This window comes from Mauremys reevesii, linkage group 24 (assembly GCF_016161935.1).
Source record: "Mauremys reevesii isolate NIE-2019 linkage group 24, ASM1616193v1, whole genome shotgun sequence".
NCBI lineage: Eukaryota > Metazoa > Chordata > Testudines > Geoemydidae > Mauremys > Mauremys reevesii.
The window spans coordinates 15,883,024-15,993,220 of record NC_052646.1 but is presented as its reverse complement, the minus strand read 5'-3'; the positions used below and the strand labels follow the sequence as shown (position 1 = coordinate 15,993,220).

Genomic DNA, 110,197 nt, shown 5'->3' with positions numbered 1-110,197 from the left:
ACTCACGCCAGAGTCCAACAGATTCTTTTGCTGCTGCCTAGGCCAGTGTCCTTTGCTCCTGTGAGGCTGGGCTGGGTTTGTCCCGTCCATGCCCTGATGAGGTGTGAACTGCCCCTCTGCTCTTGGGGAGTTTTTGCTTGGGCTTATCTTAAGCCATGAAAACACATTTTCAGCATCATAACTATATACATGAAATTATAACCTATAACACGCCTATAACATTACTGTAACAACAACAACAATTACTATAACATCACTATAACAACAGGTTTCAGAGTAGCAGCCGTGTTAGTCTGTATCCGCAAAAAGAACAGGAGTACTTGTGGCACCTTAAAGACTAACAAATTTATTGTAGCATGAGCTTTCGTGAGCTACAGCTCAAGAAGTGAGCTGTAGCTCACGAAAGCTCATTCTACAATAAATTTCTTAGTCTTTAAGGTACTATAACAACAGTTAATCATGAGCCTTCCGAAGACACCTGATTGCATGATTGCAGGAGCGGCGCCAGGCTTTCTGGCGCCCTAGGCAGAATTCGAGGGGCTCCGTTCCACTCCCGTCATGCCGCCGAAGAAGGACCCTCCACCGAAATGCCGCAGGCGACAGCGGCAGTCATTGAGCTGCTCAATTGCCTGCTGCTGTTTTCCGTGGCACGTCGGCAGAAGGTCGTTCTTCGGCGGAACGACGGAAGCGGAACCGGAAGCTCCCGTGCGCCCCGTGGGGAGAGCACAAAATGCCACCCCCCGAATCCTGGCGCCCTAGGCAACCGCCTAGGATCGTCTAATGGAAGCGCCGGCCCTGCATGATTGCACAGAACGTGGGGGTGCAGGGTGTTCCCACGAACTACAGAACGTCACAGGTATTTCCACTGTTTTTTATAAAGATGATGCAGAAAAATAAATGACCCAATCCCTGCATTTCGGAGCTATTTATTCCCAGTTGAGTTCTCCAGTGCAGTGACGGCCACGGCACCCCAACTAGGGGTCTGGCCCCATTCATTCCAATGGAGCTATGGCTGCTTGACCCCAGCATAGATGCCGACTCCATGGGTGTGCTGGGGCTGGAGCACCCACTGGGGAAAATGGGTGTGGCCTTGAGGAAAGGGGTGGAGCCTGGGGCAGAGCCAGGGGTCAAGCACCCCCCGGCACAATGGAAAGTCGGCGCTTGTGGACCCCTGCTGGGATCTGGCCCCACTGAGCGATGGCTTTAAGGTCCCGGCCGTGCAGAGGGGTCCCCGGCTGGTTGGGATTTCAGCAGAGCTTAGCGGGAACCGGCTTGGGGTAAGACCAACTCGTTGTAAATATCCTGGGTCCGTCCTTGGAGTTCCTGTAGCCCAAACAGAGAGCCAGTGAGATCCCTGCTCGACGGGCCCAGGGCCAGCGGGGTGGGTGCTGCCAGGACCGGACACTCTGTGGCTGGGGGAATCTCCCCTGAGCCGGTAGCAGGATGGGGTGTGACACACACACTCAGGCAGCGCCGGTTCCACCCAGCAGGGGGCAGGGATTTGCACTGCGGGGGATGGGGAGGCTGCAGCCGCACCCCCCCCCCCCAACAGGGGGCAGCGGGGCCCGGAGGGAGGGAACAGACCCTGCACTCACCTCATAGGGTGACTCCGTCTCTGGCTTGTGGGAAAACTCAGCATCTCCTGGGAAAGGGAAAAGAGTTTCTGTTATTAGATCTGGGGCCCCCCAAACCACCAGCCCCCTGAATCCCCCAAGTGTCTCCCACCAGCCCCCTCAAACCACCAGCTGCCCACCCCCTATAGCCTTTGGTTTTATCTAAAGTGAATGCCAGTGAGGTGACATTACAGCAGTGAGGGGCGGCGCTGGCGGCTGCCATCTCCCTTCAGCAGAGTCACCTCGGCCTGGTTTAGATCCAGAGTCACCGGGACACAGGGAGGCCCAGACCAGTAACACAGACAGTGGCAGGAACAAGTCCTGTCTCTGCTCAATTGTACTAAAGTCACCAGCTGAGTGATGACTGTCACCGCATGTCCAACTCCTAGATGGATCCATGCACCAGCGAGAGCTACACACGGACTCGCAGCCTCCCACACAGTGGGCAACGGGTGCCCCATGTTTAGCTGAAATGCGACACTGTTTGCACTGTGGCAAACCCATCCGGCAGCTACAGAGTTAGAGCAGGAGGCTGGTAGCCAGGACTCCTGGGCTCTCTCCCAGCCCTGGGAGGGGAGTGGGGTCTAGTGATTAGAGCAGGGGGGGGCTGGGAGCCAGGACTTCTGGATTCTCCTTATTGTACAGATGGGGAAACTGAGGCACAGAGCCACACCATTGGCTGAGTAGGGAGTTTAGTGCTGGGAATCAAACCCCAATCTCCTGAGTCCCAGTTCGGCACCGGAAGTGCCCGGCCAGCCTGCCCCTCGCTGCCATCTCTGTCACTCTGCTGCTTCCAGGCTTCCTGTGTTACTCTGACCAATCTGCCAAGGTGCCCGTGTCCCAGATCGCTTGGACGGGGGCCTGTCTGTCCATCCCGTGCCACTATCAGTCCTGCCTCCTGAACCCCAGAAGGACAAATAACCCGACCATCAACTCCCTGGCCTGGTACCTGAACCCTGGGTATGACCCTGAGAAGAAAGATTTCAGTGGCACCGTCCTGTATAAACACAGCGCTGCCATCAGCCCGGCCTTCGCAGGGTGCGTGAGGATCCTGGACAGAGATTGCATGGGCTGAGACTGGTCGCCTCGAACCCCAGGCAGAAGCAGGAGGAGAGAAAGTGGATGACGAGGATCAGTGTGAACGTGATGGGTAAGAAGGAAAGTCCTGGGCTTCCTTGTAGGAACAGACTAAAGACTCATAGCCCACCCCTCCCCCCCACTCTAACCACTAGACCCCACTCCCCTCCCAGAGCCAGGGATAGAACCCAGGAGTCCTGGGCCCCATGTACACAGAGGAATGAGTCACTCACCTGTGGTACTTTTCCCATGTTCTTCGGCTGGCTGTAGATGTGGGATTGCCCGGTGCCACGGAAAGAGAGAACGTTAGGGGGCTGGGGATGGCGCGAGGCATTTGGTTGCTAGCGCTGGGTCGGCTGCAGCGCCGTGGCTGGGGATTGGACAGGCTGCGTCGGTCGACAGCGCAGAACCCCTGTGGGTCAGTGGCTGGGGGGGACCCCTGGGCTAAAGCTCCCCAGACCAGACATGAGTCATGGATTTGGGGAATGGGGCCTTTTCCCTCCAGGGGGCACTGGCTCCAATCCAGCCCCAGAGCAGGGGACTGGCTGGCTCGGGGTGGGGGGCAGGAAGGGGGCTCAGGGCCTTTCCCTTGTAGAGCAGTGGTCCCCAAACTGTGGGGCGCAGCACCCTGGGAGGGCCTGGGGGAACTCTCGGGGTGGCATGGCAGGGCTAGAGCCAGCCCCCATGGGGGGTGGGGAGGGAGAGCCACCCAGCCCCGCTCTGCCCCATCCCAGCTCTGGCCCCAGTCCCATCCTCGGCCCCAACCCCAGCTTCCAACAGCAACTCTGGCCTCGCTCCCAGCCTGGGGCTGGGGGACATGGACAGATCCCGTTATAGGTAAGCGAGGGCGCCAGAAACAGTTTGGGGACCTCTGCTGTAGGGGTATTGGCTGCAATCCAGGCCCTGCCCTGAACAGGGCTCCCCCCTCCAGCAGGGACACACACACGGAGCAGGTCTCATGGCCTGCAGCAGAGGGCACCAGGGACACACACACACACACACACACACACACACAGATCAAGCTCACTCTTGGGGACATTCTCCTAATGTGCGGGCTCCACCCCAAACCCACCCCCTGCAGAGTACACCAGAGCCAGGCCCTGCTGTTACCTGGGGGGCTGGTGCTGCAAGGCAGGGAGAAGTGAGGCCGCGAGTCCCTGCTCTGGGAGGGCTCGGTGATGTGTAATAACAAAGGAAAATGCGCATAATCCCCCCCACCCCAATAAACTACCCAGGGGATCGGAAAGACCTGTCCTGCTCAGAGGGGGTGTTATAATCCTATTTCCTGGAGAGAGAAACTGAGGGACATAGCTCATTTAAAGTCAGGCAGTGACTCAGCAGCAGAGCTGGGGATAGAACCCAGGTGTCCTGGCTCCCAGCCCCATAGACGCACTTACCGCATTGCTGCTCATTCCCTGGTGTTTGCGCCGCATCTTACTACAAAGAAAGGAGACCAACAGCTCAGAGGCAAAACATCATCTGCTTCGGTTCAGGGGGGAAGGAACAGGACAAAGGCTCCCACAAAACAGAACCTCCTGCCTGGGCTCGACCCCTGCTCTCCTGACGTCCAGCCCAGCCGTTTCACCAGGAGGCCACCCAGCCCTTCCCAGGCCCCCTGCAGGTGTCAGGTATCTGTGTGGGACCCGACCACCACCATTCAATCACCTCCTCCAGCTGGGTTTCGATGCATCTGCACTGGCTCAGCAATTCTCAGTCCTGGATTGCGCGGGGTTCTCCGGCAAAGGCCAGGGGGAGGGGATGGGGATTGCCAGAGATCAGAGATGTGGATATTACCGGTTTGCCAAAGCGCAAATACCTCCAAGCTGTGATGCCGACCAGCCCCACCAGCAGTAACAGGACAAGCACAACAGTAAGCCCTATGATGTATGTGGGTGTCCCGGGGACTGGAAAGGAGAAAGGAGGGTTATTGGATCAACCCTGCAGCAGATTTTTGAACCCCTTTTGCTGATGGATGTCAGCTGGGTAACAACCACACAGTGAGGCTGCCTGGGGATGGAGCATGACACATGGTGCTAAGATGCAGCCACCTCTGGGGTGGGGCAGCTGCGAAGCAGCCGCACGCTGCCACTGCAGAGGGATGGGTAACTTGGTGCTTAGATGCAGCCATATCTGGGGCAGAGCAGCTGGGTAACAGCCGCACAGCAACGCCGCACGGGCATGGGAATGTGTCTAGTTTTACTGGGACTGTCTGCATGGGGGATGGGAGAGCAGGGGGTGACTTTATTTGAGGGACGATACCTGAGCCTGTAACCTGAGCCGGGAGGGGGATGGGGCCAGGTGACACCTTTGCCCGGGACACTGGACAAAGGCTGCAGGAGGAGCTGCGGGGAGGGTGGCAGGAGACGGCTGCAGGGGAGTTTCAGTTTGAAGCTGGCTGGGGAAACGAAGGGAAACCCCAGGACTGGGGTCTAAGATCCCTGCCCCCCAGAGGGACCTGGCTGAGGGGTCCTGGTTGTACCTACAAGCCCTGCTTGGGACTGTGTCCTGTCGTCTAATAAACCTTCTGTTTTACTGGCTGGCTGAGAGTCACGGTGAATTGCAGGAAGTGGGGGGTGCAGGACTCTGACTTCCCCCCACTCCGTGACACCATGGCCAGGCATTTCTTTGTGATGGCCGCATAGTTTTGCTCCCAGGGTAGGAACTTTCTGCTTATGTAACCCTTCTGCCCCTCTGAGTTGGCAGCAACAAGGGCCGGGTTCAGTATCCAGGGGTTCCGTTTCAATAACACAATGCAAAACCAGCTCGAGCCCCCACCCAGTGACCTGGGACAATTACACCCCAGCCCCCGGGCGCCTCTAGGAGGCAACACTTCTTCTCTCGCAAGCACAGAGTCTGAGTGTAACAAAATCCTTTTAATAAAGGAGGGAAACAATGTGGCATTACATTGGGGAAACACCACAAACAGGATTCATAACACAAACCCTGAGCAAAAGACCCACCAAGTAAGTTTGGCAGTGTCCTTTTCCCCTCAGGGTCTTAAGTCCAATCATCCTTAAGTCCAACAACCCAAAAGTCTCTGTTCCTGGTCAGAGCAGTCCCAGAGTTCAAAAGTTTATCTGCAGAGTTTTACCCCCACCGCCTGGGTGGAAATGTGGGGGGCACACGGGGAGTTAAGGGGCACCTTACATGGGTCTGGGCCAACTGCTCTGCCTCTCCGTGGAGTTCTGCTGCAGCCTTCACCACGACCGGCTCCACTCCACCAGCTGCGCCACCAGCTGTGCCGCTCCTCCAGCCAACCCATGAGCCACTCAGCTCCACTTTGCGGGCTGCTCCAACTGTGCTGTAAACTGCCCCGCTCTGCTAGCTGCTTAGCAATAGATCTTCTGGCACCCGCACTAGTTAACACAGCACTCAGCTCTTTTAGTGATTTCAGCTTAGTATAGGGGAGCCCCAGTACTGGGGCACTATTAGCCCAGAGTAGATTCAGCTCAGCTCAGCTCAAGTTAGATTCCTAATGGAATCAAAATTAATGCTGCTCTTCAACAGTGGAGACAAGAAGAGATGCAATTGGTGTTCCTGGCCCTCAAAGAGGGACCCAGACTCATACATACACATACCAGTCCCCAACCTCTCTCAATTCACCAGGGTTTGGAACCCATGTCCCTCGTCTAATGAGTGCTACTTAGTTGATGGTGAGTCCCTCTGTCATAAAACTGGTTCATAGTCCCTCGTTCACATAATCAGGGTGACAACACTTTATTCCTTCTGCCCCAATAACAGAGAAATCGAGGATCCCACAGCTGTCAAAGCTCATCCTGTCTCTGCTTACACTTAGGTACAGGATGGGGTGTTTCTTCCCCTTTTTGTTATCCTGCATTAGCACCGCCCCCAGCCCTGTGTCTGAGGCATCGGTGAACACCATAAAGAGCTTGTTAAAGTCTGGGTTTGCCAGAGCTGGGCCACTGACCAGAGCTTTCTTCAGCGCCCGGAGAGCTCTCTGGACTTGCTTGGTCCAGACCACCTTGTCTGGCTTCCTCTTCTTGCATAGCTCAGTGATGGGGGTGGCTATGGAGTTAAAGTGGGGCACACACCTTCGACAGTACCTCGCCATCCTGATAAAGGCCTGGACCTGCTTTTTGGTTTGTGGAGTGGGTCAGTCTCTGATCACCTCCACCTTGGCTGGTTCCGACTTTAGGCAGCCGCGTCCCACCCGATGGCCCAGGTAAGATACTTCAGCCATCCCCACCTTGCACTTCTCAGCCTTTATGGTCAGCCCAGCCTCCTGGAGTCGGTCCAGCACTTGTTCAACCTGGGACACGTGGTCCTCCCAGGTCCGGCTAAAGACGCAGATGTTGTCAATACACGCCACAGCAAAACTCTCCACCCCTCTCAGTAGCTGATCCACCAGGCGCTGGAAGGTGGCTGGCGCTTCCTTGAGGCCCAAAGGCAGGGCCAGGAACTCATAGAGCCCCAGACGGGTGATGAAGGCCGAATTCAGCCTGGTATCTGCATCCAGCGGCACTTGCCAGTAGCCCTTGGTAAGATCCATGGTAGTGAGGTACCGAGCTTCTCCCAGCTTGTCTAGGAGCTTGTCAGGCCTGGGCATGGGGTAGGCATCGGATACAGTGATGGCATTAAACTTTCGATAGTCCACACAAAACTGGACCGACCCGTCCTTCTTGGGGACCTGCACTACCGGCGAGGCCCAAGGGCTGGATCACCCCCAAAGCCAGTATGTCCCTGACGTCTTTTTTTAGCTCCTGCACAGTTTTTCCTGTGACTCGGAAAGGGGAGCATCTTATAGGTGGGTGCGATCCGGTCTTCACCCGGTGGACAGTCAGATTAGTGCATGTAGGCTGGTTGGAAAACAGCTGTTGGTACAGATGCAGCACCCCTCTGATCTCAGCTTGCTGGGCAGGGGTTAGTCGATCAGAGAGGGGAATTGCTTCCAGGGGGGAAGCAGCTCTTGTCCCAGGGAATAGATCTACTAAAGGGTCATCTCCCTGCTCCTCCCAATGTCCACACACGGCCAACACCACATTCTCACTGTCATAAAATGGCTTCATCATATTGACATGGTACGCCCGGCGGTGGTGTGCCCGGTTCGACAGCTCCACCACATAATTTACCTCATTTAGTTGCTTGACAACCTTGAAAGGACCGTCCCAGGCAGCCTGGAGTTTGTTTTTCCTCACGGGGATGAGACCCATCACCTGATTCCTGACCTTTTGCTTCCTCTGGGCTCTGGCCAGATTTTTCCTGACCAGGCCCATGAGCTTAGCAAGTCTTTCCCGGAAAGTCAGGACATACTTCACCACTAACTTTTCATCGGGGGTGGTCTTCCCCTCCCATTTGTCTCTCATCAGGGCTAGGGGTCCCCTTACCCTTCTGCCGTATAACAGTTCAAAAGGCGAAAACCCGGTAGAATCCTGGGTACTTCCCTGTACGCGAACAGCAGGTGAGGTAAGTACGTGTCCCAATCCTGCACGTACGGGTTCATAAATGTTTTTAGCATCATCTTTAGCGTTCCATTGAACCTCTCCACCAGCCCATTGGACTGGGGGTGATACGCTGAGGCCCAGGTGTGCCGGATCCCACATTTCTCCCACAAGCACCGGAGCAGGGCTCACATGAAGTTGGACCCTTGGTCTGTCAAGACTTCCTTGGGACACCCCACTGGGCTGAAAATGATTAGCAGGGCATCTGCCACGGTGTCTGCTTTAATGGACGATAAGGGCACTGCCTGGGGTAGCGGGTGGCGAAATCCACCACCACCAGAATGTATTTCTTACCCGACCGGGTTGTTTTGCTGAGAGGTCCCACTATGTTCATAGCCACCTTCTGGAAAGGCTCCTTTCTGATGGGCAAGGGTTTCAAAGCCACTTTCCCCTTGTCCCGGGCCTTCCCCACCCTCTGACAGGGGTCACAGGATTTGCAATACTGTTGGACAGTAGTAAAGACCCCAGGCCAGTAAAAGTTCTGCAGCAGCCTCTGCCTGGTGCGCCAGATCCCCTGGTGCCCTGCGAGAGGGATGTCATGGGCCAGGTACACGAGCTTGCAGCAATATTTCTGGGGTCCAACAGCTGCCTCCTGATCCCCCATGACTCCATCTCCCCTGGGGGAGCCCACTCTCGGTATAGGAACCTCTCCTTGCAACCTCTTCCCATGGTTTGTACCGCACTGAGGTCAGCCAGGTCCCTTAGCTTCCGCCAGGAGGGATTTTTCTGCAACTCGGCATGGAACTCAGCGGCTGGGGAAGGGATGGGGACCGGCTCCCTCTCGCTGGCTGGGTCAGAAGCCGCAGCCCCTCTGAGCCTTGTTCCTGGTCACCTCCTCCCCACTAGGGTAGGGTTCTGTGCATCCGGTGTGCATCCCGAGGTCAGGGTGTCGTGCCTCTTGCCGGCTCTGGCTATGGGTCACGACCAGGGCACCCTGGGGGTTGCTTGGCCAGTTCTCTAGGTAGCCCCCCATTAACACCTCAGTGGGCAAATGGTGGTGCACCCCCAAGTCCTTGAGGCCCTTCTTGGCCCCCAATTTCAGATGTACCTTCACCACGGGCACCTTGAATGGGTGCCATGTCCCGCCCACCCCCGTCAGGGTCAGGTAGGTGTTGGACATCACCCGATCTGGAGCTAACTCCTCAGACCAGGCCAGCATCACCTCAGCGCCCGTGTCCCAGTATCCATTGACCTTCCTCCATTCCACCTTCAGGGGAACAAGGCACTTGCTCTGCAGGGACAGACCTGCGCCCACCTTGTAAAATGATAACCTTGTGTCTGGAGCATCCAGCCCCCCAGAGACGCTGGTCTGGGACACTCCTCCCTCCTGAGCAGGTGGGAAGCTGTCAGCCCCCCTTGCCTGGGAAGCCAGCCCCTCATCCAGCTGGGTCACAACCCAGTTAACCCTGTGTGGGTTCAGTCTGCTCAGTCTGTCCCTGAGCTTGGGGCACTGGGTCCGTATGTGGCCTCTCTGGCCACAGTAATAGCAGCTCATGTCCCGTTGGTCCCCTCGAGCCGGTCGGTTGGTCCTGACGCCGGATGTTCCCCTTGGGAGGGGGTTCTCCAGGGTTCCCCTTTGGGAGGTCCCAGGGTGACTTTCTCTTTGCATCATGGTGGATCTGATCCTTTGGGCCTTCTCCCTGCCACCCCCTGACTGGCTGGTCACAGACTCGTCAGCCAGCCGCCCTGCGCATCGCAGGTCCTCTGGCTTTTTGCCCACCAACCACAGCTTCAGGTTGGATGGACACTGTTCATACAATTGCTCCAGTACCATTAGGTTAAGCACATCCTCCCTAGCTGGGGCCCCATCTGCCCACGTGTGGGCGTATCCCTGCATCCGGAGGGCCAGTTCTAGATATGTGACCTCAGGGGTTTTACCCTCACTCCGGTACATCTCGGGAGTCAGCCCAAACTCGCGGAGCAGGGCCTTTTTCAACAGTTCATAGTTCCCTGCCTGCGCCCCTTTCATTCGGCTGTACATCGCCACGGCTTTGGGGTCCAGTAAGGGGGTGAGAAACTGGAGCCTCTGCTGGGTCAACCCTGTGCAGCTCGCAGGCCGTCTCACAGGCATTCAGGAAGTCATCTCTGTCCTCCCCTTCCTTATGCTGGGCCAGGACGCACTTATCAAATCTTCATGCAGTCCTGGGTCCCCCTCACTCACCGCAGCCGGGGGGTGGCTGCTCCACAGTTTGGCCAGCTCCAGCTCATGCTGTCTCTGTCGCTCTTTATGCTGCTCTGTTTTTTTCATGCTGTCTTTGTTTCTCCCGTTCTGCTCCCTCCTTCATCAGTTCCTGCTGTCTCAACTCCAGCTCTTTTAGCCTTATTTCCTTCTCCCATTTCAGCCGCCTCAGCTCCAGCGATGGGGAGCTCCACCGGGAGGATCCTCTGCTGGCCAGGGGAGTCACAGTGCCCGTGGTATTCACTGGGCTCCTCCCAGCCCTTCCCCTAGGATAGGTAGGAGGGGTCTCGGGAAGCCCGCAGCAGCTGGCTGACCACTCCCAGCTGGAACAGACACCGGTGCCTGTGCTGCATCTGCCGGGCTGCTTCCCTCAGAGACAGAGATCGGTTCATTCCAGCGACCTTCCTCCTCCAGCTGGGCAATCAGCTGTTCTTTGGTGAGCCTCCCACTGCGCAGCCCCCTCTGCCTGCACAGCGCCACCAGGTCGCTCTTAAGGCGCTTGCTGTACACCTGCTTGCTGGCCCCTCGCAGGCCTGGGTGCTTGCCGCTCCCCACGGTTTCCAGGGGGACCCCTTGTGTTCCAGCCCTTCTCAGGTCCCCAACTCTCAGGGGTTAAGCGTAGCTCCTCCACCACCTGCTCCTCGCTGAGTCTTCAGTACAGCACGCCTGGTCCCCGTCAATCCCCCTTCGTTTCACTGCTTCCCAGTCACTTACTGCAGGAAGCGCCATCCATGGGGTGCAGTAGATCCCACCGCTGACACCAGTTGTCATGGAGTGGGGGGAAGTCAGGGTCCTGCACCCCCCTCTTCCGGTGATTCACCGTGACTCTCAGCCAGCCAGTAAAACAGAAGGTTTATTAGACGACAGGAGCACAGTCCCAAGCAGAGCTTGTAGGTACAACCAGGGCCCCTCAGCCAGGTCCCTCTGGGGGGCAGGGAGCTTAGACCCCAACCCTGGGGTTTCCCTTCATTTCCCCAGCCAGCTTCAAACTGAAACTCCCCTGCAACCATCTCCTGCCACCCTCCCCTGGCTCCTCCTGCAGCCTTTGTCCAGTGTCTCGGGCAAAGGTGGCACCTGGCCCCATCCCCCTCCCGGCTCAGGTTACAGGCTCAGGTATCGTCCCTCAAATAAAGTGACCCCCTGCTCTCCCATTCCCCATGCAGACAGTCCCAGTAAAATTAGACACATTCCCAGGTCAGTCCACCCCGCTCCCTACTGCGTCACAAACCCCATTTCCTGCTGGGATCCCCACAGCTGCCGGCCGCCCTGGTACCAGGCGTAGGAGTCGGGGGCGGGGAGGCTGCTGGTGTAACTGCACGTTAGCGTCACCAATTCCCCTTCCTGCAGGCTGGTGCCTGGCGCTGCTGTAACACAGACACCTGTGGGGGCGTCTGGGGGGCGAGACAGAGACACGGGACGTGAACGGAGAGTGGGGGGACCTGGCCCAGAGGGGGGAAGGGATCCAGGGCAGGGGGTGAGGGGCAGGGCCTGACCCATGTGGCTCCTGGGGGTGAGAACAGGCAGGGTGGCAGGGGGATAAGGGGGAGGGGTCCCCCAGAAGGGTCTGGGGGCTCAAGTCAATTGGGGAGGGGAGCGTGTCTGGCCCAGAGCAAGCTGGGGGCCTGGGGCAGGTGAGGGGTGGGACGGGGACTAGCCCATATGGGTCTGGGGGTCTGTGGCAGTTGGGGCAGAGGTGGTCCCAGAGGGGTCTGGGGACACAAGGCAGATGGAGGGGCAGGGCCTGGCACAGAGGCGGCTGGACACCCAGGAAGGTGGGAGGGGACAGGGCCCAGCTCAGTGTGGAAAGGGGCCCCGGGTCAGGTTGGGGGATGGGCAGTGTCCCGGAGGCTGGGGGCCCAGGGCAGGTGTGGGGGGGGCACAAACTGAATGTGTCGCTGCTGGGCCCAGCCATGGGAGTGATGCAGAGGAGGGGGGGGCAGCCTAGAGGAGCAGCAGAGAGATTGACCAAACCCGGTTATTAGGAGGTGTGGGTGGAATGTGAGTCTGGGGCTCATGAGGTGGGTGGGGTGAAGCAGGGGGATGAGGTGGGGGCACGCGGGGCTGCTCCAGGCGGCCGTGTGGGGCGTATCGGGGGCTGTGAGGGAGGAGGCTCTCGCCAGCCTTCGACACTTACGCTGAACTTCGACCGATTCCCTCGCAGAGAGGCTCAGATACCCCCAGCCGGGGCCGGAGACCCAGACCCCGCACGCGTAGCTCCCTCCGTCAGAGACGGCTGCCTTGCGAACACGTAAATCCTGCCCGGCTTCTGGCAGCCACACATCCCCGCGGGACCAGACGTACCCGGCGACGGGCCGCAGGGCAGCAGCCTGGCAGCGCAGGGTAAAATTGTCGCCTTCCCTCAGCACTGCCTTCCCTGCCGGCCACGAAACCTCGACCATGGGCACGTTGGGGGCGACTGAGGGCGAGAGTCGGGTGAGAGTTTGTCAGAGAGGCCCCGGGACTGAGCGAAGGGGCAGGTCCCTCCCGTCCAGTCCCACGGGGCAGGAATATTTGCTAAAGCCAGATGACAGTTTTTGAGGCAATGGAACCCAGGAGTCCTGATTCTCAGCACCCACTGCTCTCACCGACAGATCCACTCCCCTGCCAGAGCTGGGGAAAGAACCCAGGAGTCCTGACACTGAGTTTCCCCAACCTTAACCCACTAGACCGCCCCCCTCCCCAAAATGGGGATACAAGCCAAGAATCCTGACTCCCTGCTCCCAAGCTCTAGCCACTAGTCCTCCCTCTTCTCCCCTCCCTGTGTCAGGGATAGAACCCAGGCGTCCTGGCTTCCAGCCCCCCTGCTCTACCCATGCCATGTCTAGCAGCAGAGCTCACCTGTCCCCAGGGGCTGGGCTTGGGCAGAGTCACACTCATCCCTGTATCCATCCACCTGGCATCTCAGCGCCGTGCCGGGGCCCAGCTGGGACGGGGATATTTGCAGCTCGGTCACCCCAGCCCTGCCCGGGGTTTGCTCTGGGCTCCGCCGTGCGCCATCTCGGTCATACCAGGAGGGGTGATGGGGGCAGGCGGCCCCCACGGAGCAGGTGAGGGAGGGTCCCGGTTCCAGTCGGCGCCCCAGGGAGGCCTGGCACCGATCGTCTGTGAGGAGAGGAAGGGTGAGGAGCCATTGAACCCTGCTGGGCCCTGGGGCTGGCACCTCCCAGGGGCCCCGGCCTGGCTGCAGAGCAGGGAGCAGCCCCCAGGGGGCGGGCGCGGCCCAGCCTGGGAGCTCGGCTGCCCGGGGCAATGAGGGCTCATGGCAATGGGGGAGAGCAGCAAAATTTGGCCTGAGACACAGGGAGCGCTGGGTCTGCCTGGAGGGGGGCAGCCGCCAGTTGCGGGCACCACACATCGGGCCTCAGACCAGAGCCCTAAGCGGGACTGTTTTGAATTCTGTCCCGTTCCTGTTATTCAAGTGCCCGGCTTTGGTTTTTGCATTTTCATCCCCTCCCAGCCACAAAAACCTTCGATCCCACAAATCCCGCAAGAGAGACAGATTCCCCCATGCTGCTAAAAACCAACCGACCGACAAACAGAAACTGGTGGGTGAAGATATGATCGATACCAACGGAATTCAGACCCAATTTTTACCACTAAAAGAATCAAACAAATCTTGCTTGAGCCAGGTACAAACACACTGTAACTCCTGTTATCACAGAACGCGTCTCTGACCTGCCTTGGGCCGGTGCATTTCCCCAGATTTGGAGCGAGGGAGAGAAACATGGAGAGGAAAGAGAAGCTCAAACAAAATATTTAGCAATTTCCCCAGTAGGCGACTCTTGGTACATTTGTGAGATTTAGTGTTTTCCTACCAATTCCCACAGCCTGGTTTTTTGCCCACCTGAAACCACCCCCCAACTAAGTACATTTTACCTGCTCCTGCTCTTCTGCCGGGGGGTCCTGCAGGGTCCCAGTCCCACTATTGGGCTCCCCCCGAGAGCCTCTCATGGCTGCTGCATTACGCTGGCTGCAGGGTCAGTCTCAGCAGCTCTTCAGCACAGGCCAAGGGTTAGACAGAGTGACGGGGACGCGGGTCTGACAACACAGACCAGGAATCTGACCCACAAGTCCCCCATGGTGTAAGCACCCCCCACCCCCTTCCCTAGAGCTGGGGAGAGAAACCAGGACTCCTGGTCGCTCCTCTAACCACTCCCCCATCTCTAAGCACTTGTATTTCAGAGCAAGGCAGAAATGGAGCATGTGTGTGTGTGTGTGTGTGAGAGAGAGAGACCTGGAGGGGTGGGGGTGGTGGGTCCTGGTTACCAGAGACATTGAGCCGCTGTCCTGTCCGACCCGTCCATGCGTCACTCCTGCCATCGCCCGCTGCTTCGAACCGGAAGTGGTAGGTGCCCTGATCGCTGGGGCGCAGCCCCACCACCCGCAGGGAGCAGTTGTGCTGCAGGTCCCCCAGGTAGCGGGCGCGCCCCTTGAAGTCAGCGTGGACACGAGCCTCATCTGAGTGATACACGGTTTGATCCCCTTCCCGTGTCCAGATCACGGCACTAACCGTCCACCCTGTGGGGTAGGTGAAGGAGCAGGGGATGGTCACGCAGGAGCCGGCCCATCTTTCAACGGACCCTGGTGCGAGTGTCACACTCCAGTATTGGGCGCAGGCACCTGCCGGGGACAGGAATCGGGGGTCAGACCCGGCGCCCAGCCCCAGTGAATTGGGTAATCCGCCCTGCAGGCTGGGCTGCCGCACAGATCCCGCCGGGAGAGGCCAGCATCAGCTCAGCCCCCAAACCAGGGGCTTTAGAACACAATGGGGGATGTTGTGTTGTGGGGCTGCCTGAGCCCCCCACCCTCTCCCGGAATGGGGGTGACAGTGAGCCCAGCCAGCGCCCCCCCGTGAATTGGGGAAGGGGAATTTCAGATGCCTCCCCCCACACATCAGCCCATCACCTGCCCAGCAATTAATCACCCCAGCCCCCGAATCACTCCGGTCCCCCCGAGCTCTCCCATTAGCCCAGGCTGACCTCCTCCCCCGCAGCTGCGCAGCCCCCCTTCTAATCTAATCTGTCCTCTGCATCCCATTAGTTCACCCCCCCAGTTCAGTCCCCCTAAATCCCTCCTCAGTTCACCTCCCAGTATCGCCCCTCAGTGCACCCCTCATCCCCTCTCAGTTCATCCGCCCCATAGCTGGGTGTTTGGCCCTTGGGCCAGATGCCCTGACGGCAGGAGGAACTGCACCGGCGAGGGGTCAGGTTAGAGTTGCCAACTTTGGTTGGACAAATTCCTGGAGATTTCATCATATGACAATCTTTAATTAAAGATTAATCTTTAAGTCCTGGATACTCAGGAAAATCCTAGAGGGTTGGCAGCCCTTGGTCAGGTGCTTCCCATGCACAAGGAGCTGGGTGCAGACGCGGGCAGGGCCCAGCCAGGCCGGAGCTGGGCGAACGGGCAGGGGAGGCAGCAGAGCTCTCCAGGCCGGCCCAGGAGACGCCCCGACTCGCCGGGGCAGCGAGAAGCCCGGAGGCAGGATGTGGCACAGGGCAAACGGCAGCCCGGGGGCCGAGAGCGGCTGAGGCCCTCGCTGCTCAGCCCAGGGTGGCCGGGGCTAGACCAGGCTGACTCTGCCCTGAGAACCAGGCGTGTTCTCCTCCGGGTGAAACCAGCAGCGAGGACCCGGCCGCTCGGGGTCAGGTTCAAGGCCAGATGCCCCCTGGGCTTGAACTGGAGCCGCTGGCGCGAGTGGCTGGGACTTCCCTGCGCTGGAACCCGGTTCCGAGCCCCCTCCTGGCAGTGTAGACGCACTCCCAGGGCTGGGAAACGGTCCCCACCGGCCCCCTGGGCGGCAGCGCGGCGCGTCTGTGTGAATTACTCACCGCTCAGAAGGCAAAAGGCAGCGACCAGCACCCAGGCCATCTCCGTCCAGCACAGAGCGCTCAGCCGGCCTGGGGGGGACAGGGGCCGGGAATGAGTCACCTGCAGCATTTCTGGGGGACAGCTCGTCTGCGCCGGGCGATGGCGTCCGGCCGTGGGATCGGCTGCGTGACCAGGGATTTTACACCTAGAGCCCTTTGTAAAAGCATTTCCTAACCAGAAGGGAATAAAGCCCAGAGATTGGCCCAACGGAGCAAAGATTGGTTGCATTTTTATCCCCGTGTGCTTTGTGGGCCATGTGTGCAGAGTTCATGGCATCAGGGGTGAAATGCAGCCGCCTCTGGGGAGGGGCGCGTGGCTGTTTGGCAGCTCACAGCAACGCGGAGGGCAGGTTCAGGGCAGGACCGAAGGACTGTTCCTATGTGGAGCTGACATGTGCAGGGAGAGTCAGGGAGGTGAAATTGAACAAATCAATTTGGGGTGTTGGAGGGATCCCAGGGGGGCATCCTGACCCCTTGGGATAGAGCCATGTGGGGGAAGGGTATCACAGACACAAGGGGCAGGGTCGGGGTTCAGTGTCTCAGCTGGGAACAGCAAAGCCCCAGAAGCAGAGATCAGCCCTAACTGCCAGGGGAGAGCCCCCTACAGAGCCCCCCGGCCCATCCTGCAGCTCCGCACCCCCAGCGCTTCCTCGGCTGCTTCCTCTCCAATAGCTGGATTGTTTATTGGGTCCCATCTGTGTGTGTGTATCTGTGAGCACAGCCTGGGCAGAGCCAGTGTCTGATGTTACCCGACTGCTCTGAGAACGTTCTAGTCCTAGATCTGTCATGGACCCACCATACAATAGCAGGTCAGTCACTGCTCCTCCCTGTGCCTCAGTTTTTTCTCCCACCTAGTGTCTATTTTAATTGTAATTTCTATGGGGCAGGGACTGTCTCTGGCTGTGTCTGGGCAGTGCCTGGCACGAAAGGGCCCAGATCTCAGCTGGGGCCCCTCCCACAAGAAACTCTCACTGTTTAATCTCCTTTCAGTGATGTAGAGATGTGAAGAATCATTCTCCCCAAATCTGACATTTTGCCCCAAAACAAGGAGAAGCGGCTCTTACCTGGGCCCTGGGCCTGGGTTAGCAGCTGGGACTCCAGTCTGATCCCACCGATAACACTAACGGGAGAGCAGGGAGGTTGGGGCAGGTATCGAGGAATCATATTTATCTACATGTGTGGCAGGAGCCCCAGGCGCTGTGAGTGGCTGGTGGCTCAGGGGAGGAAAGGGAACCGAGATCGTATGTTGCCTTTAAAGGCTACGAACACACTTCCTGGTTTGGTAGCAATAGGATCTAGTGGTTACAATGACTGAGAATCAAGACTTCTGGTTTTTATCCCCAGCTGGGGGAGGGGTATGGGGTCTAGTGGTTAGAGCAGGGGGCTGCGTGTCAGGACTTGGGGGTTCTGGCTCCACGCACCATTTTTCCCCTGGGAGCCTTTCACTTTGTTGTCTGTCTGCAGCAGAGAAACTTCCCCTCTCTCTGGAAATTGCGAAAGCTCAGCCCCAGCGCTGGTTACATGGGGTGCGTGTGTGGTGGTGCCTGTTCCTTTTAATCCCCCCGTCCAGCCCCAGAGACTCCCCAGCCACAGGCCAAGAAGCAATGGGCTTAAACTGCTGCAAGGGAGGTGTAGGTTGGACATTAGGAAAAAGTTCCTAACTGTCAGGGTGGTTAAACACTGGAATAAACTGCCTAGGGAGGTGGTGGAATCTCCATCTCTGGAGATATTTAAGAGCAGGTTAGAGAAATGTCTATCAGGGATGGTCTAGACAGTATTTGGTCCTGCCATGAGGGCAGGGGACTGGACTCGATGACCTCTCGAGGTCCCTTCCAGTCCTAGAGTCTATGAAATGGGGCTGCTGGGTCATATTTAGAAGGCCCATGACCCCTGTGCTCTGAGAGACCCTGGTGAAGGGATGAGGCTTGGCCCTGTTCTAGCACCGGCCAGCTGGGATCTCAAAACCTCTGAGGAGCCACTGAGCCTTTGGAGTGAGAGGAGGGTCCCCATCCCCCAGGGGCAAAACCAAGAATAGAACCCAGGAGTCCTGACTCCCAGCCACTAAACCCCACTCCCCTCTCCTACTTGGGGACAGAACCCAGCAGTTTTGACTCCCAGCCAGGGGCGGCTCTAGGATTTCCACCACCCCAAGCAGGGCAGGATGCCGCAGCTGGGTGCTCTGGCGGTTGCTGGTCCCGCGGCTCTGGTGGACCTCCCGCAGGCACGCCTGCGGATGCTCCACCAGAGCCGCGGGACCAGCGGACCCTCCGCAGGCACGTCTGCGGGAGGTCCACCGGAGCTGCCTGCTGCCCTCCTGCGTGCTTGGCGCGCTGGGGTCTGGAGCCGGCCCTGCTCCCAGCCACTGTGACAGGTTCCCTGGGGTGCAACCTGGATCTGGGGCATTGCTGAGCCCTGTGGCTAACCAACCTGTGTCACGGAGCGTGGGGGAGTCAGGGCCCTGCACCCCCACTTCCTGCGATTCACCGTGACTCTCAGCCAGCTGGTAAAACTGAAGGATTATTGGACAATAGGAGCACAGGCTACAACAGAGCTTGTAGGTACAACCAGGACCCCCCAGCTCCTCCTCGCTTTTGTCCAGTCTCTGGGCCAGAAGGTGTCACTTCTCCCAACCGCCCTCCTGGCTCAGGTTACAGCTCAGGGATCCTTCTTCAAGGGAAGTTCCCCATCCCCAATGTAACCCCCTGCAACATTCCCAGGTCAAATCCGCCCCGCTCCCTGCTCCCTCACACCCGGGCTCCCTCTCACACTGTGATGCTGAGTAAGGACTGAGCCTGGGGAGGCTCCAGGGAGATGGTGTCTCCAGGGAGGAAGCCCTGGGGATACGGCCCCATACCAGGGCTGGACACCTTGTCCAAGAGGACGTGAGATTGTATAAAAGACCCTTGGGTCCTGATTCCGTCATCTCAGATCTGCTTAGAGTTCATCAGGGGAAGTTCGAGTCGCAAGATTGAGGTCCCAGTTCTGCTGGTACATGCAGAATAGGGTGAGCAGATGTCCTGATTTTATAGGGACAGTCCTGATTTTGGGGGCTTTTTCTTATATAGGTACCTATTACCCCCCACCTCCTCTCCTGATTTTTCACACTTGCTGTCTGGTCATCCTAGCCCTGAATGTGATATCTGGGTTTTAGATCGGAACCACGTGCTTGTTAAAATTTAATTTTGATATTGGAGAGTTGAAGGGTTAAAAATCAGTTACAGTGAGTGACCCCTGATCAAGATCCTGACAGAAAAGCCTGGAAGGATTGTGCTTACAGAGAGGGAAGTGAAAAATCTATTAATTGCCAGGGATAAGGAAGCAGACCCAGCGAAAATGCCTGCAGTGAGAAACCAGCGGCTAGGACTTGAATAAAAGCAAAAAATAGCTGATATGGAAGGAGAAGCTGCTGAGAGAGAACGCCTGGGTTTGAACATGAACAGAGAATGGCAGATAGCTTCTAGTTCCTGCAATCGACTAAGGCAAAAGTGGACAAACTTAAGCTCCAACTCAAGAGAATAAAGGCACAACAGGAACTGTATCATCCTGAAAAACCAGCTCCTCTCAGCAACAAAGGTGGAGACCTGCATCCGAAGAAGTGGGGATTCACCCACAAAAGCTCATGCTGCAAAACGTCTGTTAGTCTATAAGGTGCCACATGATTCTTTGCTGCTTCTAAAGGTGGAGATAGAATCTATCCAGTTGGTAACAATGTTGGTCTGTTGTTTGACTCTAAGCAGTTGTCTGTGTGTAACCAACTTTACCGTAACACGGCCACCTTTTACGTAAATGCTTTTACTGTGAGCTCAGGTGAAGGTAACTGATGGGTTTGGTCAGAGACACCCTTGGGACTGTCACCTGAGGTGCTGAATTTACCTCTGAGCCTGCTTTCCCTGCCAGCCTGGGACTCCAGGACCCTGCCTTGTTGAGCCAGACACTCTAGCCTGCTGCAACACAAACCCACACTCCCAAAGCTGTTGTCTTAACTCAAAATAGAGGGGAATAAACACTTCCCTCAATCTGCTGGCAATGGTCCTACTAATGCAGCCCAATATCCCGTTAGCCTTCTTGGCAACAAGGGCACATTGCTGACTCATATCCAGCTTCTCGTCCACTGTAACCCCCAGGTCCTTTTCTGCAGAACTGTCGCTTAGCCAGTCAGTCCCCTGTAGCAGTGCCTGGGATTCTTCTGTCCTAAGTGCAGGACTCTGCACTTGTCCTTGTTGAACCTCATCAGATTTCTTTTGGCCCAATCCTCCAATTTGTCTAGGTCACTATCCCTACCCTCCAGCGTATCTACCTCTCCCCTAGTGTGAGCATCCATCCCATGGCCATTGATAAAGATGTTGAACAAAACCAGCCCCAAGACCGACCCTTGGGGCACTCCGCTTGATATCGGCTGCCAACTAGACATGGAGCCATTGATCACTATCTGCTGAGCCCGACAATCTAGCCAGCTTTCCATCCACATTTTCCCATATCCACAGAGCCTGTTATCCAATCAGGTATGACTTGTCCTTGATGAATCCATGTTGACTGTTCCTGATCAACTTCCTCTCTTCCAAATGCTTCAAAATGGTTTCCTTGAGGAATTGCTCCATGATTTTTCCAGGGACTGAGGTGAGGCTGTTCCCTGGGTTCTCCTTCTTCCCTTTTTTAAAGATAGGCATTAAATTTGCCTTTTTTCCAATCATCCGGGACCTCCCGTGATCACCATGAATTTTCAAAGATAATGGCCAATGACTCTGCAATCGCATCAGCAAATTGCCTCAGCATCCTTGGATGCATTAGATCTGGACCCATTGACTTGTGCATGTCCAGCGCTTCTAAATAGTCTTTAACTTGTTCCTTCACCACTGAGGGCTCCTCACCCTCTCCATACTGTGTTGCCCAGGACAGCAGGCTGGGAGCTGACCATGTCTGTGAAGACCGACAGTTGCCCCATTACCCAGAGAGACGTTCTCAGAGCAGTTGGGTAACATCAGACACTGGCTGTGCCCAGGCTGTGGTCACAGATACGCAGAGACGGGACCTGATAAACAATCTAGTTATCAGAGAGGAAGCAGCAGAGGAAGCGCAAGGGGGTGCGGAGCTGAAGGATGGGCCAGGGGGGACTAAGCAGGGGGCTCTCCCGTCGCAGTCAGGGCTGGCCCCGATGCCCCAGGGTGGCCCTAGTGGTGGCTGTGCTGAAAGGAGGGGGGCTCCGTAGGGGGCTCTCCCCTTGCCATCAGGGCTGATCTCTGCTTATGGGGCTTTGCTGGTCCCAGCTGAGACACTGAACCCCGACCCTGCCCCTTGTGCCTGTGATACCCTTCCCCCACATGGCTCTCCCCCAAGGGGTCAGGACATCCTGCTGGGGTCCCTGATGCACCCCAACAGTTTGTTCCCTTCCCCCTCCCTTACTCTCCCCACATGTGTCAGCTCCACACAGGAACCTTCCTCTGATCCTGCCCTGAAACCATCGTCTGCATTGCTGTGAGCTGTCAAACAGCCACGCACCCCTCCCCAGAGGTGGTTGCATTGCACCACCGAGGGATGAGCCTTGCATACGTGGCCCCCATCGGGCCAGTATCCAAGCTATACTCCCTTCTGGTTAGGAAATTATTTTATGACAAGCCCTAGGTGTAAAATACCTGGTTATGCAGCCGATCCCATAGCCGGACGCCATCGCCCGGCGCAGACGAGCTGTCACCGTTGTGGTTGCCATCCTGCTCCTCGTCCTTGTTAACGTGGGGGTTTGTTAACTGCTCGTGAGAGGCCAGAGGCAGGCAGGAGCCGAGGAGGCTGCGGAGGGTATGAGCTGGGCTGTGTGGTTGGGAACAGGGATGGGGCTGGTGCAGGGGGTGGGTGATGGGGGCGGGGAGACTCATGGGGAAATAGGGGATGACGGGAGACACTTGGGATAATTGGGGGGGTTGGGACCAGTGGTTTGGTGGGAGACCCTATGGGTTATTTGCGGGGGGCAGAGGCTGATAGTTTGGGGGGCTGGTGGGAGACACTTGGGAGCACTCAGGGCCGCGGGGCTGCTGAGACGTGTGGGGTGATTTGTGGGGGGCTGGTGGGAGATGGGGAAATGCAGGTGGTGACGGATGGTGGTTTGGGATGGTTGAGGGGAGACACTTGGGGGAATGCAGGGGGCAGCCAATGATTTTAGTTTATGCGCTGGCCTGGGCCCAGCCCGCAGCCCCGCAGTGCTGAGGAACCCGCAGCCCAGGCCAGGCCGCCCCTCGCTGTAATTCTGTCTGTGCCCACGGGGGGGACCTGGACCCGGGGCCAGGGAAGGCCCCTCTGCATGGAACGGGGCTGAGGCTCCAGGTAGGATTGTCTGTTCCACCCACCCCCGTGCCCAGGGCACCATCGGCCCCTAGTGTCTGTGCCCCAGGCTGAGCGCAGGTCTGGGCTGGGATCTCCTGAGCAATTAGTGACCTTCCTATTCCCCTGTGGCCCAGCGCCCCCTAGTGCCGGGCTGGGGCATTGGGGCCAGTCCTGCCTGCCAGGGGAGAGCCCCTCCCCCACCCTGCTCCCTGCCCATCTCCCCTCCCTGCCCGGATCGTGCCCGGCCCTGCTGAGCCAGAGAGAGGAAAGTGAAGGACTCAGACGCTGCTGAACAACCCCCTGCACCTGCAGTGAAAGGGGAAGTTTGGAGCCGCCCATCAAGGTGCTCTGGGGCCCAGCCCCCCCAGCTCACCACCCAGGGGGACCCACAGAAATCTCACCCCCTCCTCATCCCATGCGGTGCCACTTCCCCTTTCGCCCTCCAAAGCCACCGCACTGATTGCTCAGCTCCCTCCGGCCAGATCGGCTGCTGGAGCCGCGGCTGCAGGACGCGCTATAAGGTAATTGCACCTTCTCCTGCCGGTGGGAGTGGGGGCTAGTGGTTAGAGCGGGGGAGGTGGGCTGGGAGCCAGGACTCCTGGGTTCTTTTCCCAGCTCTGTGCAGCCCTGTTGTGCCAAGTGCCATCCAGACACACTGAGAGACGCTCCCCACCCTCCTGTGCTCCCAGGCTAACCCAGCCTCCTGGGGTGCACTGGGGCGGAGAACCGTGGGGCTCAGGAGAAACAATCAACTAGGGGGCAGCGCACTTCATAGCAGATGTTGGCAGAGCTCTCCCCATCCCCCACAGCTCTGTGTGTGCCACCCTCCCACCTCCCTGTAGGTCAGGGACTCCATGAAACCTCTTTCCCCTTAGCAGGAACTCTCTGTGCCCCCGTTTCCCCTCTGCGCCAGGGCCCCCCAAATTAACCCCCAGGCCTGGGGTCCTCTGAGCCCCCCATTCCCGCCTCCCCTATACCAGCTCCCCCCATGCCAGGGACTCAGTCTGTGCCCCCTCCCCACTGGGACACTGGGCAGAGCTGAGCTGGGGGTGGGGCTGGAAGGCATCAGTGGTACCCCCAGCCGGTTCTCAGATCTACCGTCAATTTCAGAGCCAGCTGGAGCTGGGACTGCTCTGACCAGATGAGGGGAGCTCTCTGTGTTCCCCATTTTCCCACATGTCATTGTGGGGACAGATACTAGACCGACAGGTCATACTGGTAGTACTGTGTCCCTACCAAGTTGGGTGAAAAGGGTGAGAGGAGCCAAACAGCAAAAATTAGGATGTTTGTTCACCAATGCGAGAAGCTTAGGTAACAAAATGGAGGAACTGGAGCTCCTGGTCCGAGAATTGAAACCGGATATCGTAGGAATAACTGAAACATGGTGGAACGGTAGCCATGACTGGAGTACAGGTATGGAAGGGTATGTGCTGTTTAGGAAAGACCGAAACAAAGGTAAAGGTGGGGGAGTAGCATTGTATGTCAATAATGAGATGAAATGTAACGAAATAACTAGCAATGCAATGGATAATACGGAGTCTGTTTGGGCAATGGTCACATTGGGGAAGAAAACTACTAGAGCGTCCCCTGGGATAGTGATTGGGGTGTGCTATAGACCGCCAGGATCTAGCCTGGATATGGATAGAGAGCTCTTTAATGTTTTTAAGGAGGTAAATACTAATAGGAACTGTATGATCATGGGAGACTTTAACTTCCCGGATATAGATTGGGGAACAAATGCTAGTAATAATAATTGGGCTCAGCTTTTCCTAGACGTGATAGCTGATGAATTCCTTCATCAAGTAGTTGCTGAACCGACGAGGGGGGATGCCATTTTAGATCTGATTTTGGTGAGTAACGAGGACCTTGTTGAGGAAATAGTTGTAGGGGACAACCTTGGCTCGAGTGATCATGAGCTAATTCGTTTCAAAATAAATGGAAGGATAAACAAAATTGCATCTGAGACTAAGGTTTATGATTTCAAAAGGGCTAACTTTACTAAATTAAGGCAACTAGTTAGGGAAGTGGATTGGACTAACATATTTAGGGATCTAAAGGTGGAAGACGCCTGGGGTTACTTCAGGTTGAAGTTGCAGGAGCTGTCAGAGGCCACAGGATTCTTTGTTGCTTTTACAGATCCAGACTAACACGGCTACCCCTCTGATACTTGTCAGAGGCCTGTATCCCGAGAAAGGGAAAACAGTTCGTAGGTAGCAGTTTTAGACCGAGCTGGATGAGCAAGCGTCTCAGAGGGGTGATTAAGAAAAAACAGAAAGCGTACAAGGCATGGAAGATAGGAGGGATCAGCAAAGAAACCTACCTTATTGAGGTCAGAGGGTGTAGGGAAGCAGTGAGAAAGGCAAAGAGCCGGGTGGAGATGGACCTAGCGAAGGGGATTAAAGCCAATAGCAAAAGGTTTTTTAGCCATATAAATAGGAAGAAAACCAAGAAGGAAGAAGTGGGACCGCTTAAAACTTTAAACGGAGTGGAGATTAGGGATAATCTTGGCATGGCACCATATCTGAACGAATATTTTGCCTCGGTCCTTAATGAGGCTAATGAAGGGCTAAGGAATAGTGGTAGAGGGACTGATGGGAATGAAGATATGGGGGTAGACATTACGGTATCTGAGGTAGAAGCCAAACTTGAACAGCTTAACGGAAGTAAATCGGGGGGCTCGGATAATCTTCATCCTAGAATATTAAGGGAATTGGTGAGTGAAATTGCAAGCCCGTTAGCGATGATTTTTAATAAATCTCTAAACTCGGGGGTTGTACCGTTTGACTGGAGATTAGCTAATATAGTTCCTATATTCAAGAAGGGGAAAAAAAGTGACCCGGGTAACTACAGGCCTGTTAGTTTAACATCTGTAGTATGCAAAGTCATGGAAAAAATTTTAAAGGAGAGAGTGGTTACGGACCTTGAGGCCGATGGCAACTGGGACAAATTACAGCATGGTTTACGAAGGTAGATCGTGCCAAACCAACCTGATCTCCTTCTTTGAGAAAGTAACAGATTTTTTAGACAAGGGAAATGCGGTGGATCTAATATATCTTGATTTCAGTAAGGCGTTTGATACGGTACCACATGAGGAATTACTGGTTAAATTGGAAAAGATGGGGATCGAAATGAAAATCCAGAGGTGGATCAGGAGCTGGTTAAAGGGGAGACTGCAGAGGGTCGTATTAAAGGGTGATCTGTCGGGTTGGAGGGGGGTTACCAGTGGAGTTCCTCAAGGTTCGGTTTTGGGTCCGATTTTATTTAATCTATTTATCGCTGACCTCGGAACCAAAAGTAGGAGTGGGCTGATAAAGTTTGCGGATGACACCAAGTTGGGAGGTATTGCCAATTCGGAAAAGGATCGAGATATCCTCCAGGGAGATTTGGATGACCTTGTAAACTGGAGTACTAGTAACAGGATGAAATTCAATAATGAGAAGTGTAAGCTTATGCATTTAGGGATGACTAACAAGAATTTTAGTTATAAGCTGGGGACGCACCAGTTGGAAGTAACGGAGGAGGAGAAGGACCTAGGAGTCCTGGTTGATCGTAGGATGACTATGAGTAGGCAATGTGATGTGGCCGTTAAAAAAGCTAATGCGGTCTTGGGATGCATTAGGCGAGGTATTTCTAGTAGAGATAAGGAGGTGCTAGTCCCGTTATATAAGGCGTTGGTGAGACCTCATTTGGAGTATTGTGTGCAGTTTTGGTCTCCCATGTTTAAGAAGGATGAATTCAAACTAGAACAGGTACAAAGAAGGGCCACTAGAATGATCCGAGGAATGGAAAGCCTGTCGTATGAAAGGAGACTTGAGGAGCTCGGTTTGTTTTCCTTAACCGAAAGAAGGATAAGAGGAGATATGATTGCACTCTTTAAATACATCAGAGGGATAAATACCAGGGAAGGAGAGGAATTATTTCAGCTCAGTGCTAATGTGGACACGAGGACAAACGGATATAAATTGTCAGTCAGGAAATTTAGGCTTGAAATTAGATGAAGGTTTCTAACCATCAGAGGAGTGCAATTCTGGAACAGCCTACCGAGGGAAACAGTGGGGGCGAAGGACCTCCATGACTTTAAGATTAAGCTGGATAAGTTTATGGAGGGGATGGTATGATAGGATAACGGGTTTAGTCAATAGGTCAATAACGTGCCACACTGGTAATTAGTACAAAGGGTCAATGTTGGGATATCGTTAGCCTTTTCCAGAGGGTCTGGCTGGAGAGTCTTGCCCGCATGCTCAGGGTTTAGCTGATCGCCATATTTGGGGTCGGGAAGGAATTTTCCTCCAGGGTAGATTGGCAATGGCCCTGGAGGTTTTTCGACTTCCTCCGAAGCATGGGGCAGGGGTCGCTTGCTGGTGGATTATCTGCTACTTGAAGTCTTTAAATCATGATTTGGAGCATTCAACAGCAGAGTCAAGGGAGAGAATTAGTTCAGGAGTGGGTGGATCGGCTTATGTGGCCTGCATCTAGCAGGAGGTCAGACTAGATGATCATAATGGTCCCTTCTGATCTTGAATTCTATGATTCTATGATTGTCCCCCACCCCCGATCAATAGGTCTCTGCTCCTGGAGGCTGCGAACTTTCCCTGGCACTTTGCGGCGCTGTGCTGCAGTGGAGGGGCCTAAGCAGGACTGTTTTGAATTCTGTCCCGTTCCTGTTATTCAAGTGCCCGGCTTTGGTTTTTGCATTTTCATCCCCCTCCCAGCCACAAAAACCTTCGATCCCACAAATCCCGCAAGAGAGACAGATTCCCCCACGCTGCTAAAAACCAACCGACCAACAGAAACCGGTGGGTGAGGATATGATCGATACCAACGGAATTCAGACCTAATTTTTACCACTAAAAGAATAAAAGAAACCTTGCTTGAGCCAGGTACAAACACACTGTAACTCCTGTTATCACAGAACACGTCTCTGACTGAAGCACGGAACAGGGAAGTGAGTCATTCATAATCGTACAGCAGGGCCATGGCACGTCTAGGAGAACCCACGGTGCTGGGTCCCAGGCTCTGTTCTAGCCACTAGATCACAGCAGCTGGTGCTAGTGCTGTAAATACACAGGGTGCTTCTCAAACACGGCGTGAGAGCCAGTTCCTGCCTGACGAGCTCATGGTGTAAGATACGGGGACCGATCATGGCAGGGCAACATCATCCTGCACTGTTACACGGCTGCCCTGCCCCACCCCAGAGCAGGCTGCATTTCACTGCTGGTTGAAATGCTCAACAGCTGGACAGATTGTGAACGGACCTGACATCATGGGGGGAGAACACATCACATGGCGCTACTGTTCAGAGATGGCACATGGTGTTTGGGGTAGAACTGGGGGGCTGGGAGTCAGGACTTCTCAGCTCTGGGGGCTAGTGGGTTAAAGGAGGAGTAGTTGGGAGTCAGGGCTCCTGGGTTCTATTCCCAGATCAGCAAAGGGAAATTTATTTTCAGACACACCTGGACCCCAGGGCCACCCGGGAGGGTGGCAAGTGGGGCAATTTGCCCCAGGGCCCACAGGGGCCCCCACAATAGTTTTTTGGAGCCCCTGGAGCAGGGTTCTTCACTCGGCCCTGGAGCTTTTTCTGCTCCAGGTCTTTGGCGGCAATTCAGCAGTCGGGGGTCCTTCCGCCCCGGGACCCGCCGCCAAAGTGCCGGGTCTTCAGCAGGGGGGACCCCATGCCGCCGAAGACCCCAGTCCCCCTGAATCCTCTGGATGGCCCTGCCGGACCCTCAGACCCTTCCTGGCCAGTTATAATCATAGAAGATTAGGGTTGCAAGAGACCACAGGAGGTATCTAGCCCAAGCCCCTGCTCAAAGCAGGACCAATCCCCAACTAAATCATCCCAGCCAGGGCTTTGTCAAGCCGGGCCTTAAAAACCTCTACAGATGGAGATTCCACCAGCTCCCTAGGGAACCCATTCCAGTGCTTCACCACCCTCCGAGTGAAATAGTGTTTCCTAATATCCAGCCTAGACCTCCCCCAGTGCAACTTGAGACCATTGCTCCTTGTTCTGTCATCTGCCACCACTGAGAACAGCCGAGCTCCATCCCATCATCCAGATCATTGATAAAGATGTTGAACAAAACCGGCCCCAAGACAAACCCCTGGGGAACTCTGCTTGATACCGGAGATACCATCTTAAAGAGATACCAGCCATTTTCACTAATATGTTAGACTCAACGTTTTTTGTTCTTCCCTTACCAACCTCTGTTTCCACATGGAATCAGATGTCAAGTCCACTAAGAGATTACAGGACATATCCAGAATATCTAGAGATGAGAGTTTTCCTGCCATCCCCTGTATTCTCGAGAGATTAACTGCACAAGTGTCCTCCTGCTCTGCAGATTCAGCTCTCTGGTCGTCCCTCTGAACCTGAGATACAGACGGTTTACTCAAAGAATCGACATGGAGACAGTCCTGTCCCAACACCATTGTCTCCCTGACAAGCTGGTTAAGCTTATGGGGCTGTTTAAACTCCCTAACAATTTTTATTCCATCTGAAATCTCCTCAAAGCTCCCCACACTGGATTCTTTCAAAGCAAATTCAGTGGATTCATTTTCATTTGAAAGACTTGTCCACTAGGCATCAACACACTTTCCCCAGAAGAGAGACTGTTTATTATCAACAATGGCCCATTAAGGGTCAGTGGAAACAATTCCCTTTTCACAGACTTTAAAGGCTTCACTAAGAAATGCCTTTCCCTTTGCCATATCCTGCACTGCAACAGGTTCCTTCTGAGCTTTATTTATGTCCAGAACCAACTTTGGCACAACAGACAAATCACCAAACTCTTTCTGAAGTTTCACATATATCCAGAATCACCTCTGGCCCATCGGGAGGATTTTCACACAACCCCCTTTCAGGTAAACTGCTAGACTTCATAGTCAAATGATTAGAAGCTCTCTTCCTGGTTACGTTTCCACACTGTCAGTGGGTAACGCAGTCAAATCACCTTCATGCTTTCCTTGTGCCCTGGCTACAATATCACCCTGCTTAGGCAAGTTTGTCATATCTTTACCCAGCAACACACTAGCAACAGGCAAAATAGAAACACCTGAATCACTTGCTCTCTGGCAGCTATTTAGGACATCAACTGGATGCAACGTAGTTACAATATCATCATCCCCAGCAGACACAAATTCAGGACCACTTCCTTCCTGGGCTTTAGTTGTATCCAGAATCAGCTCTGGGTTAACTGATAAATCTTCAACCATCACAGGCTGCCAGGCTTCTTCTGTCTGCTTTACAGACAGAAAAGAGCTGGAGAAACAAACATTCCCCTTTACCAGACACACAGCTTGGGACCTCATTTCTCTTGTCCCAGGACAATTGCTTGGAGATGGGGGTAGCTCCCTTCACAGGCAAGTCATTACCCCTAACAGACACAGGGACATTTCCTCCACTGTCACAATTCTCCACACTGGTAACAGGTAAGGGGCAGGGATACTCATGTTCCACTGGGTATGGCTACACTTACGGTTTGCAGCGCTGGTAGTTTGCAGCGCTGGTCATCCAGCTGTGTAGGAGCAGCGCTGGTGTGTGGCCACACTCACAGCTACCAGTGCTGGTGTGTGGCCACATTTGGAGCATTTGCAGCGCTGTTGGGAGTGCTGCATTATGGGCAGCTATCCCAGCATTCAAGTGCACCAACGTGCTTTTCAAAAGAGGGGGGTGGAGGGTGGTGTACTGTGACAGGGAGCGGGGAAGATAGAGAGTGGATTTTTGGAGCCAACACTGTGTGTTAGCTTCCTGGATTGGAAAAATCACAAAATGTTCATGAGCCCTTAGTCTTAACTCTAATTGCAAACAGCCTGCCTCCAACAGGGACTCCCCCGTTTCACTCACTCCCTGTGGTGTACTGTGACAGGGAGCGGGGAAGAGAGAGATTGGAAAAATCACAAAATGTTTGCGAACCCTAACAGCCTGCATCCAACACTATTTCCCCTGCCTCTCATTTGATCATTCACAGCCAGGTACAGATAGCTCCTGTTTGCTGTGATCAGTGTTTGTTTTTATAGATAAGCAGTTCAAACGGAGCTCGATCGGTGCCGTTCTGTTTCATTCACTCTGCCTGCCTGCCTCTCATTTGATTGTTTACAGCCAGGTACAGAACGGAGCTCCGATCGGAGCTCGTTCACAACAAAACAAAGAGAGGCTGCATAACAAAACAAAGAGAGTAATTTATAAAAGCATTCTGGGATACACCTTATTTCCTGGAGGCCAATCACAGCGCTGGTGTGTGGCCACACTTGATGACCAGCGCTGCAGCACCAGCGCTGGAATCCTTATTCCCCATGCTGAGTGAGGTGTACGGCCAGCGCTGCAGCCAGGGAGTTGCAGCGCTGGAAGTGCCCTGCAGGTGTGGCCACTGTCCTGGCCTTCCCTAGCTGCTGATCAGACAAAGCCATCAGCTCCTAAGGCTGCCTAGGCTCATCTGAACTTTCTTTGTCTTCCCCTCCCTTAACAGATGAACTGCTGTTTTTCACAAATAGGGCTTGGCTACACTTACAAGTTGCAGCGCTGGTGGAGGCTTTCCAGCGCTGCAATTACACCCCGTCCACACTTGCAGGGCACAACCAGCGCTGCAACTCCCTGGTTGCAGCGCTGGCTGAAAACCCATCCTGGCAGGGGTATAAGGAGTGCAGCGCTGGTGGATCCAGCGCTGCTCAGCAGGTGTGGACACTCACCAGCGCTTTACCTGTCCTCCAGGGAATAAGGAGCTATCCCAGAATTCCTGTTCAGCCACTCTGCTCATCAGTTTGCACTCTACTGCTCTTGCCTCAGGTGACCAGCCCTTTAAATGCCCCGGGAATTTTAAAAATCTCCTTCCTGTTTGCTGCAGCCAGGTGTGGAGTGCAATCAGTTAATCTTTCCAGGTGACCATGCCTCCACGCGGCAAACGAGCCCCAGCATGGAGCAATGGCGAGTTGCTGGACCTCATCAGTGTTTGGGGGGAGGAATCAGTGCAGGCACAGCTGCGCTCCGGCCGTAGGAATTACGATATCTTTGAGCAGATATCAAGGTCCTTGCTGGATAGGGGCCATGATCGGGACGCACTGCAATGCAGGGTGAAAGTTAAGGAGCTGCGGAGTGCCTATTACAAAGCCCGCGAGTGTAATCGCCGATCCGGAGCTGCCCCCACGACCTGCCGTTTTTACAGGGAGATGGACGAGATACTTGGGGGTGACCCCACTGCCAATCCCAGGATAACGATGGACACTTCTGAGCAGGCTGGGGGACAGGAGGAGGAGGCGGAGGCGGCGGCGGCGGAGGAGGAGGCGGGGGGGGGAGGAAACCACGAGTGAAGCTACTGGGATGGGGGAAGACACCCCAGAGTGGGCATGCAGCCAGGATCTCTTCTCAAGCCAGGAGGAAAGTACCCAATCGCAGCAGCCAGCAGTTGCAGAAGGACAAGCAGAGGAGCGGGTTAACGGTAAGCGGCTTTTATTTTCTGGGTGGAAATGTTTCTGGAGAGGAAGGGGGGTTATGGCTGCATGCATGCCAGCCTCTAGATGTGGAATAGCCCGTTGATGTGGTCTATCACGTCGCGGTAATCTGCTTCAGTTATCTCAGCAAAAGTTTCAGCCAGAGCGTGGGCAATATGCCTGCGCAGGTTTATAGGGAGAGCCACTGTGTTTCTTGTCCCAGTCACGCTGACGCGTCCGCGCCACTGTTCCGCGAGTGGGGGGGGGATCATTTCTGAACACAGGGAAGCCGCGTAGGGTCCCGGGCGGAATCCACATTGCTGTAAAAGAGCCTCCCGCTGTCCCCTAGTGACTCGCAGCAGGGAGATATCTTGCAGGATTAACTCCTGTGAAAAATGTTGGGAGACTCTTTAGTGAAGAGATAGGTAGATAGTGAAGATCACCCCTGCAGCTGCATCTTCACTCAACCCTCTATCACTCCAGATTACCCGAAGCAACCAGCCCCCCTCTATCAATCAAGCCCCACTTCTCCTTCTATAAGCACCCCTCACTCACCATTTCGTGGCTTCTGTCGTGTTATGCATGTGGGAAAAGAATGTTAAAGTGCAAACTCCCTCAGTGTAACAATTCATGTCTGGAGATAGTGGATACAATGCTGCCCCTGTTAAATGTTTCATTTCTACAGTGACCTTGACTCCTGGAGTGGGCAGATGTTCCACAGCACAGAGGCTACAAAATTTGAGAAGAAATCCCCGAAAGAGCAAAGAGGAGATGCTGAAGACTGTTCTTCAGCACTCTGCTGCAGAGAGAAAGGAACTGAAGGAGTGGCGAGAGAAGGAAAGCATGATCCGCCAGAGACATTGGCGTAGAAACGCTGTGGCAAAGAAGAAAAGCACAAACCAGCTGCTAGAGATCCTGTCGAGCCAAGCGGACTGTCTCAAGGCAATCTTAGCCATGCAGGCAGAGCAGTCCCGTGCTGCCCCACAGCCCCCCCGTCCCAAAGCTTTTTTCCTTGTGCCCCAATGTCAGCTCAAACCGCCTTTCCCCAGCATTCAGTTTCTTACCACCACCAGCTGCCTCCAACACCTGTTCTTTCACCAACCAGCCCTGATACCTACCACCCTTACCCTCTGCACTCAACCCCCATAACCATGCAGTATATGCACCCTGAAGTGCAGGAATCGTTAAACAGCACTCCAGACAGGACACATGCAAACTTGTGACTGTACAGTTCACCAACCCACACCCCCTTCCCTCTTGTGTTCATGAAATGTTGTCTGTCTGTCTGTCTGTCAAGGAATTTTTTTTCTTTACAATAAAACAATTCTTGGCTTTGAAAACAGTCTTTATTATAGCAGATAGTGAAAGATACCTTAGCCCAGTAAAGAAAGAGGCACTGCAAATCATTTTAGGGATAATAGAATAACAGTGTAAACAGTGCAATTCACTCCCATGCAAGTCAGCAAACATTACTGTTGGCTTTCAGCCTCAAATTCTTCCCTCAAGGCATCCCTAATCCTTGAAGCCCTGTGCTGGGCCTCTCTATTAGCCCTGCTCTCTGGCTGTGCATATTCAGCCTCCAGGACTTGAACCTCGGTGGTCCATGCCTCACTGAATGTTTCACCCTTCCCTTCACAAATATTATGGAGGGTACAGCAAGCGGATATAACCGCGGGATGCTGCTTTCCCAAGTCTAGCTTCCCATACAAGCAACGCCAGCGTGCCTTTAAACGGCCAAAAGCACACTCCACAGTCATTCGGCACCGGCTCAGCCTGTAGTTGAACCGGTCCTTGCTCCTGTCAAGCTTCCCTGTATAGGGTTTCATGAGCCAAGGCAGTAACGGGTAAGGGTCTCCAAGGATCACAATGGGCATTTCGACGTCCCCTACTGTGATCTTCCTGTCTGGGAAAAAAGTCCCTGCCTGCATCTTCCTGAACAGGCCACTGTTCCGAAAGATGCGTGCATCATGCACCTTTCCAGGCCAGCCTGTGTAAATGTCAATGAAACGCCCGCGGTGATCCACAAGCGCCTGGAGAACCATAGAGAAATACCCCTTACGATTAACGTGCTCTGATGCCAGGTGGGGCCAGAATAGGAATATGCGTCCCATCTATTGCCCCTCCACAGTTAGGGAAACCCATTTGGGCAAAGCCATCCACCATGTCCTGCACGCTCCCCAGAGTCACAGTCTTTCTTAGCAGGATGCGATTAATTGCCTTGCAAACTTGCATCAAAACGATTCCAACGGTCGACTTTCCCACTCCAAACTGGTTCCCGACCGACCGGTAGCTGTCTGGAGTTGCCAGCTTCCAGATTGCAATAGCCACCCGCTTTTCCACCGTCAGGGCAGCTCTCAATCTTGTGTCCTTGCGCCGCAGGGTGGGGGCGAGCTCAGCACACAGTCCCATGAAAGTGGCTTTTCTCATACGAAAGTTCTGCAGCCACTGCTCGTCATCCCAGACTTCCATGACGATGTGATCCCACCACTCAGTGCTTGTTTCCTGAGCCCAAAAGCGGCGTTCAACGGTGCTGAGCATTTCTGTGAATGCCACAAGCACTTTGGTGTCACACGTGGCAGGAGAATCGATATCATCGTCAGACTCCTCGCTGTCACTTTGGAGCTGAAAGAATAGCTCGACTGCCAAACGTGTTGTGCTGGCGACACTCATCAGCACAGTCCTCAGCAGCTCGGGCTCCATTTCCCACAGAGTAAAACAGACACTCACAATGGCGCCAAACGTTGCCGGAAAGACAGAATGCTGGGATGTGAAGCGATGCACCACGGGGCGTTGGAACAGGAAGCGGAATGACCCACACACTTCCTTCCCCTTCCCACAATACTCAGCGCCAAAACGGCGCCAAAACGGGACGAGGTGTTCTGTGGGATAGCTGCCCACAATGCACCTCTCAATACAGCGCTGGAAAGTGCTGCAAGTGTGGCCACACTGCAGCGCTGGTAGCTGTCAGTGTGGCCACACTCCAGCGCTGGCCCCTACACAGCTGCATGACCAGCGCTGTAACTCCCAGCGCTGCAACTTGTAAGTGTAGCCATACCCATAGTGTCTTATTACACTGAGCTGCTTTAAGCACATCCCCTTTACCTGGGCCAGGCTGACTTCCCCAAACTTTACTAGCCAACAAACCTCTGACAAACCTTTGGAGAAACCCTCCATGGACAAATCCTTGCCTCTAGCAGACACAGGTTCAGGATTATTTCTTTCCTGTGACTGGTTTCTGTCATCAACTTGACTGAACTAAGTTTTAATATCATCCCCAATCAAAAGATCCTTAGGCAATAACTTCCTTACACCAGCGATAACGTCGTGTTTAACACCATTCCAGTCCAGGTGGAGTCTGGCTAACGGAACATGTACAGGAAACTCAGAGGATCACAATATTCACACTTTGATTATTGGTAAATAATCTTCCTCTTTGACAAAATCTGTTTTAACACGAGTGATGTTAGAAGCTGTAATTTGCCCTAAACAGCTTTTCCCATCGACTTTTACATTCACTGCACAAGTTCTGGGGTTACCGTCACCTGAGTTCTCAGTAAAAGCATTTACGTAAAAGGTGGCAGTATTGGGGTAAATTTGGTTACACACAGACAACTGCTTAGAGTCAAACAACATCCCAACATTGTTACAAGCTGGAGAGATTCGATCCCCACCTTTGCTGTTGAGAGGAGCTGGTTTTTCAGGATGAAACAGTTTCTGATGTTCCTTTACTCTGTTGAGTTGGAGCTTAAGTCTGTCCACTTTTGCCTTAGCTTCTCTTTCCTTCAAACATCTGCCATTCTCTGTTCATGTTCAAACCCAGACGTTCTCTCTCAGCAGCTTCTCCTTCCATAGCAGCTATTTTTTGCTTTTGTTCAAGTCCTAGCCGCTGGTTTCTCACTGCAGGCATTGTCACTGGGTCTGCTTCCTTATCCCTGGCAATTAACAGATTTTTCACTTCCCTCTCTGTAAGCACAATTCTTCCAGGCTTTTCTGTTGGGATCTTGATCAGGGGTCACTCACTGTAACTGATTTTTAACCCTTAAACTCTCCAATATCAACATTAAATTTTGACAATGTTGGTGTCATTAAGCATAACTCTAGGTAACTCAGGAGGGTGAAAAACCACAGTGTTAATGAAGCCTTTCGGTACCAGGCCTGAATGAATCAGGGTTGATGCTAAGCTTGTCCAAACCGTTTCCATGTTGGACTCTGATTGACCTTGCGAGCCAGAATTAAGAATGGAATATGTAACAGCTCCTTATCAGTGCAACACTGACACCAGGAGATAGGCCCCTTTTTACTACTTGTATCTGGCTTAGGAGGAGGAGGGGAGGGGGGGGGGCAAAGTAATAAATCCGAAAGTAAACCAAGCTGAAAAGTTACAAGATAAATTGTTTGCTGTCAAGGATGATTTAACCTGTTTAATGTAATCACTAGCTATACAATATGTCTACTATATAGGAGGGGAGTAAAGGAGGGAGGAGAATAGTGGGCGGTAACAAAAATGTCTAACTAAAATCATGTATAAGAAGGAAAACACAGCTTGCATCTGTGTGCAGGATTTGAGATTGCTATGTCTCCCTTGCACCTTATTTGGGCTCAAATAAACTTTTTCTGCATTCTCCACCTTGGTGTGTTTATTGGAACGAAGCACACCGGGCAACGAACCACTGTTTGCTGCCTCAGCCCTTTTGGGCCGGCAACAACAATGTAACCCCTTTGGGGTTAGAGCGCATGGCCGCTTTAAATCTTTTTTTTTTAGGGGGGAGGGGGACCAGTAAGAGAAAGGATGGGTACTCAGGGGTGTGGCTCTGGAGCTCTTGGGGGGAGAAGGGCTGCAGCCCGCAGGCCTTCACAAAGGAAGCAGCAGAGAACTTGCCTGAATCCGGGGAAGACCAGGGCGGCTGATCGGGGACACCCCAGGACAGGAGCCAGGAGGAGCACACAGGGTCCCTCCCCAGCACCAGGCTCCTTCCTCCCGGGAAACAGAAGCGAGTCTAGGCTCCATGGTTGCCCCAGAGAAACAAGCAGCCTGTTCCTCACTGGACCACCCAGCCCCAAGGCAAGACAATTCCTCCTCTTTCCCCTTCCCGCACTGGAGAAGGAGCCGGGCTTTGGGAGGGGATGGAGGTAGGGACGGAGGGATGCCCACGCTGCACCCGGAAATGACGGGGGTAACATGAGGGGAAGTGGCTGCACTTACAACTCCCAGGTTCAGGTCATCAGCTGTAGGGGTCGGCACTGTGACGGTTTCCTGCCAAGCCAGCCAGCCAGGGATGCTCAGGAATGTTTTCCAGGAAACCCCATTCTGCCTGGTGGCCACTGTCCACAGCAGCTTCCCTCCTAGTCCTGCACCACCTCCCGCTGCTGCTCCCAGAGCAGGAGCCAACACCGGGCTCCGTCGATCTGTGGGGGCACAGAGGCAGCGGGCAGCATCTGAGCACGCAGCCGCCTCCTCCCTGGGCTCCAACTTTCCCAGATCCCACTGCTCTCCAGCCTGTGTGCCCCAGCCATGCACTGCACCCCCCCACCACCACCGCCATCCGAGGGCAGCTTCCACCTCCCTGACTCTCCTTGCACATGTCAGCTCCACATAGGAACTGTCCTCCTGTCCTACCCTGAAACTGCCCTCTGCGTTGCTGTGAGCTGCCAAACAGCTGCACGCCCTTCCCCAGAGGTGGCTGCAGTTCACCCCTGAGGCCGTGAGCCTGCACACACGGACTGCTAGGCACACAGGGATAAAAATGCAACCAGTCTTTGCTCTGTCTGGCCAATCTCTGGGCTTTACTCCCTTCTGGATAGGAAATGCTTTTACAAAGGGCTCTAGGTGTAAAATCCCTGGTCACGCAGCCGATCCCACGGCCGGACGCCATCGCCCGGCGCAGACGAGCTGTCACCCAGAAATGCTGCAGGTGACTCATTCCCGGCCCCTGTCCCCCCCAGGCCGGCTGAGCGCTCTGTGCTGGATGGAGATGGCCTGGGTGCTGGTCGCTGCCTTCTGCCTTCTGAGCGGTGAGTAATTCACACAGACGCGCCGCGCTGCCGCCCAGGGGGCCGGTGGGGACCGTTTCCCAGCCCTGGGAGTGCGTCTACACTGCCAGGAGGGGGCTCGGAACCGGGTTCCAGCGCAGGGAAGTCCCAGCCACTTGTGCCAGTGGCTCCAGTTCAAGCCTAGGGGGCATCCTGCAGCTGTGCTCCTCCAGACCCAGCGCTCCCCATGTCTCAGGCCAAATTTTGCTGCTCTCCCACATTGCCACAAGCCCTCATTGCCCCAGCCAGTCGAGCTCCCAGGATGGGCCGCACCCACCCCCTGGGGGCTGCTCCCCGCTCTGCAGACAGGCTGCGGCCCCTGGGAGGTGCCAGCCCCAGGGCCCAGCAGGGTTCAATGGCTCCTCACCCCTCCTCTCCTCACAGATGATCGGTGCCAGCCCTCCCTGGGGCGCCGACTGGAACCGGGACCCTCCCTCACCTGCTCCGTGGGGGCCAAGTGCCCCCATCGCCCCTCCTGGTACGACCGAGATGGCGCGCGGCGGAGCCCAGGGCAAACCCTGGGCGGGGCTGGGGCGACCGAGCTGCGAATATCCCTGTCCCAGCTGGACCCCGGCGCGGCGCTGAGATGCCAGGTGGATGGATACAGGGATGAGTGTGACTCTGCCCCATCCCAGCCCCGGGGGATAGGTGAGCTCTGCTGCTAGACATGGCATGGGTAGAGCAGGGGGGCTGGGAGCCAGGACACCTGGGTTCTATCCTTGACGAGGGGAGCGGGGATCAGTGGTTAGAGCAGCAGGGGTGGGGGTCAGGACTCCTGGGTTTTATTGCCTGAAAAAAAACCTGTTATGTGGCTGTAGCAACTATTCTTGCCCTGTGCAACTGGACAGGGAGGGACCTGCACCTTTGTTCAGTGCAGGGCCCAGCTGATTAACTCCCACCCTCAGTCGCCCTCAACATGCCCAGGGTCAAGGTTTCGTGGCCGGCAGGGAAGGCAGCGCTGAGGGAAGGCGACGGTTTTACCCTGCGCTGCCAGGCTGCTGCCCGTCGCCAGATCTGTCTGGTCCCGCGGGGACGTGTGGCTGCCAGAAGCCGGGCAGGATTTATGTGTTGACAAGGCAGCCGTCTCTGACGGAGGGAGCTACGCGTGCGGGGTCTGGGTCTCCGGCCCCGGCTGGGGGAATCTGAGCCTCTCTGCGAGGGAATCGGTCGAAGTTCAGCGTAAGCAGTGAGGGCTGGCGAGAGCCTCCTCCCTCGCAGCCCCCGACACGCCCCACACGGCCTCCTGGAGCAGCCCCGCGTGCCCCCACCTCGTCCCCTCTGCTTCGCCCATCCCCCAACCCTGGTGGCCCCCCCTACTCCTCTGTGTCACTCCTGTGGCTGGGCCCATCAGCAAGAAATTCAATTTGTATTCCCCCCCCCACTCCTACATTGGGCCTCTGCCCATCGCCCCACCTGACCTGGGGCCCCATTCCTGTCTAGACCAGGCCCAGGCCTTAACCCCCAACCTCCACGATGGGAAACCCTTGGGCTGTGGGTTCTGATCCCACCCGGCTCTGTGCTGCCCGGGTCAGGCCGTGCTGGGCCGGGCTGTCAGCGTCCTTGTAGCAGGTTGCTGACTCACCACCACAGCGCCTCCTGCTGGTCAGTCCAGGAATTAACTCATGTCCAGCACCAAAGCACCCCTGCTGGCCGGTGTCTCTCCCAGACCATAGTGCCCCTTACCCTGGGGTTCTCCCCACAGCAGTCCCCTCGCTCTAGGTCCCATCCCAGGGCAACTCCCAAGCCTTTAAGCTCACCTTGCCTCAGTGGCTACTGCCAGTCCTCATCTGGCCCCCGTTCACTGGGGCAGACTGCAGTCCACAATGGCCACTCATCATTGGCAAGGGGCTTGGACCAGCTGCCTCTGCCTAACCCCAGGCTGCACCTCTGCAGCTCCAGTACCTGCTTAGGCAGGGGAGTTGCCAGGCTGGTGCTCCCCAGCTCCTCTTGCCCCCCTTCTTCTTCTTCTTCGGTCCGGTCCGGTCCGGTCCGGTCCGGTCCGGTCCGGTCCGGTCCCAAACAGCCAGGCCCTTCCCACTTCATCCCTGGAGTGAGACTGACCTACCGCCTGCCTAAGCCCTTCTTATACTGGCCCAGCCTGGCCCTGATTGGCTGCCTCAAACCCAGTCCTGATTGGCTCCCTAGGGCAGACCTTTCCCAGGGCTGTTTTTAACCCCTTCTTGACCCCGCTACAGTCCCACACTGGTGACACCAGACTCTGTCTTACCTCAGGCTGTGGCAGGTGCCAGTGTCTGAGCCCCGGCCTCATGGGTGCCAACCTGCTCCTCCTCACGCTCGTTAATGTGGGGGCTCGTTACCTGCTTGGGAAAGGCTGGTGGCAGGTGGGAGCCGAGGGGGCTGCGGAGGGTAAGAGCCAGGCTGGGTGGGTGGGAACAGGGATGGGGCTGGTGCAGGGGGTTGGTGATTGGGGGGGGCTGGTGGAAGACACATGGGGAGATGGGGGGATGATGGGAGATGCTTGGGAGAATTGTGGGGGTTGAGACCAGTAGTTTTGGGGGAGACACTGTGGGTGATTCAGGGGGGCAGAGGCTGATGGTTTGGGGGGCTGGTGGGAGACACTTGAGTAAACACAATGTGGAGGTTAGTGGTTTGGGAGGCTGGTAGGAGATACTTGGGGAAACACAGGTGGTGGCGGATGGTGGTCTGGGACGGCTGGGGGAGACACTTGGGGGAATGCAGGGTTGCAGCCAAAGATTTTAGTTTATGATCCATGTACTGTGTGATGTTCTGATTCATTAACGTACAGTCACTGTCTGGTCAGTAGCGGGGAGCTGTGGGGCTGTAGAGGTCTAAGACTGATCAGTATTTAGCAGGAATAACCATGTATTGGAGCAGCGGTTCTCAGACTCCATTGCACCGTGACCCCTTCTGACCACAGAGTTATTGCGACCCCGGGAGGGGGCAGAGCCCGAGCCCCACCCCTGGCCGGGGTGTTGACGGTGGAGTCTCCTCAGGTTCAGGGTCCTGGCAGCGCAGAGGGGACCACGGCTCTCTGGGACCTCGGCCAGGCTCAGTTAGAATAGCCCCCCCAGGCTGCTATAATCCTCTCCATGACTGTCCGAGGGGCTGGCGATATCCCCGGAGCGCAGGATTCCTGCTGGGGACACAGAACGACACACGGTGGGAAAGAGGCTGAAGAGCAGCGATCACACCCCCAGCTAGAGGTGTGTGTGTGTGTGTCTGCCCCTGCGGGCAGTGTGGGGAGGAGTGGTAAGAGCAGGAGACTAATAGCCAGGACTCCTGGGTTCTATCCCCAGTGCTGGGAGAAGTCTAGTGGTTAGCGCAGGGCACTTTGTTCTGCTCCCATTGCGTCGCTCTCCATCCCCCGCTCTGTGGGCAGGGCTGTCCTGCTAGAAACACTCCTCATCCAGGTCTCCTGGACTGCTGCTCCTGAGCATGCCCAGGGGATCTGGGGCAGGTCCAGAACATCTGCTGGTGGGGGCAGGAAGGGCTGGGCCGGGAGGTGGAGACCAGGTCAGGAGAGGGGCCGATGGACAGAACCGGGGACAGTGCTGGGGGTGAAGCTCAGTTTTGCCTTTGAAAAGATGTGCCCCTGATTTCTTGCTTCGACCTCTCGCTCCCCTGAGCACATGGGCTCCATTTACAACAAAGGGTTTTTCTTTCTGGCCACTTTGCAGCTAGCGATTCCCCAGCGGGGGAAAGGGGGACAGGCCCCGCCAGGGTGAAACCCAACCCCTAGGGGTCAGCGCTGGCCTGGGCCCAGCCCGCAGCCCCGCGGTGCTAAGGAACCCGCAGCCCAGGCCAGGCCGCCCCTCGCTGTAATTCTGTCTGTGCCCGTGGGGGGGGGGGGGGAGAAGCGGGGCCAGGGAAGGCCCCTCTGCATGGAACGGGGCTGAGGTTGCAGGTAGGATTGTCTGTTCCACCCACCCCCGTGCCCAGGGCACCATCGCCCCCTAGTTTCTGTGCCCCAGGCTGAGCGCAGGTCTGGGCTGAGATCTCCTGAGCAATTAGTGACCTTCCTATTCCCCTATGGCCCAGCGCCCCCTAGTGCCGGGCTGGGGCATTGGGGCCAGTCCTGCCTGCCAGGGGAGAGCCCCCACCCTGCTCCCTGCCAGGGCCGCCCAGAGAATTCAGAGCCAAACACCTGAGCCCATCCAGGCAGAGATTTTTCCAGGTTTCTGATACTCTGCTGGCTTCCTTGACTCATATCTGTCTCCATAACTTTGGGTTCATTTAGGTTAGAACATAAGAACAGCCAGACTGGGTCAAACCAAAGGTCCATCCTGCCCAGTATCCTGTCTACTGACAATGGCCAATGCCAAGTGCCCCAGAGGGAGTGAACCTAACAGGTAATGATCAAGTGATCTCTGTCCTGCCATCCATCTCCACCCTCTGACAAACAGAGGCTAGGGACACCATTCCTTACCCATCCTGGCTAATAGCTGTTAATGGACTTAACCTCCATGCAGTTATCTGTTTCCTAGAGACTGGCTCCATGGGGTCCCTCACAAACTGGAGACGGTTACTGTGGGTTTGTCTTTAGTGTAGCTTATGCACATACTCCACGAACTGAGCATTTGAGCTTGTTCCAGAATCTGGGATGAGCCTATGTTGTCAAAACTGAAATGCTCAAAATAGCACATGCATGTGAATGGACACAGGGTGCTAAAATTAAATTAATCCAGGGGTTCTCAAACTGGAGGTCAGGACCCCTCAGGGGGTCACGAGGTTATTACTGGGGGTCATGAGCTGTCAGCCTCCACCTCAAACCCCGCTTTGCCTCCAGCACTTATAATAGTGTTAAATATATAAAAAAGTGTTTTCAATTTATAAGGGGGGGGTCACACTCAGAGGTTTGCTATGTGAAAGGGTCACCAGGACAAAAGTTTGAGAACCCCTGAATTAACCCCTCTGAAGCCTCAGGGAATGCAGGGGAGGGGGGTCTCCCTTGGTAGGGTTGGGAAGGATATTGCTCTTCTCATGTGATCCCTCCCCCCAGCGGCTAATTTTAAATGAAACTCCCCTCCCCTGACATGAATCTCCCTATGGCACTGAAATTAAATACAGACTATAACTTGACATTTGAGAAGCGAAAGGGATGGTAGCCCTAACGGAAAAGCTAACAGCTCGGCTCTTCTGCAAGCCTCAAACTGCTGAATGAGCTTTAGGGTAGGGCAGGCTGTGCCTCCCAGACAGCCTGGCTCTGCCCCCTATCCGACCTCCACCCACTTCCTGCCCCCGACTGCCCCCCTCAGAATCCCCGACCCATCCTGCTCCTTGTCCCCTCACCATCCCCCAGAGACCCCCCCACCACCACCACCCTGGGACCCCACCCCTGCTCCCTGTCTGCCCCAACCCCTATCCACCCCCCCCAGAACGCCCACAATCCAACCCCCCCCCATTCCCTGCCCCCTGACCGCCCCCCCAACCTCTGCCCCCTCCCTGTGCCCTGACTGTCCCCAGGACTCCCTGCCCCTTAGCCAACCGCCCTGGCCCCAGCCTCTTACGCCAGGCTCCCTCCTCACCCGGAGCCTCAGCGCCTCGCTGAACAGCTGCAGCGTCTCCGGCGGGGCCTGAGCCGCGTGGTGAGGGGGCGGGGCTGGGAGCTCCCTGCCGAGCGGAGGAGCTGAGCTCAGTCCAGAGCTCACAGCCCTGCCCCTCACCACGCGGCTCTGAGCGGGGCGGGGCTCAGGGGCCCCGCCGGAGACACGCTGCAGCTGTCCTGGACGCTGCTTTTTGCGCTAAGGCTCCAGGAGAGGGGCAGAGGCGGGAGCCTCAGCTGTTCTCTTGGGGGCCCCTGCAGTGTCCGGGGCCCGGGGCAAATTGCCCCACTTACCCCCCCCGGGCGGCCCTGCCCGCCTTCAGGATCCACAGCTCAGCGCTTTAACCAGGAGGAGACACTTTGGCCCCAATCCCGCCATCGGGCCCCTGTTACTACCCAGTGACTGGACCTAATACAGTCTAACGTCAAGGCTCAGCGCGGGCTTAATCCTAATTTTATCTTCTACTGAAACAATTTGGCAAAACCCTCCTGAAATCGCGTGATGTTTTGGTGGTGCTGAACCTGTGTTTCCTGATCACAAAAAATTTCGTGTGAACACGTTCACTTGTTTCTACTCCCCACCTCCTGCTCCTAAGGCTGGGTCATTTCTGGGCCCTGCCTTCTCGAACACCACTGCAGAGCAACACGTATGGGGCTATATGGATATATAGGTGCGGCCTACACAGATTTGATAGATATACAGTGCACTCCATTGATAAGAATCACTGTCATAAGAATCAATTGCATATCAAAAGCAGTGAGCAAAACCACTGAGACAAAAACATACCTATACTCTGCTTGCAAGAAGCAACCGCTTATAAGAATCAAATAATCTGCAGCAGATGTGATATAAAAGGAATGCACGGTATATAGAGAGACCTATGTAGAGCAGGGCCGCCCAGAGGATTCCGGGGGCCCCGGGTCTTCGGCGGCGGGGGGCCCTTCCATTCTGGGACCCGCCGCCGAAGTGCCCCGAAGACCCGCGGCGGGGGCCCCCCGCCACCGAATTACCGCCGAAGCGGGACCCGCCGCTGAAGTGCAGCCCGGTCTTCGGCGGTAATTTGGCGGGGGGGGGGGGCCCACCACGGGTCTTCGGGGCACTTCGGCGGCGGGTCCCAGAACGGAAGGGCCCCCTGCCGCCGAATTACCGCCGAAGACCGGGCTGCGCTTCGGCGGCGGGTCCCGCTTCCGCCCCGCCCTGCCCCCAACCTCTTACCCCCAGCTCCCTCCTCACCCGGAGTCTCAGCGCCTCGCCGGAACAGCCGCAGCGTGTGGCCGGCGGGGCCTGAGCTCCGTCCCGCTCAGAGCCGCGTGGTGAGGGGGCGGGGCTGGGAGCTCCACGCCGAGCGGAGGGAGCTGAGCTCAGCCCAGAGCTCCCAGCCCCGCCCCCTGACAAAGCGGCTCTGAGCGGGGTGGAGCTCAGGGGCCCTGGCGGAGACTCGGCGCTTGATGCGCTGAGGCTCCAGGAGAGGGGTGGAGGCGGGAGCCCCCGCTGTTCTCTTGGGGGCCCCTGCGGAGACCGGGGCCCGGGGCAAATTGCCCCCTTTGCCCCCCCCTCTGGGCGGCCCTGATGTAGAGAGAGTGTTAGATTTTTACTGGTTTATAATTTCAACTAGGGCTGGCAAGTGATTAAAAAAATGAATTGCAATTAATTATGTGATTTAAAAAATTAATTGTGATTAATTGTGCAATAATCGCACTGTTAAGCAATAACAGAATACCATTTATTTAAATATATTTGGATGTTTTCTACATTTTGAAATATAGTGATTTCAATTACAACACAGAATACAAAGTAGTGCTCACTTTATATTAATTTTTGATTACAAGTATTTGCACTGTAAAAAAACAAAAATAGTACTTTTCAATTCACCCAATACAAGTACAGTAGTGCAATCACTTTATCATGAAAGCTGAACTTATGAATGTAGATTTGTGTACATAAAAAAAACTGCATTCAAAAATAAAACAGTGTAACATTTTAGAGCCTGCATGTCCACTCAGTCCTACTTGTTGTTCAGCCAATCGCTCAGACAAACAAGTTTGTTTTCATTTGCAGGAGATAATGCTGCCCACTTCTTGTTTACAATGTCACCTGAAAGTGAGAACAGGTGTTCGCATGACACTGTTGTAGCCGGCATCACAAGATATTTACGTGCCAGATGCGCTAAAGGTTCATATGTCCCTTCATGCTTCAACCACCATTCCAGGGGCCATGCGTCCATGCTGATGATGGGCTCTGCTCGATAACAATCCAAAGCACTGCAGACCGACGCATGTTCATTTTCATTAACTGAGTCAGATGCCACCAGCAGAAGGTTGATTTTCTTTTTTGATGGTTCGAGTTCTGTAGTTTCTGCATCCGAGTGTTGCTCTTTTAAGACTTCTGACAGCATGTTCCACACCTCTTCCCTCTCAGATTTTGGAAGGCACTTCAGATTCTTAAACCTTGGGTCGAGTGCTGTAGCTAACTTTAGAAATCTCACATTGGTACCTTCTTCGCGTTTTGTCAAATCTGCAGTGAAAGTGATGGGTCATCATCCGAGACTGCTATAACATGAAATATATGGCAGAATGCAGGTAACACAGAGCAGGGGAAATACAATTCTCTCCTAAGGAAGTCAGTCACAAATTTAATTAATGCATTTTTTTTTAACGAGAGTCATCAGCATGGAAGCATGTCCTCTGGTGGCTGAAGCATGAAGGGGCATACAAATGTTTAGCATATCTGACAGGTAAATACTTTGCAATGCCGGTTACAAATGCCTGTTTCACTTTCAGCTGACATTGTAAATAAGAAGTGGGCAGCATTATCTCCTGCAAATGTAAACAAACTTGTTTGTCTGAGCAACTGGCAGAATAACAAGTAGGACCGAGTGGACTTCTAGGCTGTAAAGTTTGACATTATTTTGTTTTTGAGTACATTTGTAAGTTGCACTTTCACGACAAAGAGATTGCGCTCCAGTACTTGTGTGAGGTGAAATGAAAAATGATATTTCTTTTGTTTATCATTGTTACAGTGGAAATATTTGTAATAAAAAATAATGTACACTTTGATTTCAATTACAACACGGAATATAACATATATGAAAATGTAGAAAAACATCCAAAATATTTAATACATTTCAATAGGCATTCTATTGTTTAACAGTGCGATTAAAACTGCACTTAATCGTGATTAATATTTTTAAGCACGATTAATTATTTTGAGTTAATCATGTGAATTAACTGCGATTAATCAACAGCCCTAAGTTCAACAGATAATATCGATATTTATTCTTAAAGCATGTTTCAGATTTGGATTGATTTTAAATTTTCACAATTGTGCAAAATTTTGGCCTTTAAACTAATTTTATCAATTTAAATTGTCCTAATTGCAGGAGATTGTGGAGGGGAGGAGGTGTCAGCCAATATTTATTTCAGCCAATATTTATTTCATGACTGCATGTGTCGAGGTTAAAAGAGTGAACACTTTACAACTCTCAAAACACCAATTGTCAACACCCCCAGTCAAAATAGCCAATTCAATATCCTTAAATCAAACACTAAGTTCTCAAGCCTCAGTTTTCTTACCTGGCCCATCTGCCGATGTCAATTATTACCAAGGGAAATATGTTTTGGCAGTTGGTGTGAGTCAGCGAAATTGACGTTTACCACTAAAAACCAAATCCTCCAGGCCTGTGGACGTACTAAGCGAACGTACTAAGCAAACGACTGTTCAGTAAGAGGTTTGGCAACTGGGCCTAGAATCCGTCACAAAGAAATCGGTGCATTCGCTTAGGATAAGGGCGGTTATTGGTTATTGGTTAGAAGGCTGGGCTCTCACTGACGCTTGGCATGGCATAAATACATGTAGGCTCGGAAGATTTCAATTATTTTCATTGCTCAATGGCAGTAAACGTCGATTTCACCGTATCCCACCTTGTCTCTCTCACAGCCCAGGGCCACGCGGCTACAACAGGACAGTCGACACTTTGTGTTTTCGTTCTAAAGCTTTATAGTGTGAGTCCAGCCGAGCTGCGCTGTGTCTGCATCGCGCTGAAGCCTGGAGTGTCCATTGAGTCAATGGGAAGTGACAGAAACAGCCCTTCTGTGGGGCTGAAGCCCAGGGGAGTTAGGCACCGAAATCCCATCCAGGAGCTGGGCCTTAGTGTCTCCCTCCACCCTCCGATCCCTGCGCCGCCCCCTTGAATTCCCCATTTACGGGGCCACCGCTAAGAATCCAGATCCAGAAAACCTCTGAATTTGGAGCCTAATTCCCAGATTCTCAGCTCAGCCGGGGGCGGGGAGATCACCCAGCCCGGCCTCGTGTGTTGCCCAGGCCATGGGGCTGCCCTGAATTTGGGGGGAGGTGCCAGCTGAGCCGCAACTGGATGCTAGCGCTTAATAGCAGCGTATTCACAGCTGAGGTCGCAGGTGAGGTCGGCGGCAGGCTCTGCTCTCTGGGTGGGAGGCTGCAGCTGGATGGCTGAGTACTGGACCTTGTCTGGGTCACCCTAGGGTGAAGAATAATAATGAAAACCCCCAGCTCTGATGGGGAACTTGACATCAGCAGAGCTCAAGGCATGGCTGGGGAAACCGAGGCACCAGGCAGGGAAGTCACTTAGCCAAGGTCACTCAGCAGGCAGGCAGAAGAGCCAGAAAGAGAAGCCAGGTGTCCTGTGTTTCAAGCCAGTGGTCTATCCACTAGGCAACACTGTCTCCTAAAAACAACCCCCACCCCCACAATTTTAGCCTTGATGATCATCACAGCACCTGGCATTCTGGAGACCCCTTATGTCGACAGAAACACACCGGCTAAGGGCATCACCTCCGTAGTGGGAGATACGCAGGTAGGATAACAGCCCTACCACCGCTGCTGGCTAATGGAGCAACTCCTTTAGCTCCCCCCTGGGGATAACAGCTCTGCTACTCCTGCCGTCTAATGGAGCCACTCCATCAGCTCAAGGCAATGCTGCTACTGAGTCACCAGCACTTGGATCAGAGCTGGCGCCCCCTACAGGGGAAAATCCCCAGGCCCCATTCCCTGGCCCAGCCAGTGGATGAAATATTTCTGCAAACTCCAGCTGCCCAGCGCTTGTCCCGCTGCCCCAGGCGATACAGAGCCCTCCCTCCAGGGCGCTCTCCTCTGCATGTCACCCCCCAGCCCCGTAACTCAGCCTCCCGCCCAACTCTGTGCCCTCCAGCTGCTGGGCGATGCCCCCTGCCCTGCCCAGCAGCTGTGCTCCCCCTGACCCAGAGCACCCAGCCCAGCCTGATCTCACTGCCCCTGGGAGCTGATCTCACAGGGGGCAGAGCTGGGATAGAACCCAGGAGTCCTGGGCCCTGTATACACAGAGGAATGAGTCGCTCACCTGCGGTACTTTGCCCCTGTTCATCGGCTGGCTGTAGATGTGGGATTGCCCGGTGCCATCCGGAGAGCCCGGGCACAGCTCGGTGGTCGCGCTGCCATGGAAGGAGAGAACGTTAGGGGGGTGGGGATGGCGTGAGGGTCGGCTGCAGCGCCGTGGCTGGGGATTGGACAGGCTGCGTCGGTCGACAGCGCAGAACCCCTGTGGGTCAGTGGCTGGGGGGGACCCCTGGGCTAAAGCTCCCCAGAGCAGACATGAGTCATGGATTTGGGGAATGGGGCCTTTCCCCACTAGGGGGCACTGGCTCCAATCCAGCCCCAGAGCAGGGGACTGGCTGGCTCGGGGCGGGGGGCAGGACAGGGAAGGGGGCACAGGGCCTTTCCCTTGTAGAGCAGTGGTCCCCAAACTGTGGGGTGCAGCACCCTGGGAGGGCCTGGGGGAACTTTCGGGGCAGCACAGCGGGGCCAGCTCCCATGGGGGGCAGGGAGGGAGCCCCACACAGCCCTGCTCTGCCCCAGCCGCAGCTCCAGCCCCAGCTCCCGACCCCGGCTTTGGCCCCGCTCCCAGAAGGTGCGAACAGATTCCATTATGGGTCAGGGAGGCCGCGACAGAAAACGTTTGTGGACCCCTGTCTAGGGAGTGCTGGCTCCGATCCAGCCCCCGCCCTGAACAGGGCTCATCCCTCCAGCAGGGGGCACCACACACACACACCGCCCCCCCCCCCAGCAGGAAGCATATTAAGCTCCTGTTGGCGACATTCTCCTAACACGTGGGCACCGCCCCACACCCAGCCCCTGCACAGTAGCTCCCAGCCAGGCCCTGCTGTTACCTGGGGGGCCCGGGTGGGGCCAGGCAGGCTGGCTGCCCCATGCCATAGTCCTGGGCGTTCTCGTAGATGCGTTCAGACATCGGAGTCTCCCCCGGGCCCGGCTGGTGCTGCAAGGCAGGGAGAAGTGAGGCCGCGAGCCACTGCTCTGGGACTGCTCGGTGATGTGTAATAACAAAGGAAAATGCACATAGGCTCCCCCCCCCCCCAGATAAACTACCCAGGGGATTGGAAAGACCTTCTGTCCTGCTCAGGTAGGGGGTGGCAGGGGTGGGAATTTTATAATTATAGTCTATGGAGGGGGAAACTGAGGGACAGAGCTCATCTAAAGTTGTGCAGTGACTCAGCAGCAGAGCTGGGGATAGAACCCAGGAGTCCTGGTTCCCAGCCCCATAGACGCACTTACCGCATTGCTGCTCATTCCCTGGCGTTTGCGCCGCATCTTACTGCAAAGAAAGGAGACCAACAGCTCAGAGGCAAAACATCATCTGCTTCGGTTCAGGGGGGGAAGGAACAGGACAAAGGCTCCCACAAAACAGAACCTCCTGCCTGGGCTCGACCCCTGCTCTCCTGACGACCAGCCCAGCCGTTTAACCAGGAGGCCACCCAGCCCTTCCCAGGCCCCTGCGGGTGTCAGGTATCTGTGTGGGACCCAACCACCATTCAATCACCTCCCCCCAGCTGGGTTTCGATGCATCTGCACTGGCTCTGCAATTCTCAGTCCTGGATTACGCGGGGTTCTCCGGCAAAGGCCAGGGGGAGGGGATGGGGATTGCCAGAGATCAGAGACGTGGATATTACCGGTTTGCAAAGCACAAATACCTCCAAGCTGTGACACCGACCAGCCCCACCAGCAGTAACAGGACAAGCACAACTGTAGGTCCTATGATGTACGTGGGTGTCCCGGGGACTGGAAAGGAGAAAGGAGGATTATTGGATCAACCCTGCAGCAGATGTTTGAAGCCCTTTTGCTGATGGATGGCAGCTGGGTAACAACCACATAGTGAGTCTGCCTGGGGATGGATCATGACACGTGGTGCTTAGATGCAGCCATATCTGGGGCAGAGCAGCTAGGTAACAGCCGCACAGCAATGCCGCATGGGCATGGGAATGTGTCTAGTTTTACTGGGACTGTTTACATGGGGGATGGGAGAGCAGGGGGTGACTTTATTTGAGGGGCAATACCTGAGCCTGTAACCTGAGCCGGGAGGGGGATGGGGCCAGGTGACACCTTTGCCCGGGACACTGGACAAAGGCTGCAGGAGGAGCTGGGGGGGAGGGTGGCAGGAGACGGCTGCAGGGGAGTTTCAGTTTGAAGCTGGCTGGGGAAACGAAGGGAAACCCCAGGACTGGGGTCTAAGATCCCTGCCCCCAGAGGGACCTGGCTGAGGGGTCCTGGTTGTACCTACAAGCTCTGCTTGGAGCTGTGTTCCTGTCGTCTAATAAACCTTCTGTTTTACTGGCTGGCTGAGAGTCAGGGTGAATTGCAGGAAGTGGGGGGTGCAGGACCCTGACTTCCCCCCACTCCGTGACACCATGGCCAGGCATTTCTTTGTGACGGCCACATAGTTTTGCTCCCAGGGTAGGAACTTTTTGCTTATGTAACCCTTCTGCCCCTCTGAGTTGGCAGCAACAAGGGCCGGGTTCAGTATCCAGGGGTTCTGTTTCAATAACACAAGGCAAACCCGGCTCGAGCCCCCACCCAGTGACCTGGGACAATTACACCCCAGCCCCCGGGCACCTCTAGGAGGCAACACTTCCCCTCTCGCTAGCACAGAGTCTGAGTGTAACAAAATCCTTTTAATAAAGGAGGGAAACAATGTGGCATTACATTGGGGAAACACCACAAACAGGATTCATAACACAAACCATGAGCAAAAGACCCACCAAGTAAGTTTGGCAATGTCCTTTTCCCCTCAGGGTCTTAAGTCCAATCACCCTTAAGTCCAACAACCCAAAAGTCTCTGTTCCTGGTCAGTGCAGTCCCAGAGTTCAAAAGTTTATCTGCAGAGTTTTACACCCACCACCTGGGTGGAAATGTGGGGGGCACACGGGGAGTTAAGGGGCACCTTACATGGGTCTGGGCTGACTGCCCCGCCTCTCCGTGGAGTTCTGCTGCAGCCTTCACCATGACTGGCTCCACTCCACCAGCTGCACCGCTCCTCCAGCCAACCCGTGAGCCACTCAGCTCCGCTCTGCGGGCTGCTCCAACTGTGCTGCAAAATGCCCCGCTCTGCTAGCTGCTTAGCAATAGATCTTCAGGCACCTCCACTAGTTAACACAGCACTCAGCTCTTTTAGTGATTTCAGCTTAGTGTAGGGGAGCCCCAGTACTGGTGCACTACTAGCTCAAAGTGGATTCAGCTCAGCTCTACTTAGATTCCTAATGGAATCAAAATTAGCTCTGCTCTTCAACAGTGGAGACAGGAAGAGATGCAATTGATACTCCTGGCCCTCAAAGAGAAAACCAAACTCATACATATACATATACATATACATACACATACACATACACATACCAATCCCCAACCTCTCTCAATTCACCAGGCTTTGGAACCCATGTCCCTTGTCTAGTGAGTGCTACTTCGTTGATGGTGAGTCCCTCTGTCATAAAACAGGTTCATAGTCCCTCGTTCACATAATCAGGGTGACAACACTTTATTCCTTCTGCCCCAATAACAGAGAAATCGAGGATCCCACAGCTGTCAAAGTGACCATTTTAGGCTGCCGTGGGCTATGCTAGGCTGGGTGGATGTGCCTATGCAAACAAGATCAGCCCCTGAAATTCTTTTCCACGCTCACCATAAATCACCACCAGATGTCAGGGTAGAGCTTATCCTGTCTCTGCTTACACTTAGGTACACGATGGGGTGTTTCTTCCCCTTTTTGTTATCCTGCATTAGCACCACCCCCAGCCCTGTGTCTGAGGCGTCGGTGAACACCATATAGAGCTTGTTAAAGTCTGGGTTTGCCAGAGCTGGGCCACTGACCAGAGCTTTCTTCAGTGCTTGGAGAGCCCTCTGGCCTTGCTTGGTCCAGACCACCTTGTTTGGCTTCCCGATGGCCCAGGTAAGATACTTCAGCCATCCCCACCTTGCACTTCTAAGCCTTTATGGTCAGCCCAGCCTCCTGGAGTCGGTTTAGCACTTGTTTAACCTGGGACACGTGGTCCTCTCAGGGCCGGCTAAAGACGCAGATGTTGTCAATACATGCCACGGCAAAACTCTCCACCCCTCTCAATAGCTGATCCACCAGGCGCTGGAAGGTGGCCGGCGCTTCCTTGAGGCCCAAAGGCAGGGCCAGGAACTCATAGAGCCCCAGACGGGTGATGAAGGCCGAATTCAGCCTGGTATCTGCATCCAGCGGCACTTGCCAGTAGCCCTTGGTAAGATCCATGGTAGTGAGGTACCGAGCTTCTCCCAGCTTGTCTAGGAGCTTGTCAGGCCTGGGCATGGGGTAGGCATCGGATAGTGATGGCATTAAACTTTCGATAGTCCACACAAAACTGGATCGACCCATTCTTTTTGGGGACCTGCACTACCGGCGAGGCCCAAGGGCTGGATCACCCCCAAAGCCAGTATGTCCCTGACGTCTTTTTTAGCTCCTGCACAGTTTTTCCTGTGACTCGGAAGGGGGAGCATCTTATAGGTGGGTGCGATCCGGTCTTCACCCGGTGGACAGTCAGATTAGTGCATGTAGGCTGGTTGGAAAACAGCTGTTGGTACAGATGCAGCACCCCTCTGATCTCAGCTTGCTGGGCAGCGGTTAGTCGATCAGAGAGGGGAATTGCTTCCAGGGGAGAAGCAGCTCTTGTTCCAGGGAATAGATTTAGCGGGTGGCGAAATCCACCACCACCAGAATGTATTTCTTACCCGACCAGGTTGTTTTGCTGAGAGGTCCCACTATGTTCATAGCCACCCTCTGGAAAGGCTCCTTTCTGATGGGCAAGGGTTTCAAAGTCGCTTTTCCCTTGTCCCGGGCCTTCCCCACCCTCTGACAGGGGTCATAGGATTTGCAATACTGTTGGACAGTAGTAAAGACCTCAGACCAGTAAATGTTCTGCAGCAGCCTCTGCCTGGTGCACCGGATCCCCTGGTGCCCTGCGAGAGGGCTATCATGGGCCAGGTACACGAGCTTGCAGCAATATTTCTGGGGTCCAACAGCTGCCTCCTGATCCCCCATGACTCCATCTCCCCTGGGGGAGCCCACTCTCGGTATAGGAACCTCTCCTTGCAACCTCTTCCCATGGTTTGTACCGCACTGAGGTCAGCAAGGTCCCTTAGCTTCCGCAAGGAGGGATTTTTCTGCAACTTGGCATGGAACTCAGCGGCTGGGGAAAGGATGGGGACCGGCTCCCTCTCGCTGGCTGGGTTGGAAGCCGCAGCCCCTCTGAGCCTTGTTCCTGGTCACCTCCTCCCCACCAGGGTAGGGTTCTGTGCATCCGGTGTGCATCCCGAGGTCAGGGTGTCGTGCCTCTTGCCGGCTCTGGCTATGGGTCACAACCAGGGCACCCTGGGGGTTGCTTGGCCAGTTCTCTAGGTAGCCCCCCATTAACACCTCAGTGGGCAAATGGTGGTGCACCCCCAAGTCCTTGAGGCCCTTCTTGGCCCCCCATTTCAGATGTACCTTCACCACGGGCACCTTGAATGGGTGCCATGTCCCACCCACCCCCGTCAGGGTCAGGTAGGTGTTGGACATCACCCGATCTGGAGCTAACTCCTCAGACCAGGCCAGCATCACCTCAGCGCCCGTGTCCCAGTATCCATTGACCTTCCTCCCATCCACCTTCAGGGGAACAAGGCACTTGCTCTGCAGGGACAGCCCCGCGCCCACCTTGTAAAATGAGAACCTTGTGTCTGGAGCATCCAGCCCCCCAGAGAAGCTGGTCTGGGACACTCCTCCCTCCTGAGCAGGTGGGAAGCTGTCAGCCCCCCTTGCCTAGGAAGCCAGCCCCTCATCCAGCTGGGTCACAACCCAGTTAACCCTGTTTGGGTTCAGTCTGCTCAGTCTGTCCCTGAGCTTGGGGCACTGGATCCGTATGTGGCCTCTCTGGCTACAGTAATAGCAGCTCATGTCCCGTTGGTCCCCTGGAGCCGGTCGGTTGGTCCTGACGCTGGATGTTCTCCATGGTTCCCCTTTGGGAGGTCCCAGGGTGACTTTCTCTCTGCATCATGGTGGATCTGATCCTATGGGACTTCTCCCTGCCACCCCCTGACTGGCTGGTCACAAACTCGTCAGCCAGCCGCCCTGCGCGTCGCAGGTCCTCTGGCTTTTTGCCCACCAACCACAGCTTCAGGTTGGATGGACACTGTTCATACAATTGCTCCAGTACCATTAGGTTAAGCACGTCCTCCCTAGCTGGGACCCCATCTGCCCATGTGTGGGCGTATCCCTGCATCCGGAGGGCCAGTTCTAGATATGTGACCTCAGGGGTTTTACCCTCACTCCGGTACATCTCGGGAGTCAGCCCAAACTCGCGGAGCAGGGCCTTTTTCAACAGTTCATAGTTCCCTGCCTCCGCCCCTTTCATTCGGCTGTACATCGCCACGGCTTTGGGGTCCATTAAGGGGGTGAGAAACTGGAGCCTCTGTCTCACAGGCATTCAGGAAGTCATCTCTGTCCTCCCCTTCCTTATGCCGGGCCAGGACACACTTATCAAATCTCCATGGTGTCCTGGGTCCCCCTCACTCACCGCAGCCGGGGGGTCGCTGCTCCTCAGCTTGGCCAGCTCCAGCTCATGCTGTCTCTGTCGCTCTTTATGCTGCCTCTGTGTTTTTTTCATGCTGTCTTTGTTTCTCCCATTCTGCTCGCTCCTTCATCAGTTCCTGCTGCCTCAGCTCCAGCTCTTTTAGCCTTATTTCCTTCTCCCATTTCAGCCGCCTCAGCTCCAGCGATGGGGAGCTCCGTCGGGAGGATCCCCTGCTGGCCAGGGGGGTCACGGTGCCCGTGGTATTCACTGGGCTCCTCCCAGCCCTTCCCCTAGGATAGGTAGGAGGGGTCTCGGGAAGCCCGCAGCAGCCGGCTGACCACTCCCAGCTGGAACAGACACCGGTGCCTGTGCTGCATCTGCCGGGCTGCTTCCCTCAGAGACAGAGATCGGTTCATTCCAGCGATCTCCCTCCTCCAGCTGGGCAATCAGCTGGTCTTTGGTGAGCCACCCACTGCGCAGCCCCCTCTGCCTGCACAGCGCCACCAGGTCGCTCTTAAGGCGCTTGCTGTACACCTGCTTGCTGGCCCCTCGCAGGCCTGGGTGCTCGCCGCTCCCCACGGCTTCCAGGGGGACCCCTTGTGTGCCAGCCCTTCTCAGGTCCCCACCTCTCAGGGGTTAAGCGTAGCTCCTCCGCCCCCCGCTCCTCGCTGAATCTTCAGCACAGCACGCCTGGTCCCCGTCAATCCCCCTTCGTTTCACTGCTTCCCAGTCACTTACTGCAGGACGCGCCATCCATGGGGTGCAGTAGATCCCACCTCTGCCACCAGTTGTCATGGAGTGGGGGGAAGTCGGGGTCCTGCACCCCCCTCTTCCGGAGATTCACCGTGACTCTCAGCCAGCCAGTAAAACAGAAGGTTTATTAGACGACAGGACACAGTCCCAAGCAGAGCTTGTAGGTACAACCTGGACCCCTCAGCCAGGTCCCTCTGGGGGGCAGGGATCTTAGACCCCAACCCTGGGGTTTCCATTCCTTTCCCCAGCCAGCTTCAAACTGAAACTCCCCTGCAGCCGTCTCCTGCCACCCTCCCCCCGGCTCCTCCTCCAGCCTTTGTCCAGTGTCCCGGGCAAAGGTGTCACCTGGCCCCCTCCCCCTCAGGTTACAGGCTCAGGTATCGTCCCTCAAATAAAGTCACCCCCAGCTCTCCCATCCCCCATGCAGACAGTCCCAGTAAAACTAGACACATTCCCAGGTCAGTCCACCCCGCTCCCTACTGCGTCACAAACCCCATTTCCCACCGGGATCCCCCCAGCTGCCGGCCGCCCCGGTACCAGGCGTAGGAGTCGGGGGCGGGGAGGCTGCTTGTGTAACTGCACGTTAGCGTCACCGATTCCCCTTCCTGCAGGCTGGTGCCCGGTGCTGCCGAAATGCGGACACCTGTGGGGGCGTCTGGGGGGCGAGACGGAGACATGGGAGTGAGCGGGCGTGGGGACCTGGCCCAGAGGGGAAGGGATCCAGAGCAGGGGTGAGGGCAGGGCCTGGCCCATGTGGCTCCTGGGGTGAGAACAGGCAGGGTGGCAGGGGATAAGGGGAGGGTCCCCAGATGGGTCTGGGGGCTCAAGGCAATTGGGACAGGGCGCTGCTCAGTGTGGAATGGGGCCCGGGTCAGGTTGGGGGATGGGCAGTGTCCCGGAGGGGGCTGGGGGCCCAGGGCAGGTGTGTGTGTGGGGGACACGAACTGAATGTGTCGCTGATGGGCCCAGCCATGGGAGGGATGCAGAGGAGTTTGGGGGCCCAGCCTAGAGGAGCAGCACAGGGATTGACCGGACCCGGTTATTAGGAGGCAGGGGTGGAATATGAGTCTGGGGATCATGAGGTGGGTGGGGTGAAGCTGGGGGGGTGAAGCTGGGGGATGAGGTGGGGGCTCGCGGGGCTGCTCCAGGAGGCCGTGTGGGGAGTGTCGGGGGCTGAGAGGGAGGAGGCTCTCGCCAGCCCTCGCTGCTTACGCTGAACTTGGACCGATTCCCTCGCAGAGAGGCTCAGATACCCCCAGCCGGGGCCGGAGACCCAGACCCCGCACGCGTAGCTCCTTCTGTCAGAGACGGCTGCCTTGCGAACATGTAAATCCTTCCTGGTTCCTTTCAGCCACACGTCCCCGCGGGACCAGACGTACCCGGCGATGGGCCACAGGGCAGCAGCCTGGCAGCGCAGGGTAAAATTGTCGCCTTCCCTCAGCGCTGCCTTCCCTGCCGGCCACGAAACCTTGACCCTGGGCACGTTGGGGGCGACTGAGGGCGAGAGTCGGGTGAGAGTTTGTCAGAGAGGCCCCGGGACTGAGCGAAGGGGCAGGAATATTTGCTGAAGCCCGATGACAGTTTTAGAGGGAATGGAACCCGGGAGTCCTGATTCTCAGCACCCCCTGCTCTCACCGACAGATCCCCTCCCCTCCCAGAGCTGGGGAAAGAACTCAGGAGTCCTGACACTGAGTCTCACCCACTTTAACCCCTAGACCACCCCCATCCAAGAACTGGGGATAGAAGCGAAGAGTCCTGACTCCCTGCTGCCCCGCTCTAACCACTAGTCCTCCCTCTTCTCCCCTCCCTGGTCAGGGATAGAACCCAGGCATCCTGGCTCCCAGCCCCCCTGCTCTACCCATGCCATGTCTAGCAGCAGAGCTCACCTGTCCCCAGGGGCTGGGATTGGGCAGAGTCACACTCATCCCTGTATCCATCCACCTGGCATCTCAGCACCACGCCGGGGTCCAGCTGGGACGGGGATATTCGCAGCTCGGTCGCCCCAGCCCCGCCCGGGGTTTCCCCTGGGCTCCGCCGTGTGCCATCTCGGTCGTACCAGGAGGGGTGATGGGGGCAGGCGGCCCCCACGGAGCAGTTGAGGGAGGGTCCCGGTTCCAGTTGGCGCCCCAGGGAGGGCTGGCACGGATGGGCTGTGAGGAGAGGAGGGGTGAGGAGCCATTGAACCCTGCTGGGCCCTGGGGCTGGCACCTCCCAGGGGCCACGGCCTGGCTGCAGAGCGGGGAGCAGCCCCCAGGGGGCGGGCGCGGTCCAGCCTGGGAGCTCGGCTGCCCGGGGCAATGATGGCTCCTGGCAATGGGGGAGAGCAGCAAAATTTGGCCTGAGACACGGGGAGCGCTGGGTCTGCCCGGAGGGGGGCAGCCGCCAGTGGGGGCACCACACATCGGGCCTCAGAGCAGAGCCCTAAGCGGGACTGTTTTGAATTCTGTCCCGTTCCTGTTATTCAAGTGCCCGGCTTTGGTTTTTGCATTTTCATCCCCCTCCCAGCCACAAAAACCTTCGATCCCACAAATCCCGCAAGAGAGACAGATTCCCCCACGCTGCTAAAAACCAACCAACCGACAGACAGAAACCGGTGGGTGAAGATATGATCGATACCAATGGAATTCAGACCCAATTTTTACCACCAAAAGAATCAAACAAATCTTGCTTGAGCCAGGAGCAAACACACTGTAACTCCTGTTATCACCGAACGCGTCTCTGACCTGCCTTGGGCCGGTGCATTTCCCCAGGTTTGGAGCGAGGGAGAGAAACATGGAGAGGAAAGAGAAGCTCAAACAAAATATTTAGCAATTTCCCCACTAGGCGACTCTTGGTACATTTGTGAGATTTAGAGTTTTCCTACCAATTCCCACAGCCTGGGTTTTTGCCCACCCGAACCCACCCCCAACAAAGCACATTTTACCTGCTTCCGCTCTTCTGCCGGGGGGTCCTGCAGGGTCCCAGTCCCACTATTGGGCTCCCCCCGAGAGCCCCTCACGCCTGCTGCATTACGCTGGCTGCAGGGTCAGTCTCAGCGGCTCTTCAGCACAGGCCAAGGGTTAGACAGAGTGACGGGGAAGCGGGTCTGACAACACAGCCCAGGAGTCTGACCCACAAGTCCCCCCTGCTCTAACCACTATCCCCGACTTCCCCTAGAGCTGGGGAGAGAACCCAGGAGTCCTGGTCGCTCCTCTAACCACTCCCCCAGCTTTACTCCTGGCTCCCAGCTCTAAGCACTTGGATTTCAGAGCAAGGCAGAAATGGAGCATGTGTGTGTGTGTGTGAGAGAGAGAGACCTGGAGGGGTGGGGCTGATGGGTCCTGGTTACCGGAGACATTGAGCTGCTGTCCTGTCTTGCCCGTCCATGCGTCACGGCTGCTGCCATGGCCCACTACTTCGAACCGGAAGCGGTAGGTGCCCTGATCGCTGGGGCGCAGCCCCGCCACCCGCAGGGAGCAGTTGTGCTGCTTGTTCCCCAGGTAGCGGACGCGCCCCTTGAAGGCAGGGTGGACACGAGCTTCATTCGAGTGATACACGGTTTGATTCCCGTTCCGTGTCCAGTTCACGGCCCTGACCTTCCACCCTGCGGGGTAGGTGAAGGAGCAGGGGATGGTCACGCAGGAGCCGACCCATCCAGCAAGGGGCCCTGGTGCGAGTGTCACACCCCAGTCATGGGCGTGGGCACCTGCCGGGGACAGGAATCGGGGATCAGACCGGCGCCCGGCCCCAGCGAGTTGGGGAACCCGCCCCGCAGGCTGGGCTGCTGCACAGATACCGCCGGGAGAGGCCAGCATCAGCTCAGCCCCCCAACCAGGGGCTTTAACACACAATTGGGGATGTTGTGTTGAGGGGCTGTCTGAGCCCCCTGCCCTCTCCCGGTGTGGGGGTGACAGTGAGCCCAGCCAGCGCCCCCCTGTGAATTGGGGAAGGGGAATTTCAGATGCCTCCCCCCCAACATCAGCCCATCCCGTGCCCGGCAATTAATCACCCCAGCCCCCAAATCACTCCTGTCCCCCCGAGTTCTCCCATTAGCCCAGGCTGACCTCCTCCCCCACATCTGCACAGCCCCCCCTCTAATCTAATCTGTCCTCTGCATCCCATTAGTTCACCCCCCCAGTTCAGACCCCCTAAATCCCTCACTTCACCTCCCAGTATCGCCCCTCAGTGCACCCCTCATCCCCTCTCAGTTCAGCCCCCGCATAGCTGGGTGTTTGGTCCTTGGGCCAGAGGCCCTGACGGCAGGAGGAGCTGCACTGGCGAGGGATCAGGTTAGAGTTGCCAACTTTGGTTGGACAAATTCCTGGAGGTTTCATTACATGACAATCTTTAATTACAGATTAATCTTTAAGTCCTGGATACTCAGAAAAATCCTGGAGGGTTGGCAGCCCTTGGTCAGGTGCTTCCCTTGATCAAGGAGCCAGGTGCGGACGCCGGTAGGGCCCAGCCAGGCCGGAGCTGGGCGGACGGGCAGGGCAGGGAACAGAGCTCTCCAGGCCGGCCCAGGAGATGCCCCGACTCGCCGGGGCAGCGAGAAGCCTGGAGGCAGGACGTGGCACAGGGCAAACGGCAGCCCGGGGGCCGAGAGCGGCGGAGGCCCTCGCTGCTCAGCCCAGGGTGGCCGGGGCTAGACCAGGCTGACTCTGCCCTGAGAACCAGGCGTGTTCTCCTCCGGGGTGAAACCAGCAGCGAGGACCCGGCCGCTCGGGGTCAGGGTCAAGGCCAGATGCCCCCTAGGCTTCAACTGGAGCCGCTGGCGCGAGTGGCTGGGACTTCCCTGCGCTGGAACCCGGTTCCGAGCCCCCTCCTGCCAGTGTAGATGCACTCCCAGGGCTGGGAAACGGTCCCCACCGGCCCCCTGGGCGGCAGCGCGGCACGTCTGTGTGAATTACTCACCGCTCAGAAGGCAGAAGGCAGCGACCAGCACCCAGGCCATCTCCGTCCAGCACAGAGCGCTCAGCCGGCCTGGGGGGGACAGGGGCCGGGAATGAGTCACCTGCAGCATTTCTGGGTGACAGCTCATCTGCGCCGGGCGATGGCGTCTGGCCATGGGATCGGCTGCGTGACCAGGGATTTTACACCTAGAGCCCTTTGTAAAAGCATTTCCTAACCAGAACGGAATAAAGCCCAGAGATTGGCCCGACGGAGCAAGGATTGCTTGCATTTTTATCCCCGTGTGCTTTGTGGGCCATGTGTGCAGAGTTCATGGCATCAGGGGTGAAATGCAGCCGCCTCTGGGGAGGGGCGCGTGGCTGTTTGGCAGCTCACAGCAACGCGGAGGGCAGGTTCAGGGCAGGACCGAAGGACTGTTCCTATGTGGAGCTGACATGTGCAGGGAGAGTCAGGGAGGTGAAATGGAACAAATCAATTTGGGGTGTGGCAGGGATCCCAGGGGGGCATTCTGACCCCTTGAGATAGAGCCATGTGGGGAAGGGTATCACAGGCACAAGGGGCAGGGTCGGGGTTCAGTGTCTCAGCTGGGAACATCAAAGGCCCAGAAGCAGAGATCAGCCCTGACTGCGAGGGGAGAGCCCCCTGCTGAGCCACCCGGCCCATCCTGCAGCTCTGCACCCCCAGCGCTTCCTCGGCTGCTTCCTCTCCGATAGCTGGATTGTTTATTGGGTCCCATCTGTGTGTGTATCTGTGACCACAGCCTGGGCAGAGCCAGTGTCTGATGTTACCCGACTGCTCTGAGAACGTTCTACTCCTAGATCTGCCATGGACCCACCATACAATAGCGGGTCAGTCACTGCTCCTCCCTGTGCCTCAGTTTTCTCTCCCACCTATTGTCTATTTTAATTGTAATTTCTATGGGGCAGGGACTGTCTCTGTCTGTGTCTGGGCAGTGCCTGGCACGAAAGGGCCCAGATCTCAGCTGGGGCCCCTCCCATAAGAAACTCTCACCGTTTAATCTCCTTTCAGTGATGTAGAGATGTGAAGAATCATTCTCCCCAAATCTGACTTTTTGCCCCAAAACAAGGAGAAGCGGCTCTTACCTGGGCCCTGGGCCTGGGTTAGCAGCTGGGACTCCGGTCTGATCCCACCACTGACACTAACGGGAGAGCAGGGAGGTTGGGGCAGGTATCGAGGAATCATATTTATCTACATCTGAGGCAGGAGCCCCAGGCGCTGTGAGTGGCTGGTGGCTGAGGGGAGGGAAGGGAACCGAGATAGTATATTGCCTTTAAAGGCTACGAACACACTTCCTGGTTTCAGAGTAGCAGCCGTGTTAGTCTGTAGCCGCAAAAAGAACAGGAGTACTTGTGGCACCTTAGAGACTAACAAAGGTCTCTAAGGTGCCACGAGTACTTCCTGGTTTGATAGCAATAGGATCTACTGGTTACAATGACTGAGAATCAGGACTTCTGGTTTTTATCCCCAGCTGGGGGAGGGGCGTGGGGTCTAGTGGTTAGAGCTGGGGGCTGAGAGTCAGGACTCGTGGGTTCTGGCTCCACGCACCATTTTTCCCATGGGAGCCTTTCACTTTGTTGTCTGTCTGCAGCAGAGAAACTTCCCCTCTCTCTGGAAATTGCGAAAGCGCAGCCCCAGCCCTGGTTACATGGGGTGCGTGTGTGGTGGTGCCTGTTCCTTTTAATCCCCCCGTCCAGCCCCAGAGACTCCCCAGCCACAGGCCAAGAAGCAATGGGCTTAAACTGCTGCAAGGGAGGTTTAGGTTGGACATTAGGAAAACTTTCCCAACTGTCAGGGTGGTTAAACACTGGAATAAATTGCCTAGGGAGGTTGTGGAATCTCCATCTCTGGAGATATTTAAGAGCAGGTTAGAGAAATGTCTATCAGGGATGGTCTAGACAGTATTTGGTCCTGCCATGAGGGCAGGGGACTGGACTTGATGACCTCTCGAGGTCCCTTCCAGTCCTAGAGTCTATGAAATGGGGCTGCTGGGTCATATTTAGAAGGCCCATGACCCCTGTGCTCTGGGAGACCCTGGTGAAGGGATGAGGCTTGGCCCTGTTCTAGCACCGGCCAGCTGGGATCTCAAAACCTCTGAGGAGCCACTGAGCCTTTGGAGTGAGAGGAGGGTCCCCATCCCCCAGGGGCAAAACCAAGAATAGAACCCAGGAGTCCTGACTCCCAGCCACTAAACCCCACTCCCCTCCCCTACTTGGGGACAGAACGCAGGAGTTTTGACTCCCAGCCAGGGGCGGCTCTAGGATTTCCACCACCCCAAGCAGGGCAGGATGCCGCAGGTGGGTGCTCTGGCGGTTGCTGGTCCCGCGGCTCTGGTGGACCTCCCGCAGGCATGCCTGCGGATGCTCCACCGGAGCCGCGGGACCAGCGGACCCTCCGCAGGCACGTCTGCGGGAGGTCCACCGGAGCTGCCTGCTGCCCTCCTGCGGGACGCCGCCCCAAATGCGTGCTTGGCGCGCTGGGGTCTGGAGCCGGCCCTGCTCCCAGCCACTGTGACAGGTTCCCTTGGGTGCAACCTGGATCTGGGGCATTGCTGAGCCCTGTGGCTAACCAACCTGTGTCACGGAGTGTGGGGGAGTCAGGGCCCTGCACCCCCACTTCCTGCGATTCACCGTGACTCTCAGCCAGCTGGTAAAACTGAAGGTTTATTGGACAATAGGAACACAGGCTACAACTGAGCTTGTAGGTACAACCAGGACCCCCCAGCTCCTCCTCTCCTTTGTCCAGTCTCCGGGCCAGAAGGTGTCACTTCTCCCAACCACCCTCCTGGCTCAGGTTACAGCTCAGGGATCTTCCTTCAAGGGAAGTTCCCCATCCCCAGTGTAACCCCCGGCAACATTCCCAGGTCAAATCCGCCCGGCTCCCTGCTCCCTCACACCCAGGCTTCCTCTCACACTGTGATGCTGAGTCTGGGGAGGCTCCAGGAAGATGGTGTCTCCAGGGAGGAAGCCCTGGGGATATGGCCCCATACCAGGGCTGGACACCTTGTCCAAGAGGACGTGAGATTGTATAAAAGACCCTTGGGTCCTGATTCCGTCATCTCAGATCTGCTTAGAGTTCATCAGGGGAAGTTCGAGTCGCAAGATTGAGGTCCCAGTTCTGCTGGTACATGCTGAATAGGGTGAGCAGATGTCCTGATTTTATAGGGACAGTCCTGATTTTGGGGGCTTTTTCTTATATAGGTACCTATTACCCCCCACCTCCTCTCCTGATTTTTCACACTTGCTGTCTGGTCATCCTAGCCCTGCATGTGATATTTGGGTTTTAGATCGGAACCACGTGCTTGTTAAAATTTAATTTTGATATTGGAGAGTTGAAGGGTTAAAAATCAGTTACAGTGAGTGACCCCTGATCAAGATCCTGACAGAAAAGCCTGGAAGAATTGTGCTTACAGAGAGGGAAGTGAAAAAGCTATTAATTGCCAGGGATAAGGAAGCAGACCCAGCGAAAATGCCTGCAGTGAGAAACCAGCAGCTAGGACTTGAACAAAAGCAAAAAATAGCTGATATGGAAGGAGAAGCTGCTGAGAGAGAACACCTGGGTTTGAACATGAACAGGGAATGGCAGATAGTCGATTGCAGGAACTAGAAGCTAAGGCAAACGTGGACAGACTTAAGCTCCAACTCAAGAGAATAAAGGCACAACAGGAACTGTATCATCCTGAAAAACCAGCTCCTCTCAGCAACAAAGGTGGGGATAGAATCTATCCAGTTTGTAACAATATTGGTCTGTTGTTTGACTCTCAGCAGTTGTCTGTGTGTAACCAACTTTACCGTAACACGGCCACCTTTTACGTAAATGCTTTTACTGTGAGCTCAGGTGAAGGTAACTGATGGGTTTGGTTACAGAGACACCTTGGGACTGTCACCTGAGGTGCTGAATTTACCTCTGAGCCTGCTTTCCCTGCCAGCCTGGGACTCCAGGACCCTGCCTTGTTGAGCCAGACACTCTAGCCTGCTGCAACACAAACCCAGGTCTGGTCCACACCCCCAAAGCTGTTGTCGTAACTCAAAATAGAGGGGAATAAACACTTCCCTCAATCTGCTGGCAATGGTCCTACTAATGCAGCCCAATATGCTGTTAGCCTTCTTGGCAACAAGGGCACATTGCTGACTCATATGCAGCTTCTCATCCACTGTAACCCCCAGGTCCTTTTCTGCAGAACTGCCGCTTAGCCAGTCAGTCCCCTGTAGCAGTGCCTGGGATTCTTCTGTCCTAAGTGCAGGACTCTGCACTTGTCCTTGTTGAACCTCATCAGATTTCTTTTGGCCCAATCCTCCAATTTGTCTAGGTCACTATCCCTACCCACCAGCGTATCTACCTCTCCCCCAGTGTAATCTGTGAACTTGCTGAGGGTGCAATCCATCCCATGGCCATTGATAATGTTGAACAAAACCAGCCCCAGGACCGACCCTTGGGGCACTCTGCTTGATATCGGCTGCCAACTAGACATGGAGCCATTGATCACTACCTGCTGAGCCTGACAATCCAGCCAGCTTTCCATCCACATTTTCCCATATCCACAGAGCCAGTTATCCAATCAGGTATGACTTGTCCTTGATGAATCCATGTTGACTGTTCCTGATCACCTTCCTCTCTTCCAAATGCTTCAAAATGGTTTCCTTGAGGAATTGCTCCATGATTTTTCCAGGGACTGAGGTGAGGCTGTTCCCTGGGTTCTCCTTCTTCCCTTTTTTAAAGATAGGCACTAAATTTGCCTTTTTCCAATCATCCGGGACCTCCCGTGATCACCACAAGTTTTCAAAGATAATGGCCAATGACTCTGCAATCGCATCAGCAAATTGCCTCAGCATCCTTGGATGCATTAGATCTGGACCCATTGACTTGTGCATGTCCAGCTCTTCTAAATAGTCTTTAACCTGTTCCTTCACCACTGAGGGGTCCTCACCCTCTCCATACTGTGTTGCCCAGGACAGCAGTCTGGGAGCTGACCATGTCTCTGAAGACCGACAGTTGCCCCATTACCCAGAGAGACGTTCTCAGAGCAGTTGAGTAACATCAGACACTGGCTCTGCCCAGGCTGTGGTCACAGATACGCACAGAGACGGGACCTGATAAACAATCTAGTTATCAGAGAGGAAGCAGCAGAGGAAGCGCTAAGGGGTGTGGAGCTGCAGGATGGGCCAGGGGGGCTAAACAGGGGGCTCTCCCCTCACAGTCAGGGCTGGCCCCAATGCCCCAGGGTGGCGCTAGTGGGGGCTGTGCTGAAAGGAGGGGGGCTCCGTAGGGGGCTCTCCCCTTGCCATCAGGGCTGATCTCTGCTTATGGGGCTTTGCTGTTCCCAGCTGAGACACTGAACCCCGACCCTGCCCCTTGTGCCTGTGATACCCTCCCCCCACATGGCTCTCCCCCAAGGGGTCACGACGTCTTGCTGGGGTCCCTGATGCACCCCAACAGTTTGTTCCCTTCCCCCTCCCTGACTCTCCCCACATGTGTCAGCTCCACACAGGAACCTTCCTCCGATCCTGCCCTGAAACCATCGTCTGCATTGCTGTGAGCTGTCAAACAGCCACGCACCCCTCCCCAGAGGTGGTTGCATTGCACCACCGAGGGATGAGCCTTGCATACATGGCCCCCATCAGGCCAGTATCCAAGCTATACTCCCTTCTGGCTAGGAAATTATTTTATGACAAGCCCAAGGTGTAAGATACCTGGTTATGCAGCCGATCCCATAGCCGGACGCCATCGCCCGGTGCAGACGAGCTGTCACCGTTGTGGTTGCCATCCTGCTCCTCGTCCTTGTTAACGTGGGGGTTTGTTAACTGCTCGTGAGAAGCCAGAGGCAGGCAGGAGCCGAGGAGGCTGCGGAGGGTATGAGCTGGGCTGTGTGGTTGGGAACAGGGATGGGGCTGGTGCAGGGGGTGGGTGTTTTGGGGGGGGGCTGGGGAGACACATGGGGAAATAGGGGGATGACGGGAGACACTTGGGATAATTTGGGGGGTTGGGACCAGTGGTTTGGCAGGAGACCCTATGGGTTATGTGGGGGGCAGAGGCTGATAGCTTGGGGGGCTGGTAGGAGACACTTGGGAGAACACAGGGCCGCAGGGCTGCTGAGACATGTAGGGTGATTTGTGGGGTGCTGGTGGGAGATGGGGAAATACAGGTGGTGACGGATGGTGGTTTGGGATGGTTGAGGGGAGACACTTGGGGGAATGCAGGGGGCAGCCAATGATTTTAGTTTATGCGCTGGCCTGGGCCCAGCCCGCAGCGCTAAGGAACCCGCAGCCCAGGCCAGGCCGCCCCTCGCTGTAATTCTGTCTGTGCCCATGGGGGGGGGGACGTGGACGTGGGGCCAGAGAAGGACCCTCTGCATGGAACAGGGCTGAGGTTCCAGGTAGGATTGACGGTCCCCGCCCTCCTGTGCTCCCAGGCTAAGCCAGCCCCTTGGGGTGCACCGGGGGCGGAGAACCGTGGGGCTCAGGAAAAACATTCTACCAGGGGGCAGCGCACTTCATAGCGAGTGTTGGCAGAGCTCCCCCCATCCCCCGCAGCTCCGTGTGTGCCCCCCTCCCACCCCCTCCAGGTCAGGGACTCCCTGAAACCTCTTTCCCCTTAGCAGGGGCTCTCGGCGCCCCCATTTCCCTTCTGCACCAGGGCCCCCCAATCTAACCCCCAGGCCAGGGGTCCTCCGAGCCCCCCATTCCCACCTCCTCCCTACCAGCTCCCCCCATGCCAGGGGCTCAGTCTGTGCCCCCTCCCCACTGGGCAGAGCTGAACTGTGGGGGTGGGGTGGGGCTGGAAGGCATCAGTGGTACCCCGAGCCGGTTCTCAGATCTACCATCAATTCCAGAGCCAGCTGGAGCTGGGGCTGCTCTGACCAGATGAGGGGAGCTCTGTGTGTCCCCCATTTCCCCTCATCTGGTTGGTCAATTCCCCCCCCCCATCAATAGGTCTCTGCTCCTGGGGGTCTTTAACTCTCCGTGGCACTGTGGGCGCTGTGCTGCAGTGGAGGGGCTCTCCCTGGCTGGCAGGGCTGGCTCCGATGCCCCAGAGCGGCACTAGGGGGCGCTGTGCTGCAGGGTGGGGGCTCCCCCTGGCAGGCAGGGCTGGCTCCGATGCCCCAGAGCGGCACTAGGGGGCGCTGTGCTGCAGGGTGGGGGCTCTCCCTGGCAGGCAGGGCTGGCTCCGATGCCCCAGAGCGGCACTAGGGGGCGCTGTGCTGCAGGGTGGGGCTCTCCTGGCAGGCAGGGCTGGCTCCGATGCCCCAGAGCGGCACTAGGGGGCGCTGTGCTGCAGGGTGGGGGCTCTCCCTGGCAGGCAGGGCTGGCGCCGATGCCCTAGAGCGGCACTAGGGGGCGCTGTGCTGCAGGGTGGGGGCTCTCCCTGGCAGGCAGGGCTGGCTCCGATGCCCCAGAGCGGCACTAGGGGGCGCTGTGCTGCAGGGTGGGGGCTCTCCCTGGCAGGCAGGGCTGGCGCCGATGCCCTAGAGCGGCACTAGGGGGCGCTGTGCTGCAGGGTGGGGGCTCCCCCTGGCAGGCAGGGCTGGGGTTAAGATCTCGGGGGGTGGGGGGTGGCACAGGTGTCAGACCCAGAGCTCAATAGACTGAACAATGTGCCAAGAAGAAGCCGTGGGAAGCGGGTTTCCTTGGGCTACCGAGGGAGGCAGGAAGGCAAGTTCCCCATCTCTGCTCCTGCATGAACCCGGCCTTTGGAAGCGACACCTGCAGAGGGGGGCCTGGTCGGCTGATCCCCTCCCCGTGGAGATCAAAGGCCTGAGACCCTTACAAGCTGCTCATCTCGGGGGCAAACCCCAGTGCTGGGGCGTGCAGGACGGACCCTCCTGCAGCCTGAGGGGGGAGCTGGAAGGGGGATCTCTGGGGCGCTTTGGAACATACAGGGCGGTTCTCGGATGGCTCCGGGGTGATTCCTCTGTAACGCTCGCACCGCGAGGCTCCCGCTGGTTGGCAAAGAAGAGCCGGGGGGCAACTTACCTGCGGCCGTTCCGCTGACAGGGGGAGGCCGTCCGGCTGGCTGGGGATCTCCCAGAGTCGGCAGGCAGCTGCGCGGCCGGGCATCATCCCGGGGAGGAGGGAGAGAGACACAGATCTTGGCCCAACATGGCTGGGGAGCCAGAAACACTGAAGTGGGCGTTGCAGAGGGACCATGGAGGGGGATACAGGTGCAGGGCCCTGACTTTGTCATAGCCGTCTGCCCTGGCCGTCAGGGCTGGCCCCAGTGCCCCAGGGTGGCACTAGGGGCACTGGGCTGCAAGGCGGGATGGAGGTGCCAGGGGGTGCTGTGCTGCGGGGGGCGGGGTGGGAGCACTGGGGGCGCTGTGCTGCGGGGGGCGGGGTGGGGGCACCCAGCCAGCGGGGGAAACAGCTGCTCTGGTGCCCTGTGCTGCTCAGCAGTGGGGGAGGGGCGTTCCCAGGGCTCTTCGCCCCCATCCCCCAAGCAGGGAATCAAACGTGAGGAGCAGCCGGGGCCTTTGACTCTGGCCTGCGCCGTGCCCGGCCTGCGGCGATGCACAGCCTGACAGCAGGCCTGCGTCTGGGTTCCCGCTGTGCAGCTGGGAAACTGAGGCACGGGGGTGAATCGGAGACCCTCATACACAAGGGGGCTTAGAGTTCTGGGCTCGTCTGCAACTCTAACCACTAGACTCCGCTCCCCACCCAGAGCCACGGGTAGAACCCAGGAGTCCTGGCTCCCAGCCCTGCACCCTAACCGAATAGAGGGATCTGGTCTGAGCTCCCCGGTGGGGTTGGGCCCCCCCCTTTTTATAACGTGAGTCTTCCTAGAGCGACCTTCTGTGTGTGTACATGAAAGTGTCACCCCCCTTTTCCCTTATGGGTCTGTGTCCCCTAGAGACCCCTGATCTCTCTAGGCCGTGTCTAGTTCTCTTTGTTCTCATTAGCACTGACACCCCCCCCACCCCCCGCAGCCTGTGGTGCAGACACACGTTGGAGCCAGAGGTGCCGCTCCAGCATTTTTCTGATTTAAAACTAATCTTCTGGCTGATTGCTGGTAACATTGCCCCTTGGTGCCTCTTTTCCCAGCATCTCAGGGCATCGGGTTTTCCTTCGCTCACTTACGTCTGTCAGCGTTTCTTAGCTCCGAGGCTCATAATAGCGAAGCTAAAATCTTGCAGGTCTCGGCCTACAGGCCTCGTGTTCCAGCCTCCTGCCTTCGCTCTAATACACGGTTATTCCTTCGAACTCCTGATCCGTCTTAGGCCTCTATAATCCAACCACTTACCAGCCATGACGTGTTAATGAATCATAACATCACAATCAGCTCAAATCATTGGCTACACCCCTGTGTTCCCCCAAGTGTCTCCCACCAACCCCCCCAAATCACCAGCCCCCTGCACCAGCCCCATCCATCTTCCCTCCCACCCAGCCCGGCCCTTACCCTCCGCAGCCCCCTCGGCTCCTGCCTGCTGCCGGCCTCTCCCGCGCAGGTAACGAGCCCCCACGTTAACGAGGACAATGGGGAGCAGGTTGGCAGCCACGAGGCCGGGGCTCAGACACTGGCACCTGCCACAGCCTGAAGGCAGACGGGCTGGTGTCACCGGTGAGGGGCTCTGAGAGCCGGCCCAGCACGGCCCAACCCAGGCAGCACAGAGCCCGTCGGGATCAGAACCCACTGCCCAAGGGTTTGCCAGCCTGCGCCTTGGGCATCCCCAGCCAGCCCCCAGGGGGTGCCAGGGACCCTCGGGACCTACCCAGGACGGTGACACTGACAGGGGACGAGGAGTCGTCCCCACCTGGTTCTGAACCTCGCAGCGATATTCCCCAGCGTGCCTGGCTGTGACACCTTGAAGCACCAGCTCCGGCTGCGACCCCCCCAGCCTGGTGTTATCCTTGTACCAGGCGAGGTAACATCAGCAGGGACACTGCTGCTGAAGCAGCAGGTTACATTCACCGGGTCCCCTGTGTGCAGGTCAGAACTGGGTGTAGCCGTGATGTTCACACCTTTAGGGGTGTCTGAAAATGGGGGGAGAAAGGACCCGAGAAAAGGATGAGAAAAATGGGGTTGTGTGTCCCGGGCTGGTGTCACTTTAAATAGGCGGTGAGCATCTGGGGCGCTCACCGTGTTCACGCTTTAGAACAGGGGTCTCAAACTCAAATGACCCCGAGGGCCGCATGAGGACTAGTGCATTGGCCCGAGGGCCACATCACTGACACGCCCCCTTGCTGCCCCTGGCCCCACCCCCAATCCACCCCTTCCATGAGGCCCCGCCCCTGCCCTGTCTCTTCTCCACCTCCTCCCCTAAGCGCGCGGCTCCCCGCTCCTCCCCCCTCCCTCCTGGAAAGTGCTAAGCGCCACCAACAGCTGTTTGGCGGCTTGGCGGTGGGAAGCGCCTGGAGGTAGGCAGAAAAAAAAATGAAGAGTAATATAGTAGTATAGTATTAAAATATAGTATGCTATTAAAAGTCAATTTATTAACTTTTTTATTAACTTCTTTAACTGTAATGTGAAACGTCAGTGCTAATTTTGACAGTCATTTCATTTTTGGCAACTAAGCTGGCGTTTTTGCATCAACGAGAGCATCAATATTAGGTTTGATATCCTGAGACGAAACCAATCTCAGTGTTGCTTGCAAATGTTCATCAGTGAGCCTTGACCTTAACACAGATTTGTTAATCTTCATGGAAGAGAAAAACTGTTCACATATATATGTACTTCCAAACATTGCCATTATCCTTGCAGAAGCAGAGAATAACATGGGAAATCTTTCTTGTGAAAGAAACCTGTAGAATTCTGGAATTCCAACATCTGTATACTTCTGCTTCAAAATCGTGTCACAGTGAAGTTCCACTAACTCCATCTGCATTTCCTCTGCAACATTGTCAATTTCAACAGCAAATGGTGTGGAAAAAAGTTGAAAATGTGGTTCAAGTGCCTTGAAATCTTTAAACCGCACATCAAACTGTTTGTGTAAGTTAGAAATGATCTCTGCATATTCTTTCAAGGATTTGGGTTCAACTTTTCCTAAGGAATTCAGAGTTGAGAAATGGACCAAATTGCCAGCAGTCAGCTGTTTCCCCCATAAAGTAAGCTTGACTTTGAATGACTTAATACTGTCATACATCTGTGTTATCACCTGTTTTCTACCCTGAAGTTTCAAGTTCAGTGCATTCAGGTGATCAGTTACATCTGTTAGAAAAGCAAGGTTGCAGATAAAAGTGGAATCAGCAAGCTGTGGAACCTCCTTGTTTTTCATTTTCATGAAGGAATCAATCTCCTCTTTAAGTGCAAAAAAACGCTTCAAAACATTTCCACGACTCAGCCATCTAACGTGAGTGTGATACAGAAGTTCCCCATATTCACTGTCCATACTTGCTAGAAAAGAAGTGAACTGTCTGTGATTCAGCCCTCGTGCACGTATAAAATTAACAGTTTTAACAACTACATCCATAACTTCTTTCATTTGTAGACTTTTACTACACAGGGCTTCTTGGTGCAAAATACAATGTATACTGGTGAAGCTAATTCCTGGTATATTGAGGCTGTTCAGTTTGGTCTTCAATAATCCAACCACACCAATGTTTTCAGAGCACATTGATGGCGCACCGTCCGTAGCCAAAGATACGAGTTTGTTCCATGGCAGCGCAGCTTTTTCAATGCACTCTTCCAATCCTTGAAATATGTCACGTCCCGTTGTGGTACCCTTCAGTGGCATTAAGTCTAGCAATTCTTCAGTTATATTCAAATTGCAGTCCACACCTCTAATGAACACTGCACACTGTGCGGTATCTGATACATCTGTACTCTCATCAAGAGCAATTGAAAATACTTCAAAGTCTTTTGCCATTCGAATCAATTGTTTTTGCACATTATCAGCTAAATCCATTATCCTGCAGGCAACTGTATTTGCAGACAAGCTTATGCCTTCAAAAACTTTCTTCCTATCAGGACATAAAATTTCACGTGCCTTCATAAGACATTCTTTTATGAATAAGCCTTCTGTAAAAGGTTGCGATGATTTAGCTATCATTTCACTTATCACAAAACTTGCTCTTCCTGAATCTTCGCTAGACTTGTTAATCCCTGAAAATAAATTTCTTTGCTTGGCAAATGCTGCTTTAAGTTGCTGAACTTTTTCCTCTCGGATTTTTCCGGTGAATGCATCATATTTTTCACGGTGCATCATGTCATAGTGCCGACGCACGTTATACTCCTTGGGAACAGCAATCGTTTGCTGACAAATAAGGCACTGAATTTTATCTTTTACCTCTGTGAAAAAATATAAATTCTCCCATTTGTCTTGGAAAACTCTCTTTTCTTCCATGAGTGTTCTTTTTTTTGACGAAGTCATTTCCAAGCAGTTTTAATAAATATATACACTCAGTAATGCACCTCACTCAAAGGACAAAACACGCACTTAGATTTACTGCCTAAGGCTCTGGGAGGGAGTTTGGGTGGGGGAGGGGGTCTGGAGTGCAGGCTCTGTGCTCGGTGCAGGCTCCAGGCTGCGGCAGGGGGTGGGGGTGCAGGCTTTGGGACGGAGTTTGGGGATAGGAGGGGGTGCAGGGGTGAGGGCTGTGGGGCTGAGGGTGAGGGGTTTGAGGCATTGGAGAGGCTCGGGGCATTGGAGAGTCTCAGGACTAGGGCAGAAGGGCAGGGGAAGGGCAGCCTGCCCTGGCCCTAGTGCAGGGGGGCGCTAGGACCCTGCGGCAGCAGGTGATGCCGGAAGCCGGCATAGCGGAGGAGTGGAGTCAGCGTGAGCTCCCGGGCAGGCTCCCGGGCAGCAAGTGGGGGCCGGGAGACACTGGGGGGAAGCGCGTGGGGGCGGCAGGTGGGGCCAGGGGAGAGACCCGGCCCCAAACATTGGGGAGCAGCGCGCGGGGAGCTTGGGCACAGAAAATAACTCGGGGAGGGGGGCGGGGGTGAGGGGAGTTTGGCGGCGACAGGAAGTAACTGGGGGAGCTCCAAGGGCCGCATGTTTGAGACCCCTGCTTTAGAAAGCAGCCGTGCGTGCGGGTAGCTCGGCCTGGCTGCCGCGTGTGATTAACAGACACGCGTATTGGAGCCCTGCCGGCTGGTGGGGTCCCTCCTGTGACGAGGCAAACGACACTCGGACGAGAGGGAGGGGTTCTGGGGCTAATGGGCACTTTTCAGCAAATGAGCGAAAGCCAAAATATTTCAGTTCAAAGCCTGAGGTGCCCGTGATCAAAGATTTACTCCCCATGTCAGGGAGGGAGAAGGGCTCAAGTCACCCCCGAACCGTCTCTAACCAGACAGAGCTCCTGGAGTCTCGCACGCTGAGGCAGGTTTTCCAATCGTCTTCTCTGACCTCCCTCGCACTGATCACCGCCTGTCAGGAAATGGGGACCCCAGACCTGGCCCCCAGATTGTGGCAGCAGTCGCACCAGTGCCAAATCCAGAGATCAACTGTCCTCTCTACTCCCACTCCAGATTCCCCCGTTTCTCAGTCAGTGATGAAGTGGGAAGGTTCGGTTTTGCTGAAGTTTGTGTGCCTCGGTTTCCAACTGCACTTTGCATCACCTGCGAATACGCTGCTATTAAGCGCTAGCATCCAGCTGCGGCTCCCCTGGTGCCTCCCCCCATGGCCGCCAGCCAGCTACACATGCTTGCCGCTAGCGCCGGCTTCTCGGCCAGGGATCCCGCGAAGCAGTGGAGGGGCAAGCAGGAGACAGGAGACAAACAGATTTCCACGGCCAGAAGGGGCCAGTTTGGTCAGCTGGTCTGACCTGGGCCAGAGCCGACCCCCCACATTCAGGGTCGACCTCCGGTGGAATCCTGCGTCCGGCTGCACGGCCCGCCCAGTTCCAGACGCACAGAGATCACTTGGGAGGGGCCGGAGAAGAGCCAGGAGAACGACTCCAGGATGGGAAGCCAGGCCTGAGTCAGACGCCAGGTACTCAGTCTATCCAGCGTCACACGGAGAAGGCTGAGGGGTGACTCAGTCCCCTCTAGAAATACCCCCGGGGACAGAGCTCTGGTGAGAGCGGCCGCTCCGTCTAGCAGGCCAAGATCCAGTGGGCGGGAAGGTGAAGCTCGACAAATTCAGACTGGAAACAAGGTGGGAATTTATACCAGGGAGGGGAATTAACCCTGGGAACAATTTACCCAGGGCTGGGGCAGGTTCTCCGTCAGGAAGGCCACTCATCCGGTTTTCACCCGGACAGGCTGGGTTTCGGCTTGTGTGTCCGGGGGCCATGTGACAACCCTGGGGTCTGTTTTTTTTATCTGGGGGAGAAGAGGCAGAGCAGGGATGAGGTCTGGGGGCAGAGGCTGAGAAGGGGGTGGGGCTCTGAGGGAAGAGGCGGAGCAGGGGGTGGGGCTTTGGGGGGTCCAGTTACCAGCCATTACAAAGGTGGAAACCCTGTTCTCCATTGGTGGCAATTCTGCCGTTGAGATGGGATGTTTTGCTTAAGGGGCGACTCCAGTTCAGCCCGTGATGAATTCAGGGCAGCCCCACGGCCTGGGCGACACACGAGGCCGGGCTGGGTGATCTCCCCGCCCCCGGCTGAGCTGAGATTCTGGGAATTAGGCTCCAAATTCAGGCTGTTTTCATTGGGGGTGTTGACAATGCGTGTTTTAAGAGTTATAAAATGTTCACTCTTGACACATGCAGTCATGAAATAAATATTGGCTGACACCCCCCACCCCCACACACACAAGTTCCTGCAATTAGGACAATTTAAATTGATAAAATTAGATAAAGGCCATAATTTTGCACAATTGTGAAAATGTAAAATCAATCAAAATCTGAAACACTCTTAAGAATAAATATTGATATTATTGAAATTAGGGCTGTCGATTAATCACAGTTAACTCACACCAGTAACGCAAAAAAGTTAATCACAGTTTTAATTGCACTGTTAAACAATAGAATACCAAGTGAAATGTGTTAAATATTTTGGATGTTTTTCTACATTTTCATATATATTGTATTCTGTGTTGTAATTGCAATCAAAGTGTGTGTTACTTTTTATTACAAATATCTGCACTGTAAAAATGATAAACAAAATAAATAGTATTTTTCAATTCACCTAACACAAGTACTGTAGTGCAATCTCTGTCCTGAAAGTGCAACTTACAAATGTAGATTTTTTTTGTTACATAACTGCACTCAAAAACCAAATGATGTAAAACTTTAGAGCCTACAAGTCCACTCAATCCTACTTCTTGTTCAGCCAATTGCTAAGAGAAACAAGTTTCTTTACATTGATGAGAGATACCTCTGCCTGATTCTTTACAACGTCACCAGAAAGTGAGCAGAGGTGATCGCAAGGCACTTTTGTAGCTGGCATTGCAATGTGTTTAAGTGGCAGATGCGCTAAACATTCATATGCCCCTTCATGCTTCGGCCACTATTCCAGAGGACATGCTTCCATGCTCGTGACACTCGTTAAAAAAATAATGCATTAATTAAATTTGTGACTGAACTCTTTGGGAGAGAATTGCATGTCCCCTGCTCTGTGTTACCTGCATTCTGCCATATATTTCATGTTATAGCAGTCTCGGATGATGACCCATCACTTTCACTGCAGATTTGACAAAACGCAAAGAAGGCACCAATGTGAGATTTCTAAAGATAGCAACAGCACTCGACCCAAGGTTTAAGAATCTGAAGTGCCTTCCTAAATCTGAGAGGAACGAGGTGTGGAACATGCTTTCAGAAGTCTTAAAAGAGCAACACTTGGATGCAGAAACTACAGAGCCCGAACCACCAGAAAAGAAAATCAACCTTCTGCTGGTGGCATCTGACTCAGATAATGAAAATGAACATGCATCAGTCTGCAGTGCTTTGGATTGTTATCGAGCAGAGCCCGTCATCAGCATGGACGCATGGCCCCTCGAATGGTGGTTGAAACATGAAGGGCGATATGAGCCTTTAGTGCATCTGGCACGTAAATATCTTGTGATGCCAGCTACAACAGTGCCATGCAAACACCTGTTCTCACTTTCAGGTGGCATTGTAAACAAGAAGCGGGCAGCATTAGCTCCTGCAAATGTAAACAAACTTGTTTGTCTGAGCAACTGGCTGAACAACAAGTAGGACTGAGTGGACTTGCAGGCTCTATAATTTGACACTGTTTTATTTTTGAATGCAGTTTTTTATGTACACAAATCTACATTTGTAAGTTCAACTTTCATGATAAAGAGATTACACTACTCTACTTGTATGAGGTGAATTGAAAAATACTGTTTTTGTTTTTTTAAAGTGCAAATACTTGTAATAAAAATAAATAGAGCACTGTACACATTGTATTGTGTGTTGTAATTGAAATCAATATATTCGGAAATGGAAAAACATCCAAAAATGTTTAAAGAAATGGTATTCTGTTACTGTTTAAGATTACAATTAGTTGCACGATTAATTTTTGTAGTCACTTGCCAGCCCTAGTTGAGATTATAAACCAGTAAAAATCTCACACTCTCTATAACAAGGTCTCTCTACATACTGTGCCCTGCTTTTGTAACAATCACATCTGCCCCAGATTATTTGATTCTTATAAGCGGTCGCTTCTTGCAAGCAGAGTACAGGTATGATTTTGTCCCAGTTGTTTTGCTCACTGCTTTTAATATGGAATTGATTCTTATAACAGCGATTCTTATAACTGGAGTGCTCTGTATATCTATCAAATCTGTATAGGCTGCACCTATATATCCATATAGCCACATATATGTCGCTCTGCATTGGTGTTCGAGAAGGTAGGGACCAGAAATGACCCGGCCCTAGGAGCAGGAGTTGGGAGTAGAAACAAGTGAACGTGTTCACACACAACTTTGTGATCAGAAAACACATGTTCGGCGCCACCAAAACATCACACGATTTCAGGTGGGTTTTGCCAAACTGTTTCAGTAGAAGCTAAAACCCCCAGACCCTCAAATTGGTTCAGTCCAAAATGATTTTTTTTGTGTTTCAAAAATTCCTTTTAATGTGTTGTTTTTAAATCAAAACCATTGAAAATCAGTCAGACGGGACAGGAATTTTGTTTCCGATGTTTCGGCGTTGCTGGCAGACCACTCCCTGCCCGCCGAGCAGCCAAGCGAGCCGTGGGGTGTCTGGACAGGAGAAATTGCCCCAGGATTGTCCGCAATCCTGGGGATGGTTTAATTTGTCGGGTGCTGAACTTCAGCTGCTGCCCAGGGGCTCGGTTTTCAGCGGTTGGGGGGTTTGCTCCAAATCAGGCCTGGAGGTGGCGCCTCGCGGGGCAGCACAAAAATAATCAGTTCCCAGATCCCTGGGGGGAGGTGAGAATCCAGGGCTGGCAGCAGCTCAATGGCGCCCTCTGCTGGGGTCCGAGGCGAAGGATCTCAGGGTGCGCAAGGTGCGGGATGGGGAGGAAGCCGGGGAATGGGGTCGTGCTGGGATCTAGAGATCCATGGGGCGGCCTCGTGTGGATCCCGTGTGCAGGGCTGGGGCAGGAGGGGGCAGGGGGTTCGGTGTTTGGTTTTGTTCTGTGATGCGGTGAAACTGGGACTGATTTTTTTTTTAATGGAAAAGCCACAGAGAGAGGCCGACCCAAAGCAGCTGGTGGGTCAGGCCCTTTCCCCTCCCCGGCGCTGTGGGAGACCCAGATCCAAGCCCTTGCTCTGTTTGATTCACACTGGGGCATCGGGGCCAGCCCTGACTGCCAGGGGAGAGCCCCCACCCCACCCCCCACATCACAGCGCCCCCTAGTGCCCCCACCCCGCCCTGCAGCACAGCGCCCCAAAGTGCCCCCACCCCACCCCCTGCAGCACAGCGCCCCCTAGTGCCCCACCCCACCCCTGCAGCACAGCGCCCCCTAGTGCCCCACCCCACCCCTGCAGCACAGCGCCCCTAGTGCCCCACCCCACCCCTGCAGCACAGCGCCCCCCTAGTGGCCCACCCCACCCCAGCAGCACACCGCCCCATCTGAGGACTGACTGGGGACACCACTGATGCCTTTCAGCCCCACCCCTGCAGCTCATCTCTGCCCAGTGTCACACAGACTGAGCCCCTGGTATGGGGGGAGCTGGTCTGGGGGAGGAGGAAGTGGGGGCTCCAGAAGCTCCCTGGCCTAGGGGGTAGATTGGGAGACCCTGATGCAGAGGAGAAATGGGGGGCACAGAGATCCCCTGCTAAGGGGAAAGAGGTTTCAGGTTCCCCACAGTTCTCCACCCTGGTGCACCCCATGGGGCTGGGTTAGCCTGGGAGCAGAAGAGGGCGGGGACCTTGGCTCAGTGTGTCTAGGTAGCACATAGCACAACGGGGCTGCACAGAGCTAGGAAAAGAACCCAGGAGTCCTGGCTCCCAGCCCCCTGCTCTAACCACTAGCCCCCACTCCCATGGGCACGAGAAGGTGCAATTACCTTATAGCGCGTCCTGCAGCCGTGGCTCCGGCAGCCGATCTGGCCGGGGGGAGCTGAACAATCAGTCCGGCTTTGAAGGGCAAAAGGGGAAGTGGCACCAGGCGGGCTGGGGGTGAGATTTCTGAGAAATTGATATGTACCAGGCTTGTTATCTCAAGGGGAGTCTCTGACACGCTTCAAACCAAACACACGGCTTCAGGCAGAACAAACAAACAGATTTATTAACGATAAAAATAGATTTTAAGTGATTATAAGTCAAAGCAGAACAAGTCAGATTTGGCGGTCAAATAAAAAAGAAGGAAAACCCATTCTAAGCTGATCTTAACACTTTCATCTAACGAAGTGGAGATTCACCACAGCTCATGCTCCAATACATCTGTTAGGGCTTGTCTACACTACAGGACTATTTCGAATCTACTTAAGTCGAATTTGTGGATTCGACCTTAATAAGTCGAATTTGTGTATCCATACTAAATACACAAATTCGAACTTCTGAGTCCACATTCACGGGGCCAGCTTCGACTTTGGAAGCGGTGCACTGTGGGAAGCTATCCCACAGTTCCCGCACTCCCCGCTGCCCATTGGAATTGTGGGATTTCCCCCCAATGCATGCTGGGGGGAAAAATGTGTCGTCATTGAACCGTCAATCCCGCCCTCCTCTCTTCCTTGGCGCGCCGGCGGAAATCTGTTCGCGCCCTTCTCTGGTCGGTTACAGCGCGGGCGCCACAGCACTGCGAGCATGGAGCCGCTGCGATCATCGCTGCACTTATGGCCGTTGTCAACTCCTCGCACGTTATCGTCCACCTCTTCCACAGTCAGATGCTGAGAAACCGGGCGAGGAGGCTCCGGCAGCACGGTGAGGAGAGTGGCGCAGACCTCTCAGAAAGCAGGTACGCCGGGCAGTGGAGATCATGGTGGCAATGGGTCAAGTTCATGGTGTGGAGCAGCGATTCTGGGCCCGAAACAAGCACAGACTGGTGGGACCGCATAGTGCTGCAGGTCTGGGATGACACAGAGTGGCTGCGAAACTTCAGGATGCGTAAGGGCACTTTCCTTGAACTGTGTGACTTGCTGTCCCCTGCCCTGAAGCGCCAGGACACAAGGATGCGAGCAGCCCTGACTGTGCAGAAGCGAGTGGCCATAGCCCTCTGGAAACTTGCCACGCCAGACAGCTACCGGTCAGTAGCGAACCACTTTGGCGTGGGCAAATCTACCGTGGGGATTGCTGTCATTCAAGTAGCCCACGCAATCGTTGAGCAACTGCTCTCAAAGGTAGTGACTGTCGGAAATGTCCAGGTCATCATAGATGGCTTCGCGCGATGGGATTCCCAAACTGCGGTGGGGCTATAGATGGGACTCACATCCCTATCCTGGCACCAGCCCACCAGGCCAGCGAGTACATTAACCGAAAGGGCTACTTTTCAATGGTGCTGCAAGCTGTGGTGGACCATAGGGGACGTTTACCAACATCAACGTCGGGTGGGCGGGCAAGGTTCATGGCGCGTGTGTTCAGGAACTCTGGTCTGTTTAGACGCCTCCAGGCAGGCACTTTCTTCCCGGACCACAAAATAACGGTTGGGGATGTGCAGATGCCTACAGTGATCCTCGGGGACCCGGCCTACCCGCTAATGCCCTGGCTCATGAAGCCCTATACAGGCGCCTTGGACACTGAAAAGGAACTCTTCAACTACCGGCTGAGCAAGTGCAGAATGGTGGTGGAGTGTGCTTTCGGACGTCTCAAGGGAGATGGCGGACCTTACTGACTCGCTCGGACATCAGCGAAAGAATATCCCGTAGTTATTGCTGCTTGCTGTGCTCCACAATCTCTGTGAGAGCAAGGCGAGACCTTTTGGCCGCTTGGGAGGTTGAGGCAAATCGCCTGGCTGCTGTTTATGATCAGCCAGACACCCGTGCTGAGAGAATATCCCAGTGGAAGCGATATGCATCAGGGAGGCTTTGAAAGCGAGTTTCCTCGCAGAGCAGGGTAACCTGTGACTGTCCACTTGATTTTAAGAGAGCCTGATCATAAACCAAGTTTTCCCCACTTCCCAAGGACGTTTTAAAACTAAGGACATGTTTTAGTAATTTATAATAAATCTTTCGTTGACTTTGCATTTCTGTTTCTTCGTTGAAACATGGAAGCATTCTGTGCTGGTTAAGGTGTGCACTGATGGGTGGGTTTGCAGGAAGGGGCGAGGGGTGCCGTCCTTGGATAGGGGTTACCATGACGGCTGTGGGTTTGGGCGTTGGAAGGGGTGAGGGGTGTGGGGGAAGGGTGAGTATCTGCCCCTGGATGAGGTCTCTTTTTGGGGCTCGGGGCACCGGGGAGGATCGTGACTACGGTCCAAATGCATGTGAAGGGAAGCCTGCCTTTACATTCGGGGATGTCAGGCACCAGGACCCTACACATCAAGGAAAGACCCGGGGCAGCATACACCACACAGACTGTCCCTGGTGCCTAGTGACTGCAGTCTGTGTGTGCCCTGCAGTTGACCCTGCCCCCAAGTCTGTACCCTGGTAATGTGGGCTATGCACTGCAATTAAAAATCCCCCCCCCCACACACAAAGTCTTCTGACACGAGAAACGTGACGGAAACAGAGACTAACAGCAAACCGCTTTTAATAATGTTATACACAGTGGGGGGTTGAAACTTGGATTTGGGACTGGGTGATCCTGTAAGGGAAGAACTTCTACAAATTTACAGCGCGAGAGGTGTCTTGTACATTAGCGCTCTGCTGCGGTGCAGTGACAGTTCTCACGGCCCCTACCGCCCCTCCGTCTTGTCACTTTGGGTGAGGGGGGGACAGGACTTCTTGGCGTTGGAGGGCGGTTGCAGATGCACTGCAGGGGGGCTCTCTCCTCCTGCCTGTGGTCTTGCAGAACATCTACAAGGCGCCGGAGCGTGTCCGTTTGCTCCCTCATTAGACCAAGCAGCGTTTGAGTCGCCTGCTGGTCTTCCTGCCGCCACCTATCCTCCCGTTCCAGGTGTGTGCGATGCTGCTGACACAGGCTCTCCCTCGACTGTCTCTGCTCTGCCGCCTCCGCTCTGGAGCTGGCCATCAGTTCCTGGAACATGTCGTCCCTTGTCTTTTCTTTGGCGTCTAATCTGAGCCAGCCTCTGCGAGGATGGCGGGGCAGTCCGTGAAGGAGCCGAAGCTGTGTGATGCGAAAAAGTAGGTGATTTCCTTGAACAAATACATGTTTGCCAACAGTAAACACAGTCTAGTCATTTTCAGTTAAGAAGACCAAACAGGGAACCAAGTCTCAGGAGATCTCGGAACTAGTCCGAGATTTCGGAATACGCTCTCATTGGCGCGCGATTGCACTGGATAGCGCAAATGCGAGGAGAGACAGCTGCATCCCTCTTGCACAAAGTCCTGGTAAGCCTTACAGTACAGACTGCTTATCAGATAGTGCTTAGCTGTGCTCTCCTGCTGGAGGCAATGTGCAAAGCAGAAAAGATGAGCGTTATGCGGCATCTCCCGCCAGTGGCGCGAAAGACCCTGTATGCTTTTCCTCTGAGGCCTGCAACACGTGGCTGTTAGCGAGGTCATTCTTATGCAAAGTAAAACTCTGTTAAGCGAGGTCATTCTTATGCAAAGTAAAACTCTGTTAAGCGAGGCTCATTCTTATGCAAAGTAAAAGTCTACCATGCACAATAGTAACAGTACACTAATTCCACTAATTAGATGCAGCACTTCCACAACGACATCACCCTGAGGCATGTCAGGCGCACACAGAGAGAGCGGATGTTAATAGAAGCCCTGCACAGACCAGGACCCTACGCTGCCATGCTCGTAGAGGCGATGGTCCCCCTCTACCTGAGGATGGCATGGCGCGGAAGAGTGTGCTTCAACGGAGCACCCAATAAAGCACCTCTCCCAAGAAACCTCTTGCTGAGGCTTTTCCAGCTGCTCTCTGAGAGCTTTTTGAAATATCCCCAGAGGACTATTGCTCCATTGCTGTTTGTGTAGACCTGCTGTTTGTTTAGTTTCATATTTAAAAATGTTTATATAGTATTTCTATTTTTTATATAAATCCCTGTTTCTTAAAAAAATAAATGTTTCCCTGTTTGTAGCACTTACCGCCTGATCCTTCCCTGATTCCGAGTCCTGGTTAACAGGCGGGGGCGGTTGGTAGGGGATCTCTGTGAGGGTGATGAAGAGATCCTGGCTGTCAGGGAAAGCGGGAGTGGGTTCGATGTCGCCTGCGCCGTCCTCTAAAGACCCTTCCTCATCTTCCCCATCGGCGAACAGGGAGGAACTGTCCCGGTACACTATTCCGTCCTCGGAGTCCACCGTCACTGGTGGGGCACTGGTGGCAGACCCACCTAGAATGGCATGCAGTGCCTCGTAGAAGCGGCATGTCTGGGGCTGGGCTCCGGGCGTCCGTTTGCCGCTCTGACTTTTTGATACCCTTGTCTTAGGTCCTTCACTTTCACGCGGCACTGCATCGCATCCTGGCTGTATCCTTTGTCTTTCATGGCTTTAGAGACCTTCTCGAAGGTCTTCGCGTTCCGCTTGTTGGAGCGCAGCTCCGAGCACAGACTCCTCGCCCCACACAGCGATCAGATCCTGGACTTCCCGGTCAGTCCATGCTGGGGACCTCTTTCTATTCTGGGATTGCCGGACTCCTCTGCTGGAGAGCTCTGCATCGTTGCAGGTGCTGCGGAGCTCGCCCGATGTGCAACCAGAACGTCAGATTCAAACCGCCCAGACAGGAAAATGAATTCAAATTTTCGCGGGTCATTTCCTGTGTGGCTGGCCAGAGAATCCAAGCTCGGACTGCTGTCCAGAGCGTCAACAGAGTGGTGCACTGTGGGATAGCTCCCGGAGCTGCTAATTTCGATTAGCATCCACACCAAGCCTAATTCGAGCTAGCAAGTGCGAATTTAGCGTTACTCCACCTGCCGGGGTGGAGTACCAAATTCGAACTAAAGAGCCCTCTAGTTCGAATTAAATGGCTTCCTGGTGTGGACGGTTGAGCGGTTAGTTCGAATTAACGCTGATAAATTCGAATTAAAGTCCTAGTGTAGACCAGGCCTTAGTCTATAAGGTGCCACAGGACTCTTTGCAGATCCAGACTAACACGACCACCCCTCTGATACTTAACACTTCCAGTGACCTTACAAACTGAGATGCTTCTCCCCACAGGCTGGCTGGGTGCTCTGCAGCCAGGCTCTCCCCTTTGGTCAGCGCTTCAGTCGCTTGGTGCTGGCGTCTGTCAATGTAGGTGGAAGAGAGAGGAAGAGCCTGGCAAATGTCTCCCGCTTTTATCATGTCCTTTCTTCCCTCTAGTCTTTGCCCCCCCCCATTCAGAGTCAGGTGAGCATCACCTCATCGCCGGCCCAAACTGCCCCAAGGAAGGGGGGTGACTCAGGCCAGAGTCCAACAGATCCTTTTGTTGCTGCCTAGGCCAGCGTCCTTTGTTCCTGTGAGGCTGGGCTGGGTTTGTCCCGTCCATGCCCTGATGAGGTGTGAACTGCCCCTCTGCTCTTGGGGAGTTTTTGCCTGGGCTTATCTTAAGCCACGAAAACACATTTTCAGCATCATAACTATATACATGAAATTATAACCTATAACACGCCTATAACATTACTGTAACAACAACAACAATTACTATAACATCACTATAACTACAGGTTTCAAAGTAGCAGCCCGTGTTAGTCTGTATCCGCAAAAAGAACAGGAGTACTTGTGGCACCTTAAAGACTAACAAATTTATTGTAGCATGAGCTTTCGTGAGCTACAGCTCAAGAAGTGAGCTGTAGCTCACGAAAGCTCATGCTACAATAAATTTGTTAGTCTTTAAGGTACTATAACAACAGTTAATCATGAGCCTTCCGAAGACACCTGATTGCATGATTGCAGGAGCGGTGCCAGGCTTTCTGGCGCCCTAGGCAGAATTCGAGGGGCTCCGTTCCACTCCCGTCATGCCGCCGAAGAAGGACCCTCCACCGAAATGCTGCAGGCAACAGCAGCAGTCATTGAGCTGCTCAATTGCTCAATTGCCTGCTGCTGTTTTCCGTGGCACGTCGGCAGAAGGTCATTCCTCGGCGGCACGACGGGAGCGGAACCGGAAGCTCCCGTGCGCCCCGTGGGGAGCAGGGCCGGCTTTAGGCCAATTCAACCAATTCCCCCGAATCGGGCCCCGCGCCTAAGAGGGCCCCGCACACAAGCCCTGACAGTGCGCTGTGCGGGTGGCCCAGCTTCCCCAGGGGCAATTTAAAGGGCCTGGGGCTCCCAGCAGGACTGGAGCCTCAGGCCCTTTAAATTGCCACCAGAGCCCACTGCTAGAGCTCTGGGGCTATTTAAAAGTCTGGGGCTCCCTTGCTTCTACTGCCCCAGACCTTTAAATAGCCCCTGGAACCCCACTGCTTTGCCAAGGCTCCGTGGCTATTTAAAGGGGCGAGGCTGTAAGCAGGGAGCAGGCCCTTTAAATAGCCCCGAACCTGGGCTGCTGCTGCTGCTACCCTGGTGGGGAGGCGGAGGAGGCACTTACCGTACAGGGTGGGCGGTACCCCTGTACCCGCACCCCTGCCTGCACCCAGCGCGCACTCCCTGCCCTGCCTGCAGCCAGCCCCTGCCCGCACCAGCCCCGCACCTCCTGCCCTGTCTCCAGACAACCCCTGCCGCACGCCCCTGCCTGAAGCCAGCCAGTCCCGCACTCCTCTGTGTCCAGCGCTGCCAACCCTTGCCACACCCCCCTGCAGCCCTACCTGAAGCCAGTCAGCCCACCCCACACACCCCTGCCTCCAGCCAGCCCCACACCCCTTGCCCTGCTTGCAGCCAGACCCTACCTCCAGTCAGCCCCTGCCCTGCCTCCAGCCAGCCCCATGTCCACTGCTGCCCTGCAGTTCCCAGGGCAGTAACCCTGCTTCAATGAGGGGGCAGGGAGCAGCTGGGACCACACATGGGCACACCTAGGGTGTCAGAGAGCAAATGTGAAAAATTGGAACAGGGGTGGGGGGTAACAGGAGCCTATATAAGAAAATGAACCCCAAATCGGGACTGTCCCTATAAAATCTGGACATCTGGACACCCTAGCACACCCCCAGGGAGTGGCGGGGATCCACACACATGAAACGGAGCTCAGTTCTAGTTCAGGCTCATCTTTTTAAAAAAGAACTTTAGGTCTGGTTAACGTACATCTGTATTTTCCCAGACATGTCCAGCTTTTTGGTTCTTAAATCGCCATCCGGGAGGAATTTTTTAAAATACGGACGTATGGTAACCCTATTGGTACAAAAAATACATACTGTGGCACATCCCTTAAAGCAGAACTTTTTACAGGGAACCGGTTGCTAAGAAATGAAAGGCTTTTTTTTACATGTTTTTTTTTTTTAGTCATCCCTGCCGGGGCCCCGCCAAAAATGTTCGAATTGGGCCCCGCACTTCCTAAAGCCGGCCCTGGTGGGGAGAGCACAAAATGCCACCCCCCGAATCCTGGCACCCTAGGCGACTGGAAGCGCTGGCCCTGCATGATTGCACAGAACGTGGGGGTGCAGGGTGTTCCCACGAGCTACAGAACGTCACAGGTATTTCCACTGTTTTTTATAAAGATGATACAGAAAAATAAATGACCCAATCCCTGCATTTCGGAGCTATTTATTCTCAGTTGAGTTCTCCAGTGCAGTGACGGCCATGTCACCCCAACTAGGGGTCTGGCCCCATTCATTCCAATGGAGCTATGGCTGCTTGACCCCAGCATAGATGCCGACTCGATGGGTGTGCTGGGGCTGGAGCACTCACTGGGGAAAATGGGTGTGGCCTTGAGGGAAGGGGTGGAGCCTGGGGCTGAGCCAGGGGTCAAGCCCCCGCCCCCCCCCCCCAGCACAATGGAAAGTCCGCACTTGTGGACCCCTGCTGGGATCTGGCCCCACTGAGCGATGGCTTTAAGGTCCTGGCCGTGCAGAGGGGTCCCCGGCTGGTCGGGATTTCAGCAGAGCTTAGTGGGAACCAGCTTGGGGTAAGACCAACTCGTCGTAAATATCCTGGGTCCGTCCTTGGAGTTCCTGTAGCCCAAACAGAGACCCAGTGAGATCCCTGCTCGACGGGCCCAGGGCCAGCGGGGTGGGTGCTGCCAGGACCGGACACTCTGTGGCTGGGGGAATCTCCCCTGAGCCGGTAGCAGGACGGGGTCTGACACACACACTCGGGCAGCGCCAGTTCCACCCAGCAGGGGGCAGGGATTTGCACTGCGGGGGATGGGGTGGCTGCAGCCACTCACACACCCCTGCCAGCAGGGGGCAGCGGGGCCGGGGGGAGGGTAACAGACCCTGCACTCACCTCATAGGGTGACTCCGTCTCTGGCTTGTGGGAAAACTCAGCACCTCGTGGGAAAGGGAAAAGAGTTTCTGTTATTAGATCTGGGGCCCCCAAACCACCAGCCCCTGAATCCCCCAAGTGTCTCCCACCAGCCCCCTAAAACCACCCGCCCCCCACCCCCTATAGCCCATGGGTTTATCGAAAGTGAATGCCAGTGAGGTGACCATACAGCCGTGAGGGGCTGCGCAAGCCGCTGCCCGCTCCCTTCAGCAGCGTCACCTCGGCCTGGTTTAGATCCAGCGTCACCGGGACACAGGGAGGCCCAGGCCAGTAACACAGACAGTGGCAGGAACAAGGTCCCGTCTCTGCTCAATTGTACTAAAGTCACCAGCTGAGTGATGACTGTCACCGCGTGTCCAACTCCTAGAGTGATCCATGCACCAGCGAGAGCTACACACGGACTCGCAGCCTCCCAGGCAGTGGGCAACCGGTGCCCCGCGTTTAGCTGAAATGTGACACTGTTTGCACTGTGGCAAACCCATCCGGCAGCTACTGAGTTAGAGCAGGAGGCTGGTAGCCAGGACTCCTGGGCTCTCTCCCAGCCCTGGGAGGGGAGTGGGGTCTAGTGATTAGAGCAGGGGGGGCTGGGAGCCAGGACTTCTGGATTCTCCTCATTGTACAGATGGGGAAACTGAGGCACAGAGCCACATCATGAGCTGAGTAGGGAGTTTAGTGCTGGGAATCAAACCCCAATCTCCTGAGTCCCAGTTTGGCACCGGAAGTGCCCGGCCAGCCTGCCCCTCGCTGCCATCTCTGTCACTCTGCTGCTTCCAGGCTTCCTGTGTTACTCTGACCAATCTGCCAAGGTGCCCGTGTCCCAGATCGCTTGGACAGGGGCCTGTCTGTCCATCTCGTGCCGCTATCAGTCCTGCCTCCTGAACGCCAGAAGGACAAATAACCTGACCATAACTCCCTGGCCTGGTACCTGAACCCTGGGTATGACCCTGAGAAGAAAGATTTCAGTGGCACCGTCCTGTATAAACACAACGCTGCCATCAGCCCGGCCTTCGCAGGGCGCGTGAGGTTCCTGGACAGAGATTGCATGAGCTGAGACTGGTCGCCTCGAACCCCAGGCAGAAGCAGGAGGAGAGAAAGTGGATGACGAGGATCAGTGTGAACGTGATGGGTAAGAAGGAAAGTCCTGGGCTTCCTTGTAGGAACAGACAAAAGACTCATAGCCCACCCCTCCCCACTCTAACCACTGGGCCCACTCCTCCCAGTGCTGGGAAGAGAACCCAGGAGTCCTGGGCCCCGTGTACACAGAGGAATGAGTCACTCACCTGTGGTACTTTGCCCATGTTCATCGGCTGGCTGTAGATGTGGGATTGCCCGGTGCCATGGAAAGAGAGAACGTTAGGGGGGTGGGGATGGCGCGAGGCGTTTGGTTGCTAGCGCTGGGTCGGCTGCAGCGCTGTGGCTGGGGATGGGACAGGCTGCGTCGGTCGACAGCGCAGAACCCCTGTGGGTCAGTGGCTGGGGGGGACCCCTGGGCTAAAGCTCCCCAGAGCAGACATGAGTCATGGATTTGGGGAATGGGGCCTTTCCCCACTAGGGGGCACTGGCTCCAATCCAGCCCCAGAGCAGGGGACTGGCTGGCTCGGGGCGGGGGGCAGGGAGGGGGCACAGGGCCTTTCCCTTGTAGAGCAGTGGTCCCCAAACTGTGGGGCGCAGCACCCTGGGAGGGCCTGGGGGAACTCTCGGGGTGGCATGGCAGGGCTAGAGCCAGCCCCCATGGGGGGTGGGGAGGGAGAGCCACCGAGCCCCACTCTGCCCCAGCACCAGCTCTGGCCTCAGTCCCAGCCTCGGCCCCAACCCCAGCTCCCAACAGCAACTCTGGCCTCGCTCCCAGCCTGGGGCTGGGGGACATGGACAGATCCCGTTATAGGTAAGGGAGGGCGCCAGAAAAAAATTTGGGGACCTCTGCTGTAGGGGTATTGGCTGCAATCCAGGCCCTGCCCTGAACAGGGCTCCCCCCTCCAGCAGGGACACCCACAGGGAGCAGGTCTCATGCCCTGCAGCACAGGGCACAAGGGACAAACAGACAGACACACACACGGATCAAGCTCACCCTTGGGGACATTCTCCTAATGTGCAGGCTCCACCCCAAACCCACCCCCTGCAGAGTAGCTCAGAGCCAGGCCCTGCTGTTACCTGGGGGGCTGGTGCTGCAAGGCAGGGAGAAGTGAGGCCGCGAGTCACTGCTCTGGGACTGCTCGGTGATGTGTAATAACAAAGGAAAATGCACAGAGCCCCTCTCCCCCCAGATAAACTACCCAGGGGATCGGAAAGACCTTCTGACCTGCTTCAGGAGTGGAATTTTATGATCCTGTTCTATGGAGGGGGAAACTAAGGGACAGAGCTCATCTAAAGTCGTGCAGTGACTCAGCAGCAGAGCTGGCGATAGAACCCAGGAGTCCTGGCTCCCAGCCCCATAGACGCACTTACCGCAGTGCTGCTCATTCCCTGGCGTTTGCGCCGCATCTTACTGCAAAGAAAGGAAACCAACAGCTCAGAGGCAAAACATCATCTGCTTCGGTTCAGGGGGGAAGGAACAGGACAAAGGCTCCCACAAAATAGAACCTCCTGCCTGGGCTCGACCCCTGCTCTCCTGACGACCAGCCCAGCCGTTTCACCAGGAGGCCACCCAGCCCTTCCCAGGCCCCTTGCGGGTGTCAGGTATCTGTGTGGGACCCAACCACCACCATTCAATCACCTCCCCTCAGCTGGGTTTCGATGCATCTGCACTGGCTCTGCAATTCTCAGTCCTGGATTGCGCGGGGTTCTCCGGCAAAGGCCAGGGGGAGGGGATGGGGATTGCCAGAGATCAGAGATGTGGATATTACCGGTTTGCCAAAGCGCAAATACCTCCAAGCTGTGACGCCGACCAGCCCCACCAGCAGTAACAGGACAAGCACAACAGTAAGCCCTATGATGTATGTGGGTGTCCCGGGGACTGGAAAGGAGAAAGGAGGGTTATTGGATCAACCCTGCAGCAGATTTTTGAACCCCTTTTGCTGATGGATGGCAGCTGGGTAACAACCACACAGTGAGGCTGCCTCGGGATGGAGCATGACACGTGGTGCTAAGATGCAGCCACCTCTGGGGTGGGGCAGCTGCGAAACAGCCGCATGCTGCCACTGCAGAGGGATGGGTAACTTGGTGCTTAGATGCAGCCATATCTGGGGCAGAGCAGCTGGGTAACAGCCGCACAGCAACGCCGCACGGGCATGGGAATGTGTCTAGTTTTACTGGGACTGTCTTCATGGGGGATGGGAGAGCAGGGGGTGACTTTATTTGAGGGACGATACCTGAGCCTGTAACCTGAGCCGGGAGGGGGATGGGGCCAGGTGACACCTTTGCCTGGGACACTGGACAAAGGCTGGAGGAGGAGCTGTGGGGAGGGTGGCAGGAGACGGCTGCAGGGGAGTTTCAGTTTGAAGCTGGCTGGGGAAATGAAGGGAAACCCCAGGACTGGGGTCTAAGATCCCTGCCCCCCAGAGGGACCTGGCTGAGGGGTCCTGGTTGTACCTACAAGCTCTGCTTGGAGCTGTGTTCCTGTCGTCTAATAAACCTTCTGTTTTACTGGCTGGCTGAGAGTCAGGGTGAATTGCAGGAAGTGGGGGGTGCAGGACCCTTTCTTCCCCCCACTCCGTGACACCATGACCAGGCATTTCTTTTGATGGCCGCATAGTTTTGCTCCCAGGGTAGGAACTTTTTGCTTATGTAACCCTTCTGCCCCTCTGAGTTGGCAGCAACAAGGGCCAGGGTCAGTATCCAGGGGTTCTGTTTCAATAACACAAGGCAAACCCGGCTCGAGCCCCCACCCAGTGACCTGGGACAATTACACCCCACCCCCCGGGCGCCTCTAGGAGGCAACACTTCCCCTCTCGCAAGCACAGAGTCTGAGTTTAACAAAATCCTTTTAATAAAGGAGGGAAACAATGTGGCATTACATTGGGGAAACACCACAAACAGGATTATAACACAAACCATGAGCAAAAGACCCACCAAGTAAGTTTGGCAGTGTCCTTTTCCCCTCAGGGTCTTAAGTCCAATCACCCTAAAGTCCAACAACCCAAAAGTCTCTGTTCCTGGTCAGTGCAGTCCCAGAGTTCAAAAGTTTATCTGCAGAGTTTTACCCCCACCGCCTGGGTGGAAATGTGGGGGGCACACGGGGAGTTAAGGGGCACCTTACATGGGTCTGGGCCGACTGCCCCACCTCTCCGTGGAGTTCTGCTGCAGCCTTCACCATGACTGGCTCCAATCCACCAGCTGCACCACCAGCTGTGTTGCTCTTCCAGCTGACCCGTGAACCACTCAGCTCCGCTCCACGGGCTGCTCCAACTGTGCTGCAAACTGCCCCGCTCTGTTAGCTGCTTAGCAATAGATCTTCTGGCACCCACACTAGTTAACACAGCACTCAACTCTTTTAGTGATTTCAGCTTAATGTAGGGGAGCCCCAGTACTGGTGCACTATTAGCCCAAAGTGGACTCAGCTCAGCTCTAGTTAGATTCCTAATGGAATCAAAATTAATGCTGCTCTTCAACAGTGGAGACAAGAACAGATGCACTTGGTGTTCCTGGCCCTCAAAGAAGGACCCAGACTCCTACATACACATACCAGTCCCCAGTCTCTCTCAATTCACTGGGGTTTGGAACCCATGTCCCTCGTCTAGTGAGTGCTACTTAGTTGATGGTGAGTCCCTCTGTCATAAAACAGGTTCATAGTCCCTCATTCACATAATCAGGGTGACAACACTTTATTCCTTCTGCCCCAATAACAGAGAAATCGAGGATCCCACAGCTGTCAAAGTGACCATTTTAGGCTGCCGTGGGCTATGCTAGGCAGGGTGGATGTGCCTATGCAAACAAGATCAGCCCCTGAAATTCTTTTCCACGCTCACCATAAATCACCACCAGATGTCAGGGTAGAGCTCATCCTGTCTCTGCTTACACTTAGGTACAGATGGGGTGTTTCTTCCCCTTTTTGTTATCCTGCATTAGCACCGCCCCCAGCCCTGTGTCTGAGGCGTCGGTGAACACCATCAAGGGCTTGTTAAAGTCTGGATTTGCCAGAGCTGGGCCACTGACCAGAGCTTTCTTCAGCGCCCGGAGAGCCCTCTGGCACTGCTTGGTCCAGACCACCTTGTCTGGCTTCCCGATGGCCCAGGTAAGATACTTCAGCCATCCCCACCTTGCACTTCTCAGCCTTTATGGTCAGCCCAGCCTCCTGGAGTCGGTTTAGCACTTGTTTAACCTGGGACACGTGGTCCTCCCAGGTCCGGCTAAAGACGCAGATGTTGTCAATACACGCCACGGCAAAACTCTCCACCCCTCTCAGTAGCTGATCCACCAGGCGCTGGAAGGTGGCTGGCGCTTCCTTGAGGCCCAAAGGCAGGGCCAGGAACTCATAGAGCCCCAGACGGGTGATGAAGGCCAAATTCAGCCTGGTATCTGCATCCAGCAGCACTTGCCAGTAGCCCTTGGTAAGATCCATGGTAGTGAGGTACCGAGCTTCTCCCAGCTTGTCTAGGAGCTTGTCAGGCCTGGGCATGGGGTAGGCATCGGATACAGTGATGGCATTAAACTTTTGATAGTCCACACAGAACTGGACCGACCCGTCCTTCTTGGGGACCTGCACTACCGGCGAGGCCCAAGGGCTGGATCACCCCCAAAGCCAGCATGTCCCTGACGTCTTTTTTTTAGCTCCTGCACAGTTTTTCCTGTGACTCGGAAGGGGGAGCATCTTATAGGTGGGTGCGATCCGGTCTTCACCCGGTGGTCAGTCAGATTAGTGCATGTAGGCTGGTTGGAAAACAGCTGTTGGTACAGATGCAGCACCCCTCTGATCTCAGCTTGCTGGGCAGGGGTTAGTCGATCACAGAGGGGAATTGCTTCCAGGGAGGAAGCAGCTCTTGTTCCAGGGAATAGATTTACTAAAGGGTCATCTCCCTGCTCCTCCCAATGTCCACACATGGCCAACACCACATTCCCCCTGTCATAAAATGGCTTCATCATATTGACATGGTACGCCCGGCGGTGGTGTGCCCGGTTCGACAGCTCCACCACATAGTTTACCTCATTTAGTTGCTTGACAACCTTGAAAGGCCCTTCCCAAGCAGCCTGGAATTTGTTTTTCCTCACGGGGATGAGAACCATCACCTGATTCCTGACCTTTTGCTTCCTCTGGGCTCTGGCCAGATTTTTCCTGACCAGGCCCATGAACTTAGCAAGTTTTTATGGAAGGTCAGGACATACTTCACCACTGACTTTTCATCGGGAGTGGTCTTCCCCTCCCATTCGTCTCTCATCAGGTCTAGGGATCCCCTTACCCTTCTGCCGTATAACAGTTTGAAAGGCGAAAACCCGGTAGACTCCTGGGTACTTCCCTGTATGCGAACAGCAGGTGAGGTAAATACGTGTTCCAGTCCTGCGGGTGCTGGTTCATGTATCTTTTTAGCATCATCTTTAGCGTCCCATTGAACCTCTCCACCAGCCCGTTGGACTGGGGGTGATACGCTGAGGCCCAGGTGTGCCGGATCCCACATTTCTCCCACAAGCACCGGAGCAGGGCTCACATGAAGTTGGACCCTTGGTCTGTCAAGACTTCCTTGGGGCACCCCACTGGGCTGAAAATGATTAGCAGCGCATCTGCCACGGTGTCTGCTTAAATGGACGATAAGGGCACTGCCTGGGGTAGCGGGTGGCGAAATCCACCACCACCAGAATGTATTTCTTTCCCGACCGGGTTGTTTTGCTGAGAGGTCCCACTATGTTCATAGCCATCCTCTGGAAAGGTTCTTCTATGATGGGCAAGGGTTTCAAAGCTGCTTTCCCCTTGTCCCGGGCCTTCCCCACCCTCTGACAGGGGTCACAGGATCAGCAGTACGGTTGGCCAGTAGTAAAGACCCCAGGCCAGTAAAAGTTCTGTAGCAGCCTCTGCCTGGTGCACCGGATCCCCTGGTGCCCTGCGAGAGGGATGTCATGGGCCAGGTATATTAGCTTGCAGTGATACTTCTGGGGTCCAACAGCTGCCTCCTGATCCCCCATGATTCCATCTCCCCTGGGGGAGCCCACTCTCGGTATAGGAACCTCTCCTTGCAACCTCTTCCCAGGGTTTGTACCACATTGAGATTGGCCAGGTCCCTTAGCTTCTGCAACTCGGATTTCTCTGCAACTCGGCATGGAACTCAGCGGCTGGGGAAGGGATGGGGACCAGCTCCCTCTCGCTGGCTGGGTCGGAAGCCGCAGCCCCTCTGAGCCTTGTTCCTGATCACCTCCTCCCCACCAGGGTAGGGTTCTGTGCATCCGGTGTGATATCCTTCCCAAGGACAGGGCGTCATGCCTCGGAAGCCAGCCCCTCATCTGGATGGGTCACTACCCAGTTAACCCTGTGTGGGTTCAGTCTGCTCAGTCTGTCCCTGAGCTTGGGGCACTGGGTCCGTATGTGGCCTCTCTGGCCACAGTAATAGCAGCTCATGTCCCGTTGGTCTCCTGGAGCTGGTTGGTTGGTCCTGACGCCGGATGTTCCCCTTGGGAGGGGGTTCTCCAGGGTTCCCCTTTGGGAGGTCCCAGGGTGACTTTCTCTTTGCATCATGGTGGATCTGATCTAATGGGACTTCTCCCTGCCACCCCCTGACTGGCTGGTCACAGACTCGTCAGCCAGCCGCCCTGCGCGTCGCAGGTCCTCTGGCTTTTTGTCCACCAACCACAGCTTCAGGTTGGATGGACACTGTTCATACAATTGCTCCAGTACCATTAAGTTAAGCACGTCCTCCCTAGCTGGGGCCCCATCTGCCCACGTGTGGGCGTATCCCTGCATCCGGAGGGCCAGTTCTAGATATGTGACCTCAGCGGTTTTACCCTCACTCTGGTACATCTCGGGAGTCAGCCCAAACTCGCGGAGCAGGGCCTTTTTCAACAGTTCATAGTTCCCTGCCTCCGCCCCTTTCATTCGGCTGTACATCGCCACGGCTTTGGGGTCCAGTAACGGGGTGAGAAACTGGAGCCTCTGCCGGGTCAACCCTGTGCAGCTCGCAGGCCGTCTCACAGGCATTCAGGAAGTCATCTCTGTCCTCCCCTTCCTTACGCCGGGCCAGGACGCACTTATCAAATCTCCATGCAGTCCTGGGTCCCCCTCACTCACCGCAGCCGGGGGGTCGCTGCTCCTCAGCTTGGCCAGCTCCAGCTCATGCTGTCTCTGTCGCTCTTTATGCTGCCTCCGTTTTTTTTCATTCTGTCTTTGTTTCTCCCGTTCTGCTCCCTCCTTCATCAGTTCCTGCTGCCTCAGCTCCAGCTCTTTTAGCCTTATTTCCTTCTCCCATTTCAGCCGCCTCAGCTCCAGCGATGGGGAGCTCCGCCGGGAGGATCCCCTGCTGGCCAGGGGGGTCACGGTGCCCGTGGTATTCACTGGGCTCCTCCCAGCCCTTCCCCTAGGATAGGTAGGAGGGGTCTCGGGAAGCCCGCAGCAGCCGGCTGACCACTCCCAGCTGGAACAGACAGTGGTGCCTGTGCTGCATCTGCCGGGCTGCTTCCCTCAGAGACAGGGATCGGTTCATTCGAGCGACCTTCCTCCTCCAGCTGGGCAATCAGCTGGTCTTTGGTGAGCCTCCCAATGCGGAGCCCCCTCTGCCTGCACAGCGCCACCAGGTCGCTCTTAAGGCGCTTGCTGTACACCTGCTTGCTGGCCCCTCGCAGGCCTGGGTGCTTGCCGCTCCCCACGCTTTCCAGGGGACCCCTTGTGTGCCAGCCCTTCTCAGGTCCCCATCTCTCAGGGGTTAAGCGTAGCTCCTCCGTCCCCCGCTCCTCTCTGAGTCTTCAGCACAGCATGCCTGGTCCCTGTCAATCCCCCTTCGTTTCACTGCTTCCCAGTCACTTACTGCAGGACGCGCCATCCATGGGGTGCAGTAGATCCCACCTCTGCCACCAGTTGTCATGGAGTGGGGGGAAGTCGGGGTCCTGCACCCCCCTCTTCCGGCAATTCACCGTGACTCTCAGCCAGCCAGTAAAACAGAAGGTTTATTAGACGACAGGACACAGTCCCAAGCAGAGCTTGTGGGTACAACCTGGACCCCTCAGCCAGGTCCCTCCGGGGGGCAGGGATCTTAGACCCCAGTCCTGGGGTTTCCCTTCGTTTCCCCAGCCAGCTTCAAACTGAAACTCCCCTGCAGCCGTCTCCTGCCACCCTCCCCCCGGCTCCTCCTCCAGCCTTTGTCCAGTGTCCCGGGCAAAGGTGGCACCTGGCCCCCTCCCCCTCCCGGCTCAGGTTACAGGCTCAGGTATCGTCCCTCAAAAAAGTCACCCCCAGCTCTCCCATCCCCCATGCAGACAGTCCCAGTAAAACTAGACACATTCCCAGGTCAGTCCACCCCACTCCCTACTGCGTCACAAACCCCATTTCCCACCGGGATCCCCACAGCTGCCGGCCGCCCCGGTACCAGGCGTAGGAGTCGGGGGCGGGGAGGCTGCTGGTGTAACTGCACGTTAGCGTCACCGATTCCCCTTCCTGCAGGCTGGTGCCCGGCGCTGCCGTAACACGGACACCTGTGGGGGCGTCTAGGGGGCGAGACGGAGACACGGGGAGTGAACGGAGAGTGGGGGGACCTGGCCCAGAGGGGAGAAGGGATCCAGAGCAGGGGGTGAGGGGCAGGGCCTGGCCCATGTGGCTCCTGGGGGTGAGAACAGGCAGGGTGGCATGGGGATAAGGGGGAGGGGTCCCCCAGAAGGGTCTGGGGGCTCAAGGCAATTGGGACAGGGCGCTGCTCAGTGTGGAATGGGGCCCCGGGTCAGGTTGGGGGATGGGCAGTGTCCCGGAGGGGGCTGGGGGCCCAGGGCAGGTGTGTGTGTGGGGGACACGAACTGAATGTGTCGCTGATGGGCCCAGCCATGGGAGGGATGCAGAGGAGGTTGGGGGCCCAGCCTAGAGGAGCAGCACAGGGATTGACCGGACCCGGTTATTAGGAGGCAGGGGTGGAATATGAGTCTGGGGCTCATGAGGTGGGTGGGGTGAAGCTGGGGGGGTGAAGCAGGGGGATGAGGTGGGGGCACGCGGGGCTGCTCCAGGAGGCTGTGTGGGGCGTATCGGGGGCTGCGAGGGAGGAGGCTCTCGCCAGCCCTCGCTGCTTACGCTGAACTTGGACCGATTCCCTCGCAGAGAGGCTCAGATACCCCCAGCCGGGGCCGGAGACCCAGACCCCGCACGCGTAGCTCCCTCCGTCAGAGACGGCTGCCTTGCGAACACGTAAATCCTTCCTGGTTCCTGTCAGCCACACGTCCCCGCGGGACCAGACGTACCTGGCGATGGGCCACAGGGCAGCAGCCTGGCAGCGCAGGGTAAAATTGTCACCTTCCCTTAGCGCTGCCTTCCCTGCCGGCCACGAAACCTCGACCCTGGGCACGTTGGGGGCGACTGAGGGCGAGAGTCAGGTGAGAGTTTGTCAGAGAGGCCCCGGGACTGAGCGAAGGGACAGGTCTTTCCCTGTCAAATCCCATGGGGCAGGAATATATGCTGAAGCCCGATGACAGTTTTAGAGGGAATGGAACCCGGGAGTCCTGATTCTCAGCACCCCCTGCTCTCACCGACAGATCCACTCCCCTCCCAGAGCTGGGGAAAGAACTCAGGAGTCCTGACACTGAGTCTCACCCACTTTAACCCCTAGACCACTCCCATCCAAGAACTGGGGATAGAAGCCAAGAATCCTGACTCCCTGCTCCCCCGCTCTAACCACTAGTCCTCCCTCTTCTCCCCTCCCTGTGTCAGGGATAGAACCCAGGCATCCTGGCTCCCAGCCCCCCTGCTCTACCCACGCCATGTCTAGCAGCAGAGCTCACCTGTCCCCAGGGGCTGGGATTGGGCAGAGTCACACTCATCCCTGTATCCATCCACCTGGCATCTCAGCGCCGCGCCGGGGTCCAGCTGGGACGGGGATATTTGCAGCTCGGTCACCCCAGCCCCGCCCGGGGTTTGCTCTGGGCTCGGCCGCGCGCCATCTCGGTCGTACCAGGAGGGGTGATGGGAGCAGTTGGCCCCCACGGAGCAGGTGAGGGAGGGTCCCGGTTTCAGTCGGCTCTCCAGGGAGGGCTGGCACGGATGGGCTGTGAGGAGAAGGGAGGTCGGGAGCCATTGAACCCTGCTGGGCCCTGGGGCTGGCACCTCCCAGGGGCCACGGCCTGGCTGCAGAGCGGGGAGCAGCCCCCAGGGGGCGGGCACGGCCCAGCCTGGGAGCTCGACTGGCCGGGGCAATGAGGGCTCCTGGCAATGGGGGAGAGCAGCAAAATTTGGCCTGAGACACGGGGAGCGCTGGGTCTGCCCGGAGGGGGGCAGCCGCCAGTGGGGGCACCACACATCGGGCCTCAGAGCAGAGCCCTAAGCGGGACTGTTTTGAATTCTGTCCCGTTCCTGTTATTCAAGTGCCCGGCTTTGGTTTTTGCATTTTCATCCCCTCCCAGCCACAAAAACCTTCGATCCCACAAATCCCGCAAGAAAGACACATTCCCCCACGCTGCTAAAAACCAACCGACTGACAGACAGAAACCGGTGGGTGAAGATATGATCGATACCAACGGAATTCAGACCCAATTTTTACCACCAAAAGAATCAAACAAATCTTGCTTGAGCCAGGTACAAACACACTGTAACTCCTGTTATCACCGAACGCGTCTCTGACCTGCCTTGGGCCAGTGCATTTCCCGAGGTTTGGAGCGAGGGAGAGAAACATGGAGAGGAAAGAGAAGCTCAAACAAAATATTTAGCAATTTCCCCAGTAGGCGACTCTTGGTACATTTATGAGATTTAGTGTTTTCTTGTCAATTCCCACAGCCTGTTTTTTGCCCACCTGAACCCCCCCCCCACAACAAAGCACATTTTACCCACTCCCGCTCTTCTGCCGGGGGGGTCCTGCAGGGTCCCAGTCCCACTATTGGGCTCCCCCCGAGAGCCCCTCACGCCTGCTGCATTACGCTGGCTGCAGGGTCAGTCTCAGCGGCTCTTCAGCACAGGCCGTGGGTTAGACAGAGTGACGGGGATGCGGGTCTGACAACACAGCCCAGGAGTCTGACCCACAAGTCCCCCCCTGCTCTAACCACTCCCCCCCTTCCCCTAGATCTGGGGAGAGAACCCAGGAGTCCTGGTCGCTCCTCTAACCACTCCCCCAGCTTTACTCCTGGCTCCCAGCTCTAAGCACTTGGATTTCAGAGCAAGGCAGAAATGGAACATGTGTGTGTGTGAGAGAGAGAGACCTGGAGGGGTGGGGGTGGTGGGTCCTGGTTACCGGAGACATTGAGCTGCTGTCCTGGCTGACCCGTCCATGCGTTACGGCTGCTGCCATCGCCCACTACTTCGAACCGGAAGCGGTAGGTGCCCTGATCGCTGGGGCGCAGCCCCGCCACCCGCAGGGAGCAGTTGTGCTGCTTGTTCCCCAGGTAGTGGACGCGCCCCTTGAAGGCAGCGCGGACACGAGCTTCATCCGAGTGATACACGGTTTGATTCCCGTCCCGTGTCCAGTTCACGGCACTGACCGTCCACCCTGCGGGGTAGGTGAAGGAGCAGGGGATGGTCACGCAGGAGCCGACCCATCCAGCAAGGGGCCCTGGTGCGAGTGTCACACACCACTCCTGGGCGCAGGCACCTGCCGGGGACAGGAATCGGGGATCAGACTGGTGACCGGCCCCAGCGAGTTGGGGAACCCGCCCCGCAGGCTGGGCTGCCGCACAGATCCCGCCGGGAGAGGCCAGCATCAGCTCAGCCCCCAAACCAGGGGCTTTAACACACAATTGGGGATGTTGTGTTGAGGGGCTGTCTGAGCCCCCTGCCCTCTCCCGGTGTGGGGGTGACAGTGAGCCCAGCCAGCGCCCCCCTGTGAATTGGGGAAGGGGAATTTCAGATGCCTCCCCCCCAACATCAGCCCATCCCGTGAACGGCAATGCAGCACCCCAGCCCCCAAATCACTCCTGTCCCCCCGAGTTCTCCCATTAGCCCAGGCTGACCTCCTCCCCCACATCTGTGCAGCCCCCCCTCTAATCTAGTCTGTCCTCTGCATCCCATTAGTTCACCCCCCCCAGTTCAGACCCCCTAAATCCCTCACTTCACCTCCCAGTATCGCCCCTCAGTGCACCCCTCATCCCCTCTCAGTTCAGCCCCCGCATAGCTGGGTGTTTGGTCCTTGGGCCAGAGGCCCTGATGGCAGGAGGAGCTGCACTGGCGAGGGATCAGGTTAGAGTTGCCAACTTTGGTTGGACAAATTCCTGGAGGTTTCATCACATGACAATCTTTAATTACAGATTAATCTTTAATTCCTGGATACTCAGGAAAATCCTGGAGGGTTGGCAGCCCTTGGTCAGGTGCTTCCCTTGATCAAGGAGCCAGGTGCAGACGAGACGCCGGTAGGGCCCAGCCGGGCCGGAGCTGGGCGGACGGGCAGGGCAGGCAGCAGAGCTCTCCAGGCCGGCCCAGGAGACGCCCCGACTCGCCGGGGCAGTGAGAAGCCTGGAGGCAGGACGTGGCACAGGGCAAACGGCAGCCCGGGGGCCGAGAGCGGCTGAGGCCCTCGCTGCTCAGCCCAGGGTGGCCGGGGCTAGACCAGGCTGACTCTGCCCTGAGAACCAGGCGTGTTCTCCACCGGGTGAAACCAGCAGTGAGGACCCGGCCGCTCGGGGTCAGGGCAAGGCCAGACGCCCTCTAGGCTTGAACTGGAGCCGCTGGCGCGAGTGGCTGGGACTTCCCTGCGCTGGAACCCGGTTCCGAGCCCCCTCCTGGCAGTGTAGACGCACTCCCAGGGCTGGGAAACGATCCCCACCGGCCCCCTGGGCGGCAGCGCGGCGCGTCTGTGTGAATTACTCACCGCTCAGAAGGCAGAAGGCAGCGACCAGCACCCAGGCCATCTCTGTCCAGCACAGAGCGCTCAGCCGGCCTGGGGGGGACAGGGGCCGGGAATGAGTCACCTGCAGCATTTCTGGGGGACAGCTCGTCTGCGCCTGGTGATAGCGTCCGGCCGCGGGATCGGCTGCGTGACCAGGTATTTTACTCCTAGAGCCCTTTGTAAAAGAATTTCCTAACCAGAAGGGAATAAAGCCCAGAGATTAGCCCGACAGAGCAAGGATTGCTTGCATTTTTACCCCCGTGTGCTTTGTGGGCCATGTGTGCAGAGTTCATGGCATCAGGGGTGAAATGCAGCCGCCTCTGGGGAGGGGCGCGTGGCTGTTTGGCAGCTCACAGCAACGCAGAGGGCAGGTTCAGGGCAGGACCGAAGGACTGTTCCTATGTGGAGCTGACATGTGCAGGGAGAGTCAGGGAGGTGAAATGGAACAAATCAATTTGGGGTGTGGCAGGGATCCCAAAGGGGCATTCTGACCCCTTGAGATAGAGCCATGTGGGGAAGGGTATCACAGGCACAAGGGGCAGGGTTGGGGTTCAGTGTCTCAGATGAGAACAGCAAAGCCCCAGAAGCAGAGATCAGCCGTGACTGCGAGGGGAGAGCCCCCTGCTGAGCCACCCGGCCCACCTGCAGCTCTGCACCCCCAGCACTTCCTCGGCTGCTTCCTCTCCGATAGCTGGATTGTTTATTGGGTCCCATCTGTGACCACAGCCTGGACAGAGCCACTGTCTGATGTTACCCGACTGCTCTGAGAACGTTCTACTCCTAGATCTGTCATGGACCCACCATACGATAGCGGGTCAGTCACTGCTCCTCCCTGTGCCTCAGTTTTCTCTCCCACCTATTGTCTATTTTAATTGTAATTTCTATGGGGCAGGGACTGTCTCTGGCTGTGTCTGGGCAGTGCCTGGCACGAAAGGGCCCAGATCTCAGCTGGGGCCCCTCCCATAAGAAACTCTCACCGTTTAATCTCCTTTCAGTGATGTAGAGATGTGAAGAATCATTCTCCCCAAATCTTACTTTTTGCCCCAAAACAAGGAGAAGTGGCTCTTACCTGGGCCCTGGGCCTGGGTTAGCAGCTGGGACGCCAGTCTGATCCCACCGCTGACACTAACGGGAGAGCAGGGAGGTTGGGGGCAGGTATCGAGGAATCATATTTATCTACATATGTGGCAGTAGCCCCAGGCGCTGTGAGTGGCTGGTGGCTCAGGGGAGGGAAGGGAACCGAGATAGTATGTTGCCTTTAAAGGCTACGAACACACTTCCTGGTTTGATAGCAATAGGATCTAGTGGTTACAATGACTGAGAATCAGGACTTCTGGTTTTTATCCCCAGCTGGGGGAGGGGCGTGGGGTCTAGTGGTTAGAGCAGGGGGATGAGAGTCAGGACTCGGGGGTTCTGGCTCCACGCAGCATTTTTCCCATGGGAGCCTTTCACTTTGTTGTCTGTCTGCAGCAGAGAAACTTCCCCTCTCTCTGGAAATTGTGAAAGCTCAGCCCCAGCGCTGGTTACATGGGGTGCGTGTGTGGTGGTGCCTGTTCCTTTTAATCCCCCCGTCCAGCCCCAGAGACTCCCCAGCCACAGGCCAAGAAGCAATGGGCTTAAACTGCTGCAAGGGAGGTTTAGGTTGGACATTAGGAAAAAGTTCCCAACTGTCAGGGTGGTTAAACACTGGAATAAATTGCCGAGGGAGGTTGTGGAATCTCCATCTCTGGAGATATTTAAGAGCAGGTTAGAGAAATGTCTCTCAGGGATGGTCTAGACAGTTTTTGGTTCTGCCATGAGGGCAGGGGACTGGACTTGATGACCTCTCGAGGTCCCTTCCAGTCCTAGAGTCTATGAAATGGGGCTGCTGGGTCAGAGTTCGAAGGCCCACGACCCCTGTGCTCTTAGAGACCCTGGTGAAGGGATGAGGCTTGGCCCTGTTCTAGTGCTGGCCAGCTGGGATCTCAAAACCTCTGAGGAGCCGCTGAGCCTACGGAGTGAGAGGAGGGTCCCCATCCCCCAGGGGCAAAACCAAGAATAGAACCCAGGAGTCCTGACTCCCAGCCACTAGACCCCACTCCCCTCCCCTACTTCGGGACAGAACCCAGGAGTTTTGACTCCCAGCCAGGGGCGGCTCTAGGATTTCCACCACCCCAAGCAGGGCAGGATGCCGCAGGTGGGTGCTCTGGCGGTTGCTGGTCCCGCGGCTCTGGTGGTCCGCCCGCCGCATGCCGGCGGCTGCTCCACCAGAGCCGCGGGACCAGCGGACCCTCCGCAGGCACGTCTGCGGGAGGTCCACCGGAGCTGCCTGCTGCCCTCCTGCGGGATGCCACCCCAAATGCGTGCTTGGTGCGCTGGGGTCTGGAGCCGGCCCTGCTCCCAGCCACTGTGACAGGCTCCCTGGGGTGCAACCTGGATCTGGGGCATTGCTGAGCCCTGTGGCTAACCAACCTGTGTCACGGAGCGTGGGGGAGTCAGGGCCCTGCACCCCCACTTCCTGCGATTCACCGTGACTCTCAGCCAGCTGGTAAAACTGAAGGTTTATTGGACAATAGGAACACAGGCTACAACAGAGCTTGTAGGTACAACCAGGACCCCCCAGCTCCTCTTTGCTTTTGTCCAGTCTCTGGGCCAGAAGGTGTCAATTCTCCCAACCGCCCTCCTGGCTTAGGTTACAGATCTGGGATCTTCCTTCAAGGGAAGTTACCCATCCCCAATGTAACCCCCTGCAACATTCCCAGGTCAAATCCGCCCCGCTCCCTGCTCCCTCACACCCGGGCTCCCTCTCACACTGTGACGCTGAGTAAGGACTGAGCCTGGGGAGGCTCCAGGAAGATGGTGTCTCCAGGGAGGAAGCCCTGGGGATACGGCCCCATACCAGGGCTGGACACCTTGTCCAAGAGGACGTGAGATTGTATAAAAGATCCTTGGGTCCTGATTCCGTCATCTCAGAGCTGCTTAGAGTTCATCAGGGGAAGTTCGAGTCGCAAGATTGAGGTCCCAGTTATGCTGGTACACGGTGAATAGGGTGAGCAGATGTCCTGATTTTATAGGGACAGTCTTGATTTGGGGACTTTTTCTTATAGAGGTACCTATTACCCCCCCACCTCCTCTCCTGATTTTTCTTGCTGTCTGGTCATCCTAGCCCTGAATGTGATATTTGGGCTTTAGATCGGAACCACGTGCTTGTTAAAATTTAATTTTGATATTGGAGAGTTGAAGGGTTAAAAATCAGTTACAGTGAGTGACCCCTGATCAAGATCCTGACAGAAAAGCCTGGAAGAATTGTGCTTACAGAGAGGGAAGTGAAAAAGCTATTAATTGCCAGGGATAAGGAAGCAGAGCCAGCGAAAATGCCTGCAGTGAGAAACCAGCGGCTAGAACTTGAACAAAAGCAAAAAGTAGCTGCTATGGAAGGAGAAGCTGCTGAGAGAGAACGCCTGGGTTTGAATATGAAAAGAGAATGGCAGATGGTCGATTGCAGGAACTAGAAGCTAAGGCAAACGTGGACAGACTTAAGCTCCAATTCAAGAGAATAAAGGCACAACAGGAACTGTCTCATCCTGAAAAACCAGCTCCTCTCAACAGCAAAGGTGGAGATAGAATCTCTCCAGTTTGTAACAATGTTGGTCTGTTGTTTGACTCTAAGCAGTTGTCTGTGTGTAACCAACTTTACCGTAACACGGCCACCTTTTACGTAAATGCTTTTACTGTGAGCTCAGGTGAAGGTAACTGATGGGTTTGGTCACAGAGACACCCTTGGGACTGTCACCTGAGGTGCTGAATTTACCCCTGAGCCTGTTTCCCTGCCAGCCTGGGACTCCAGGACCCTGCCTTGCTGAGCCAGACACTCTAGCCTGCTGCAACACAGACCCAGGGCTGGTCCACACCCCAAAGCTGTTGTCTTAACTCAAAATAGGGGGGAATAAACACTTCCCTCAATCTGCTGGCAATGGTCCTACTAATGCAGCCCAATATGCTGTTAGCCTTCTTGGCAACAAGGGCACATTGCTGACTCATATGCAGCTTCTCGTCCACTGTAACCCCCAGGTCCTTTTCTGCAGAACTGCGGCTTAGCCAGTCAGTCCCCTGTAGCAGTGCCTGGGATTCTTCCCTCCTAAGTGCAGGACTCTGCACTTGTCCTTGTTGAACCTCATCAGATTTCTTTTGGCCCAGTCCTCCAATTTGTCTAGGTCACTATCCCTACCCTCCAGCGTATCTACCTCTCCCCCAGTGTAATCTGTGAACTTGCTGAGGGTGCATCCATCCCATGGTCATTGATAAAGATGTTGAACAAAACCAGCCCCAGGACCGACCCTTGGGGCACTCTGCTTGATATCGGCTGCCAACTAGACATGGAGCCATTGATCACTATCTGCTGAGCCCGACAATCTAGCCAGCTTTCCATCCACATTTTCCCATATCCACAGAGCCAGTTATCCAATCAGGTATGACTTGTCCTTGATGAATCCATGTTGACTGTTCCTGATCAACTTCCTCTCTTCCAAATGCTTCAAAATGGTTTCCTTGAGGAATTGCTCCATGATTTTTCCAGGGACTGAGGTGAGGCTGTTCCCTGGGTTCTCCTTCTTCCCTTTTTTAAAGATAGGCACTAAATTTGCCTTTTTTCCAATCATCCGGGACCTCCCGTGATCACCACGAGTTTTCAAAGATAATGGCCAATGACTCTGCAATCGCATCAGCAAATTGCCTCAGCATCCTTGGATGCATTAGATCTGGACCCATTGACTTGTGCATGTCCAGCTCTTCTAAATAGTCTTTAACCTGTTCCTTCACCACTGAGGGCTCCTCACCTCCTCCCCATACTGTGTTGCCCAGGACAGCAGGCTGGGAGCTGACCATGTCTGTGAAGACCGACAGTTGCCCCATTACCCAGAGAGACGTTCTCAGAGCGGTTGAGTAACATCAGACACTGGCTCTGCCCAGGCTGTGGTCACAGATACACACAGAGACGGGACCTCATAAACAATCTAGTTATCAGAGAGGAAGCAGCAGAGGAAGCGCTAGGGGGTGCGGAGCTGCAGGACGGGCCAGGGGGAGCTAAGCAGGGGGCGCTCTCCCCTCGCAGTCAGGGCTGGCCCCGATGCCCCAGGGTGGCCCTAGTGGGGGCTGTGCTGAAAGGAGGGGGGCTCCGTAGGGGGCTCTCCCCTTGCCATCAGGGCTGATCTCTGCTTATGGGGCTTTGCTGGTCCCAGCTGAGACACTGAACCCCGACCCTGCCCCTTGTGTCTGTGATACCCTTCCCCACATGGCTCTCCCCCAAGGGGTCAGGACATCCTGCTGGGGTCCCTGATGCACCCCAACAGTTTGTTCCCTTCCCCCTCCCTTACTCTCCCCACATGTGTCAGCTCCACACAGGAACCTTCCTCTGATCCTGCCCTGAAACCATCCTCTGCATTGCTGTGAGCTGTCAAACAGCCACGCACCCCTCCCCAGAGGTGGTTGCATTGCACCACCGAGGGATGAGCCTTGCATACATGGCCCCCATCGGGCCAGTATCCAAGCTATATTCCCTTCTGGCTAGGAAATTATTTTATGACAAGCCCTAGGTGTAAAATACCTGGTTATGCAGCCGATCCCATAGCCGGACGCCATCGCCCGGCGCAGACGAGCTGTCACCGTTGTGGTTGCCATCCTGCTCCTCGTCCTTGTTAACGTGGGGGTTTGTTAACTGCTCGTGAGAGGCCAGAGGCAGGCAGGAGCCGAGGAGGCTGCGGAGGGTATGAGCTGGGCTGTGTGGTTGGGAACAGGGATGGGGCTGGTGCAGGGGGTGGGTGTTTTGGGCAGGGGCTGGGGAGACACATGGGGAAATAGGGGGATGACGGGAGACACTTGGGATAATTTGGGGGGTTGGGACCAGTGGTTTGGCAGGAGACCCTATGGGTTATTTGGGGGGGCAGAGGCTGATAGCTTGGGGGGCTGGTAGGAGACACTTGGGAGAACACAGGGCCGCAGGGCTGCTGAGACACGTGGGGTGATTTGTGGGGTGCTGGTGGGAGATGGGGAAATACAGGTGGTGACGGATGGTGGTTTGGGATGGTTGAGGGGAGACACTTGGGGGAATGTAGGGGGCAGCCAATGATTTTAGTTTATGCGCTGGCCTGGGCCCAGCCCGCAGCGCTAAGGAACCCGCAGCCCAGGCCAGGCCGCCCCTCGCTGTAATTCTGTCTGTGCCCATGGGGGGGGGGGGACGTGGACGTGGGGCCAGAGAAGGACCCTCTGCATGGAACAGGGCTGAGGTTCCAGGTAGGATTGACGGTCCCCGCCCTCCTGTGCTCCCAGGCTAAGCCAGCCCCTTGGGGTGCACCGGGGCGGAGAACCGTGGGGCTCAGGAAAAACATTCTACCAGGGGGCAGCGCACTTCATAGCGGGTGTTGGCAGAGCTCCCCCCATCCCCCGCAGCTCCGTGTGTGCCCCCCTCCCACCCCCTCCAGGTCAGGGACTCCCTGAAACCTCTTTCCCCTTAGCAGGGGCTCTCGGCGCCCCCATTTCCCTTCTGCAACAGGGCCCCCCAATCTAACCCCCAGGCCAGGGGTCCTCCGAGCCCTCCATTCCTGCCTCCCCTATACCAGCTCCCCCCATGCCAGGGGCTCAGTCTGTGCCCCCTCCCCACTGGGCAGAGCTGAACTGTGGGGGTGGGGTGGGCCTGGAAGGCATCAGTGGTACCCCGAGCCGGTTCTCAGATCTACCATCAATTCCAGAGCCAGCTGGAGCTGTGGTTGCTCTGACCAGATGAGGGGAGCTCTGTGTGTCCCCCATTTCCCCTCATCTGGTTGGTCAATTTCCCCCCCCCCCATCAATAGGTCTCTGCTCCTGGGGGTCTCTAACTCTCCGTGGCACTAGGGGGCGCAGTGCTGCAGGGTGGGGGCTCTCCCTGGCAGGCAGGGCTGGCTCCGATGCCCCAGAGCGGCACTAGGGGGCGCTGTGCTGCAGGGTGGGGGCTCTCCCTGGCAGGCAGGGCTGGCTCCGATGCCCCAGAGCGGCACTAGGGGGCGCTGTGCTGCAGGGTGGGGGCTCCCCCTGGCAGGCAGGGCTGGGGTTAAGATCTCGAGGGGGGGCGGGAGGTGGCACAGGTGTCAGACCCAGAGCTCAATAGACTGAACAATGTGCCAAGAAGAAGCCGTGGGAAGCAGGTTTCCTTGGGCTACCGAGGGAGGCAGGAAGGCAAGTTCCCCATCTCTGCTCCTGCATGAACCCGGCCTTTGGAAGCGACACCCTGCAGAGGGGGGCCTGGTCGGCTGATCACCTCCCTCTGGAGATCAAAGGCCTGAGACCCTTACGTGCTGCTGATCTCGGGGGCAAACCCCAGTGCTGGGGCGTGCAGGACGGACCCTCCTGCAGCCTGAGGGGGGAGCTGGAAGGGGGATCTCTGGGGCGCTTTGGAACATACAGGGCGGGTCTCGGATGGCTTCGGGGGGATTCCTCTGTAACGCTGGCAACGCGAGGCTCCCGCTGGTTGGCAAAGAAGAGCCGGGGGGCAACTTACCTGCGGCCGTTCCGCTGACTGGGGGAGGCCGTCCGGCTGCCTGGGGATCTCCCAGAGTCGGCAGGCAGCTGCGCAGCCGGGAATCATCCCGGGGAGGAGGGAGAGAGAGACACAGATCTTGGCCCAACATGGCTGGGGAGCCAGAAACACTGAAGTGGGTGTCGCAGAGGGACCATGGAGGGGGATACAGGTGCAGGGCCCTGCCTTTGTCATAGCCGTCTGCCCTGGCCGTCAGGGCTGGCCCCAGTGCCCCAGGGTGGCACTACGGGCACTGGGCTGCAAGGCGGGATGGAGGTGCCAGGGGGTGCTGTGCTGCAGGGGGTGGGGTGGGAGAGCTGGGGGCGCTGTGCTGCGGGGGGCGGGGTGGGGGCACCCAGCCAGCGGGGGAAACAGCTGCTCTGGTGCCCTGTGCTGCTCAGCAGTGGAGGAGGGGCGTTCCCTGGGCTCTTCGTCCCCATCCCCCAAGCAGGGAATCAAACATGAGGAGCAGCCGGGGCCTTTGACTCTGGCCTGCGCCGTGCCCGGCCTGCGGCGATGCACAGCCTGACAGCAGGCCTGCGTCTGGGTTCCCGCTGTGCAGCTGGGAAACTGAGGCACGGGGGTGAATCGGAGATCCTCATACACAAGTGGGCTTAGAGTTCTGGGCTCTTCTGCAACTCTAACCACTAGACTCCACTCCCCACCCAGAGCCACGAGTTGAACCCAGGAGTCCTGGCTCCCAGCCCTGCACCCTAACCGAATAGAGGGATCTGGTCTGAGCTCCCGGGTGGGGTCGGGCCCCCCCTTTTTATAATGTGAGTCTTCCTAGAGCGACCTTCTGTGTGTGTACATGAAAGCGTCACCCCCCTTTTCCCTTATGGGTCTGTGTCCCCTAGAGACCCGTGATCTCTCCAGGCCGTGTCTAATTCTCTTTGTTCTCATTAGCACTGACACCCCCCCCGCAGCCTGTGGTGCAGACACACGTTGGAGCCTGAGGTGCCGCTACAGCATTTTTCTGATTTAAAACTAATCTTCCGGCTGATTGTTGGTAACATTGCCCCTTGGTGCCTCTTTTCCCAGCATCTCGGGGCATCGGGTTTTCCTTCGCTCACTTACGTCTGTCAGCGTTTCTTAGCTCCGAGGCTCAAAATAGCGAAGCTAAAATCTTGCAGGTCTCGGCCTACAGGCCTCGTGTTCCAGCCTCCTGCCTTCGCTCTAAT

The 110,197-nt window shown here is 55.9% G+C and overlaps 3 protein-coding genes and 1 long non-coding RNA gene across 8 annotated transcripts; all 4 read right to left on the bottom strand.

Moving 5' to 3' along the window:
* Positions 1-773: 773 nt before the first annotated feature.
* On the bottom strand, positions 774-17,422 carry LOC120389978 (sialic acid-binding Ig-like lectin 12). 3 transcript variants are annotated; one of them, XM_039512156.1, is made up of 10 exons: positions 17,263-17,422; positions 16,160-16,228; positions 14,595-14,948; positions 13,167-13,430; positions 12,463-12,744; positions 4,507-4,594; positions 4,088-4,127; positions 2,924-2,954; positions 1,596-1,642; positions 774-1,323 (listed from the first exon to the last, which is right to left on the bottom strand). In XM_039512156.1, the coding sequence occupies exons 1-10, from the start codon at positions 17,360-17,362 to the stop codon at positions 1,258-1,260; spliced, it is 1,341 nt and encodes a 446-aa protein (XP_039368090.1). In that variant the 5' UTR covers positions 17,363-17,422; the 3' UTR covers positions 774-1,257. The 3 variants fall into 3 exon arrangements, 1 of the variants encoding a protein (XP_039368090.1); XR_005591001.1 differs by lacking the exon at positions 4,507-4,594 and having other exon boundaries at positions 1,261-1,323; XR_005591002.1 differs by lacking the exons at positions 2,924-2,954; positions 4,507-4,594 and having other exon boundaries at positions 1,262-1,323.
* Positions 17,423-46,838: 29,416 nt separating this feature from the next.
* LOC120389977 (sialoadhesin-like) lies at positions 46,839-79,355 on the bottom strand. Of its 3 annotated transcripts, none has more exons than XM_039512154.1 (10): positions 79,308-79,355; positions 60,999-61,067; positions 59,434-59,790; positions 57,992-58,255; positions 57,318-57,599; positions 50,487-50,574; positions 50,071-50,110; positions 49,668-49,774; positions 48,842-48,932; positions 46,839-47,983 (listed from the first exon to the last, which is right to left on the bottom strand). In XM_039512154.1, the coding sequence occupies exons 2-10, from the start codon at positions 61,036-61,038 to the stop codon at positions 47,864-47,866; spliced, it is 1,389 nt and encodes a 462-aa protein (XP_039368088.1). In that variant the 5' UTR covers positions 61,039-61,067; positions 79,308-79,355; the 3' UTR covers positions 46,839-47,863. The 3 variants fall into 3 exon arrangements, with proteins under 3 accessions (XP_039368088.1, XP_039368087.1, XP_039368089.1); XM_039512153.1 differs by lacking the exon at positions 79,308-79,355 and adding an exon at positions 62,099-62,234; XM_039512155.1 differs by lacking the exons at positions 46,839-47,983; positions 48,842-48,932; positions 49,668-49,774; ... (1 more) ...; positions 50,487-50,574; positions 79,308-79,355 and adding exons at positions 56,528-56,760; positions 62,099-62,234.
* Positions 79,356-87,139: 7,784 nt separating this feature from the next.
* On the bottom strand, positions 87,140-89,191 carry LOC120389980. The gene is made up of 3 exons (XR_005591003.1): positions 88,916-89,191; positions 87,597-87,640; positions 87,140-87,322 (listed from the first exon to the last, which is right to left on the bottom strand). It is a non-coding gene; the product is annotated as an uncharacterized LOC120389980 (long non-coding RNA).
* Positions 89,192-89,782: 591 nt separating this feature from the next.
* LOC120390550 (sialoadhesin-like) lies at positions 89,783-101,528 on the bottom strand. The gene is made up of 6 exons (XM_039513280.1): positions 101,474-101,528; positions 99,905-100,261; positions 98,466-98,729; positions 90,501-90,588; positions 90,081-90,120; positions 89,783-89,800 (listed from the first exon to the last, which is right to left on the bottom strand). The coding sequence occupies exons 1-6, from the start codon at positions 101,511-101,513 to the stop codon at positions 89,783-89,785; spliced, it is 807 nt and encodes a 268-aa protein (XP_039369214.1). The 5' UTR covers positions 101,514-101,528.
* Between the last annotated feature and the right edge of the window lie 8,669 nt (positions 101,529-110,197).

Bases quoted from the DNA above. Each gene is read 5' to 3' on its own strand.
- LOC120389978 (XM_039512156.1), bottom strand. From the start codon at position 17,362: ATGATTCCTCGATACCTGCCCCAACCTCCCTGCTCTCCCGTTAGTGTT. The intron at 14,949-16,159 runs GTGAGTAATTCA...TGTCCCCGGCAG, and splicing joins TGCCTTTTGCCTTCTGAGCG to GTGCCTGCGCCCAATACTGG. The intron at 12,745-13,166 runs GTGAGCTCTGCT...TCTCGCCCTCAG, and splicing joins AGCCCAGCCCCTGGGGACAG to TCGCCCCCAACGTGCCCATG.
- LOC120389977 (XM_039512153.1), bottom strand. From the start codon at position 62,198: ATGATTCCTCGATACCTGCCCCAACCTCCCTGCTCTCCCGTTAGTGTC. The intron at 59,791-60,998 runs GTGAGTAATTCA...TGTCCCCGGCAG, and splicing joins TGCCTTCTGCCTTCTGAGCG to GTGCCCACGCCCATGACTGG. The intron at 47,984-48,841 runs GTGAGCGACTCA...TCTTCACCCTAG, and splicing joins ACAGGGGCAAAGTACCGCAG to GGTGACCCAGACAAGGTCCA.
- LOC120390550 (XM_039513280.1), bottom strand. From the start codon at position 101,513: ATGGCCTGGGTGCTGGTCGCTGCCTTCTGCCTTCTGAGCG. The intron at 100,262-101,473 runs GTGAGTAATTCA...TGTCCCCGGCAG, and splicing joins TGCCTTCTGCCTTCTGAGCG to GTGCCTGCGCCCAGGAGTGG. The intron at 90,589-98,465 runs GTGAGCTCTGCT...TCTCCTTTCCAG, and splicing joins ATCCCAGCCCCTGGGGACAG to TCCCCGGGACACCCACATAC.